We start from the raw sequence: 144,179 nt of genomic DNA on the forward strand, positions 1-144,179 counted from the left end.
TCTAGAAATGCTTTAGTTATGTAAGGGAATTGATTGTGGGATGGAATGTAAGGCTCTTTTTACTCCTTATACCTCATGGCCTTCTGATCTGAGTCAACCTCTTCTCTTCTACGGGGATTAAGAACTAGGCTTCTCATCTATCTATCAGGATCACGTGTTACTAATCCGTAGACTTACAAGATTGTTGGATTTAAGCTTGAGTTCAGTTTCTACTACTTCCGTATGTTAATTGTTGATCTCGAAACCTTGATATTGTGCTTCTGAGTGGTTATGCCACCATTTTTGTGAATGTCTCAAATCTTTTCTGAGCATTTACAGCCGTTATGCTGTCCGAGTCATCCCAGGTTTCCAAAGAGTCTGATGCATTTGCAAAATCCTTTTCCTCTGGTTTCAATGTCTTTTAGGCCAGGTTAATCACACAAATTGTTGAGTTGAGGTACTCTACTGCCTCGACCTTTATGTTGGAGTTATTATTATGACCCTAGGTGTCTCAGGGGATCATCTAGTAGTCTAGCCATGTTTGTGTCCCAGTGTGATGATTCTGGCCATCATTCTTGTGAGCATCCCGTGATGCCACTTAGTTAGTAGGCATTTCACTTCTGGGTTTTGAACCCGAGATTCACCCTACTTACTTCATGTTGATAGTAATTGCTAGCTTCCTTAGGTTATCAGTAACCTTTGCGATAGTCCTTGAAGTCCGTGGTATCTTCTTCTTCCAAATACCATGAACTACTTATGGCAGAAGTTCCTCGTTGAACTGAACAATCACAACCAGAGTGCTCTTGATGAGTTCTCCATTATATATTGTGGCTCTGCCAGTTCTACCTTTCTGCATGGGTTATCCGGAAGAAATACGTCGAGCTTCGTTCGACATACTAGTCCATGCATCCACAACTCAGAAAATCGTATGTTCCTTTGAGTTGTCCCTCTTTAGTTGTCTTCTGACCCTCGTCTATCAATTGATAGTCAAGAGTATGCGTGCATTCGTTCATCGATGCCTATTACTCTTGTGGTCCGTCCAGCCATTTTGTCCTGAATAACTTGGAGAAACAAACTCCAGTACCTCATCCATATCTAGGATTGGGTCAAAGCAGTTGTATTCCGCAGATCAAATGCCAATCCAGCTTTTGGTTCTGTTCTACCTTGGAGTATTACCATCTTTTATATCGGGATTGTTATAGGAATTGCACACCATCCTATGAACTCTTGGTACAGTGATACTTCTCGCCATCATTACTCATTCCTCGGTTCCGTGTGGTTATAACCGGAATGCCAACAAATGAATTGTGATGTGTGAAATCAATACTCCGAGCAACTCGTTGCTTGGTAGCTAATGGACAACATCCTCATTCTTAACATGTTGGTTATTAAATCATCATCCTAAGACTGATTGTGCTACCTAGTCCTTATTTCCTGGTGCACTCCTCGATTGATGAGATAGGATTTTGTTAAGTCCTCGCTCATTTGATCATATCGTCTTGCCCTGAAAAGCAAGATTGTTCTCGAGCTTAGTAACATATCGGTGGTTCGTGATTTTTCGAAGATCTTCTCGGAAGTATTACCAGGTTGTCACCTGACCGCTATGTTGAGCTCGTGATCAAGTTGGTTTCTTGTAAACCACCCTTTCTCCAAGAATCCATGTTGGATACCCCTCATGCTAGTTGGTTAAGCCAAACAACAACTTGGAGAGTTGGAAGATAAAAGCTTGTCCGACTTAGTTCATGTTAAGGGATATCTTTTTGTGTGTATGTGTGTGTTGAAGAAAGATGGTATCTTCATCAATTGGTCCTTGTGAACAATTTTTGGATCTATTATCTTACCCAAACCTTTGCTTTGAGTATGGTCTATCATCAAATCAAATCAGAACCAACGATATTTGTAATGTTGTCTTACTCGTGGTTGTTCCTCGAGCATACACCATTATATCTTTCGGGTCTGACCAATGCTATCACCTTGTTCACATAATTGTGGAATTCCACTAATATGGAAACCTGGATGAGTTGTTGTTGAGCCCATTGACAACATCCTTATCTCCTCCATGATTTTGTTGAACGTTAAGCTAGTGTTGGAAACTTGTGTAAGCATTATCTTCATGACTCGTTCGTGAAGCATATGTTTGGACAAAAGAAGTGAGTCCCTCTAAATTCATGTGCACTTGATGCAAGTTGCTGCCATGAATTTGAGAAGGCTTGTTTTACCTCCTTTGGAATCATCCCAAGTCAGTCATGCACGTGCGAAGAGTTCTGTGGTCTGTTAGACTGATCATCTTCATTCCATATGTATATCCTAGCACACCAAGCCACTGATTAAGTTGTTCAAAGATAAAGGAGTCTGTCCAAGGTGAACTCTTTGGACTTCCACGCGTGGATACTTCGATGTCATTAATAATGGTTCCCCACCTGAACTCAGTAGTGTTTTATTGTAAGACTACCATGTGATAATGTTTGTCTGGGACAACGTGTTCACATGTGTGTAGCAGAACCAGCTCATGTTTTGGAGCTTGCTATCATAGTTCATTTCCTAAGAATCTCGCACCGTCATCTCGTCGATTTGTGTTGCAAACTTTCATTTTTCTTCCTAGACTCGATGAGTCTGGAATATCCTGACACCAACCAGATCTGAATCTCAGGCAGATATGATGGTTGGAACATTTACCAAGAACTATAATATTGGTCCCTCGATAACCGGTAAAGTGGATGTCGTGGCCAACACACCCAGCCGGAAGACCTATTATTGTAGTATCTTGTTTGAGGAAGTTGGCCACCTCCCCATAAGGATTTCGTAGGATTTACCTCCGTAACTGTTCCTTATGGATTCTATTGCTCCCGAAGTCCGACCTTTACCTGATGTTCTAGTTATCAAACCATATCTATGAATGGGATACACTAGCACGTCAAGGAGAACATTAGAAGCGGAGTGCTAAATGTCTCTCGGTCGATCATCCAGATTTTGTTTCCTTGGCCTCGCTAAGGTGAAATCTGAGAAAGTGTTATCTTCCTTTGCATCTGCATCCTCCATCACCATTCATCATAGTAGTAAGCTGTGTTACCGGACCCTTGACACGGATGTTGGTAAAACCTTAATGAATATGGAAATGCTCAAGTTCTTGAGAGCACGCACAAGCGCTACGTGTTATCATCGGCACTAACTGGGATTCCTCTTAGTTTCCTCGGCAATGCTACGACCTTTCAAACAGTGAATTCACTCTCTATTGTTGGGTTCTTCCCCAGTTGCCAGAATCATTCCCAGCATTTGCATTCTGTTCCCAGCTTGCACCACCAATGTGCCATTCTACCATGGGTCTCTTCCATTTCCGGTGATAAGCAAATTCATCCATTACGTTGTCTTCAACAAGGTAATCCACATCATCCAAGTTCGAGTATGCCATTCTACCGACCCCCGCCAATCGACTGCTGTGATTTGCCTTAGGCTGGTATAAAGAGTTTCAATGATCCTTGAATCAAAGGTAATTCTTTTTGCCACTTAAGGGGATATTTCTACGAGTCACCTTCCCTAAGGTGCATCGTTATGGTATCATGGCAATTCAACTCCTCGCTACGTTGACAACCGATCACCACATTCTTAAGTCTGGAATTGTTGTCTACCTAGCGAGCCCTCGTCATCTGTCTCACTCCATTTCCTCAGATGTGTGCTTCGTCTCTCAGCTCGAGAGATGTTGCTATGTCTCATTCCGAGAGTTAATCCTGAGTTGTTCGACCTTCGAGAAGATTGATCCTTCTAGAGTTCCCTTCTCCTCTCGTTGTCATGTTGGTTGGAGTTCTCGGAGCAAGACATCAAGATAATGATGGTGATCAAATCAACACCCTTATGGAATGCACCCTGGATCGTGAAGATTATACTAGGTTGCGTTTCCCCTTCGTCTTACCCTACACTTGAATCTCGGGTCGAGATTCTTATTTAGTGGGGGTGAGTTGTCACATCCCTAGCTTCTGGTGCTGCCTGGTGTTTGCATCATGTTTAAATTCTGAAACTTGAACTGTGGGAAATTGGAAGCCTCAAAACCCTAAATAGAAGAAGGGCAAAAACCCTAAAAATCTCATTCATTGTTCCAAAATGCTCTTCTTAAATGTTTGATAATTTTTGGCAAGGGTTCTGGTCCCAACCAAAATATTGAACATTTTTAAGGATTTATTTTTGGGACTTTGAATTTAAATCATTAGCTATTTGAATTTGAATTATATTCATATAATTAGAATATAATTTCAAATACCCCTGAAATATTTTTTGAGCTTTTGGAAAAGTCCATCTAGCCAAATAAAAATATTCAGAGGAGTTTTTGGCATTGTTTGAATTATTTTAAATTCAAAACTGTGGCAAAAGATTAAATAAAAATAAAACAGAACAGAAAATTTAAAAAAGAGCAGAAGGACTTACCTGGCGCCCACTTACCTGGCCCAGCTCCTCGATTGGCCCAGCCCGCCACCGCTAACCCCCTGTCGCCTTCCTCCTTTGCCAGGAGGACGGGCACGCGCCCGGCGCGCGCGGCCACGCGCCCCGACCACCTCCTGCTTCTCCGGCCACCTCCTGCTTCCCCGGCCCCTCCTAGACGACGCCACGGAGCGCCACGCAGCTCCTGGCTCTCTCTCACTCTCTCCCTCGCCTCATTCTCTCCTCTGCTCTCTCTCCCTCTCTGCCCGAGCGGAGCTCGTCGCCACCGACGCCGTTCGCCGCGGCCACAGCCACCTCCTCGCTCCCTCTCCACACCCCTAAGCTCCGTCCCGACCCCATGGAGCTGCACACCGACGCACGCGACCAGAGGAGGCCCCAGTCGACCGGAGCGTCGTCGTCTTCATCTCCGGTGCCCGGAGATCGCCGCCGTAAATTCGCGTCGTCCAGAGCTTCCCCGACCTCGTCGTCGACTCTGCTAGTCCCTACGTGAGCCACTCTTCTTTTCCCCCTGGAATCCCCGTCGTTCCCCTCCCCTAGCTAGCTTCCCCACCTCCGCCGAGGCTCGCCGCCGCCATGGTCAACGAGCTCCGAGCTCGTGAGCTCGGCCGCTCGCCCGAGCATCACCAGCATGCTCACCGCGCTCCTGCGAACCCGAAACACCCACGGGTGCTCCCTGCCATGCCCTATAGCGCCATCTCCGCTGTTGCCCGAGCTCCGGCCGCCGCTTTGGAGCTCGCCGTCGTCAGCTCTGGCCTCCCCACGACCCAGCAACCGCACCGTTCGACGCGCGGCAGCAATGGCTCTCCAACGAGCCCAAGCACGGCCTCGCTCGTGCCCTGTAGCGTGTTTCCGACGGCCGCCACCGTCCCGGGCCTCGCCGGCGTCGAGACGCCGGCGGGATTGACTCGTTTGACCAGGGGTTTGACCTCCCCTGGGTCCATGATAGGTGGACCCCGCCATCAGGTGATTAGCTTACGCTAATCACCACCTAATCTAACCCCCTGACACTGACATGTGGGCCCTAGTGCCCCTAATCTTTAATTAAACTAAACTAAACCCCCCTGTTTAACCCGTGTCACTGACGTGTGGACCCCACACGTCAGGTTTGACCTGGACCCGCCTAGTTGACCTGCTGACATCAGCATGACCTAGTGCTGACGCAATAAATCATTTTCTGGATTTATTTTAATTCAGGAAATTCCAGAAAATGATTTAAACTTCAAAAATTCATAGAAATTCAACCGTAACCCCAAATTAAATAAATTATATATGAAAAATTATCAGAAAAATTCAAGGAATCCATCTGTACCATTTTCATGCATGTTAGAACAACTTATAGCTGCTGTTTAGCACAAATCAATTAAATGGCATTTGAATAATCACATATGGAGTTTGAATTTGAATCTTGTATTCAAACCAACTTCATTTAATCTGTTTCTAGTTGCATTAGCTCAAAACACATTCATATTGCCATGTCATGAGCATGCATCATATTGTGCATTGCATTGATTGTATTTCTTCTTTGTTGCCGGTATCTGTTCCCTCCCGGTAGACGATGTTTCGACATTGTGATCGCTGACACTAATGAAGACTCAATGCTATCTTCAGAAGTGCCAGGCAAGCAAACCCCCTTGTTCATTCCGATACAATCCTACTCTCTCGCCCTGCTCTCTTTTACTGCATTAGGACAACAACGATTCAACTGTTACTTGCTGCGGTAGCTGAACCCCTTTATCCTTTGCATGACCTGTCATTCCACAGTAAATAGATGAAACCCACTAGCATGAGTAGGAGTTGTTTGAGCCCTGTTGTGCCTACTCATTCATGTTTGTTTGTCATGCCTGCTCTTGCTTAGAGTTGTGTCAGGTCTGATTCATCCGGGATGAATCAGAGGTGTGTGAACATATCCTATTGTGTGTGAGCTAAGTGTGTGAATACGATTTGGTAAAGGTAGCGGTGAGAGGCCATGTAGGAGTACATGGTGGGTTGTCTCATTGCAGCCGTCCTCAGGAACTGAGTTCTGTGTTTGTGATCCATGATTCAGCTACTACCACGCATTGGGCCCGAAACCAATGGACCCTCTCGGCTTCTTAATCACCCTTGTCCTCTGTCCAGGAGTTGCAAGTAGTTTCTGGTGTTTGTAGTATGCTGGAGGCCGTGCGCAGCGCTGACCGTAGGGGTGGGTTGTGATGCGGTAGGCACGTGGCACGGTGTACCGGGCGCCCGTTTGGTGTCTCGGGAACCCTGTTCACATCGTTTGGGGCTGTGAGCGAAACTCCGGCCGGATCTCCTCATGGATGGAACCCGAATAGGCGATAAACCTGGACTAGAGACTTGAGTGTTTAGGCAGGCCGTGGCCGACACCCACGTTGGGCTTCCGCTTGAAGGTTGCCGAGTACATGTCGTGTAAACGGCGGTAAGTGGTGAGAGCGTGTGTGAAGAAGTACACCCCTGCAGGGTTAACATCATCTATTCGAATAGCCGTGTCCGCGGAAAAGGACTTCTGGCTTGCTTATATCAGTTCTTAGACAAGTGAAAGTGGATACTCTAAAATACGCAAGATAAGCGTGAGTGCTATGGATGGCGTTCTCGTAGGGAGACGGGAGCGGATCCATAGTGGTGTATTGATATGGTGAATATGTGGACTCGTGTGCGCCACCTCAAAGAGTTACAGTGCAGTCGTAGTTCAGGATAGCCACCGAGTCAAAGCTGGCTTGCTGCAGTTAAACCCCACCATCCCTTTGTTGATAATGATGCATATGTAGTTAGTTCTGATGTAAGTCTTGCTGGGTACATTTGTACTCACGTTTGCCTATTTTATGGTTTTGCAGAGAGACTTCGGTCTCGCTAGTAGTACCGCGTGGACTTCGACGTTTAGCTTGTTACCTCAGCTACGATCTTGTGCCCTCGGCAGGATCTGGTAGATAGTCAGGCTTCTCAGCCTTTTTTTCATTTATAGTTGTCTATACTCAGACATGTTAAGCTTCCGCTTGTGCTCTGACTTGTATGCTCTGAGTGTTGGGTCATGAGACCCATGTTTGTAATATCTCGCTCCTCGGAGCCTAATAAATAATTGAGTCGTAGAGTCATGTTGTGATGCCATGTTGTATTTGCACATATCGAGCATATTGTGTGTATGTTATTGAAATGCTTGGTATGTGTGGGATCTGGCTATCTAGTTGTTTATCCTTAGTAGCCTCTCTTACCGGGAAATGTCTCCTAGTGCTTCCACTAAGCCATGGTAGCTTGCTACTGCTCCGGAACACTTAGGCTGGCCGGCATGTGTCCTTCTTCGTTCCTGTGTCTGTCCCTTCGGGGAAATGTCACGCGATGAATACCGGAGTGCTGTTAGCCCGCTACAGCCCGGTTCACCGGAGTCGTGCTAGCCCGGTGCTACAGCCTGGATTCACTCGCTGATGACCGACACGTTCGATGCTGGGTCATGGATGCCTGTCCCTGTAAGTTTGTGCCACTTTGGGTTTACGACTAGCCATGTCAGCCCGGGCTCCTTATCATATGGATGCTAGTGACACTATCATATACGTGTGCCAAAAGACGCAAACGGTCCCGGGATAAGGTAAGGCGACACCCGTGGGAATACCGTGCGTGAGGCCGCAAAGTGATATAAGGTGTTACATGATAGATCGATGTGTCATTGAGTCGGGGTCCTGACACCTGGCGCGCTCGCCTCGACCCCACCGCGCCTGACCCCGGCGCGCTCGCCCCCGACCCCGCCGCCCCCAACCCAGGCGCGCTCTCCCCCGGCGCTAGCACTCGCCCCCGACCCATCGGCCCTCGCCTCCCTCCTCTGCTTCCTCCCCTCCCAACCTCGGCCGTCATCGGGCCTGCCTCCTCGCCCTGCACCCTCTGTAAACCACCCCCCTCTCTCTTTGCTAGCTAGGGTTAATTTACTTAGGTTTTAGTTATGTTAATTAGGTTATCTATTTAGTTATGAATTTAGATAGGTTTCAAAATTTGCTGAATTTATATGCAAATTTGAACTGGACATGTGATATGTGGATATGTCATGTTTTGGACATGTCATGTTTTGGTAAATGATCCGAGTTGCCTATGTTACGCCGGAATGTTGATTCATTTCCATTCCGGTGACTTTCAGGCGCTCGATATGTCCATTTTTTAGCAAAGGTCATGCCGAAATTGTCCTCGTGCCTTATCATCCAAAGTAAGTCAGTTTCGAACAACCCTTTCATACATTTCAATCATTCCTTCTCTCTCTATGGGGAATAATTTGAGGTGTCTTTTTCCTGCAGCAACGGGCACGCCGTCCTTATCGTTCTTTATCCGCAAGTCTCCCACGCCGTGTATTTTGACCCTTCCAGAGACTATGAGAAAAAAGACTACACCCACATAATGAATATTCTAGATGATGCTCTCCAAGGCTTCAGCTTTAGAGGTGGCCACATGCAGATCAGGAAACAAAGGAACAAGAAGATGGGTTTCGCGCATAAAACTAACTTCTCCTGCATCCAAGTCCCAAAACCAAGCAAGAAGGATGGATTCTACATCCTCCATCTCATGATTCAGTTCAACACGGATCACCAAAAGCTTCGCATGAGAAGCAGAAATGATGATCATATCCACAAGTGGCTAGAATCTCATGGAGAAGTGGATTATAAACTTAGAGATGACTTCTTTCGCATCCAAAGCGACATTGCGACCATCATCATGAAATAAGTCATCGATGAGAAGGGGATGTTCCACCATGGCCCTATATCGCGAGCTGACGTCCGAACTCGCATAGGCATGCAACGTCTAGACCTCATGCCGTTCAAGAAGCTAGGGTCCATCCTCGATGATATGGAAGGATGGAACTTCTAGTGATTTATGATGCCGATGATGATGATATGTGTCGGTTGAACTTGTATACTATTTGTAGCGATGCAACTTTGTGATGTCCACGATCCCTGCCGAACTTGCGTAACGCTACTTTGTTAGTTTGTGTACGATGACCTGCGTACCTCTAGTTAATTAATTTGCATACTATATGTTGCATCTAGTTGCTAACCCTTTCTTTTTCGGTGTTCTCTAGTATATTCTGTTGCATATATATGATTGTACATCCTCTTCATGAACATGCATCTCTAACAGGTACCTAGTTTCTTGATGGCGAGATGGAACTGCTATGTCGTGTACAAAGGGAAGGTTCTGGGGGTGTACAATGAGTGGCATGAGTGTCAGGCGCAAGTGAATGGGTTCTCAGACGCCAGCCATAAAGGCTTCAAAAGCAGACAAGAAGGAGAAGCTAGTTACTAGAGGTTCACGCTAGCGCGAGAGAGGACTCGTAACCGCCATCTCATGTATTGCATAGTTCCGCTCTCACTCATAGTGAAAGCTCTTCTCGTGTTTACCTTTGTTTAGATGGATGACGTTGTAGTTGCAAGTATTCGAGACTTGCATGTATCGCTATTTTCGAGATGATGACAAGATACCACTTTGTGTTGGATGATGATTATGATGAGACTATTTGTATGTATATGCTATGATTACATTTGTGGTCTCGCATGCATTTGTATGTGTATCATGATGACATTTGTATGTGCTAAAGATTCTATAAAGCCTGTTCAAATACAAAACAAATATGCCAAAAAAAAACAAAAAACTACTAAAATTAGCAGTAGCTAGTGGAGAAAAGTTAGCAGTAGCGCGGTTGTAGCAGTAGCACGCACAGGGGAAGCGTGCTATAGCTATTAGCAGCAGCGAGGTTCCTTTAAGAGCGCTGCTGCAACACTTGTGTAGCAGTAGCGCGGGTTGACCAGCGCTACTGCTATACGTTAGCTGTAGCGCCTTATTAGTAGTGCCGGCCCCCGCGCTACTAAAAGGCCGAAAACCCGCGCTGCTGCTAGGCTTTTCCCTAGTAGTGCATGAGGGTGCGCCACTATGCGAGACGATAATCGTCACGCCGGATACAGTAAAAGTAAGTCCGGCCGGGCCGAACATAGCGGGCAAGACTCATTTGAGCTGTGTCGCGATATAGCCTAGTACAGAGGCGCTGCACACCCCTTATGCTTCACGGACGAAGTAATGGATCATCAAATCCAAGAGGGTTTCAAACCCGTAAATATACAATCATACGACGACACAACAGATCATGCGGTATGGATCGAGGATTTCCTCCTACACATCCACATGGCCCGCGGTGATGACCTACACACCATCAAATACCTCCCACTCAAACTCAAAGGACCAGCTCAGCATTGGCTCAATAGCTTGCCAGTAGAGTCCATTGGCTGTTGGGAAGATCTGGAGGCCGCATTCCTCGACAACTTTCAGGGCACTTATGTGCGACCACCAGATGCCGATGACTTGAGCCACATAATTCAGCAGCCAAAGGAACCGGCCAGCAAATTCTGGACACGATTCCTAACAAAGAAAAATTGAATCGTCGACTGTCCGGATGCAGAGGCTCTAGGAGCTTTCAAGCAAAACATCCGCGACGAGTGGCTAGCCCGGCACCTTGGGCAGGAAAAGCCGAAATATATGGCAGCCCTCACGACACTCATCACCCGCTTTTGTGCGGGAGAAGACAGCTGGCTGGCTCGCAGTAACAACATATCAAAGAACCATGGTACTTCGGATACCAAGGACGGCAGTAGCAGGTCACGTCGCAACAAACATAAGCGCCGCATTAACAGCGACAAATATCGAGGATACGGCAGTCAATGCCGGATTCAAAGGCTCTAAACCCGGTCAGCGGAAAAAGCAATTTAAAAGAAGCACTTCGGGCCCATCCAGTTTGGGCCGCATACTCGATCGTTCGTGTCAAATACACGGCACCCCCAACAAGCCAGCCAACCACACCAATAGGGATTGTTGGGTGTTCAAGCAAGCTAGCAAGTTAATTGCCGAAAACAAAGATAAGGGGCCACATAGTGATGACAAGGAGGAGCACCAGCAGCCGAACACCGGAGGACAGAAGATGTTCCACCACAAGTGCGGACGGTGAACATGATATACGCAACACACATCCCCAAGAGGGAGCAGAAGCGTGCGCTCAGGGACGTATATGCGTTGGAGCCAGTCGCCCCAAAGTTCAACCCATGGTCCTCCTGTCTGATCACCTTTGATCGCAGGGACCACCCCACTAGTATCCGTCATGGCAGATTCGCCGCACTGGTCTTAGACCCAATTATTGATGGATTTCACCTCACTCGAGTCCTTATGGATGGCGGCAGCAGCCTGAACCTGCTTTACCAGGACATAGTGCGCAAAATGGGTATAGACCCCTCAAGGATCAAACCCACAAAAACGACCTTTAAAGGCGTCATACCAGGTGTAGAGTCCCACTGCACAGGCTCAGTCACACTAGAAGTGGTCTTCGGATCCCCAGATAACTTCCGAAGCGAAGAGTTAATCTTCGATATAGTCTCGTTCCGCAGTGGTTATCATGCACTGCTTGGGCGAACCGCATTTGCGAGATTCAATGCGGTACTGCATTATGCATACCTCAAGCTCAAGTTGCCCAGACCTCAGGGGGTCATTACAATTAATGGAAACACAGAGCGCTCTCTCCAAACGGAGGAGCACACTGCGGCCCTCGCAGCGGAAGCGCAAAGCAGCATCTTAAGGCAATCCACTAGTTCGGTGTTTAAGGACCCGAACACCTTCAAGCGCGCCCGGAGTAATTGGCAACAGGACCGCCTGGCACGTTCCGAGCTCACATAGCAATGCGGCCCCTACCCCGGCCCAAGCCAAACAGCGAAACTCGTGCCACGCGTACATAATTACGCATTAAAAATACCATGGGCACAGGTAGGGAGGGGGCACGACTACGGCACGCCCCAAGACACGGCTTAAACTGCACTAGGGGCTTCCCACTTTGTTATTTTTTTCTCTTTCAGGACATTAATCTCTGGAAACCCCGTCTGCCAGCATGATTGCCGAACACATGATGCAGCAACCAAGGAGGCAGAAAGCTACATCACACCACAGACCTCCCAGGTGGATTATGATAACGAGTGAAATACTTGCTTTAATATTATTCCTCAGCTTGCCCTTGGAGGGGACATAGTCCTACTTTTTGCTTGTCTACTACCTGTATCATTCTGCTCTAACACACGTTTTTTAATAAACAATGCATAGCATTAAGACCATTATTGCATTCTTCCTTTATATATATATATATATATATATATGTGTTCATTAATGACACCTTGCAACCGTACACTTTGGTACGACCAATACACCAGGGGCTTAAGTGCCCCACAATATGGTGTGAGAAGTCCGAACACTTTCACAAGTGCGGCACCCCAAACTTATAGCATTATATGCATCAGGTCCGAATCATGTATTGGGTCAATAGTTGGGTTTTCCCGGCTCCCATGTTTTGGTACCTTACGTTCCCTATATCGGCTAAGGTAGCACTGGGAGAACTACTGTGATTGTGCCCCGGTTCTGCTGGGCTAAGCACCTCAGTAGAGAAAGGTAAAACTGACTGTCATGATAAGGCGAGAGATGGGTCGCTGTTCGAGAGGTTTTCGAGTCCTTAAAGACTTATGCCGCTTAGAGCGAGGAGCCAGCCCTGTCCGTCTTAAGGCGTGTATCGCGCCCCAGATTCGGCCTTCCAGATACCAGGGGCTTCGCCGAAATTTAAAATTGTAGAATTCTATGGCTAAGTGAGAGTGATAAAGCATTATTAGTCCGATTGCCTTGTTCGGCGTGCTGAGCGCCTCCCTCGAAGGACCCAAAAATGGGAACAAGAGTGCTCAGGTTTATCCCGAACACCCCAGCACTCGTGGCAAGGGGGCACAAGCCGACGACTAGCCATCTCTCAGATTTGATAAACAGCCGAACAAAAGGTAATATTTTAAATTCAAACAAGCGTTGCATAGCGCATCAGAACAAGTTTTCATAACTATAGGATTACACGAGCGAACTCACTTGAATATTATATCTTTCGTACACTCGTCCGCTACGAGACGAGCACCTTTCAGGACACCCTCATAGTACATCTCGGGGTGGCGATGCTCCTTGCCCTCCGGCGGCCCTTCCTTGATCAGCTTCACGGCGTCTAGCTTGGCCCATTGCACCTTCACACGGGCGAAAGCACGGCGTGCACCTTCGATGCAGACGGACCGCTTGACGACTTCTAGCCGTGCGCAGGCATCCACAAGCCGCCTCACCAGGCCGAAGTAGCTGTTCGGAAGGGCGTCGCCAAGCCACAGTCGGACTATAAAGCCCTTCATGGCCTGTTCGGCCGCCTTGTGCAGCTCGACCAGTTGCTTCAGCTGGTCGCTCAGAGGCATCGGGTGTTCGGTCCCAGTATACTGAGACCAGAACAGCTTCTCCGTTGAGCTTCCCTCCTTGGCCTGGTAAAACTATGTGGCATCCGACACACTGCGGGGCAAATCTGCGAATGCTCCTGGAGAGCTCCGGATTCGGGTAAGTAACAGGTAATTTACTTTCACATGCTTGCTTTGCATATAGAATGCCTTACCCGCTGCTATCTTCTTCATCGCATCAATCACCTCGAGGACCTTTTGGGCTTTGGCCTTGGCACTCTTTGCGCTTTCCGGGGCCGCAGCAAGCTCAGACTCTCGCGTCTTCGAATCACGCTCCAACGCCTCATGCTTCGACACGAGAGCTTGGAGCTCTTGCTGCACCTCGCCCACCCGTGCCTCCTGCCTTTCCTGCTCGGTGCGCTCCTTGGCTGCTCTGTCTTCGGCCTCGGATAGCGCTTGCTTCAGGGTCGCCACCTCGGTCGTGGCCCCTGGAAAATTTACGATGATCCTGTCATTTTGCAATCGCGTCTTCTTTTATATATACATATCTATAGACAGGGTATTACTTACCCTTGTTCTCCTCGAGCTGCCTCTTGCCAAGGCCGAGCTCTTTCTTGGACCCCTCGAGGTCCTGCTTCAATGCGGCAACCTCCGCAGTCTGTGTGGCAGAGGCCAGCAGCGAAGCCTGCATACGCATATAGACATACTTATGTTAGACTCCTGCGATATTGTTTGATCCTCTATTCGGCTTTTCTTTTTGAACACCAAGCAGAGCATCAGGGGCTACTGTCTATGCGGTAATATTTTTTCCTATATTTCAAAAACTTACCTCAAAGCCTGTTAGAAGGCTGGCACAGGCTTTAGTCAATCCGCTCTTGGCGGACTGAACCTTCTGGACCACCGCACTCATAATAGTGCAGTGCTCCTCGTCGATGGAAGCGTTGCAAAGCGCTCCCAGCAGATTGTCCGGTGCCTCTGGATGGACAGAGGTCACTGGCACAGGCGTCTTGTCCCTCTTGGAAGGAGGCCACCTGCCCGAGTCCGGAACCACTGGAGGTTCCAGCGTGGTGTTCGACTGAGGACTGAACTCGGAGCCCTCGGGGGCCTTGTTCCCTTTGCTCCCGGAGTCCGGAAGGTCGCCTTGAGGCGCCTCCAGGACTGTCTCCCCTCGACCCGGCGCCTCTTGAGACAACACCTCGGTGTTGTCTATAGGGCAAGGGGAGGTGGCGGTCGGAAGTGGATCTCTATCCATATCCGACGAGTCCAGGGAGCCGTCCGACGAGGATACGTCGATACGGGCTCAGGACGGTCTGCATAATGACGATTCGGCGTTAGGAGAAGCAGTGCGACAAAGGAATGCTATGAGTTACTCTGGTATCCGAATACTTACGACTTCGCCAGGGGCTTGGCCCTGGGAAGCCACTCGTCTTCGCCTTCGGCGGCGGTGGTGGAACTGTCCGGAAGGAGAGTCCTTCCCTTCTTGGACCCTTCGCCCCCCAGTTGGGGCGGCCTTCTTTTTCTTGTCTCTCCCGACTGGAGGGGGAGCGTCTTCATCTTCCTCCTCGTCTTCGTGGGAGGAGTGCACCGAGGAGTCCTTGGACGATGAGTCCGATATCACCTGGCGCCGGGAACTCTTTCGGGTTCCCTTGGCCTTCTTGGTCTTCTTCGACACCTTGTAAGGAGCCGGAGTAAGCATCTTCGTCAGGAGAGCGTCTGTTGGGCCTTCGGGCAAAGGAGCCGGCCAGTCGATCTGTCCGGCCATCTCCTGCCAGTCCTGTCAAAGGTATGGGAGCTTAGATCCCGCATAGAGTCAAACTATGAAAAACAAGTATCCTATAAGAGGTAAAACAACTTACCGCGCTGGCTTGGCGCTTCGCGCAGAATCCGCGATCTTCGGTAGTGGGAGGGGGAACCTCAGCGCCCTTGAATAGCACCTTCCAGGCATCCTCGTGTGTTCTGTCGAAGAGCCTGTTCAGAGTTTGGTGCTGGGCCGGGTTGAACTCCCACAAGTTGAAAGTCTGTTGTTGACACGGGAGGATCCGGCGGATGAGCATGACCTGGACTACGTTCACGAGTTTGAGCTTCTTGCTCACCATGTTTTGGATACATGTTTGGAGTCCGGTCAGCTCTCCTGGACTACCCCAGGACAGGACCTTCTCTTGCCAGGAGGTGAGCCGCGTGGGGATGCCAGGTCGGAACTCAGGGGCCACTGCCCATGCAGGGTCACGTGGCTTCGTGATGTAGAACCACCCCGATTACCACCCCTTTATGGTCTCCACAAAGGAGCCCTCGAGCCATGTGACGTTGGGTATCTTGCCCACCATGGCGCCTCCGCACTCTACCTGGCGGCCGCTCACTACCTTCGGCTTGACATTGAAGGTCTTCAGCCATAAGCTGAAGTGGGGCTTGATGCCGAGGAAGGCCTCGCACACGACGATAAACGTCAAGATGTTGAGGATGAAGTTCGGGGCCAGATCATGGAAATCCAGGCTGTAGTAGAACATGAGCCCCCGGACGAATGGGTCGAGAGGGCATCCCAGTCCACGGAGGAAATGCGTAAGGAACACTACCCTCTCGTGGGGCCTGGGGTTGGGGATGAGCTGCCCTTCATCTGGGAGCCGGCTCTCCTCAGCTTCTTGATGTGTCCCTCCGTGATGGAGGAGACCATCCACCTGCCTCTTGCTCCGGACATGGTTGGAGAAGGTTGAGGTGGGAAATGCGGACTTGGGCACTGGAGCTCGAGTGTGCAAGAGTGGATGACCAAGGAGGAAGAAGGCGTGGGTAGAAAAAGGTTAAACCTTGTCCCTTTATAAGGGCAGCCGAAACTATGTGCCCCCACTAGCCTGGTAAAACTCACTTATCCCCCAAGCACCATAATCGATGGCGCGGTTGGGTTACCCACGCCCGTATTGATGAGAATCCCGTAATAAGGGGGACAAAGATCTCTGCTTTGACAAGACGTGTCAAAAAACGGCCTCACGTTATGTGCGGGGCTAGTTAAAGGAAATGGTTCGAATAATCATCGGGCCATGGCATAATGTCGTATTGCCAAAACAAGTCAGCAAATTAGATTTGTGAAAATATTATTCTCTCTACGGTGGTATGTGGAACTTATTTTGCAGGGTCGGACACTATCCTTGTATTCAAATTCTTCCGTGATGTATTCGGAGGAGGAACCCGCCTTGCAATGCCGAAGACAACACTGCGCGCCGGACTCATCATCATTGAAGCCTGGTTCAGAGGCTACTAAGGGAGTCCTGGATTAGGGGGTCTCCGGACAGCCGGACTATATCCTTTGGCCGGACTGTTGGACTATGAAGATACAAGATTGAAGACTTCCTCCCGTGTCCGGATGGGACTCTACTTGGCGTGGAAGGCAAGCTAGGCAGTACGGATATGGATATCTCCTCCTTTGTAACTGACCTTGTGTAACCCTAACCCTCTCCGTTGTCTATATAAACCGGATGGTTTTAGTCCGTAGGACAACATACAATCATACCATAGGCTAGCTTCTAGGGTTTAGCCTCTCCGATCTCGTGGTAGATCTACTCTTGTACTACCCAAATCATCAATGTTAATCTAGCAGGATGTAGGGTTTTACCTCCATCAAGAGGGCCCGAACCTGGGTAAAACATCGTGTCCCCTGCCTCCTGTTACCATCCACCTTAGACGCATAGTTTGGGACCCCCTACCCGAGATCCGCCGGTTTTGACACCGACACTTATCTTAATTAAAATGCATCAACCGCGTGTGTAGCCGTGATGGTCTGTTCTCGACGGGGTCCAGGAAGTGAACATGGTGTTGGAGTTATGCTTGACGTAGGTTGTTCTAGGATCACTTCTTGATCATAGTTTCTCGAACGTTATTTTCCTTCTCTTCTCGCTCTCATTTGCGTATGTTAGGCACCATATATGCTAGTGCATGCTGCAGCTCCACCTCACATACCTTTTTCCCTACCTATAAGCTTAAATAGTCTTGATCGCGAGGGTGTGAGATTGCTGAGTCCCCGTTAACTCACAGATACTTCCAAACCCAGTTTGCAGGTGCCGATGATACCGTGTAGGTGACGCAACCGAGCTCAAGGAGGAGCTAGTTGAAGATCGTGTTTGTTATGTTGTTCCGTTTCCAGTTGATCAGTAGTGGAGCCCAGTCGGGACGATCGGGGATCTGTGTAGCATTTGGGGTAGTCTTCTTTTATTTTGGTTCCGTAGTCGGACCATGAGTGTATTTGGATGAATGTAATGCTTTATTCATGTATTGTGTGAAGTGGCGATTGTAAGCCAACTATGTATCTCTTTCCCTTATTTATTACATGGGTTGTGTGAAGATTACCTCACTTGTGACATTGCTTTCAATGCGGTTATGCCTCTAAGTCGTGCTTCGACACGTGGGAGATATAGCCGCATCGAGGGCGTTGCAGAACACTTCTACGACAACACATGTATGACTGTCTTGATTTTGTCATAAAATTGTCATGGATGTACATGCATGACAGAAAACGTGACCTACTATAACAAACACGTATCATCACGGAAGTGTATTTTTTTGTAGTGTTTCTATACCCGCGCTACTGCTATATCTTTCACAATTTTCCCTGTTTCTTGCCCTGTTTCATGTTTCAGTTTATAGTTTATAAATTGCAGCTTCACATGTACTAGATAACAATCTCATTAATCATAATACCATATCGTTATACAGTAGTCAAACAATAGCATAAAGCATTATAGGTACTCATACATAGTCAACATGCATCCTCACATGAATATAGCATATATGATAAGCAGTACTAGCTAGGTAGTCTAACAGCCACACATATATAGCAGTTCTACTAGGTATATAAAGTCTATGTAGTTCTAGATGATATCGATGACGATCATCATCCTCAAGCCTGGGCGGTGGGTGTTCCTGATAGTAATTAGGATGGCCTGTCCAACACGAAGATTCTTGCCAACGAGGAATCTCTTCCACCCAACCAGGTTTAAGTGTGTGTGACCGTCCGTTTCCATGCGGTAAGTACAGGTGGTGACGGAGCCCCTTGCGGTAAGGCGTAGTCCAACTGAGCCTTCTTCATCAGGCTCGATACCACAACTCACAGATAGGCTCTTTGGCAATTTTTGAATAAGAAAACTTATGAATTAATAAATAGCCTCGCACATACTCTTGCAAATATATTTCTATTAAGTATAGATTTCTACACTATCAAAATACACAGTACTACACATTTCTACTAAACATGAATTCTACTAATAAGTATATATGGATTATATAAGCTATTAATAGTTCCTTGGATTCTACACTAATAAGCATGTGATTGGACTCTACACTAAACCACATCATCGACTAGATTCCACACAGCATATCACTGGACTCTACACTAAACATGTCATCGGATAATTTGCATTTGTAACTATAACATACCATATCATGCCGGCAACCATGGTACTTGTCAGGCGGGTCATGAATGGCACCCCGATAAAGTCATCACATGGCGGAATTATGTCCCATAGGTTGCACACCGCCTCCTCGCCCAACCTCATTCTTTGAGCTACGATGGCTTCATGAAGTGGGTCCTCATCATCTTTGTCATCTTCCACCAGGTTGATATAAATGACAGCCATCTTGGGTCTTTCTGCTCTGAAGGAGAAGCTGATCAACTCACCACCAGTAAGACGCATGCGGGTGAGGAAATGGGCCCATCCATCTCCTCCAATCTGTAACATATTGCATCCTTTCTCGACCTCCATAGTGTATGGCCCCCCAGGAGCTTCAAATGTCATAGTGTCTCCGGTCAGCTTGTTGAATTTCAACCTCACATTGCATGGGACGATCTGTGTTCAAAAAGCAAAATGACAAAATACATTAATGCCAACACTAAAAACAAAATAGTTGTTACATTTCATATAATTTTTTACCACCGCATGATGAAAACTCGGCTGGAAGTAGATGCCGACCAGCTTGCCAGTTGCAAGGCTTCTAGCGCACCTTGACTTGCATAGTCGACATGGTGGTGGAGGTGGTCGCGCCATTTTCCTAAAGCAATATGAGCAAAGAAAACAATAACTTAGCATGGGATGATCATCAAGCTCAACATGCAAACCAAGATAGAAAACTAGCATCGACTATTCTAAACCCTAGATACTATCCTATATCAAAGTGTTATATATGACCAGAGGCTTATATCAACTAAAAACTATCAACTATGTCTAAATTTTTACTAATTAGTTAATCATGTTAACTAAAAACTATCAACTATCATATATATATATATGAATGTTGCATATCAACTATCCTACTAAATCAACTAAATCAAAAATTTCTAAATCAACTAAATCAACTAGCCTACTAAATCAAATAAATCAAAATGTTCTAAATCAACTAATCAACTAGCCTACTAAATTAACTATCCTACTAAATCAACTAAATCAAAATTTTCTAAATCAACTAAATCAACTAGCCTACTAAATGAAAATGTTCTAAATCAACTAGCCTACTAAATCAACTAAATCAAAATGTTCTAAATCAACTAAATCATCTAGCCTACTAAATCAACTAGCCTACTAAATCAACTAAATCAAAATGTTCTCAATCAACTAAATAAACTAGCCTACTAAATCAAGTAAATCATATCAACTAAATCAAAATGTTGCATATGAACTAGCCTACTAAATCTAGCTAGGGCAGCCCTCGGGGGGTGCTGACGAGGATGGGGGATGGCATGGTGACCTTGGTCGGGGGTGCTTACTAGAGGAAGGCCGGTGACTTTCCTATGAGAGGAGGCGACGATAGCGGCCGGCGAGGGGATGGAGGGCGGTCGGCCAAAGGCGCCCGACCAGAGCTCGCGGGCGGTGACAGAGTGAGCGGCAAGAGGGTGGAGGAGTAGCGGAGGGGGGCGAGAGGGCGGAGGAGCATTACCTGCGGAGGCGGTGGCGGGGGCGTGTGGTGGCGGAGGAGAAACTCTAACTGCAGCTGCCGGCGTAGGGCGGAGGGGGCGATTGAGAGATGAGCGCGTGCAGGGGGCCGGCCCGCCTGTTTTCTTTTGTTGTAGAAGTAGCACAGGAACAGGGAGCACGCTAATGCAAAGCCAAATATCTGTAGTGATTTGTCCTGAAAAACACTACGGATAAGGCTACTCATGTAAAAACATCAAAAATATACATTTGTCATCATTGATCTTTTTGTGTAGAATCTAAATAGTCAACATGAATCCTCATTGTACCTGTATAGGCACATGTGAAGATTCATATTACAGCCACAAATCCTACACATACAATTCAATGAAGACCAAGTGCTCGTGATAGTTTGAGAAGTAACATATTTAAGGTGGTAAACACCATGTCCGCTTAGTAGTGTGGGACTAAACTTAATTAGTTACAAGAGGGGACGATACTGAGCAGCGGCGAGTGTTGGAGAAATGCGTTGCTACTAAGTACTTTAGCAGTAGCGTGGCCCTAAGAAGGGTGCTACTACTATACCGAGCCTGGAGGCAACACCCTTGCAATTATAGTAGTAGTGCTCTTTTTGACTAGCGCGATACTGCGGGCTATTAGTAGCACGGTCGACTGAAGTGCGCTACTGCTAATTAGCAGTAGCGTTTGTTTTTAAACAATGTTGCTGGTAAGATTCTGTGTATAAGGTTTTCCCAAGTAGTGACCACTTTTCCACCATCAATCCACCAAAGCAGGAGTAGGGTTTTATGCCTCACGGCGGCCCGAACATGGGTAAAATTGCCTACATGATCTATGAAGTGCTGCCCCACGCTCGTCTGCTCTTTGTGCAACGCGGCGTCCCCCTGCTGAACCATCAAGGGGCCCTCTGGTCCCATAGGTGGTCGTGGTTTCCCGCGACATCTTTGGCGCGCTAGGTAGGGGGATCACTTACGCGAACCTAAAGGTGTGTGCAGCGCGTCATCTTTATCACCATCTTCACCTTCGATGACGCCATCGACCATGGCGCCCAAGAAGAAATCCGGTGCTTTGGCTCATCCATCCACCTCGAAGGCTCCACCGCTCGCGACCTCTGATGCTGCGAGGGACGCGGAGGCATGCAAGGACGTGAACGCTGCTAGGGATGTGGTCGGAGCAGGCGGCACCGTCACCACTTCCCCCGTGGCCAACACAGGAGTAGGAAGCATCGGAGGAGAACAGCATCGGTAGCACCTTGATGGCCACGCTCCACAAGGTACAGGTGAGGGGGTTACTCCGTCCGCGCCCCCTCCTTTCGCCGACTGGCACAACCATAGCAATGGCGCTCGTTACGGGGAAAATTGCCGCCCTTCGACCGCCCCCACCACGGGAGCGACCGCAGCGCGTGTGCCTCCCCCGGGATGGGTCGACCAAGTCACTTTGCCCGACGGAGCCGCTGGCCCTCGAGAGCCCTCGTGGCACCACCCTGCCATCGAGGTGGCCACTCCGCAATAGCGGGGGCGGGGTGCCACCGCCGCTGGCACTGTCAGGAGCCGAGTGACGGTGCGATCTACTTCATCATCACTCATGCCAAGCACAGCCACGGAAGCCATGGTGCGGGCCCAGCTGCTACTGAAGGTTCCGCCAGTGGTCGAGCGGATGGACGAATGGTGTGCCACCATCCAAAGTCTGCTTGGTTTCGCCAAGGCTAGGGGCTCGCATCGAGCTGGCCCGCCACGGCCTCCCCAAGTGACAACAACGGCTCGTGCTATTGGCTGTATGGAAGGGGCCACCCCCACGGTGCAGTCAGCCAGCGCGAGCATAGTAGAATCAAGAACTTGATGACGTCTCGATGGCCTCTTCTAATCCTCGAGCCCATCCAGGCCGATTGTGAACCCCGGAGGATAGGCAAAGGGGAGACGCACGCGTCGCCATCGAGCGACACTACGACGACCACTACGGGACCGATGGGCGCGATGGCCTGATGTCGATGAGCCGGTGCTCGGTATTGGCGAGTGCCTACCTTTCGAGGTTGGGGTCCCTGCCTTTACTCATGAGTTGCAGTGAGTCCATTGGCCGTCCATTCGCACGTTCAAGCCAGAGATACCCGAGAAGTACGATGGGAGGCTGAACCCAGCTGAGTTTCTGAGCATCTACACAATCATTGTTCAGGCTGCCGGGGAAGAGATGAGAAGGTGTTTGCCAACTACTTCCCTTTGGCCCTCAAGTACAATGTGAGGTCTTGGTTAATGCACCTACCGGAGAATGCCATTTCATCATGGGCCGACCTATGCCATGAGTTCATTGGCGCTTTCACCGGCGGCCATCAAGAGCCAGGCGGACCCAGCGACTTGCAGCTTCTCCAACAGAAGGAAGGAGAGACCCTCCGTAAGTATTTACAAAGATTCAACAAGGTCCATAGGAACATCCCAAATATCCATCCGGTAGTTGTGATAGCTGCCTTCCAGTCCAATGTGCGCAACCGCCGGATCTGTTCCAAGATGAACGTGCGGTTTCCCAAGACTGTGAAGAAGCTTTATGCCTTGGTGGATAAGTGTGCTCAAATGGAGGAGGGGGGAAGCTGACCAGTGAAGAAAAGTGCACGAACATCGATTCAGAGGACGATGATGAATCTACCAGTCAGAAGAAGAGCAAGAAGCGCAATAAGAAGCAGAAGGATAAGGCAGTGATGGCTGTTGAAGGATCGGGTGCACTTAGTACCGGCAAGAAGGCTAAGGCTGAGGTCCCCGGCAAGGAAGCTACCGTGAGCACTAACTACTAGGAGGCCACAACTGCCAAGAAGGCTGGGAAAGGTGATGGGTCGTATTGCAAGATTCATCGGACCAAATGCCACGACCTTCAAGAGTGCTATCAGGTTGAGCAGCTCGTCAAGAGACAAAGACCAGCGTGTGAGAAAAGTGACAAGGAAAAGGGTTAGAATGTTGCTGGCGGTAAGGGCCGAGGCGGTGAAGTAAATCGCCTTGGCAAACCCCTCAGGAGCAAAGGAAAGCCCGCCAGAGGTCGAGAGAAGGAAGCCTGTGATAATGAGAGTGATGGAGGGGATGAAGAGGAAATAAGTGAGCACGAGTTTCAGAAGGCCACTAACGCCCTATGCATTGACTAGGGGCCCGAAAACCACTCAAATATATGGTCACGCACGCCCATCATATTTGACAAAGAGGATCATCCTGATTGTACCACTGCGGTAGGATGTTTGTCATTGTTGGTCTCCCCAACAATGCGCAACCTCAAGGTCACAAAAATGTTGGTGTACGGTGGGGCCGGGTTGAATCTAATCTCCCCGGCAGTTATCAGTAAACTTCAGATAGTGGAGGAAGAGTTAAAGGTTACCGGCATGTTTCAAGGAGTTAATCCTGGCAGGATCCATCCTAAGGGAAAGAACATGCTGCCAGTAATGTTTGGGGGAGAGCTGAACTACCAGACCGAGAGGATTGTGTTTGATGTAGTCGACCTCCCCCTGTCGTACAATGGGATCCTTGGATGCCCAGCCCTAGCTAAATTCATAGCGACATCCCACTATGCCTACAACACCTTGAAGATGCTCGGGCATGTGGGATTCATTACCATCCCATCAGATGAGAAGGATGTTATCATTTGCATGGACAAGGTGTACCGGGACGCAGTCGCGACAGAGGCAGCGGCAACAGCAGTTCTCGCCAAGGAGGACAGAGGAAAGAAGAAGGGTAGCAGGGACACTAGCAAGTAGTCCGAGAAGCATGCCTCTTCGAGGTGCGCTGCGCCTGTTGATGACTTGCCAGAGAGTTCCAAAAGCAAGAAATCCAAGGTCGCTTCGCCTCAAGTGAAGAAGGTCCCGGCAGGGCTGGCTTCCGTTGATGGTACTTTCACTATCAGCGCCACCCTCGATGACAAATAGGAAAGCATGCTCATTGCCTTCCTGCGGGGCGAATATCGATGTGTTTGCTTGGCAACCATCTGATATCCCCGGTGTTCCCAGGGAGGTAATCGAACACCACCTTGATGTCTGCCCACACGCCCCACCCGTCAAGCAAAAAGTGCAGAAGCAGGCCTTACAGAGGCAGCAGTTTATTGCGGAAGAGATCAAGAAACTTGAAGCAGTTGGTTTGGTCAGAGGAGTGCTACACCCCACGTGGTTGGCAAATCTAGTGGTAGTCCGGAAGGCTAACAGGAAGCGAAGGCTTCGCATAGATTTCACATATCTGAACAAAGCTTGCTTGAAGGACCCGTTCCCCTTGCCGCGTATCGATGAGATTGTGGACTCCACTTGAGGCTGTGATTTTCTCTCCTTTCTGGACGCATATACTGGGTACCACAAAATCTTCATGTCCAAGGAAGATGAAGAGAAGACATCGTTCATCACTCGACGTGGTACATACTATTTTGTCTGCATGCCGTTCGGATTAAAGAGTGTCGGGTCCACTTTTGCAAGGGCAGTCCAGATTGGTTTCGAGCCACGGCTGCACAGAAACATCGAAGCTTATATGGATGATATTGTGGTCAAGACCAAGGATAGAGCCACCCTTACTCAGGATTTGGAGGAGACATTTGCTAATCTGTGCAAGATCAACTTGAAGCTCAACCCGGAGAAGTGTGTGTTTGGCATTCCCTCTGACAAGCTGCTTGGGTTCTTTGTGTCCCATCGGGGGATCAAAGCCAACTCCGACAAGATTGAAGCTATCGCGTAGATCCAAGCACCAAGCACGAAGGATAGTCAAGGATGTAAGGTGTCTGACAGGGTGCGTTGCTGCGCTAAGCAGATTCATTTCCATGTCTGCCAAGCGCGCCCTACCATTCTTCAAAACTTTGAAGAAGGCAGGGCCCATGAAGTGGGCCCCAGAGGCAGATGTGGCTTTGCAAGAGTAAGGCCTACTTGTCCTCTGTGCACACCTTGGTTGCTCCCAAGCCACAAGAGTCGTTGCTGCTATACATAGCGGCAACCAACCAAGTGGTTAGTGCGGCCTTGGTAGCGTAGCGGGAAGTGGATGAAGCAAAAAGTGAGCAAGTACCGACAGAGTCAGATAAGAATCATGGTAGAAGTGAACACAACAGCGAGAGCAACCCCAAGGACACGACAAGGAAGAAAGTGGTGCAGCGCCTAGTGTACTTCGTTAGCTCCTTATTACAGGGGCTAGATCGAGGTATTCTGGCATGCAAAAGATGATCTTTGGTCTCGTCATGGCCTCAAGGAAAGTGCGCCACTAATTCCAAGCCCATGAGATCACAGTTGTCACTCATTTCCCATTGCAAAGGATACTCTGAAACCCTGAGGATACCGGTAGAATAGTGGAGTGGGCTTTGGAGTTATCCAGTTTTGGTTCGAAATTTGAGAGCACATCAACAATCCAAAGCAAGGCATTGGCGGAGTTTATTGCAGAATGGACGCCAACCCCTGATGAGGAAGTTCCAGGACGGTTATCCCCGGCAAGGAACCACCCCAAGAATGGATTATGTATTTTGATTGTGCCATTTCCTTGCAAGGTGCAGGAGCTGGCGTGCTTCTTATCGCCCTCACTGGGGAGCACTTGAAGTATGTCGTCCGGACGCATTTTGCCCGGGAAGAGGCAACCAACAATACAGCAGAGTAAGAAGGGCTCCTTGCCGGGCTCAGGATTGACGCAGAATTGGGAATTAAGAAGCTGGTCATTCGAGGAGATTCACAGCTTGTGGTGAGACAAGTCAACAAGGATTAATAAAGCCCATTGATGGAGGCATACACCGAGGAAGTGAGGAGATTGGAGGAACGCTTTGACGAATTGCAAATAGAGCACGTACCCCGTGCAGAAAACAACATAGCCGATCATCTGTCAAAGTGTGTTGCGCAGAAGCTTCCTGTGGAACCAGGGACTTTCATTCTCCATATTATTCAGCCCTCCGTATCCCCAACAAAAATGGTCCGGAAAAGGAGAAAGTTGGACTCCGGTAAGCCTCTCCCGGTAGAGTCGTTCGCTCCTGGAAGAGACCCTGCCGGCAACAACTCCTCGCCACATGTCAGACCGCACCCTCTGAAGGAAATATGCCCTAGAGGCAATAATAAAGATGTTATTTATATTTCCTTATATAATGATAAATGTTTATTATTCATGCTAGAATTGTATTAACCGGAAACTTAGGACATGTATGAATACATAGAAAAAACAGAGTGTCCCTAGGATGCCTCTACTTGACTAGCTCATTAATCAAAGATGGTTAAGTTTCCTAACCATAGACATGTGTTGTCATTTGAGGAACGGGATCATATCATTAGAGAATGATGTGATGGAAAAGACCCATCCGTTAGCTTAGCATAATGATCATTTAGTTTTATTGTTATTGCTTTCTGCATGACTTATATATATATTCCTCTGACTATGAGATTATGCAACTCCCGAATACCGGAGGAACACCTTGTTTGCTATCAAACATCAGAACGTAAATGGGTGATTATAAAGATGCTCTACAGGTATCTCCGAAGGTGTTTGTTGAGTTGGCATAGATCGAGATTAGGATTTGTCACTCCGAGCATCGGAGAGGTATCTCTGGGCCCTCTCGGTAGTGCACATCACTATAAGCCTAGCAAGCAATGTGACTAATGAGTTAGTTATGGGATGATGCACTACAGAATGAGTAAAGAGACTTGTCGGTAACGAGATTGAACTAGGTATGATGATACCGACGATCAAATCTCGGGCAAGTAACATACAGATGACAAAGGGAATGACATATGTTGTTATGTGGTTTGACCAATAAAGATCTTCGTAGAATATGTAGGAGCCAATATGAGCATCTAGGTTCCGCTATTTGTTATTGACCGGAGATGTGTCTCAGTCATGTCTACATAGTTCTCGAACCCGTAGGGTCCGCACGCTTAATGTTCGATGACGATTTGTATTATGAGTTATGTGTTTTGGTGAGTGAAGTTTGTTCAGAGTCCCGGTTGAGATCACGACCATGATGAGGAGTCTCGAAATGGTCGAGAGGTAAAGATTCATATATTGGAAAGTCATATTTGTACATCGGAATGGTTCTGAGTGATTCGGGTATTTTTCCGGAGTACCGAGGGGTTACCGAAACCCCCTGGGGAAGTGTTGGGCCAACATGGTCCTAAGGGAGAGAGAGGGAAGCCTGTAGGGGGTGGTTGCGCACCCCCCTCCTAGGGAGTCCGAATAGGACAAGGAGGAGGGGGCAGCTCCCCCCTTCCCTTTCCCTCTCCCTCTCCTTCCTATACCCTCCGGTGGAGAAACAAAAAGGGTGGGCAAATCCTACTTGGACTAGGAGTCCAAGTAGGACTCCCCCCTTGGCGCGCCCCTCCTGGTCGCCGGCCTCCTCCTTCCCCCCTTTTATATACGGGGGCGGGGGGCACCCCAAAGGCACATCAAAAATTCTCTTAGCCGTGTGCGGTGCCCCCTCCATAGTTTACTCCTCCGGTCATAGCGTCGTAGTGCTTAGACGAAGCCCTGCGCGGATCACATCACCATCACCGTCACCATGCCGTCGTGCAGTCGGAACTCTCCCTTGACCCTTGCTACCTCTTGAGCATGTGTTGGTTTTCCCTTGAAGATCAAAGGGTGATGCAGCAAAGTAGCGTAAGTATTTCCCTATGTTTTTTAGAACCAAGGTATCAATCTAGTAGGAGACTACACGCAAATCGCCTAGTACCTGCACAAACAAATAAGAACAGCGCAACCAACACGATAAAGTGGTTGTCAATCCCTTCATGACCACTTGCAAAAGTGAGATCTGATAAAGATAATAAGATAAATATTTTTCGTATTTTTCTGGTATAGATTGGAAAATAAAGATTGCAAAATAAATAGTAAACTATAATTGTAGATTGGAAACTTATATGATGCAAAGTAGACCCGGGGGCCATAGGTTTCACTAGTGGCTTCTCTCAAGATAGCATATATTACGGTGGGTGAACAAATTACTACCGAGCAATTGATAGAAAAGCGCATAGTTATGATGATATCTAAGGCAATGATCATGAATATAGGCATCACGTCCGTGACAAGTAGACCAAAATGATTCTGCATCTACTACTATTACTCCACACATCGCCCGCTATCCACCATGCATCTATAGTATTAAGTTCATAAAAACGGAGTAATGCATTAGGCAAGATGACATGATGTAGAGGGATAAACTCAAGCAATATGATATAAACCCCATCTTTTTATCCTCGATGGAAACAATTCAATACATGTCGTTTCCCTTTCTATCACTGGGATCGAGCACCGCAAGATTGAACCCAAAGCTAAGCACTTCTCCCATTGAAAGAAAGATCAATCTAGTAGGCTAAACTAAACCGATAACTCGAAGAGACATGCAAAGATATCAAATCATGCATATAAGAATTTAGAGAAGAATAAAATAATATTCATAGATAATCAAGTTCATAAACCCACAATTCATCGGATCTCGGCAAACACACTGCAAAAAGAGTTACATTGAATAGATCTCAAAGAAGATCGAGGAGAACTTTGTATTGAGATCCAAAGAGAGAGAAGAAGCCATCTAGCTAATAACTATGGACCCGAAGGTTTGTGGTAAACTACTCACACATCATCGGATAGGCTATGGTGTTGATGTAGATGTCCTCCGTGATCGAATCCACCACCGGCATATCCCCGAAAAAGGCCCCAAGATGGGATCTCACGGGTATAGAAGGTTGCGGCGGTGGAAAGGGTGTTTCGTGGCTCTCCCCGAAGGTTTCAGGGTATAAGAGTATATGTAGGCAAAAGAAGTAGGTCGGTGGAGCTGCGAGGGGCCCACAAGGGTGGGGGCATGCCCACCCCCCTAGGGCGTGCCCTCCTGCCTCGTGGCTTCCTCGCTGTTTCCTTGACATCCACTCCAAGTCTCCTGGATTGCGTTTGTTCCAAAAACGATCCTCACGAAGGTTTCATTCCATTTGGATTCCGTTTGATATTCCTTTTCTATGAAACACTGAAATAGGCAAAAAACAAGAATTTGCAGTGGACTTTCGGTTAATAGGTTAGTCCCAAAAATAATATAAAAAGGTATAATAAAGCCTATTAAACATCCAAAACGGATAATATAATAGCATGGAACAATAAAAAATTATAGATATGTTGGAGACGTATCAAGCATCCCCAAGCTTAATTCTTGCTCGTCCTCAAGTAGGTAAATGATAAAAACAGAATTTTTGATGTCGAATGTTCCCTAACATAATTTTCAATGTAATTCTCTTTATTGTGGCATGAATGTTTAGGTCCAAAATATTCAAGATAAAAGTTTAATATTGACATAAAAATATTAATACTTCAAGCATGCTAACCAAGCAATTATGTCTTATCAAAATAACATAGCCAAAGAATGTTTATCCCAACAAAATCATATAGTTTGGCCATGCTTCATTTTCGTCACACAAAATGCTCCCCTCATGCATAACCTAGATGACAAGCCGAGCAATTGGTTCATACTTTTTAACGCGCTTCAGCCTTTTCAACCCTTACGCAATACATGAGGGCAAGCCATGGATATAGCACTATAGGTGAAATAGCATATGATGATGGGGGTTATGTGAGAACACAAAAAAGGCGAAAGTCTCACATTGACGCAGCTAATCAACGGGCTATGGAGATGCCCATCAATTGATGTCAATGCGAGGAGTAGGGATTTCCATGCAACGGATGCACTAGAGCTATAAGTGTATGAAAGCTCATCAAAAGAAACTAAGTGGGTGTGCATCCAACTTGCTTGCTCACGAAGACCTAGGGCATTTTGAAGAAGCCCATCATTGGAATATACAAGCCAAGTTCTATAATGAAAAATTCCCACTAGTATATGAAAGTGACAAAATAAGAAACTCTCTATCATGAAGACCATGGTGCTATTTTGAAGCACAAGTGTGGAAAAAAGGATAGTAACATTGTCCCTTCTCTCTTTTTCTCTCATTTTTTTGTTTTGGCTTCTTTGGCCTCTTTTTTCACCTCACATGGGACAATGCTCTAATAATGATGATCATCACACTTTTATTTACTCAAAACTCAATGTTACAACTCGATACTAGAACAAAAATATGACTCTATGTGAATGCCTCCGGCGGTGTACCAGGATATGCGATGAATCAAGAGCGACATGTATGAAAGAATTATGAATGTGGCTTTGCCACAAATACGATGTCAACTACATGATCATGCAAAGCAATATGACAATGATGGAGCGTGTCATAATAAACGGAACGGTGGAAAGTTGCATGGCAATATATCTCGGAATGGCTACGGAAATGCCATAATAGGTAGGTATGGTGGCTGTTTTGAGGACGATATAAGGAGGCTTATGTGTGATAGAGTGTATCTATCATGGGGTTTGGATGCACCGGCGAAGTTTGCACCAACTCTCGAGGTGAGAAAGGGCAATGGACGGTACCGTAGAGGCTAGCAAATTGCGGAAAGGTAAGAGTGCGTATGATCCATGAACTCACATTAGTCATAAAGAACTCATATACTTATTGCAAAATTTTATTATCCCTTGAAGCAAAGTACTACTACGCATGCCCCTAGAGGGATAGGTTAGTAGGAAAAGACCATCGCTCGTCCCCGACCGCCACTCATAAGGAAAGCACTCAAAGAACACCCCATGCTTCAAATTTGTGACACAACGTTTACCATACGTGCATGCTACGGGACTTGCCAAGTTTAACACAAGTATTTCTCAATTTCACAATTTCCCAACTAGCACGACTCTAACAATACCACCTTTATATCTCAAAACATCTATCAAGAATCATAGTATTCAATGCACTCTATATTAAAGTTTTTATCATACACATCTTGAATGCCTATCATATTAGGACTAGTTTTATAACCAAAGAAAATTACCATGCTATTCCAAAAGACTCTCAAAATAATATAAGTTAAGCATGAGAGATCAATTGTTTCTACAAAATAAAACCACCACAGTGCTCTAAAAAATATATAAGTGAATCACTAGAGCAAAATTATCTAGCTCAAAAGATATAAGTGAAGCACATAGAGTATTCTAATAAATTCCGATTCATGTGTGTCTATCCCAAAAGGTGTGTACAGAAAGGATGATTGTGGTAAAATAAAAAGCAAAGACTCAAAACATACAAGACACTCCAAGCAAAACACATATCATGTGGTGAATAAAAATATAGCCTCAAGTAAAGTTACCGATAGACGAAGATGAAAGAGGGGATGCCTTCCGGGGCATCCCCAAGCTTAGGCTTTTGGTTGTCCTTGAATTTTACCTTGGGGTGCCTTGGGCATCCCCAATCTTAGGCTCTTGTCACTCCTTATTCCATAATCCATCAAATCTTTACCCAAAAACCTTGAAAACTTCACAACACAAAACTCAACAGAAAATCTCATGAGCTCCGTTAGTATAAGAAAACAAACTACCACCTTAAGGTACTATAATGAACTCATTATTTATTTATATTGGTGTTAAACCTACTATATTACAACTTCTCTATGGTTCATACCCCCCGATACTAGCCATAGATTCATCAAAAGAAGCAAACAACACACGAAAAACAGAATATGTCAAAAACTAAACAATCTGTAGCAATCTGTAGGTTTTGAATACTTCTGTAACTCCAAAAATTCTACCAAATTAGGAAGACCAGGGTAATTTTTATATTAATCTACTTCAGTTGGAATTGTATTTTATCGCTCTCTGGTAAAAATGAAAATTATTCTCGTGAGCGCATACTTTCTGTTTTTTCAGCAAGATCAAACAGCAATCATCCAAGAAGATCCTAAAGGCTTTACTTGGCACAAACACTAATAAAAAACACAATCATAATAGAGGATAGATGATTTATTTATTACTAAATAGGAACAAAAAGCAAGGAACAAAAAAAATTGGGTTGCCTCCCAACAAGCGCTATCGTTTAACGCCCCTAGCTAGGCATAAAAACAAGAATAGATCTAGGTATCGCCACGATAATGATAAGGCAAATCGCGAAAACTCATCTCATACTCCCTATGTTCAGCAAAAAGTTTTCTTTGCGGCAAGCAAAAGTAATCAAAAGGGCTAAATTTAATAGGAAAAAAGTCCCCAAGATCAAGCTCGGGAGGTATTGGTTCCACCTTTGGTCCCTCATATTGCACAACCAATTCATCATTATAAGCATTCTTTTGGCAAAAAGTCATGAGCCTTCATTCAAGGGAAAAAGCTAACCCATTGTTCTGGATAGAAAAATTATCATTAAGTTCAGAAATCCTGTCAACTAGAACATCGGTAGGAACCTTTTTTCTTAGGTTTTCATTAAAAGGAACATGATATAAAGATCGCTAACACATTATGTCTTCTTGATAGAAAAGGATTGCTTCTATGGGAGGACGGCTGGCATCCACCCTATAATGCGCAAAATTTTCATTGGCCTCTTTTATTATAAATTTGAACTCATGAGCTAAAAAGATGGTAGTTGCTCGCTTAACGGAAGAATGCTCAATATTAGAAAATTCTAGAAAAATTCTCTGTATGCAAGGATGCATGTGGATAAATTGTCTTTCAAGTTCAACCACGAGCAAAGATATAGCATCCGCAAGGCTACTAGTTTTATGAAGAATAGACCCACTCAGGGTGGGCAAAGCACGGGTGCAAGTAAAGAAATCTTGAATAACTCCTGTTCCAATAATATTGCCACTACCGATCCGAAAAAATTTAGTGTGTAAAATAGTAGGTTCTCCATGAGGATAATCAAAAGCATCAACGTTTCTCCCATCGTTACTACTACCCTTTTCAATGATAACTCCCCAATTTCAGACATGATAGCAACAAACCTTACTAAGAACGAACACACAATAGGCAAGCGAAAAGAGATAAATGAAAAATAGAGAATGGAAAAGAGGCGAATAAAATGGCAAGGGTGAAGTGGGGGAGAGGAAAACGAGAGGCAAATGGCAAATAATGTAATGCTAGGGATAAGAGTTTGTGATGGGTACTTGGTCTGCCTTGACGTGAGCGTAGATCTCCCCGACAACGGCGCCAGAAATCCTTCTTGCTACCTCTTGACCATGCGTTGGTTTTCCCTTGAATAGGAAAGGGTGATGCAGCAAAGTAGCATAAGTATTTCCCTTAGTTTTTGAGAACCAAGGTATCAATCCAGTAGGAGACTACACACAAATTGCCTAGTACCTGCACAAACAAATAAGAACCTTGCAACAAACGCTATAAAGGGGTTGTCAATCTCTTCAGGCTACTTGCAAAAGGGAGATCTGATAAAGATAATAAGATAATTTTTTTGGTATTTTTGTGGTATAGATTGGAAAATAAAGATTGCAAAATAAATAGTAAACTAGAATTGTAGATTGGAAACTTATATGAGGTCCATAGGTTTCACTAGTGGCTTCTCTCAAGCTAGCATGTATTACGGTGGGTGAACAAATTACTGCCGAGCAATTGATAGAAAAGCGCATAGTTATGGTGATATCTAAGGCAATGAGCATGAATATAGGCATCACGTCCGTGACAAGTAGACCAAAACGATTCTGCATATACTACTATTACTCCACACATCGACCGCTATCCAGCATGCATCTAGAGTATTAAGTTCATAAGAATGGAGTAACGCATTAGGCGAGATGACATGATGTAGAGGGATAAACTCAAGAAATATGTTATAAACTCCATCTTTTATCCTCGATGGCAACAATACAATACGTGTCATTTCCCTTTCTGTCACGGGGATCGAGCACCGCAAGATTGAACCCAAAGCTAAGCACTTCTCCCATTGCAAGAAAGATCAATCTAGTAGGCCAAACTAAACTGATAATTCGAAGAGACTTGCAAAGATATCAAATCATGAATATAAGAATTCAGAGAATAATCAAATAATATTCAAAGATAATCAAGTTCATAAACCCACAATTCATCGGATCTCAGCAAACACGCCACAAAAAGAGTTACATCAAATAGATATCCAAGAAGATCAAGGAGAACTTTGTATTGAGATCCAAAGAGAGAGGAGAAGCCATCTAGCTAATAACTATGGACCCGAAGGTCTGTGGTAAACTACTCACACATCATCGGAGAGGCTATGGTGTTGATGTAGAAGCCCTTCGTGATCGAATCCCCCTCCGGTAGATCGCCGGAAAAGGCCCCAAGATGGGATCTCACGGGTATAGAAGGTTGCGGCGGTGGAAAAGGTGTTTCTTGGCTCTCCCTGAAGGTTTCAGGGTATAAGAGTATATATATAGGTGAAAGAAGTAGGTCGGTGGAGCTGCAAGGGGCCCACGAGGGTGGGGGGCACGCCCACCCCCCTGGGGCGCACCCACCTGCCTCGTGGCTTCCTCGCTACTTCCTTTACGTCCACTCCAAGTCTCTGGATTGCGTTTGTTCCAAAAATGATCCTTGCGGAGGTTTCATTCCGTTTGGATTCCGTTTGATATTCCTTTTCTGGGAAACACTAAAATAGGTTAAAAAAACAACAATTTGCACTGGGCTTTCGGTTCATAGGTTAGTCCCAAAAAGAATATAAAAAGGTATAATAAATCCCATTAAACATCCAAAACAGATAATATAATAACATGGACCAATCAAAAATTATAGATACGTTGGAGACGTATCAACCCTCTACTAGATTAAGAGCTCGAGGCATGTCATCGAGCTGAACGTGTGTTGAACTCGGAGGTGCTGTACATTTGTTACTTGGATCGGTTGGATCGTGAAGATGTTCGACTACATCAACCGCGTTAACATAACTCTTCCGCTTTCGGTCTACGAGGGTACGTGGACACACTCTCCCTGTCTCGTTACTATGCATCTCCTAGATAGATCTTGCGTGATTGTAGGAATTTTTTGAAATTGCATGCTATGTTCCCCAACACCCTCCAGCCGGGCCCATGGACCCCGCGAACAAGGAACGTGCACCCACGGTTGAGGAGGTGCCGCTAGTCCTCGTTGTCGATACCCAGGCTCCAACTTGGCCAAGGCTCATAGTCCCCTTCCTCCAAACCGGAGAGCTTCCCGGCGACCAAGATGAAGCTGAAAGAGTAGCCCGGCGGGCCAGTATGTACCAGTTTGTCGATGACACTCTATACAGAAGGAGGCCCAACAGTGTGAAATTGAAGTGCGTCTGCAGGGAAGAAGGAAAGGAACTACTGGCTGAGATACACAAAGGCATGTGGGGCTCCCACATTGGATCAAGGGCACTGGTTAGGAAAGCATTCTAGCAAGGATTCTACTGGCCCACAACCTTCCAAGATGCGGTCGAGCTAGTCACCAAGTGTGAAGCCTGCCAGTTCCATTCCAAGAAAATCCACCTGCCTGCTCAAGCTCTTCAGACAATCCCTTTATCATGACCTTTTTAGGTCTGGGGGCTCGATATCCTCAGCCCTTTCCCCCGAGCAATTGGGGCGTTGAATTCTTGTTCGTTGCCATTGACAAGTTTACAAAGTGGCCAGAAGTGACTGTCGTGAGAAAGGTGACTGCTCAATCAGCTATCAAGTTCTTCAAAGAATTGGTGAGCCGTTTTGGAGTTCCAGCAAGGATTATTACCGACAACGGCACCTAGTTCACGAGTCGCGCCTTCATGCAATATTTTCATGCCCTCGGATGCAAGATCTCATTTGCCTCTATTGCACATCCCAGGAGCAATGGGAAAACTGAGAGGGCGAACGCTGAAGTGTTGCAGGGACTCAAAACAAGAACCTTTGATACGCTGCGGAAGCACGGCAGGTGATGGATCGATGAGCTGCCGGTAGTTCTCTGGTCCCTTAGAACGACACAAAATCGAGCTACCGGGCAGACTCCCTTCTCCCTGGTCTACGGGGCATAAGAAGTTATACCCACGGAACTCATTTACGGTGACTGTGGGAGTCCTGGATTAGGGGGTCTCCGGACAGCCGGACTATTAGACTATGAAGATACAAGATTGAAGACTTTGTCTCGTGTCCGGATGGGACTCTACTTGCCGTGGAAGGCAAGCTAGGCAATACGTATATGGATATCTCCTCCTTTGTAACTGACCTTTTGTAACCCTAACCCTCTCCGGTGTCTATATAAACCGGAGGGTTTTAGTCCGTAGGACAACAATCACAACATTCAATCATACCGTAGGCTAGCTTCTAGGGTTTAGCCTCTCTGATCTCGTGGTACATCTACTCTTGTAACACCCATATCTTCAATATTAATCAAGCAGGATGTTGGGTTTAACCTCCATCAAGAGGGCCCGAACCTGGGTAAACTTCGTGTCCCTTGCCTCCTGTTACCATCCGGCCTAGACGCACAGTTCGGGGCCCCCTACCCAAGATCCGCCGGTTTTGACACCGACATTGGTTCTTTCATTGAGAGTTCCTCTGTGTCGTCGCCATTAGGCTTGATGGTTCCTACTATCATCGGTAGTGATGCGGTCCAGGGTGAGACTTTTCTCCCCGGACAGATCTTCGTATTTGGCAGCTTTGCACTGCGGGCTAAATCGCTTGGCCATCTGGAGCAGATTGAAAGCTACGCCACTGGCCATCAGGTCAGATTTGGAAGTTTGAATTACACGGCCAACATCCGTGGGGACTTGATCTTCGACGGATTCGAGCCATAGCCGGGCGCGCCGCACTATCGCGATGGGTATGACCTAGCTCTGCCATCGGACGGTACCCCAGAGGCCGCGCCCGCATCAGCTCCGACCCTTAGCTCGGAGCCAGCTGCGCTGATCAAGGACGGGTGGCTAGACACCACCTCAGGGGCTGCAGTCTCCACGGCGATCGAGCCGAACACCAACATCATCCTCTGCGCAGCCCATGACTCCAAGGTGCCGGACTCTCCTCCGGACCCCGAACCATCCGCGCCCCGGCCAATCGAATCCGAGTGGGCGCCGATCATGGAATTCACCGCCACGGATATCTTTCAGCACTCGCCCTTCGGCGACATTTTGAATTAACTAAGGTCTCTCTCCTTGTTAGGAGAGCCCTGGCCGGATTATGGCCAACAGGAATGGGATGCGGACAACGAAGAAATTCGACGCCCACCCACCACCCACTTTGTAGCCACCGTCGAGGATTTAACCGACATGCTCGACTTTGACTCCACAGACATCGACGGTATGGACAACGATGCGGGAGGCGAAGACGAACCACCGCCCACAGGGCGCCGGACGTCCACTTCATCATATGACGTATACCAAAAGAAAACGATGACGAGGAATGGAAGGACGCACTGAAGGCTTGTTCCCTCGAGAAGCAGTCAAAGCGGCGGCGCAAGCACCGCCCCAAATCCCGCCTTGCCAGAAATAACGACCACACAGACCCAACATTGGAGTGGGGCAAATCACTGCCGGACCATGGCAATACGGAAAATCAAACGGAACAAACCAATTCTGTCAAAGATAATAGTCCGGACGACACAACGCCGGACAGGCACCCGGAGCAGAAGAATGCCCATCAAAGGCTTGTTGCCACCGCGAGGAGCCTAAAAAAGCAGAAGCAAAGGCTCAAGGTTGCGCAGGACACACTCCAAATCAGATGGAGTAAAATACTCAAAACAGCAGCGAAGTACGGCGACAATCGCCCCACCAAGAGCTACCCGAAGCGGAAGTTGCTACCTGAATTCGATGAGGAGGCCTCAGACCCCTCACAACCAAAAATCAAAACAGCCACCCGGCCGGATAGACAACCTCACGGCCAACATAGAGCGGCAAATAATGCCACTCACAAGACAAAACGTGATTCATGCGGGGGCTTGCACCAAAAGGACAGCGCAACCAGATCCATCTGTGGACCATGCACGCACGCCCAAGCATACGATATAACATCCGAACAACGTGGTACACCTAGATACAGGGGTGCCGCACACCCCCTATGTTTCACCGATGAGGTGCTGGATCATGGATTTCTAGAGGGATTCAAACCTGTAAACATAGAGGCATACGACGGAACAACAGACCCTGGGGTCTGGATCGAGGACTATATCCTCCACATCCATATGGCTCGAGGAGATGATCTCCACGCCATCAAGTACTTACCCCTCAAGCTCAAAGGGCCAGCCCGCCACTGGCTTAAAGGCCTCCCCGAAAACTCCATTGGAAGTTGGGAAGAGCTTGAAGACGCTTTTCGGGCAAATTTCCAAGAAACTTATGTCCGGCCTCCGGACGCGGATGATTTGAGCCATATAACTCAACAGCCCGGAGAGTCAGCCCAAAAACTTTGGAACAGGTTTCTTACTAAAAAGAACCAACTTGTTGACTGTCCAGACGCTGAAGCATTGGCAGCTTTTACACATAGCGTCCGTGACGAATGGCTCGCCAGACACCTCGGCCAAGAAAAGCCGAGAACAATGGCAGCATTAACAAGCCTCATGACCCGCTTTTGCACGGGTGAGGACAGCTGGCTAGCCAGATGCAGCACCAGCGACCCCAGTACATCCGAAGTTAGAGATGGAAACGGGAAATCACAGTGCGACAGCAATAACAAATGCCGGAACAAAGGAGACAACACGAAGAGCATGACAGTAAACGCCGGATTCAAAAGCTCCCGGCCAGGTCAGAAGCCGCCCTCTAAAGGTGCCAGAGATGAACTGTCCAGCCTGAATAAAATTCTGGACCAAATATGTCAGGTCCATAGCACCCCAGGCAAACCAGCCAATCATACCCACAGAGAATGTTGGGTCTTCAAGCAATCTGGCAAGCTCAACGCCATACACAAGGGGGAGGATACACCAAGCGAAGATGAGGATGAGCCTCTCAAGGGAGACGCTGGGGAACAAAAGAAATTTCCACCAAAGGTCAAAACAGTAAATGTGTTGCACGTGATCAACGGAAGATACAAAACGGCACTCCCAGGAAAATACGCCCGAAGGCCTATCACCGCGGAGTCCTGCCACTGGTCATCTCAACCGATCACTTTCGACCATCATGATTACTCAGCAAGTATCCGGCGTGGAGGATGGGCTGCCCTGGTATTAGACCCAATAATTGACGGATACTGCCTTGCACGAGTCCTGATGGACGGTGGGAGTAGTCTAAACCTGATATACCAGGATACAATCCACGAAATGGGGATAGACCCAACAAAAATTCGCCATAGCAATATTACCTTTAAAGGAGTAACGCAAGGCCCAGGGGCTCGTTGCACGGGCTCCCTACTACTAAACGTTATATTCGGCTCCCCCGGTAACTTCTGTAGCGAACATCTAACCTTCCACATCGCTCCGTTCCAAAGTGGCTATCAAGCACTACTCGGACGCAAAGCTTTCGCTTGCTTTAATGCAATACACACTACGCTTCCCTCACACTCAAGATGCCCGGTCCACGTGGCATCATTACAGCAAACAGAAATATTAAGCGATTTTTGCGTGCCGAAGAGCGTGCGGCTGCCTTAACAGCCGCACACTAAAAACGGCCTCACCAACTAATTAGCAGGTCCCCTATTACAATACAAGGGGCTCAACGGGCGCTGACAAGTGGCAATTCTTACTCACCTTGACTTATACATGGTTTATTTAAAAAACTATCTTTTTGCACGACAGCTTTTTTACCTAAGCTCCTCTCTTTTACAGATAATCATCATACTACACCCGTCCAGGATATGGCACAACGGAGACACAGACGCAGACGTGCAACAGGGACCCGCTCCAAGGATTCTTTTTAGATTAAGACCCTGCGTAAACCTTTTTTACTGTCTCTTGTTCATACATATCCACCGAATTCTCAGCACAATTGAGAAGGATGCTGACGTCTTGGCATGTGGCCACGTCAGAATAACGCACGTACCTGGACACAAGGGGCTTCTTACAAGCGGCAATATTTTGGCCCGGTTTATACCATAAAGACCGAATACCTTAGGGAGTGTTCGGCATCGCGAGTTCGGCCTTATATGCATCAGCTCCGAATCATTGTCTTTGGTCAAATGTTGGGTTTGCCCGGCTCCTGTGTTTTGGTGCCTTACGTTCCGCTTTTCCGGCTAAGGTAGCACCAGGAGAACTACTGCGATTGTGCCCTGGTTCATCCGGACGAGCGCCTCAGTAGAGAAAGCCGAAAACTGACTGTCATGATATAGCATGAGGCTGGTCAACCACTCGATGACCTATCGGAATGTTAGAATTCCTCCGCCTTAACGAAAGGCCATTTTCCGTCTAGGCATATGCGCACCCCGGGATCGGGAGAGTGAAGAGCCACTAGGGGCTATCTAGTAGCCCCACTGTCAAACTCCTATGGCTAAGTGAAAGTGTTCAAGCATTATAGTCCGGTTGCCTCACTCGCTGCGCTATCACCTCCTTATCAGGACCAAGACGTTGGGTTAAGTGTGAACACGCGTTTTTTTGCGAGCACCTCCGCATTACATGCGTGGGGGTTGAAGCCGACGGCTGCAATCTTTCAGTTTATACACATGTATACATAAACGGCCGCACATGAGGCATCATACTACTTTCAGGCAAAAGTATAAACACAGTCTTATAAAAACTTCATAAAAGCATTATGTTTACAATGAGAATACATATCACTCAAACATAATATTTTTCGAGAACTGGGCCTCTATCAAACGAGCACCCTCGAGAACTTCCTCGAAATAGTGTTCGGCAGCCACACGATCTATGGCCGAACCCTGCGCCGCAACAGTGGTAGCGTCCATCTCCGTCAGTATGCTTTAACACGGACAAGGGCCATCCGCGAGCCTTCTATGCACGTCGACCTCTTCATCGCATTAATGCGCGGCACTGCATCAAGGAGCTGCTGCACTAAGCTGAAATAGCTGTTCAGCTTAGGCCCTTCCAGCCATAATTGATCCACAACAGACCTCATGGCGAGTCCGGACAACCTATTTAGTTCGGCCCATTCGGCTAGCTGGTCAGTCAATGCAAGCGGACGCTCTGGAACGTGGAATTGCGTCCAAAACAGCTTGTCCACTTCACGATCTATCTGACCTTGGAAGTACTTGGCCGCATCAGCAGCGCTCGCCGCCAAATCCATAGACGCATTTGCCAAGCTCCACAGCCGATCCAGCGGGGCATACCGTGGATCTCTGAACTTCCTCCGTAACATGAAGGGTTTTCCAGCCGCAATATCCCCGGCTACCCGCAGCTCCACCTTCTTCGCTCTCATAGCAGTACGGGTGTCTTTGTCTGCCGCCGTGGCCTTCCCAAGGTCCGTTGCCTTCGCTTGGTTCTCTTTCTCAAGGACCCGACAATGGTCGGAAGTGTCTTTCAATTCTACAGCCATCTTGGCCATCTTCTCTTGGCTCTCGCAATGTGCGGCCTTCTCGGCTTTCAACTCTTCGGCCGCCTTCAAAGCAGCCGCATTACTACTCCTCGCTTGATCCTTGGCTCGGGCAACATCCGCCCGCAAGGCTTCGACGGTGGCAGCCCCATCTGCAGTCTCAGCATATTAAAGATACTGGCATTATGCTGCTCTTACTATGTGGCATTCACTGGAAAATAACACTTACCATGTGCCTCGTCAAGCCTCTTGTTAACAAGCTCGATGTCGGCGTCTGCCGCATCAAGTTGTCGTTTTAATTGGGCAAACTCCCTAGTCCGGCTAGCCACCAGAGCTCCCACCACCTGCACATAAAAGAAGACGGGTTATTGCCTGGGAATTTGATCCTCTGTTCACCGCCGTTCTCGACGACAACCAAAGTCTCAGGGGCTACTATAACATGTGCACTACTATCACATATTATCTCACATACCTCAAAGCCTGTCAATAGACTCATAAAGGCTTCATGTAATCCGCTTTCAGCGGACGAGATTCTCTCCATCACCGTACCCATCAGCGTACGGTGCTCTTCTGAGATGGCCGCTCGCTGCACCAACTCCCTCAGAACGTCTGACCGCACACTAGACGGTGTCGGACTCTTTCGTATGCTCTCTTCAGGATCCGGACACTGGGGACTTCTGGGGTCTACGGGACTATCTTCTGGCCTCACCGGATCCGGAGAGGCCCTCCGCGACGACACTTCGGGGTTGCCCGCTTCTGGAGCGGAGGAGTCCAGGGGAGGCGTTTTTCTCTCCATCATCTCCGGAAGAAGATCCCCTGAAGACGAACTCATTTGAGAGGGGCTGAGCCCCGAACTGCAAGATATATGCGGTGGTTGTTTTCTCAGAGGAAAAAGATAGCATACTCTTACTATTAAAATATTTTGGATCACTTACGACTCATTGGAGGGCAGATCCCCTCGCGGACTTTGTGCGGCAAAAGCACCCCCCAAGGCAGGATCCTCTATGGGAGACTTCTTCTCCCGTTTGGAGGCTTTGGCTTACGGATCCTCGGAAGCAGTCCTTTTCCTCGCCCGGTCGTCCTCCCTCGTGGGAACGCTCGTTCCCTCGGTCGGAGCGGGTAGCAATGGGGGCCCACGTTCACCCGTATTATCCCCCTCGGTATCTTCCTTCAAGGGTTTCGGGCAAGGTGCGACCTCGAGCATCTTCTCCAATACCGGATTTTCCAAACCCTCAGGCAGGGGGGCTGTCGGTGTCAAAACCGGCGGATCTCAGGTAGGGGGGTCCTGAACTGTGCGTCAAGGCCGGATGGTAACAGGAGACAAGGGACACGATGTTTTTTACCCAGGTTCGGGCCCTCTCGATGGAGGTAATACCCTACTCCTGCTTGATTAATATTGATGATATGGGTAGTACAAGAGTAGATCTACCACGAGATCAAGGAGGCTAAACCCTAGAAGCTAGCCTATGGTATGATTGTTGTATATGGAGTTGATTGCCTACGGACTACAACCCTCCGGTTTATATAGACACCGGATAGGGTTAGGGTTACATAGAGTCGGTTACAATGGTAGGAGATCTTGAATATCCGCATCGCCAAGCTTGCCTTCCACGCCAAGGAAAGTCCCATCCGGACACGGGACGAAGTCTTCAATCTTGTATCTTCATAGTCCAGGAGTCCGGCTGAAGGTATAGTCCGGCTACCCGAACACCCCCTAATCCAGGACTCCCTCAGTAGCCCCTGAACCAGGCTTCAATGACGACGAGTCCGGCGCGCAAATTGTCTTCGGCATTGCAAGGCGGGTTCCTCCTCCAAGTCCTTCATAGAAGATTGTAAACACCAAGAGTAGTGTCCGGCTCTGCAAAATAAGCTTCCACATATTGCCATAGAGAGAATAATATTAACACAAATCAAATCTGCTGACGTATTCCGCAGTGCGTCATCACACTACAGCCAAGTCCTTTACTCGAATCGTTTTCACTTTTCCACCTCAGCATGTTTTGCGAGGCGGTTTCCTTGGCACGTCTTGTCAAAGCAGAGATCGTGTGCCCCCTTTTACGGGATTCTCATCAATACGGACGTGGGTAACCCAATCGTGCCCGTTAGCATGTTTTCTCGATTAAAGGCGAGTCCCAAACGGTTACGGGGAGGGCTCCTGGTATTCAACCTCTTATAAAGAGACCAAGGCCTTACTCCTTTTTCCAATCTCAAACGAGTTCGCCCGTCGCCTCGAGTTCCAACACCCTAGGCTCCAGATTCCAGGCGCTTCGGACCTTCGACAATGTCCGGTTCCGACCTTCAAGGCCGATGGATGCCCTCCTCCGTCACGGAGGAGGACGTGCTAAAGTTGAGAGAGGCTAAGTTCTTGACCGCCGAAATTTCGCATAGGTTGCCTGCTCAAAGGCAGGCTATTCCCAGTCCCCAGCCCGGTGAGAGCGTAGTGTTCATGTCTCACTTCCTTCGGGGGTTAGGCTTCCCGATGGATCCCTTCGTGAGGGGGCTGCTGTTTTATTACGGGCTGGAATTTCATGACTTAGCTCCGGAGTCCATCCTCCACATTTCCTCATTCATCATTGTGTGCGAAGCGTTCCTCCGTGTTACTCCTCACTTCGGATTATGGCTCAAGACTTTTGGAGTGGAGCCGAAGATGATCGAGGGACGGCACGCAGAGTGCGGAGGCGCTGTCATAAGTAAGAATGCTGATGCTCCATGGCCCGAGGGCTCCTTTCAAGAGGAGCTCGGCTTGTGGCAACGAGAATGGTTCTATATCACCGCTCCCAGGAGCGCCAAGTGGGCGGCGCCTCCTGCCTTTCGCTCGGGTCCCCCATCACGGCTAGCGTCATGGGTCAACAAAGGATTAGATTGGGGTTTGCCAAAGACGTGCCCCTGTTACAGGGCCGAATTAAGGATCTCTTGGAAGGAGACCTCAGTTTGGTCAAGGTGATGCAGGTCATGCTGATTCGCCGAATATTGCCCGGCAAACGTCGCCCCCTTCGCCTGTGGGAGTTTAATCCAGAGGGACCGCGAGCTCTCCAGAATTTTATGGGCGCAACGCCCGTGGAGATGTATAGAATGTTCTTCGGATCACAAGAGATGTGTCCGGATTTAACCGAGGACGCATGCCTAAGCTGCAATCGCCCGGATACTCAAGTAAGCAACCCTGTGCCCGGACCTTCTATCCGTATAATTGTCATAAACTTGCCCCTAAAAGAGCCGTCCTTTTAAATAGGAGTGGATAGCGAAGGCAAAGCTGATCAGGTGTCCGGCTCCCCTTCCTGAAACCAGGCCGGATCCCGTGCTTGTCAGGATGCTGGAGATAATGCCTTTGGAGGGGGAGGACAAGGAAGCTATGGCCTCCTCGAAGGAGGCTGCTCCGAAGGGAGGAACCGACAATTCCTCTCCTAAGGGGAAGAAGAGAGCCGCCTCTGACGACCCGGAAACCATGGCCTCGAAACGGGGGAGAAAATCCTCGTCAGAGGGTCCGACGCCGGGGAGTTCCTCGGCCGGACTACGCCCTCAAGGGATCAGCCCTCCAGCGAGCCGTAAGTAGAGAGAGGTTTTCCTTTTGAGGGATGAGAGAAATCCTTGATTTATATCTGAGAAGATTAACCGAAATTTTACCTTGTAGCTCGGACCTCAGCCCTTCTCAGCAGAGCTCGTCTTCGGGGGATCTTCTTCCGGAGATGATGGAGAGCGGGACGCCTCCCCCTGCCGTACCGCCTAGCGAGGCGGGCGACCCTGAGGTGTCGTCGCGGAGGGTTTCTCTGAATCCGGCAGGGGCGGAAGATAGCTATGTGGCCCCCCAAGGCTCTCCGCGTCCGGCCTTCGAAAGAGGCCATAGGACAAGTCCGGCACCGTCTGGTGCTCGGCCGGAGGAGCTAAAGATTCTGCTGGGGCGAGCTTCTATCTCAGAGGAGCACCGTGCATTGATGGGCACGGTGATTGAAAGGATTTCATCCGCAGAAAGCGGATTGCATGAGGCCGTCAAAAGTTTACTGACGGGTTTTGAGGTACGTTAGATAATGTACACTTTTGTCAGTTGCGCATAAGTAAGATGCGCCCTGTGTAGATAGTAGCCCCTGAGACTCTGCGCGTTGTCAAGAAATGACGGCACGCAGAGGATCATAATCCCAGGTCTAAGATGTCGCCTTTGAATGTAGGTGGCGAGGTGTCCGGAATCAAGCCGAACTGATGATGTGGCCGAACTAAAGCGGCAACTGGACGTGGCAGATGCCGACATCGCGCTTGTCAACAAGCGGCTTGATGAGGCTCAAGGTATGTAATTCTTCGGGCGGCATCAGGTAAGAGGAGCTTCATGCCAGTGTCTTACAATGTGTGTGCTTGACGTAGATGGTACGGCCGCCATGGAGAATCTTAGGGCAGAACTTGCCCGAGCTAAGGAGCAAGCCAGAAAAAGCGATGTGGCTGCGAGAAGGCCCTTGAAGAGCTGAGAGCCGAACAGGCTGCTCACTGCCGAAGCAAAGAAGAGATGGCCGAGATGGCCGAGAAGTTAAAGAGTGTTGTAGACCGTTGCAAACTTCTTGAGAAAGAAGACCGGGCGAGACAGACGGACTTAGAGAAGGCCGTTGCCGATGCCAAGGACGCTCGCTCTGCGATGAGAGCTGCGAAGGAGGAGCTGCGTCAGGCCGAACAGATTGCGGCTGGAAAGCCCTTTATGCTGCGGAGGAAGTTTTGTGATTCGAAGTTTGCTCTGTTGGACCGGATGTGGAGTGTGGAGGATACCTATCTGGACTTGGCAGCAAGTGCTGCTGATGCGACCGAACACTTTCGAGATCAGAAAGATCGCGAAGTGGAAAAGCTTTTCTGGTCGCAGTTTCACAATCCAGAGCGTCCACTGGCAGTGGATGATCGTTTGGCTCAATGGGCCGAACTGAATAGGTTGTCTGGACTCGCCATGAAGTACGTCATGGGTCACCTGTGGCCGGGGAGATCGGAGCCGAAGAGTTATTTCAGCTTGGTGCAGCAATTCCTTGACGCGGTGCCGCGTATAAATGCAATGAAGAGGTCAGCATGCATAGAGGGCGCTAGGATGGCTCTTGCCCGTGTTAAGACATACTGGGCAGAGATGGAGACCACCGTTGTTGCGTCCCGAGATTCGGACAAAAGCCGAGTACCCTCCGAGCACTATTTTCAGGAAGTTCTTGAAGGCGCTCGTGTAATAGAGACGCAGTGCCCGAAAGATGCTATGTTATGATAGCATATGTAATTATAAAGTAATATTTTGATAAACTGTAGTGGCCTTTTTTATACTTGTGCCTCCAAGTATTGGGAACACCTCCTGTGCGGCCGTTTTAAGATATATATATATATATATATATATATATATATATATATATATAGAATCTGAAAGATGGCAGTCGTTGGCTTCAGCCCCCACGCACATAGTGCGGGGGTGCTCGCAGAAGACGCATTTTCACACTTAACCCAATGTCTTGGTCCTACAAAGGAGGTGATAGCGCAGCGGGCCAGGCAACCGGACTATAATGCTTTAACACTTTCACTTAGCCATAGGAGTTTGACAATGAGACTCTTTAGGTAGCTCCTTGGTGGCAACTGCGCTCGTCCGAATTCGGGGCGCGTATGTGCCTGACCGGGAAGCGGCCCTTCGTTAAAGCGGAGGAATCCGATAGATTCCGATAGGTCATCGAGTGGCTGACCAGTCTCACGCTACATCATGACAGTCAGTTTTCGGCTTTCTCTACTGAGGTGCTCGCCCGGCCGAACCGGGGGCACAATCGCAGTAGTTCTCCTGGTGCTACCTTAGCCGATAGAGCGGAACGTAAGGTAGCCGAACTCAGGAGCCGGGCAACCCAACATTTGACCAAAGACATGATTCGGAGCTGATGCATATAATGCCAAAACTCGCGACGCCGAACACTCCCTAAGGTGTTCGGTCTTTATGAGTGCGGGCGAAACAACACTCTTTATTAAAAAAGCCCCTAGTGTCCAGGTACGTGCAAAAATTCTGACGTGGCCACATGCCAAGACGCCAGCCTCCTCCTTGGTTATATCAGAAAGAAAAAACCAGGGGATGTGTAGCAACAAGAGACAGTAAAAAAGGTTTACGCAGGGTCTTAATCTAAAAAGAATCCTTTAGGACGGGTCCCTACTGCACGTCTGCGCCTGTGTCTCCGTTGTGCCGTATCCTGGACGGGCGCCGCACGACGTTCATCTGTAAAAGAGAGGAACTGAGTTGAAAACGGGTCGTGCCGAAAAAGTTTAAAATAAGCAAAGTATAAAGTAAGATATATAGATTGAGCTTTATTGTCTCTTATTGTATATGCGTGGAGCCCCTAGTGCGGGGGTATATGGCTTCTAGGCCTGCATCAATGATGATTTTGCACCGAACTCGTCTATCCGCGTTCGTGGTCTTGAATGACCTATTTCGAAGTTTATTGGCCGGTGAGGCCATTTTGCTGTGGGGCTGTCAAAGCGGCCGCACAGTCCTCCGCTTGGGGAGGCGCACTTTAGTGCTTCCCCTTCAAAGAGATGATGCCTCGTGGACCGGGCATCTTAAGCGTAAGAGATGCATAATGCGGTATTGCGTTAAAGCGAGCGAAAGCTTCGCGTCCCAGTAGTGCTTGATAGCGACTTGAGAACGGGACGATATGGAAGGTCAGCTTTTCACGGCGGAGGTTATCGGCAGAGCCGAATATGACTTCGAGCCGGAGAAAACCCGTACAATGGGTGTCCGGACCAGGTATTACCCCTTGAAAGGAGGTTTTGCTGCGGCGGATTCTTGCTGGGTTTATCCCCATGTGCTGGATTGTATCCTGATATATCAGGTTTAGTCCACTGCCGCCGTCCATAAGGACATTTGAAAACTGGAGTCCGCCAATTATTGGATCGAGTATCAAGGCAGTCCAGCCTACATTCTTGATATTCCTAGAATAATCTAGCTGATCGAAGATGATCGGTTTTGACAACCAGTGGCAGGACCCTTTGGGGCCGTGTGGTGCGTACCTTTACGGGCGCCGCACGTTTTGTTATGTGAAGTGAGTTCACTGTTTTTACTTCTTGTGGGAAGTTCTTTTGTTTCCTGGTGCTCTGCTTTTGGGGTTCGTCCTCGTCTTCGCTTGGTGTGTTGAGCCCCTTGTGTTCGGCATTGAGTCTGCCGGATTGTTTGAAAACCCAACAGTCTCTGTGGGTATGGTTAGCAGGCTTCCCGGGAGTACTGTGTATCTGACATATCCTGTCCAGGATTTTATTTAGGTTGGATGGATCGTCCCTGTTATCCTGGGGGGGGCGATTTTTCCTGATTTTGTCGTGAGCCTTTGAATCCGGCATTGACTGCCGTGCTCTTCGGACTTTTGTCCTTAGTCCAGCGACGGTCCTTGTTGCGTCGCGGTTTTCCGTTTCCATCCCTAGTTTCGGATGTACTTGGGTCGCTGGGGCTGCACCTTGCCAACCAGCTGTCCTCCCCTGCACAAAAGCGGGTCATGAGGCTTGTTAGTGCGGCCATTGTTCTTGGCTTTTCTTGGCCGAGGTGTCTGGCGAGCCATTCGTCTCGGACGTTATGCCTGAAAGCTGCTAAGGCTTCGGCGTCCGGACAGTCGACTATCTGATTCTTTTTAGTGAGGAATCTATTCCAGAACTGCCGAGCTGATTCTCCGGGTTGTTGAGTTATGTGACTAAGATCGTCTGCATCCGGAGGGCGGACATAGGTCCCTTGAAAGTTTGCTCGGAAAGCATCCTCGAGCTCTTCCCAGCTTCCAATTGTGTTTTCGGGAAGGCTTTTAAGCCAATGCCGGGCTGGCCCTTTAAGCTTAAGGGGTAGATATTTTATGGCGTGGAGATCATCTCCTCTAGCCATGTGTATGTGGAGGATATAATCCTCGATCCAGACTCCAGGGTCTGTTGTTCCATCATATGCCTCTATGTTTACGGGTTTGAATTCCTTTGGGAATTCATAGTCCAGGACCTCATCGGTGAAACATAGGGGGTGTGCGGCGCCCCTGTATTTGGGTGTGCCGGATTCTGATGATGGCTTCATAGCGTTGCTTACAAGAGCTTGCTTTCTTGGCCCATAAATGGACCTGACTGGGCCATGATGCGAATCCTTAAGTGGGTCGCATGCCGATTTAGGTGCAGCGTCGCTTGCCGCTTTATGGGGTCGTCTATCCGACCGTGTGGCTTTTTCATTTTTTGAATGCGAGGGCTTTAGGGCCTCTTCATCGAATTCAGGCAGTATCTTTCTTTTCGGATAGCTTTTAGTGCAGCGACTGTCGCCATACTTATCTGTGGTATTGATTATTTTGCTCCATCTAATCCGGAGTGCGTGTTCCGTTGTTTTTAGCTTCCGCTTCTGCTTCTTTAGGCTGCGTGCAGTTGCAACGAGCCTCTCGTGGAGGTTCTTCTGCTCCATAGGTTTATTCGGCGTGAGGTCGTCCGGAATGCCATTTTCGCCGGAGGAGGGATGTTCGGTTTCTCTATCCGTGTTGCCCTGTTCAGACGGTTGCTCTAGGGCCTGCTCGTCGTCTACTGGCTCGTCCTGCTCTATGGCTGGGTTTTTGTTGAGGCGGGGCTTGGGTCGGCGTTTACGCCGACGGTTTGATTGCTTTTCGGGGGGTCGATCTCCCGTCCCATCCCCTTTTTCCTCACTGTCACTTCCTTTAGGGGTATCCACCATGTACACGTCATGAGATGAGTTAGCTGTCCAATGCCCTATGGGCGTTGGTTCGTCGGTATCTCCTGCATCGTCATCCATGCTGTCGATGTCTCCGGAGTCGAAGTTGAGCATGTCGTTTAAATTGTCGACAGTGGGTACCAAGTGGGTGCTGGGTGGGCTTTGAATTTCTTCATCGTTCGTATCCCATCCTTGCTGACCGTAGTTCGGCCAGGGCTCTCCTGATAAGGAGAGAGTCTTGAGAGAGTTCAGGATATCGCCACAAGGCGAGTGCTGAAAGATGTCTGCGGCGGTGAACTCCATTATCGGCGCCCAATCGGATTCAATCGGCAGGGGTGCGGGGGGTTCAGAGTCCGGGGAGGAGTCCGGATCCTCAGAGTCACGGGTCCTGCAGAGTGCGGGACTAGCGTTCGGCTCGATCGCTTTCAGGATCGCAGCCCCCGAGGTGACGTCCAACCGTTCATCCTCAATTGGTGCAATAGGCTCCGAGTTAGGGGTCGGAGCCGATGCGTGTGCATCCTCCAGGACACTGTCCGGGTGCAGAGCTAGATCATGCCCCTCGAGACAGTGCGGCGCGCTTGGCCGTGGCTCGAGCCCGTCGAAGATCAAGTCTCCGCAGATGTCAGCCATGTAGTTTAAGGCTTCCAAACCTGACCTGATGGCCAGGGGCGTAGCTTTCGATCTGCTCCAAGGTGGCCAAGCGAATTGGCCCGCAGAGCGAAGCCGCCGAAGACGAAGATCTGTCCGGGGAGAAAAGTCTCACCCTGGACCGCATCGTTGTTGATGATCAAAGGAGCCATCGGGCCTAAAGGCGACGACACAGAGGAACTCTCAATGAAAGCACCAATGTCGGTGTCAAAACCGGCGGATCTCGGGTAGGGGGTCCCGAACTGTGCGTCTAGGCCGGATGGTAACAGGAGACAAGGGACACATGTTTTTTACCCAGGTTCGGGCCCTCTCGATGGAGGTAATACCCTACTCCTGCTTGATTAATATTGATGATATGGGTAGTACAAGAGTAGATCTACCATGAGATCAAGGAGGCTAAACCCTAGAAGCTAGCCTATGGTATGATTGTTGTGTATGGAGTTGATTCCCTACGGACTACAACCCTCCGGTTTATATAGACACCGGATAGGGTTAGGGTTACACAGAGTCGGTTACAATGGTAGGAGATCTTGAATATCCGCATCGCCAAGCTTGCCTTCCACGCCAAGGAAAGTCCCATCCGGACACGGGACGAAGTCTTCAATCTTGTATCTTCATAGTCCAGGAGTCCGGCTGAAGGTATAGTCCGGCTACCCGAACACCCCCTAATCCAGGACTCCCTCAGTAGCCCCTGAACCAGGCTTCAATGACGACGAGTCCGGCGCGCAAATTGTCTTCGGCATTGCAAGGCGGGTTCCTCCTCCAAGTCCTTCATAGAAGATTGTAAACACCAAGAGTAGTGTCCGGCTCTGCAAAATAAGTTTCCACATATTGCCATAGAGAGAATAATATTGACACAAATCAAATCTGCTGACGTATTCCGCAGTGCGTCATCACACTACGGCCAAGTCCTTTACTCGAATCGTTTTTACTTTTCCACCTCAGCATGTTTTGCGAGGCGGTTTCCTTGGCACGTCTTGTCAAAGCAGAGATTGTGTGCCCCCCTTTTACGGGATTCTCATCAATACGGACGTGGGTAACCCAATCGTGCCCGTTAGCATGTTTTCTCGATTAAAGGCGAGTCCCAAACGGTTACGGGGAGGGCTCCTGGTATTCAACCTCTTATAAAGGGACCAAGGCCTTACTCCTTTTTTCCAATCTCAAAACGAGTTCGCCCGTCGCCTCGAGTTCCAACACCCTAGGCTTCAGATTCCAGGCGCTTCGGACCTTCGACAATGTTCGGTTCCGACCTTCAAGGCCGATGGATGCCCTCCTCCGTCACGGAGGAGGACGTGCTAAAGTTGAGAGAGGCTAAGTTCTTGACCGCCGAAATTTCGCATAGGTTGCCTGCTCAAAGGCAGGCTATTCCCAGTCCCCAGCCCGGTGAGAGCGTAGTGTTCATGTCTCACTTCCTTCAGGGGTTAGGCTTCCCGATGGATCCCTTCCTGAGGGGGCTGCTGTTTTATTACGGGCTGGAATTTCATGACTTAGATCCGGAGTCCATCCTCCAAATTTCCTCATTCACCGTTGTGTGCGAAGCGTTCCTCCGTGTTACTCCTCACTTCAGATTATGGCTCAAGACTTTTGGAGTGGAGCCGAAGATGATCGAGGGACGGCACGAAGAGTGCGGAGGCGCTGTCATAAGTAAGAATGCTGATGCTCCATGGCCCGAGGGCTCCTTTCAAGAGGAGCTCGGCTTGTGGCAACGAGAATGGTTCTATATCACCGCTCCCAGGAGCGCCAAGTGGGCGGTGCCTCCTGCCTTTCGCTCGGGTCCCCCGTCACGGCTAGCATCATGGGTCAACAAAGGATTAGATTGGGGGTTATCCAAAGACGTGCCCTTGTTGCAGGGCCGCATCAGGGATCTCTTAGAAAGAGACCTCAACCTGGTCAAGGTGACGCAGGTCATGCTGATTCGCCGAACACTGCCCGGCAAACGTCGCTCCCTTCGTCTGTGGGAGTTTAATCCGGAGGGACCACGAGCTCTCCATCATTTTATGGGCGCAACGCCCGTGGAGATGTATAAATTGTTCTTCGGATCACAAATGATGTGTCCAGATTTGACCGAGGACGTAGGCCTAAGCTGCAATCGCCCAGATACCGAAGTAAGTAACCTTGTGCCCGGACCTACTATCCATATAATCATCATAAACTTGCCCCTAAAGGAGCTGTCCTTTTAAACAGGAGTGGATAGCGAAGGCAAAGCTGATCAGGTGTCTGGCTCCCCTTCCCGAAACCAGGCCGGATCCCGTGCTTGTCAGGATGTTGAAGATAATGCCTTTGGAGGGAAGTAAGGGGAAGGACAATGGAACTATGGCCTCCTCGAAGGAGGCTGCTCCGAAGGGAGGAACCGACAATTCCTCTCCCAAGGGGAAGAAGAGGGCAGCCTCTGACAACCTGGAGACCATGGCCCCGAAGCGGGGGAGAAAATCCTCGTCAGAGGGTCCGACGCCGGGGAGTTCCTCGGCCGAACTACGCCTTCAAAGGGATCAGCCCTCCAGCGAGCCGTAAGTAGAGAGAGGTTTTCCTTTTGAGGGATGAGAGAAATCCTTGATTAATATCTGAGAAGATTAACCGAAATTTTACCTTGTAGCTCGGACCTCAGCCCTTCTCAGCAGAGCTCGTCTTCGGGGGATCTTCTTCCAGAGATGATGGAGAGCGGGACGCCTCCCCCTGTCGTACCGCCTAGTGAGGCGGGCGACCCTGAGGTGTCGTCACGGAGGGTTTCTCCGAATCCGGCAGGGGCGGAAGATAGCTATGTGGCCCCCCAAGGCTCTCCGCGTGCGGCCTTCGAAAGAGGCCATAGGACAAGTCCGGCACCGTCTGGTGCTTGGCCGGAGGAGCTAAAGATTTTGCTGGGGCGAGCTTCTATCTCAGAGGAGCACCGCGCATTGATGGGCACGGTGATTGAAAGGATTTCATCCGCAGAAAGCGGATTGCATGAGGCCATCAAAAGTTTACTGACGGGTCTTGAGGTACGTTAGATAGTGTACACTTTTGTCAGTTGCGCATAAGTAAGATGCGCCCTGTGTAGATAGTAGCCCCTGAGACTCTGCGCGTTGTCAAGAAATGACGGAGCGTAGAGGATCATCATCCCAGGTCTAAGATGTCGCCTTTGAATGTAGGTGGCGAGGTGTCCGGAATCCAGCCGAACTGATGATGTGGCCGAACTAAAGCGGCAACTGGACATGGCAGATGCTGACATCGCGCTTGTCAACAAGCGGCTTGATGAGGCTCAAGGTATGTAATTCTTCGGGCGGCATCAGGTAAGAGGAGCTTCATGCCAGTGTCTTACAATGTGTGTGCTTGACGCAGATGGTACGGCCGCCGTGGAGAATCTTAGAGCAGAACTTGTCCAAGCTAAGGAGCAAGCCAGAAAAAGCGATGCGGCTGCCGAGAAGGCCCTTGAAGAGCTGAGAGCCGAACAGGCTGCTCACTGCCGAAGCAAAGAAGAGATGGCCGAGATGGCCGACAAGTTAAAGAGCGCTGTAGACCGTTGCAAACTTCTTGAGAAAGAAGACCGGGAGAGACAAACGGACTTACAGAAGGCCGTTGCCGATGCCAAGGACGCTCGCTCTGCGATGAGAGCTGCGAAGGAGGAGCTGCGTCAGGTCGAACAGATTGCGGCTGGAAAGCCCTTTATGCTGCGAAGGAAATTTTGTGATCCGAAGTTTGCTCCGTTGGACCGGATGTGGAGTGTGGAGGATACCTATCTGGACTTGGCAGCGACTGTTGCTGATGCGACCGAACACTTTCGAGATCAGAAAGATCGTGAAGTGGCAAAGCTTTTCTGGTCGTAGTTTCACAATCCAGAGCGTCCACTAGCAGTGGATGATCGTTTGGCTCAATGGGCCGAACTGAATAGGTTGTCTGGACTTGCCATGAAGTACGTCATGGGTCACCTGTGGCCGGGGAGATCGGAGCCGAAGAGTTACTTCAGCTTGGTGCAACAATTCCTTGACGCGGTGCCGCGTATAAATGCAATGAAGTGGTCAGGATGCATAGAGGGCGCTAGGATGGCTCTTGCCCGTGTTAAGACATACTGGGCAGAGATGCAGACCACCGTTGTTGTGTCCCGAGATTCGGACAAAAGCCGAGTACCCTCCGAGCACTATTTTCAGGAAGTTCTTGAAGGCGCTCGTGTAATAGAGACGCAGTGCCCGAAAGATGCTATGTTATGATAGCATATGTAATTATAAAGTAATATTTTGATAAACTGTAGTGGCCTTTTTTATACTTTTGCCTCCAAGTATTGGGAACACCTCCTGTGCGGACGTTTTAAGATATATATATATACATATATATATATATATAAATATATATATAGATATATAAATATATATATATATATATATATATATATATATAGAATCTGAAAGATGGCAGTCGTTGGCTTCAGCCCCCACGCACATAGTGCGGGGGTGCTCGCAGAAGACGCATTTTCACACTTAACCCAACGTCTTGGTCCTACAAAGGAGGTGATAGCGCAGCGGGCCAGGCAACCGGACTATAATGCTTTAACACTTCCACTTAGCCATAGGAGTTTGACAATGAGACTCTTTAGGTAGCTCCTTGGTGGCCAACTGCGCTCGTCCGAATTCGGGGCGCGTATGTGCCTGACCGGGAAGCGGTCCTTCGTTAAAGCGGAGGAATCCGATAGATTCCGATAGGTCATCGAGTGGCTGACCAGTCTCACGCTACATCATGGCAGTCAGTTTTCGGCTTTCTCTACTGAGGTGCTCGCCCTGGCTGAACCGGGGGCACAATCGCAGTAGTTCTCCTGGTGCTACCTTAGCCGATAGAGCGGAACGTAAGGTAGCCGAACTCAGGAGCCGGGCAACCCAACATTTGACCAAAGACATGATTCGGAGCTGATGCATATAATGCCAAAACTCGCGACGCCGAACACTCCCTAAGGTGTTCGGTCTTTATGAGTGCGGGCAAAACAACACTCTTTATTAAAAAAGCCCCTAGTGTCCAGGTACGTGCAAAAATTCTGACGTGGCCACATGCCAAGACGCCAGCCTCCTCCTTGGTTATATCAGAAAGAAAAAACCAGGGGATGTGTAGCAACAAGAGACAGTAAAAACGTTTTACGTAGGGTCTTAATCTAAAAAGAATCCTTTAGGACGGGTCCCTACTGCACGCCTGCGCCTGTGTCTCCGTTGTGCCGTATCCTGGACGGGCGCCGCACGACGTTCATCTGTAAAAGAGAGGAACTGAGTTGAAAACGGGTCATGCCGAAAAAGTTTAAAATAAGCAAAGTATAAAGTAAGATATATAAGATTGAGCTTTATTGTCTCTTATTGTATATGCGTGGAGGCCCTAGTGCGGGGGTATATGGCTTCTAGGCCTGCACCAGTGATGATTTTGCACCGAATTCGTCTATCCGTGTTCGTGGTCTTGAATGACCTATTTCGAAGTTTCTTTTAGCCGGTGAGGCCATTTTGCTGTGGGGCTGTCAAAGCGGCCGCACAGTCCTCCGCTTGGGGAGGCGCACTTTAGTGCTTCCCCTTCAAAGAGATGATGCCTCATGGACACGGCATCTTAAGCGTAAGAGATGCATAATGCGGTATTGCGTTAAAGCGAGCGAAAGCTTCGCGTCCCAGTAGTGCTTGAAAGCGACTTGAGAATGGGACGATATGGAAGGTCAGCTTTTCGCGGCGGAGGTTATCGGCAGAGCCGAATATGACTTCGAGCCGGAGAAAACCCATACAATGGGTGTCCAGACCAGGTATTTGTCAGGACCCCGACTCAATGCCACATCGATCTAGCATGTAACACCTCATATCACTTTGCGGCCTCACGCACGGTATTCCCACGGGTGTCGCCTTACCTTAGCCCGGGACCGTTTGCGCCTTTTGGCACACGTATATGACAGTGTCGCTAGCATCCATATGATAAGGAGCCCGGGCTGACATGGCTAGTCGTAAACCCAAAGTGGCACAGACTTACAGGGACATGCATCCATGACCCAGCATCGAATGTGTCGGTCATCATCGAGTGAATCCAGGCTGTAGCACTGGGCTAGCAGGACTCCGGTGAACCGGGCTGTAGCGGGCTAACAGGACTCCGGTATTCATCGCGTGACATTTCCCCGAAGGGACAGACACAGGAACGAAGAAGGACACATGCCGGCCAGCCTAAGTGTTCCGGAGCAGTAGCAAGCTACCATGGCTCAGTGGAAACACTAGGAGACATTTCCCGGTAAGAGAGGCTACTAAGGATAAACAACTAGATAGTCAGATCCCACACATACCAAGCATTACAATAACATACACACAATATGCTCGATATGTGCAAATACAACATGGCATCACAAAATGACTCTACGACTCAAGTAGTTTATTCAATAGGCTCCGAGGAGCGAGATATTACAAACATGGGTCTCATAACCCAACACTCAGAGCATACAAATCAAAGCACAAGCGGAAGCTATCATGTCTGAGTACAGACGTCTATAAATGAAAAAGGCTGAAAAGCCTGACTATCTATCAGATCCTGCCGAGGGCACAAGATCGTAGCTGAGGTATCAAGCTAAACATCGAAGTCCAAGCGGAACTACTAGTGAGACTGAAGTCTCTCTGCAAAAACATAAAATAGGCAAACATGAGTACAAATGTACCCAGCAAGACTTACATCAGATCTATCTACACATGCATCATTATCAACAAAGGGGATGGTGGAGTTTGACTGCAGCAAGCCAGCTTTGACTCGGTGGCTATCCTGAACTACGACTGCAAGTAACTCTTTTGAGGTGGCGCACACGAGTCCACATATTCACCATATCAATACACCACTATGGATCCGCTCCCGTCTCCCTACGAGAATGCCATCCATAGCACTCACGCTTATCTTGCGTATTTTAGGGTATCCACTTTCACTTGTCTATGAACTATGCAATGGGGTCCAAGTTTCCATATCCGAGGAATCCGGCTATTCGAATAGATGATGTTAACCCTGCAGGGGTGTACTTCTTCACACACGCTCCCGCCACTTACCGCCCTGTACACGTCATGTACCTCGGCAACCTTCAAGCGGAAGCCGGGCGAGGGAGTCGGCCACGACCTGACTAACCGAACAAGTCTCTAGTCCAGGTTTATCGCCTATTCGGGTTCCATCCGCAAGGAGATCCGGCCGGGGTGTCGCTTACGGCCCCAAACGATGTGTGCAGGGTTCCCAAGCCCACCAACCGGGTGCCACTTGGTACACCGGGCCACTGTGCCTAGTCTGTCCCAAGCCCACCTGTACCGGGTGCCACTTGGTAGACTACTAACACTACCTACAAACACCAGAAACTAGTTGCAACTCCTGGACAGAGATCATGTTGATTAATAAGTCGAGAGGGGTCGAGTTACCGGAACCCAATGTGTGGTAGTAACTGGTCATGGATCACAAACACAGAACTCAGTTCCTGAGGACGGCTGCAATGAGACAACCCACCATGTACTCCTACATGGCCTCTCACCGCTACCTTTACCAAATCGTGTTCACACACTTAGCTCACACACAGTAGGACATGTTCACACGCCTCTGATTCATCCCCGATGAATCAGACCTGACTCAACTCTAAGCAGTAGCAGGCATAACAAACAAGCATGAATGAGTAGGCACATCAGGGCTCAAACAACTCCTACTCATGCTAGTGGGTTTCATCTATTTACTGTGGCAATGACAGGTCATGCAAAGGATAAAGGGTTCAGCTACCGCAGCAAGTATCAAATATGTCGTTGTTGTCCTAATGCAGTAAAAGAGAGCAGGAGCGAGAGAGTGGGATTTTATCGGAATGAACAAGGGGGGTTTTGCTTGCCTGGCACTTCTGAAGATAACATTGAGTCTTCATCAGTGTCAACGATCACATCATCGGTATCACGTCTATCGAGAGGGGACAAATACCGGCAATACAGAAGGGAACACAATCAATGCAATGCACAATATGATGCATGATCATGACATGGCAAAATGAATGTGTTTTGAGCTAATGCAACTAGCAACAGATTAAATGAAGTTGGTTTGAATACAAGATTCAAATTTAAACTCCATATGTGATTATTCAAATGCCATTTAATTGATTTGTGCTAAACAGCAGCTATAAGTTGTTCTAACATGCATGAAAATGGTACAGATGGATTCCTTGAATTTTTCTGATAATTTTTCATATATAAATTATCTAATTTGGAGTTACGGTTGAATTTCTATGATTTTTAGAAGTTTTAGCTATTTTCTGGAATTTCCTGAATTATAATAAATCCAGAAAATGATTTATTGCGTCAGCACTAGGTCATGCTGATGTCAGCAGGTCAACTAGGCGGGTCCAGGTCAAACCTGACCAGTGGGGTCCACTGGTCAGTGACTGGGGCTGGATAGTGCCAATGACAGGTGGGGCCGGGTCAACAGACACGTCAGCACGGTCAAAGCTGACGTGTGGGCCCATGGTGGTTAGGTTAACACTTAACAGAAAATAATAAAAATTAACTAAGGGCGTGGGGCCCATACGTCAGTGGCTCTGGGGAGGGTTAGTTGGGTCATTAGTGGTTAACTAGACCGGGGTTAGGCCGACGGCTCGTCGCCGGTGAGGTCAGTGGCGGCGGAGCGCGTCGGGTTTCGCCCACAGGCGACCATTTGGACGGCGGATTGGTCCTACGCGTAGCTGGGGGTCGCGCGCGTCTGGTAGTGCAAGTGGGAGGAGCTGGGGTGGAGCGGGCTCGCCGGAGTCGAGCTCGTGGCGGCGGCCGGAGTTCGGGCAACGGCGGGTTCGGCGCTATGGTGCATGGGAGGAGGGGTTGGTGGGCGCTACGGGCTCGTGGAGACGTTCTGAGCACGATGGTGCACTCAGGTGGGAGCTCCAGTGGCTCTGGCCACGACGGCGACGAGGCACGGCGGCGGCGAGCTTCGGCCGTGGTGGAAGAAGGAGCTAGGGAACGAAATCAGGTGCGGGGAGTGAGGGGAAGAGAAGAGGAGCTCACGGGGAGTTCGTCGGCGGTCTCGGGGAGCTCGGGGAGGCGTCGGAGGCGGCGAATCGACAGCGGCGGTCCTCGGTGGCCGAGGAGGGGAAAAGCGTCGGGACGGCGCTTCGGGGCTTCTCCGGTCGCGTGAGCCGACGGGGAGGTCGAGGGAGGCACTGCGGAGCTCAGGAGCACGTCGGGGAGGAGAAGGGGTGGTGGTGGCCATGGGTACGGCGACGATGACGGCGAGCTCCGCTCGGTGGTGTGCGCGAGAGGGAAGCAGAGGAGGGAATGGGGTCCAGGGGGAGAGAGGAGAGGTGCAGGGGGCGAGGGGGAGTGCGTGGCGTCTCCGGGCGTCGAGGAGGGAGGCAACCAGGCAGGAGGTGGCCAGGGGGGGAAGCAGGAGGTGGCCGAGGCCTCTCGGGCGCGCGCCACGCCTCGCCTCTGTTCGTCCTCCTGGCAGAGGAGGAAGAGGACAAGGGGGAGGAGGTGGGCTGGGCCGGCTGGGCCGGCCAGATGGAGCTGGGCCAGGCTCTGGTGGGCTGCACGGTAAGGCCAGGTAACTTCCTTCTCTCTCTCTCTTTTTCTAATTATCTCAGTTTTCTATTATTCTGTAAATTTAGGGCTTTATTAAAAATACTCAGACACTTTCAAAAATCATGAAACTAATCATGGCTACTGTTTAGAATATATCCAACAGTAAACATTTTAGTTTATGATTATTTGAGCATTTGAAATATTTAATAGCATTTAAATGCCCAAATGAAAATACTATATGATTTGATTCAGTGACCAAATATGTCCTGCAAAAATATAAACCATTTTTGGTAGATGCTTCCACCTCAAACCAGAAATGTTGAACATTTTTAGAGGACATTTTGAGTTCAATGAAAAAGGTTTTATTTTGACCCTAGTTGAATTCATTTGGTGCTAGGGCTTAGTCAATCCCCATCTCAGGTTTAAATGAAATTTAAACATGATGTAACACTCTAATACATGCACTAGGCATTGTCAGAACTAGGGATGTGACAACTCACCCCCACTAAACAAGAATCTCGTCTCGAGATTCAAGCGTAGGGTAAGATGAAGGGGAAACGCAAACTAGTATAATCTTCACGATCCAGGTGGCACTTCAAATGAACGTTGATTCAATCACCATCATTGTCTTGATGTCTTGCTCTGAGAAATCCTGTCAACATGACATGGAGGGAAGAAGACTCTAGAAGGGTCGATCTCCTCGAAGATCGAACAACTCACGGAATGAGACATAGGACCAACTCTCGGGTTGAGACACGAGATACACATCAAGAGGGGTGGAAAGAAACGGATGACGAAGGTTCACTAGGTAGACAATAATTTCACGCTTAAGAAGGTGGTAATCGATTGTTAACGTAGCGAGGAGTTGAATTGCCATGATACCACGACGAAACATCCTGGAGGAGGGTGATTCGTAGAGTATTATCTTAAGTGGCAAAAAGAATTACCTTTGATATAGAGATCGTTGAGACTCTCTATATCAGCCGAAGGCAAATCACAGCAATCGATTGGCGGGGGTCGGTAGAATGGCATACTCGGACTTGGATGATGTGGATTACCTTGTTGAAGACAACGTAATGGATGATTTTGCTTATCACCTGAAATGGAAGAGATCCATGGTAGAATGGCACATTGGCGGTGCAAGCTGGGAACAAAATGCAAATGCTGGGAATGATTCTGGTAACTGGGGAAGAACCCAACAAAAGAGAGTGAATTCACTGTTTGAAAAGGTCATAGCATTTCCGAGGAAACCGGGAGGAATCCTAGTTAGAGCCGATGATAACACGTAGCGCTTGTGCGTGCTCTCAAGAACTTGAGCATTTCCATATTCATCAGGGTTTTACCAACATCCGTGTCAAGGGTCCTGGCAACACAACTTGCTACCATGATGAATGATGATGGATGATGCAGATGCAAAGGAAGATAACACCTTCTCAGATTTCATCTTAGCGAGGCCAAGGAAACAAAATCTGGATGATCGACCGAGAGACATTTAGCACTCCGCTTCTAATGTTCTCCTTGATGTGCTAGTGTAACCCATTCATAGAAATGGTCTGGTATCTAGGACATCAAGTAAAAGGTCGGACTTCGGGATCTCAAAATCCATAGGGGCAACTAGGGAGTAAATCCTACGAAATCCCTATGGGGAGGTGGCCAACTTCCTCAATCAAGATATTATAATAACAGGTCTTCCGGCTGGGTGTGTTGGCCACGACATCCATTTTATCGGTTATCGAGGGACCAATATTATAGTTCTTGGAGAATGTTCCAACCATCATATCTGCCTGAGATTCAGATCTGGTTGGTGTCAGGATATTCCAGACTCATCGAGTCTAGGAAGAAAAACGAAAGTTTGCAACACAAATCGACGAGATGACGTTGCGAGATTCTCGGGAGATGATCTACGATAGTAAGCTCCAAAACATGAGCTGGTTCTGCTACAAACATGTGAACACGTTGTCCCAGACAAGCATGACCACGTGGTAGTCTTACAATAAACGCTACCGAGTTCTGGTTGGGAACCATCACCGTGGATAACGAAGTCCTTGCATAAGTCATATGATTAGCTCTTATGAAGGAACTTATTCTCCTTGAACAAATCAATCAGTGGCTTGGTGTGCTCGGGACACATATGGGATGAAGGTTGCAAGTCTCCAGACCACAGAATACTTCGCACGTGTGCATGATTGATTTGGGATGATTCCAAGGAAACAAAACATTCTTCCTCGAATTCATGGCGGCAACTTGCATCATATGCACATGAATTAGGGGAAGTCACTACTTTCATCCAAACATCTGCTTCATGAACGAAACACGAAGAAATGCTTACACAAGTTTCCAACACTAGGTTGATGTTCAACATGATTCATGGGGGAGACAAAATGCTACTGATGGGCTCAACAGCAACTCATCGGAATTTCCATATCACTGGACTTCCACCATCATGTGAACACGGTGATAGCATTGGTCAGACCAAAGATGTAATGGTGTATGCTCGAGGGATCAACCACGAGTAGGACGACATTACGAGCATCGTTGGTACTGATTTGATTTGACGATAGCCCACACTCAAATCAAAGGATTGATAAGACAATAGGTCCAGCAACTGATCACAGGGACCAATCGATGAAGATATCATCTTTCTTCAACACACACTACACAAGATTATCCCTTTGGAACGAACTAAGTCAGGCAAGCTTTTATCCTCCAACTCTCCAAGTTGTCGTTTAGCTTAACCAACTAGCTCAGGGGTATCCAACACGGATTCTTGGAGAAAGGGTGGTTTACAATAAACCAACTTGATCACGAGCTCAACATAGCGGTCAGGTGACAACCTGGTAGTACTTCCGAGAAGATCTTCGGAAAATCACGAACCACCGATATGTTACTAAGCTCGAGAACAATCTTGCTTTTTGGGGCAAGACGATATGATCAAATGAGTGAGGACTTGACAAGATCCTAACTCATCAATCGAAGGGTGCACCGAAATAAGGACTAGGTAGCACGATTAGTCTTAGAAGGATGATTCCAATAACCAACACACTAAGAATGAAATTATTGTCCTTTAACTACCAAGCAACGAGGTTGCTGGGAGTATTGATTTCACACATCACAATTCATTTGTCGGTATTCCGGTTGCATCAACACGAGGGCCGAGGAATGACTAATGATGGTGAGAAGTATCACTACGTCAAAATTCATGAGAGTTGGTGCAGTTCTCATGACAATTCTGACATAAAGGGGGTAATACTCCAAGGTAGAACAGAACCAAAGGCTGGATTGGCATTTGATCTGCGGAATACAACTGCTTTGACCCAATCCTAGATATGGATGAGGTACTGGAGTTTGTTTCTCCTATCATTCTACGATAGAATGGCTTGACGGACCACAAGAGTAATAGGCATCGATAAACGAACGCACGCATACTCTTGACTATCAATTGATAGGCGAGGGTCAGAGGACAACTAAAGAGGGACAACTCAAAGGAACATACGATTTTCTGAGTTGTGGATGCATGGTTTAGCATGTCGAACGAAGTTCAACATAATTCTTCCGGATAACCCATGCAGAAAGGTAGAACTGGCAGAGCCACAATATAACATGGAGAACTCATAGAGGGCCTGTTGTGATCTTTTGATCCAACAAACTTCTGCCAAAATGGTTCGTGGTATTTGGAAGAACGATATACCATGGACCTCGAGGACTATCGCAAAGATTACTAATATCCTAAAGGCACTAGCAATTACTATCAACATGAAGTAGGTAGAGTGAATCTCGGGTTCAGAACCCAGGAGTAGAATACCTACTACTAAGTAGCATCACGGGATGCTTTCGAGAATAAAGGCCAGAATCTCACACTGGGAACACAGATCATGGCTAGACCACTAGATGATCCCCTAAGCACTTAGGGTCATAATAATAATTCCAACATATATGTCGAGGCAATAATTATCTCAACACACCGATTAGTGTGGTTAATCTGGCCCAAAGGAACATCGAGGCGGGAGGAAGGAATTTGCAAATTGCTTCAAACTATTTAGAAACCTGGGATGACTCGGACAGCATAACGGCTGTAAATGCTCAGAAAAGATTTGAGACATTCACAAAAATGGTGGCATAACCACTCAGAAGCACAATATCAAGGTTCCGAGATCAACAATTAACATACGGAAGTAGTAGGAACTGAACTGAGACTTAAATCCAACAATCTTATAAGTCTACGGATTAGTAACACGTGATCCTGATGGGAAGAAGAGATAGCCTAGTTCTTAATCCCCGTAGAAGAGAAGATGATGTCTCAGATCAGAAGGCCATGAGGTATAAGGAGTAAAAAGAGCCTTACGTTCCATCCCACAATCAATTCCCTTATATAGCTAAAGAATTTCTAGACTCAACTTCGACCAGTTTGGCTTGGTAATCCTACAGGCAGTCAAGCTCTGATACCAACGCTGTCAGGACCCCGACTCAATGCCACATCGATCTAGCATGTAACACCTCATATCACTTTGCGGCCTCACGCACGGTATTCCCACGGGTGTCGCCTTACCTTAGCCCGGGACCGTTTGCGCCTTTTGGCACACGTATATGACAGTGTCGCTAGCATCCATATGATAAGGAGCCCGGGCTGACATGGCTAGTCGTAAACCCAAAGTGGCACAGACTTACAGGGACAGGCATCCATGACCCAGCATCGAACGTGTCGGTCATCAGCGAGTGAATCCAGGCTGTAGCACTGGGCTAGCAGGACTCCGGTGAACCGGGCTGTAGCGGGCTAACAGGACTCCGGTATTCATCGCGTGACATTTCCCCGAAGGGACAGACACAGGAACGAAGAAGGACACATGCCGGCCAGCCTAAGTGTTCCGGAGCAGTAGCAAGCTACCATGGCTCAGTGGAAACACTAGGAGACATTTCCCGGTAAGAGAGGCTACTAAGGATAAACAACTAGATAGTCAGATCCCACACATACCAAGCATTACAATAACATACACACAATATGCTCGATATGTGCAAATACAACATGGCATCACAAAATGACTCTACGACTCAAGTAGTTTATTCAATAGGCTCCGAGGAGCGAGATATTACAAACATGGGTCTCATAACCCAACACTCAGAGCATACAAATCAAAGCACAAGCGGAAGCTATCATGTCTGAGTACAGACGTCTATAAATGAAAAAGGCTGAAAAGCCTGACTATCTATCAGATCCTGCCGAGGGCACAAGATCGTAGCTGAGGTATCAAGCTAAACGTCGAAGTCCAAGCGGAACTACTAGTGAGACTGAAGTCTCTCTGCAAAAACATAAAATAGGCAAACGTGAGTACAAATGTACCCAGCAAGACTTACATCAGATCTATCTACACATGCATCATTATCAACAAAGGGGATGGTGGAGTTTGACTGCAGCAAGCCAGCTTTGACTCGGTGGCTATCCTGAACTACGACTGCAAGTAACTCTTTTGAGGTGGCGCACACGAGTCCACATATTCACCATATCAATACACCACTATGGATCCGCTCCCGTCTCCCTACGAGAACGCCATCCATAGCACTCACGCTTATCTTGCGTATTTTAGGGTATCCACTTTCACTTGTCTATGAACTATGCAATGGGGTCCAAGTTTCCATATCCGAGGAATCCGGCTATTCGAATAGATGATGTTAACCCTGCAGGGGTGTACTTCTTCACACACGCTCCCGCCACTTACCGCCCTGTACACGTCATGTACCTCGGCAACCTTCAAGCGGAAGCCGGGCGAGGGAGTCGGCCACGACCTGACTAACCGAACAAGTCTCTAGTCCAGGTTTATCGCCTATTCGGGTTCCATCCGCAAGGAGATCCGGCCGGGGTGTCGCTTACGGCCCCAAACGATGTGTGCAGGGTTCCCAAGCCCACCAACCGGGTGCCACTTGGTACACCGGGCCACTGTGCCTAGTCTGTCCCAAGCCCACCTGTACCGGGTGCCACTTGGTAGACTACTAACACTACCTACAAACACCAGAAACTAGTTGCAACTCCTGGACAGAGATCATGTTGATTAATAAGTCGAGAGGGGTCGAGTTACCGGAACCCAATGTGTGGTAGTAACTGGTCATGGATCACAAACACAGAACTCAGTTCCTGAGGACGGCTGCAATGAGACAACCCACCATGTACTCCTACATGGCCTCTCACCGCTACCTTTACCAAATCGTGTTCACACACTTAGCTCACACACAGTAGGACATGTTCACACGCCTCTGATTCATCCCCGATGAATCAGACCTGACTCAACTCTAAGCAGTAGCAGGCATGAACAAACAAGCATGAATGAGTAGGCACATCAGGGCTCAAACAACTCCTACTCATGCTAGTGGGTTTCATCTATTTACTGTGGCAATGACAGGTCATGCAAAGGATAAAGGGTTCAGCTACCGCAGCAAGTATCAAATATGTCGTTGTTGTCCTAATGCAGTAAAAGAGAGCAGGAGCGAGAGAGTGGGATTTTATCGGAATGAACAAGGGGGGTTTTGCTTGCCTGGCACTTCTGAAGATAACATTGAGTCTTCATCAGTGTCAACGATCACATCATCGGTATCACGTCTATCGAGAGGGGACAAATACCGGCAATACAGAAGGGAACACAATCAATGCAATGCACAATATGATGCATGATCATGACATGGCAAAATGAATGTGTTTTGAGCTAATGCAACTAGCAACAGATTAAATGAAGTTGGTTTGAATACAAGATTCAAATTTAAACTCCATATGTGATTATTCAAATGCCATTTAATTGATTTGTGCTAAACAGCAGCTATAAGTTGTTCTAACATGCATGAAAATGGTACAGATGGATTCCTTGAATTTTTCTGATAATTTTTCATATATAAATTATCTAATTTGGAGTTACGGTTGAATTTCTATGATTTTTAGAAGTTTTAGCTATTTTCTGGAATTTCCTGAATTATAATAAATCCAGAAAATGATTTATTGCGTCAGCACTAGGTCATGCTGATGTCAGCAGGTCAACTAGGCGGGTCCAGGTCAAACCTGACCAGTGGGGTCCACTGGTCAGTGACTGGGGCTGGATAGTGCCAATGACAGGTGGGGCCGGGTCAACAGACACGTCAGCACGGTCAAAGCTGACGTGTGGGCCCATGGTGGTTAGGTTAACACTTAACAGAAAATAATAAAAATTAACTAAGGGCGTGGGGCCCATACGTCAGTGGCTCTGGGGAGGGTTAGTTGGGTCATTAGTGGTTAACTAGACCGGGGTTAGGCCGACGGCTCGTCGCCGGTGAGGTCAGTGGCGGCGGAGCGCGTCGGGTTTCGCCCACAGGCGACCATTTGGACGGCGGATTGGTCCTACGCGTAGCTGGGGGTCGCGCGCGTCTGGTAGTGCAAGTGGGAGGAGCTGGGGTGGAGCGGGCTCGCCGGAGTCGAGCTCGTGGCGGCGGCCGGAGTTCGGGCAACGGCGGGTTCGGCGCTATGGTGCATGGGAGGAGGGGTTGGTGGGCGCTACGGGCTCGTGGAGACGTTCTGAGCACGATGGTGCACTCAGGTGGGAGCTCCAGTGGCTCTGGCCACGACGGCGACGAGGCACGGCGGCGGCGAGCTTCGGCCGTGGTGGAAGAAGGAGCTAGGGAACGAAATCAGGTGCGGGGAGTGAGGGGAAGAGAAGAGGAGCTCACGGGGAGTTCGTCGGCGGTCTCGGGGAGCTCGGGGAGGCGTCGGAGGCGGCGAATCGACAGCGGCGGTCCTCGGTGGCCGAGGAGGGGAAAAGCGTCGGGACGGCGCTTCGGGGCTTCTCCGGTCGCGTGAGCCGACGGGGAGGTCGAGGGAGGCACTGCGGAGCTCAGGAGCACGTCGGGGAGGAGAAGGGGTGGTGGTGGCCATGGGTACGGCGACGATGACGGCGAGCTCCGCTCGGTGGTGTGCGCGAGAGGGAAGCAGAGGAGGGAATGGGGTCCAGGGGGAGAGAGGAGAGGTGCAGGGGGCGAGGGGGAGTGCGTGGCGTCTCCGGGCGTCGAGGAGGGAGGCAACCAGGCAGGAGGTGGCCAGGGGGGGAAGCAGGAGGTGGCCGAGGCCTCTCGGGCGCGCGCCACGCCTCGCCTCTGTTCGTCCTCCTGGCAGAGGAGGAAGAGGACAAGGGGGAGGAGGTGGGCTGGGCCGGCTGGGCCGGCCAGATGGAGCTGGGCCAGGCTCTGGTGGGCTGCACGGTAAGGCCAGGTAACTTCCTTCTCTCTCTCTCTTTTTCTAATTATCTCAGTTTTCTATTATTCTGTAAATTTAGGGCTTTATTAAAAATACTCAGACACTTTCAAAAATCATGAAACTAATCATGGCTACTGTTTAGAATATATCCAACAGTAAACATTTTAGTTTATGATTATTTGAGCATTTGAAATATTTAATAGCATTTAAATGCCCAAATGAAAATACTATATGATTTGATTCAGTGACCAAATATGTCCTGCAAAAATATAAACCATTTTTGGTAGATGCTTCCACCTCAAACCAGAAATGTTGAACATTTTTAGAGGACATTTTGAGTTCAATGAAAAAGGTTTTATTTTGACCCTAGTTGAATTCATTTGGTGCTAGGGCTTAGTCAATCCCCATCTCAGGTTTGAATGAAATTTAAACATGATGTAACACTCTAATACATGCACTAGGCATTGTCAGAACTAGGGATGTGACAGTATTACCCCTTGAAAGGAGGTTTTGCTGCGGCGGATTCTTGCTGGGTTTATCCCCATGTGCTGGATTGTATCATGATATATCAGGTTTAGTTCACTGCCGCCGTCCATAAGGACATTTGAAAACTGGAGTCCGCCAATTATTGGATCGAGTATCAAGGCAGTCCAGCCTACATTCTTGATATTCCTAGAATAATCTAGCTTATCGAAGATGATCGGTTTTGACAACCAGTGGCAGGACCCTTTGGGTCGTGTGGTGCGTACCTTTACGGGCGCCGCATGTTTTGTTATGTGAAGTGAGTTCACTGTTTTTACTTCTTGTGGGAAGTTCTTTTGTTTCCTGGTGCTCTGCTTTTGGGTTTCGTCCTCGTCTTCACTTGGTCTGTCGAGCCCCTTGTGTTCGGCATTGAGTCTGCCGGATTGTTTGAAAACCCAACAGTCTCTGTGGGTATGGTTAGCAGGCTTCCCGGGAGTACTGTGTATCTGACATATCCTATCCAGGATTTTACTTAGGTTGGATGGATCATCCATGTTATCCTGGGGGGGGGGCGATTTTTCCTGATTTTGGCGTGAGCCTTTGAATCCGGCATTGACTGCCATGCTCTTCAGACTTTTGTCCTTAGTCCAGCGATGGTCCTTGTTGCCTCGCGGTTTTTCGTTTCCATCCCTAGTTTCGGATGTACTTGGGTCGCAGGGGCTGCACCTTGCCAACCAGCTGTCCTCCCCTGCACGAAAGCGGGTCATGAGGCTTGTTAGTGCGGCCATTGTTCTTGGCTTTTCTTGGCCGAGGTGTCTGGCGAGCCATTCGTCTCGGACGTTATGCCTGAAAGCTGCTAAGGCTTCGGCGTCCGGACAGTCGACTATCTGATTCTTTTTAGTGAGGAATCTATTCGAGAACTGCCGATCTGATTCTCCGGTTTGTTGAGTTATGTGACTAAGATCGTCTGCATCCGGAGGGCGGACATAGGTCCCTTGAAAGTTTGCTCGAAAAGCATCCTCGAGCTCTTCCCAGCTTCCAATTATGTTTTCGGGAAGGCTTTTAAGCCAATGCCGGGCTGGCCTTTTAAGCTTAAGGGGTAGATATTTTATGGCGTGGAGATCATCTCCTCTAGCCATGTGTATGTGGAGGATATAATCCTTGATCCAGACTCCAGGGCCTGTTGTTCCATCATATGCCTCTATGTTTACGGGTTTGAATCCCTCTAGGAATTCATAGTCCAGGACCTCATCGGTGAAACATAGGGGGTGTGCGGCGCCCCTGTATTTGGGTGTGCCGGATTCTGATGATAGCTTCATAGCGTTGCTTACGAGAGCTTGCTTTCTTGGCCCATAAATGGACCTGACTGGGCCATGATGCGAATCCTTAAGTGGGTCGCCTGCCGATTTAGGTGCGGCGCCGCTTGCCGCTTTATGGGGTCGTCTATCCGACCGTGTGGCTTTTTCATTTTTTGAATGCGAGGGCTTTAGGGCCTCTTCGTCGAATTCAGGCAGTATCTTTCTTTTCGGATAGCTTTTAGTGCAGCGACTGTCGCCATACTTATCTGTGGTATTGATTATTTTGCTCCATCTAATCCGGAGTGCGTGTTCTGCTGTTTTTAGCTTCTGCTTCTGCTTCTTTAGGCTGCGTGCAGTTGCAACGAGCCTCTCGTGGAGGTTCTTCTGCTCCATAGGTTTATTCGGCGTGAGGTCGTCCGGAATGCCGTTTTCGCCGGAGGAGGGATGTTCGGTTTCTCTATCCGTGTTGCCCTGTTCGGACGGTTGCTCTAGGGCCTACTCGTCGTCTACCGGCTCGTCCTGCTCTATGGCTGGGTTTTTGTTGAGGCGGGGCTTGGGTCGGCGTTTACGCCGACGCTTTGATTGCTTTTCGGGGCGTCGATCTCCCGTCCCATCCCCTTTTTCCTCACTGTCGCTTCCTTTAGGGGTATCCACCATGTACACATCATGAGATGAGGTGGTTGTCCAATGCCCTATGGGCGTTGGTTCATCGGTATCTCCTGCATCGTCATCCATGCTGTCGATGTCTCCGTAGTCGAAGTTGAGCACGTCGTTTAAATTGTCGATAGTGGCTACCAAGTGGGTGGTGGGTGGGCTTTGAATTTCTTCATCGTCCGTATCCCATCCTCGCTGACCGTAGTTCGGCCAGGGCTCTCCTGATAAGGAGAGAGTCTCGAGAGAGTTCAAGATATCGCCACAAGGCGAGTGTTGAAAGATGTCTGCGGCGGTGAAGTCCATTATCGGCGCCCAATCGGATTCGATCGGCAGGGGCGTGGGGGGTTCGGAGTCCGGGGAGGAGTCCGGATCCTCAGAGTCACGGGTCATGCAGAGTGCGGGGCTAGCGTTCGGCTCGATCGCTTTCGGGATCGCAGCCCCCGAGGTGACGTCCAACCGTTCATCCTCAATTGGTGCAATAGGCTCCGAGTTAGGGGTCGGAGCCGATGCGTGTGCGGCCTCCAGGACACTGTACGGGGGCAGAGCTAGATCATGCCCCTCGAGATAGTGCGGCGCGCTTGGCCGTGGCTCGAGCCCGTCGAAGATCAAGTCTCCGCGGATGTCAGCCATGTAGTTTAAGCTTCCAAACCTGACTTGATGGCCAGGGGCGTTGCTTTCGATCTGCTCCAAGTGGCCGAGCGAATTGGCCCGCAGAGTGAAGCCGTCGAAGACGAAGATCTGTCGGGGAGAAAAGTCTCACCCTGGACCGTATCGTTGTTGATGATCAAAGGACCATCGGGCCTAAAGGCGACGACACAGAGGAACCCTCAATGAAAGCACCAATGTCGGTGTCAAAACCGGCAGATCTCGGGTAGGGGGTCCCCAACTGTGCGTCAAGGCCGGATGGTAACAGGAGACAAGGGACACGATGTTTTTACCCAGGTTCGGGCCCTCTCGATGGAGGTAATACCCTACTCCTACTTGATTAATATTGATGATATGGGTATTACAAGAGTAGAACTACCACGAGATCAAGGAGGCTAAACCCTAGAAGCTAGCCTACAGTATGATTGTTGTATATGGAGTTGATTGCCTACGGACTACAACCCTCCGGTTTATATAGACACCGGACAGGGTTAGGGTTACATAGAGTCGGTTACAATGGTAGGAGATCTTGAATATCCGCTTCGCCAAGCTTGCCTTCCACGCCAAGGAAAGTCCCATCCGGACACGGGACGAAGTCTTCAATCTTGTATCTTCATAGTCCAGGAGTCCGGCTGAAGGTATAGTCCGGCTACCCGAACACCCCCTAATCCAGGACTCCCTCAGGGGCCAAACAGTGAATCATCTTCGCTTTCGTTAGCCAGTCCTGGTCAAAAGGCAAACTCTCAAAAATAACCTCGAATAAAAGACAGTGTGTTCGGCTAGAGGATTTCTTACTTGTTCGGTGGCGCGATTACTGCTCAGGCCCACGTCCTCGGTGATATCCGGACACTCCACTTGAGGTCCGAAGAATGACTTGTACATCTCCTCGTGCCTCAGGCCGAGGAAACTTTGAATGGCACGTGGTCCCTCTGGGTTGAACTCCCATAAGCGCAGGGGCCGGCGTTTGCAAGGCTGGACTTAACGAACCAGCATAACTTGTATTACCGCAACCAAATTAAAATCTCCTTCGAAGAGATCTCTGATGCGGCTTTGCAGGATAGGCACGTCCTTGGCTTGACCCCAGCTCAGGCCCCTGCTAATCCATGACACCAGTTGTGGTGGTGGGGGGGGGGGGGGTCGGGCGGAAAGCGGGGGCAGCCGCCCACTTGGCACTTCTGGGAGCCGTGACGTAGAACCACTCCCGTTGCCATAATTCGGATACCACTGGAAAGGAACCTTTCGGCCATGGAGCTCCTGCCATCTTGCATATTGATGCACCTCCGCACGCTGCGTGCTGCCGCTCGATCACCTTCGGTCGTACTTCAAAGGTCTTGAGCCATAGGCCGAAGTGAGGGGTCACACGGAGGAAGGCCTCACACACAACAATAAATGTCGTGATGTGGAGAAAGGAGTCCGGAGCTAGGTCGCGGAAATCTAGCCCGTAATAGAACATCAAGCCCCTGACAAAGGGATCCAGAGTGAGGCCTAGACCTCGGAGGAAGTGTGAGACGAACACAACATTCTCGTTGGGTTTGGGAGTAGGGACACCTGCCCTCGGGCAGGCAGCCGATGCGAAACCTTGGCGGTCAGGTATCTGGCCTCCCTCAACTTCTTAATGTCCTCTTCCGTCACGGAGGAGGGCATCCATCGGCCTTGAAGGCTGGATCCGGACATGATTGAAGATCCGGAGCACCTAACCTGGGCTTTGTGTGTTAGAACTCGAGGCGGGGGAGGGGTTTGGTTGAGCACGAGAGGGAAAAAGCGGAAACCTTGTCCCCTTATAAAGAAGGTGAATATCAAGCGTCCTCTCCATAGCCGTTTTGGACTTAGCTATAATCTAGGAGTCCTAGACACGGTTGGGGTTACCCACGAACCGCATTAATGAGAATCCCGTAATCAGGGGAACATGATCTCCGCTTTGGCAAGACGTGTCAAGAAACTGCCTCGCGTTATGTGTGGAGCTGGTTCGAATAATCACTGGGCCATGACGTAACGTCATATTGCCAAAACAAGCTAGCGGATTAGATCTGCGAAGGCGTTATTCTCTCCACAGAAGAATGTGGAACTTATTTTGCAGGGTCGGACACTATCCTCGTATTCAACTTCTTTTGTAATGTATTTTTGCAGAACCGGACACTACTCTTGGTGTTTACAATCTTCTATGAAGGACTTGGAGGAGGAACCCGCCTTGCAATGCTGAAGACAACTGCGCGCCGGACTCATCGTCATTGAAGCCTGGTTCAGGGGTTACTATGGGAGTCCTGGATTGGGGGGTCTCCGGACAGCCGGACTATCTCCATTGGCCGGACTATTAGACTATGAAGATACAAGATTGAAGACTTCGTCTCGTGTCCGGATGGGACTCTACTTGGCGTGGAAGGCAAGCTAGGAAATACGTATATGGATATCTCCTCCTTTGTAACCGACCTTGTGTAACCCTAACCCTCTCCGGTGTCTATATAAACAGGAGGGTTTTAGTCTGTAGGACAACAATCACAACATTCAATCATACCGTAGGCTAGCTTCTAGGGTTTAGCCTCTCTGATCTCATGGTAGATCTACTCTTGTAACACCCATATCTTCAATATTAATCAAGCAGGACGTAGGGTTTTACCTCCATCAAGAGGGCCCGAACCTGGGTAAAACTTCGTGTCCCTTGCTTCCTGTTACCATCCGGCCTAGACGCACAGTTCGGTACCCCCTACCCGAGATCCACCGGTTTTGACACCGACAGTGACCTCGAGTGCTTGCCTATGACGAAGTAGCACAAGATCAGCACCAGCGTGACAACATTGTGCTACTCGAGGAGAACTGTCTTCGGGCTGCTACGTGTGCTGCACGCTATCAGCAGGCCCTGGGTCGCAATCATAGCCGCAGGGTTCATGCCCGGTGTTTTGAGGAAGGCGACCTTGTCCTTAGGCGCGTTCAGTCCACCAAGGGTACAAACAAGTTGACGCCAAAGTGGGAAGGCCCTTACCGGGAAGTACGAGTCACCAGACTTGCCACACTCCGTCTGGAGACCGGAGATGGCATTCAAATCTCATGGAATATTGAGCATCTCCGCAAGTTCTACCCATAAGGCGTGGCTATCGGGCCCTGCGAGGCAGCCACCCTTTTGTACAGGCCTTGCCTCAGTTCCATGTAACCCCTTGTACAAAGCCAGGCGATGACCCTGAGCAGCAGAGAAATAAATGAAGCGCTGGGGGAGGCATAAAGCATTTGCATATGCACATATATAGGATCACACCCCGCACCACTCACATCTGCATGAAGCTGCAGGTTCCTGCCATTAACTTGGCCTCTACAAGGAGTTGGGAAGATGGACCAACATTGTGATCTCCGGCAAGCCAGACAAATAAGTTCTTCCTCTTGTCCATTAGTGTTCTGTAAGCTATAACTTGTGCATGAGAAAACCAAGACACTCTTTTGAGACTTAGGTGCTCCCATCCTTGACTCGAACGTTGCTTCGGTCAGCATGCTCGCAGTGGACATTGGTAAAAGGAAGTTGGCGGGGGGGCTGGTCCCTTTATTTTTTGCCCGGTAGACACAGTTCTCCGACAAACAAAAGGGGGCCGGCAGGGTATCCTGCCGGGGAAAACTCGTTTATTTACACTAAGGAGGCATCCCACCTCAGCATGGACATATACATGCATGGGTTCCCGGCAAGGTTCATCTTTTTCATTAATATGCTGATAATGCAAGTACAAGCATTATAGAACACAAACATGGACTTGAGAGATTACATTATTCGAATTAAAATATGGAAAGTGCCTACAGATTTAAGATTGAAAAAAAAAGATAAGTGCCCGATAATGCCCTTTCTTGTCCTCTCCTCCTAGGCACGGCAGTCGAAGGCAAGGAGGGCAAAAGGAGCGCCTAGGCAGAAGCCCAGCCCACCCCTCTCAGGCTCCAGGAGAGGTAGCCTAGTGGGGGCGAACCAGCAAGGGGCCCTCTGGTCCCATAGGTGGTCGTGGTTTCCCGCAACAAGTTAGTCCATTATAGAAGATATCAATTATTTCATTTTTCTTAAGAGGATGATCAGGCAAAGCATTAAGCAATTGGAGAAGCCTCCCCTAACCTTGTGGGAGACTCTCTTCTTCGATTTGCACAAAGTTAAATATTTCCTATAAGGCAGCTTGTTTCTTATGAGTAGGAAAATATTTTTCGGTAAATCATATACTAGGGACTACGCACACAACCAGGAGCAAGAGTATTGTACCAAGCTTTAGCATCACTCTTCAATGAGAGCGGAAATAATTTGAGGATATAGTAATAGCGAGTTTTCTCATCGTGAGCAAAAAGGGTGGCAATGCCATTCAACTTAGTAAGATGTGCCACAACATTTTCAGTTCCATAACCATGGAAAGGATCAGATTCAACCAAAGTAATTAACTCTAGGTCGATAGAGAATTCATAATCCTTATCATCAATAAAGATAGGTGAAGTAGCAAACTTAGGATCACATTTCATTTTAGCATTCAAATATTTCTGTTTATACATTCATAATAATTTCTCTAGATCATCTCTATCCTTAGAAGCAAGAATCTCTAGTTACCTCTTCACCCATAACATAACCTTCTGGTACCTTTGGCAATTCATATCTAGGAGAGCTAGTTCTAGTAGGTGTTTCTAGATTTTCAGTTTCAAGCTCATCACCAGTTTCAACAATATCATGATGTCTTACTCTAGCAATTTATTTATCAAGAAATTCACCTAGTGGCAGATCATCATCAAGCAAGGTACTAGCATCATCATAAGTATCATTCATAGCAGAAGTAGAATCATCAATAACTTGCGACATATCAAGACTGATATCATGTGGTGGTGTTGCAAGTTTAGTTAACAGAAGGTGAATCTAAATCAGAGCTAGATGGCGGTTCCTTACCTCCCCTCGTCTTAGAGGGAAAAATCTTGGTCTTAGCATCCTTTAGATTCTTCATAGTGATAAATTGATAATAATCCCAAGTGACTCAACAAATATAGCTATGCTCCTCGGCAACAGCGCCATAAAAAGATCTTGATAACCCACAAGTATAGGGGATGGCAATAGTTTTTGAGGGTAGAGTATTCAACCCAAATTTATAGACTCGATACAAGGGGAGTCAAAGTATATTTGTAAGTATTAGCAGCTGAGTTGTCAATTCAACCACGCCTAGAGATTAATTATCTACAACAACGTGATCAGTAGCAGAGTAGTATGATAGTTTTGATAATAGTAGCAGCAGCAATAGTAATCGTAATAGTGATAGCAGTAATTTTGCAGCAAGTGCAACAATAATGATAGCAGTAGTAACTTAGCAAGAACAATATAAGAGAAATTCGTAGGCATTGGATCAATGATTTGTTGGATGATATTTATCATGTGACAGTCATAACCTCGGGTGATACGACACTAGCTCCAGTTCATAAATATAGTGTAGGCGTGTATTCTGTAAATAGTCATACATGCTTATGGAAAGAACTTGTATGACATCTTTTTTCCTACCCTCAAGTGGCAGCGGGGTTCAATTGGAAACTAAGGGATATTAAGGCCTCCTTTTAATAGAGAACCGGAACAAAGCATTAACACACGGTGAATACATTAACTCCTCAAACTACGGTCATCACCGGGAGTGGTCCTGACTATTTTCACTCCAGGGTGCGGGATCATAACACGTAGTAGGTGACTATAACTTGCAAGATCAGATCTATAACATAGATATAATGGGGATAACATAAACGGTTCGGATCTAAAATCATGGCACATGGGCCCAAAGTGACAAGCATTAAGCATGGCGAAGTCATAGCAACATCAATCTCAGAACATAGTGGATACTAGGGATCAAGCCCTAACAAAACTAACTAGATTACATGATGAATCTCATCCAACTCCTCACCGACCAACGAGCCTACGGAGGAATTACTCACTCCCAGTGGGGAGCATCATGGAATTGGCGATGGAGAAGGATTGGTGATGACAAAGATCAAAGATCCCCCTCTCCGGAGCCCCAAACGGACTCCAGATCTGGCCTCCCAATGAAGAACAGGAGGTGATGGCGGCTCCGTCTCATGGAACATGATAATTCTTTCTCCCTGATTTTTTCTGAAAAATAGGATTTTATAGCGTAGGTTTCAGGGTCTGCGGGGCCACCAGGTGGGGTCAACCCACCAAGGCACGTCTGGAGGGGGGCTCGCCCTAGTGGGTTGTGCCCACCCAGGTGCCCCCCTCAGGTGGTTCTTGGCTCCAGAAATTCTTTTTTATTGTATAAAAAATCCTCATAAAGTTTCGTTCCATGCCGAGAACTTTTATTTCTGCACAAAAACAACACCATGGTAGTTCTGTTGAAAATAGTGCCAGTCCGGGGTTAATTTCATTCGAATCATGCAAATTAGAGTCCAAAACAAGAGGAAAAGCGTTATGAAAAGTAGATACGACGGAGATATATCAATGATGCCCCTTAGGATGTGATAACCCACAAGTATAGGGGATTGCAACAGTTTTCGAGGGTAGAGTATTCAACCCAAATTTATAGATTCGACAAAAGGGGAGCCAAAGAATATTTGAAGGTATTAACAGCTGAGTTGTCAATTCAACCACACCTGGAGATTAATTATCTGTGGCAAGTAATCAGTATGACAGTAGTTTGATAGTTTTGATAGTAGCGACAGCAGCAATAGTAATGGTAATAGTGATAGCAGTAATTTTGTAGCAGCGTAGCAGTGATAATAGCAGTAGTAACTTAGCAGAAACAATATAAGATAAATTCGTAGGCAATGGATCGGTGACTTGTTGGATGATATTCATCATGTGACAGTTATAACCTAGGGCTATTAGGTACTAGCTCCAGTTCATCGATATAACGCAGGCATGTATTCCGTAAATAGTCATATGTGCTTTATTAAAAGAACTTGCATGACATCTTTTGTCCTACCCTCCCATGGCAGCGGGGTCCATATTCCAAACTAAGGGATATTAAGGCCTCCTTTTAATAGAGAACCGGAACAAAGCATTAACGCATAGTGAATACATGAACTCCTCAAAGTACGGTAATCACCGGAAGAAGTCTCGGTTATTGTCACTCCGGGGTTACCAGATCATAACACGTAGTAGGTGACTACAACTTGCAAGATCGGATCTAGAACATGGATATAATGATGATAACATAAATGGTTCAGATCTGAAATCATGGCAGCCGATCCCAAACTATCAAGCATTAAGCATGGCAAAGTCATAGCAACATCAATCTAAGAACATAGTGGATACTAGGGATCAAGCCCTAACAAAACTAACTCGATTACATGATGAATCTCATCCAACTCCTCACCGACCAATGAGCCTACGAAGGAATTACTCACTCCCGGTGGGGAGCATCATGGAATTGACAATGGAGAAGGGTTGGTGATGACGAACAATGAAGATCCCCCTCTCTGGAACCCCAAACGGACTCCAGATCTGCCCCCCCCCCCCCCCCCCGTGAGGAAGAACAGGGCTTAGCAGTGGCTCCATATCATGGATTGCGATAATTCTTTCTCCCTGATTTTTCTCTGAAAATAGGAATTTATAGCATTGGTTTCAAGGTCAGCGGGGCCACTAGGTGGGGACAACCCACCTGGGCGCTAGGAGAGGGGGCACGCCCTAGTGGGTTGTGCCCACCTAGGGGGGCCTCTCTGGTAGGTCTTGGCTCTAGAAATTCTTATATATTATATAAAAGTTCCTCACAAAGTTCCTTCCATTCCGAGAACTTTTATTTCTGCACAAAAACAACACCATGGTAGTTCTGCTGAAAACAGCGTCAGTCTGGGGTTAGTTTCATTCAAATCATGCAAATTAGAGTCCAAAACAAGAGGAAAGGCGTTAGGAAAAGTAGATACGTTGGAGATGTAGTAGGATGCGATTCTCCTCCTCGAGCTTATTATTTTGTTGCTTAAGATCCATTATTTCCTTGCAAAGTTTACCCATGATGGTTAGACCTCCAATCACCCATGGATGTTTCATAGCTGCGGGTGAAAAGGTGACACTCTTTTTCATATTTTCGTTAGAAAGAAATCTAGCATTAGGGGGATGACTGAGTTTGGTATTGCTGAGCTCTGAAGTTCCTCCAACATGAATCCAGCTAGAAGACAAGAGGTAACTTCCTAATCCTCCTCCATGGCATCCACTCTTTTCAAGTTGGCCTCCATCTCTTCCTCCGTTGCTTGCCTAAAGCGGCCAGCTTCATTGTTTGCTCTTGGTCCCAGTGTTGGATGAGAGACACGACTCTCTCCGACCGACTCTTGCGAAGGCATCTTCCTCTAAATCTACTGCAGAAGCAACTCAAGATGAAAACAGAGGATTTTTTCATTGTACGGTGGTCAAAACCTTCGGGAGATTACATAATGAATTTTTAACGACCAAAAGAAGTATTGTGCAAGAAAATGGAGTCCGAAGGGCACACGAGGTGGCCACAAGGCAGGGGCTCGCCCTCCACCCTTGTGGTCTCCTCGTGTCCACTACTGCAGGATGGTCCAAACACGATAGTTGAATCAGAGACCCTTCGATGAAACTATGTGCGATGCCATAATCGCAGACAGTGGTGTAAAAAACCGTCAAAAAGGTGCAAAACGTTTGCAATGACAGATGCATCAAACACGGTTCAGAATTTAGTTGTGTGTGCGATGCAGGGCATACAGTTCAGCTCAATGAACTATTTGTGATGAGGAGGCACAAAAGAAACGAGCAGCCAGATGAAGGCGTGTGCGATATACAGCATACGTTTCACTGGGATGAACTGTGTGTGATTAGGCAACACAATGGAAATGGTTCAACTGAACAAGATGTGTGTGATACGTGGCAAACTGGTCCGTAATCTAAAATGTGTGCGAAGACCAATAATAACACAGATGGTTGCTGCTAATAAGCCATGTGAATTGCTCTCCCTACAGTAGAATAACATGTATATATACATATATAACTGAAATAAACATCCAATTACATAAGTGACTATACAGATCTTTCGCACACACCTCAATAAACAATTGCATGCATTCTAAAGTAGGAGAAACGATCGTCTAGTCATCTACTTCTTGTGATGCTCCCGCCACTTCTATGTGGCTCGATCCCTCGTTTGGGTCAGGAAGAAGACAGTTCCTCATGTCAATGATCCGCCTATACATCGCGTAGCTTGTGTACGCATCCATGGCCACGTACTTGACATGTTGTTCATCCAGTCTCTTCTGCCACACACTGTGCCAGGCGTTCTTGTCCTTATTGCTCTCTTGCTTCATATTCTCATAGTAGGGGTCGATGATGGCCAAGGCGAGGTCAACCAGGGAGTTCAGTTTGCTTTTGTCGATGCCCCAGACCTTGTAATGGTGCTGGATGTTGACAACATTCGGGCATTTCAAGTCTGAAACCTTGAGAGCTTTTAGATCGTTGCTGGTGTCCACCGTAGCGAAACTGTAGTCGGAGCTCTTGATAAACCTGGAGAAACGCTCGCAAGGCCTTGTGTCAAGGTGGAAGTGGTAGACTAGGATGTCATGTCGCACGCACAACTGTGCGACGGCAACCTTCTAATCGTGCCTGGCATGACCGATGGTGTACTCGAGGTAGAAGCCGACCACTCGGTACTTGTCCTCGGCAAGGAACTGCTCCATAGTTTGGAAGGATCTCTCCACCGAGACCAGATCATTCGTGTACACCACCGAGAGGGCCTTTCCCCTCACATGGGTGTCCACTACGTGATGCGTGGTGAACTGCCCACCGTTGTCGTCGTCGGCCGCTGGGAGCGCCATTGGAGCCACGAGGAGTGCCATTGGAACCGCTGGATGTCCTCTCTGTATGTGTCCTCATCGGTTTCTTATTGTGACGTGTGAGACGAGAGATGAAGGTAAATGGCCACAAGAATAAAAGGGGGCTGGGCGGCGTGGATTCTCGGCGCGTTCGCATGGCAGTTTTTGCAGCGGGTAACTGTATCATCATGCCGCACCCGGCGCAACCGCTTGCACACGAACGTGTGTGATCATGCGCCGGCCCAAAACACTCACAACGCGCTTGGAGGGACAAGGGCAGAGCACCGGGAGGGACGCGACAGCAGAGCGCGCGCGGTGGGACGCGAGCAGAGCGCGCGCGGCGGGACGTGAGCAGAGAGCGTGCGGCGGGACGAGAGCAGAGCGCGCCGCGGGACGCGAGCAGAGCGCACCGCGGGACGCGAGTAGAGCGCGCCGTGGTAGCCTGAATCGCAAGCAACCACACGCATGGAGCAGTTGAACACGCAGAAAATGGTCACCTACAAACTGGCCGACAGTTGCATCGCTGCGTAGAGAGCGGCCGTGTGGTACCACCTCCGTCTAGTCTATAGTCTCCTTTATATTCTGTGCCATACATTGCCCTCAAATTTAACCAACAAAATGTTAATGCATGTTTTAAAAATTATATAATTGGAAACTATGTTCAAATACAAATCCAACTATATAATCTTTGGCGACATGCATTCGTATTTTATTAGTTAAATCATCCTTATAAACCAGGATGGTGGTATAGTAGGTAATTAAAATCGCAAACTTTTTTTATTAACCGTATGTGTACGGGGTCTTTCGTCCTCCTCTCGCACGTCTTTTCACTCCGCTGCCACAGACGGCTTACAACGCAAGCTTGCGCAGCGCGTGGGGGCATTCTTTTTGCCAAACGGTGGCACCAATTAATCGTCGATGAGCGTGTTCCCGCGCAACCTTGCAGTTTCCCGTGCAAGCTTCCCGCCCGACTCGGTGAAATCCCCCAAAATCCCAATTCTTACCGGCTAGCTATAAAAACCCTCACGGTCGGCGAGTCCTGCAAAGAATTTTCCCCTCCATCCCTGTAGCTTATCTCGTCTGCTTCTCCCACATTCGCCAATGGCACCGGTCCGTCATCGTCGCTCATCCACTCAGCCGTCATCAGAGGACAGCTCCATTTCGGAGGCTACACCAAAGCGGTGGCGCAGTCCCCGGTGTAGTGTAGTGCGCGTGGCGTCCCTGTTGGGTGTGCACAGAACACCCACCACACGCTCCGCTGTCGGTGCCCGTCGGCAGCTGTTGCCGGTCGTCGTTGCCGCCACACCACCGTCGAAATCCAGGGCCATCGCCCGCTCCGCTGCTGCGGCCCGAAGGAAGGAGATGGTCGTCATGGCCGTCACCCCACCGCCGGCCACTATGGGCATCACCCGCTCCGCCAACGCTGCCCGAAGGCCGGAGGTGGTGGTCATGGCTGCCACCCCGTCGTCGGCCGCCGTGGCCGCCAGCCCACCGTTGACCGCCGGGGTCATCACCAGCTCGGCCACCGCCGCCTGAAGGCAGGAGGCGGACGTGGATGCCCGCACATGCGACAGCGACCTTGCGTGCTACAGCGAGTTCCTGTGGGAGGAGGAGGAGCGCCTCGTTGAGCATGCAAAGAGCCTTACCGCCGCACTGGCAGCGGCATAGGCCGCCTCAGAGGTGAGGAATCAGGAGATCTACAAGGAGAACCACCGCTTCGAGAGGGGTCATCTGGAGCGGCAGAGGGCTTTCGAGGTGAGCATCATTGAAGCTGCATTAGCGGCAGGCACCGCATTGCGGTTGCCAGCTCATCGGTAGGCTCCTCCTCCTCCGCCTCTTACTGAACACGCTGACAGAGGAGAGGCAGTCGGAAGTAGTACAAATCCCCTCCGCATTTGTAGTAGTAGTATTTAGGGGCTATTTTGTTCAGTTCATCTGACTATAGATGTGGTGGAACTGTACAACGTACTTAAAATTAACTAGTATATATAGTTGAACTAGCTATTTCAATGCGTGGTTGGCAACAATTGGGGAAAAGTTTGGTCGGTTTAGCTGTCGAGTTGAACTGTTTGTATAAATTAAGAATGACTGCTTAATCCATGAACGAAATATGTGCTTGATTACTGAATTTTAGTTGCAAAAATTAGATACTGCTAGTGATTTTTAGCTTCATATTTTGACATATCGTAGTGTTACAAGGATTGACAAATCTTACCAAATTGTTTGTACGTGGTTCCACACGGGTCATCCAAAACAATCGTTTGCATTGAAGGGGTGCACAAATCATGCGCTGCTCTCACTTTGCATACAGGTGTTCTATCTAAAACGTTTGCGATCAAGAGCTGCAGAAATCCTGCTCGGCACATTTTCCCTTGGCTTCCTGGGGAAGCTGTCGGTTTGCATACGGGTGTTCTAACTAAAACGTTTGTGATGAGTGTTTTATATTTAAAAAGCGAATTAAACTGTGTCTTGGGCGCCATTAATGGAGAGGATGCAAGCAAGGTGGGCGTCCATGGAAGTCAAAAGGGCTCGCTTCAAAGTGAGCCTGCGCAGCGTACAGCTCGCACGCTTCCCGGTGAGCCTGCGCACTCAAGGACAGCTTGCACGCCTCTCGGTTAGCCTACGCACCGGACGGCGCTCGCACGCCTCCCGCTCAGTCAAGGTCAAGCAGCTGTCTGCATAGCACCTCCTACAGCCATTAAAACCAAGACACATGGCGTCACGTGAATGGTTAACAGAATTTTGGATTTACTAGAATTTAAAAATTAGACATCTCAATGTTTTGCCAGCAATCAATGGTGCCCTGGTGTTTGAAATTCATTCACATTTCTTGCATGGGACCTAAGCATGCACCCAAGGACACATATTTGATTTTTCAACAAATTTATATGCATTGGAGCATGTGCATGTAGTTCAAATTTGAATTACGCACATAAATGCATTGAAAACTCAGTTAATGCATAAAAATGTCCAAACGAACCCCGAAAAATCACAAAAAATCACACAATACTCCTGTTGTTCTATGTTGACACGAGAAAAAAAATTGACAGAAATAAGAGGCAATGGATATCGTTTCGTCCACAAAGGTGGGACGTTCCCTACCGAAAACCATCATGCTTGTTGCGAGAAGCTCCGGTTTGTGAGAAGCATATACCCAAACCTGCCCCAAATGGGACAAAATTTGTACCACGGCATGTTGATGCCGCTCCATGGTAGCATGCCAAGTTTCATGAATTTCAGACGAGTTTTGGATTTACTAGAATTTAAAAACCATGCATCTCAATGTTTTGTCAGCAATCAATGGTGCCCCGGTGTTTGAAATTCATTCCCATTTCTTGCATGGGACCTAAGCATGCACCCAAGGACACAGATTTGATTTTTCAACCAATTTATATGCACTGGAGCATGTGCATGTAGTTCAAATTTGAATTATGCACATAAAATGCATTGAAAACTCAGTTAATGCATAAAAATGTCCAAACGAACCCCAAAAAATCACAAAAAATCACACAACACTCCTGTTGTTCTATGTTGCAATAAGAGGCAATGGATATTGTCATGGAATTGTCACGGCAGATGTCCTAGTGTGAGGACTTAGTCGTGAGGCCAACGCATCTATGTGGTAGCTTGAGAGGGGTTGAGAGGAATCGAGAGACGCAACACGAGACAAGGATTTAGACAGCTTCCGGCCCCGGGAAACATCATCCGGTAACAACCCTACATGTTTTTGTAGCTAGGTCTCATTATCATCACGAGGGAGTCGCCGTAAACCGGCCCTCCCAGTTATGCCTAACCCTTAAGATCTTTTTCTCTCCCCTCTTGGGGTGCCCTGCCCCTCCTTATATATGTTGAAGGGGTGGGTTACATGTAGAGTACAAACTCGGATTAAGACTTAAACTATTCTGACTTCTCATCATGCGCTTCTTAACGTCTTGGGCTTCATAACCCCAGGCGACTCTATCTGTGGGGTTATGACTGTCAACTAGTTATCACTGTCTGTCGGGTTATGACTGTCAACCAGTTATCACTGTCTGCCGGGTTATGACTGTCAACCAGTTATCATTGTCTGCCGGGTAATGACTGTCAACCAGTTATCACTGTCTGCCGGGTTATGACTGTCTGCCGGTTTATGATGGTCTGACGGTTTATGATGGTTTGCCGGTTTATGATCTGACTTAACATCTGCCGGGTTATCATTAGACTTAACACCTGTCGGGTTATCATCTGACTTAACACCTGTTGGGTTATCATCTGACTTAACACCTGCCGATTTATCATCTGACTTAACACCTGCCGGTTTATCATCTGACTTAACACCTGCCGGTTTACCAAGTCTCGGCCGGGTTATAACTCCGGTGGGTTATACCGTGGGGTATATCCCGGACATTAGCCCCAAGTTTAATTTGGATTTATCCATGTTACACTGATCCTGAGCATCCTTAAATCTTTATCATCTCCTTCTAGAAAATTCGGGTCAATAGACCAACTTCATAGTCAATTTGCTTGTAGAAGAAATATTGTAAACAAAGAATCCATTTGAATCGTCCTTCAATGCTCTAACTTGACAATAATACTGGCCTTTGAAATATTCAACTGATCTTCAGCCGGTTTAAGGATGTAGAACTTGCCGGTTTATAAATATTGATGGCACTGGCTCATAATTTTAGTTAACATCAAGCTTGAAAATATACCTCTTATGTGCCTATCACTTGTAGCCCCCAAGTTTCAAGAAGGTAGCGTAGCAATAGCTTAAGACTTGCTTCAATATAAATGTCACAACCTTGAAGAAATCTGATTTGTTCATCTCCGTCATTAGTCATAAACTGAGTATTCCACATATGCAGCTCCCAAGTGCCGGATTGTCATGCTTGCAACAACCTGGGACTTGAAATTGCCTTATGCTCATAAAAATTTCAACCGGTGTAGCCCCCAAGGGCCGGGTCATTATGCAATAATGAGCAGGGACTTTGTAAATATAATCATGTAGATTTGAGCAGTGATATGTAGCCCCCATCGTAGGGATTGAACCCACGTCCACAAGGTTAAGAGCTTTGTGCTTTATCAACTAAGCAATGGGCCCTTCAATATAATGGATTTAACTTGTGTACCTTGAATTGTTGACAGGAGCAATTGGTAGCCCCCAAGGGCCAGCTCATTACGATGTGATGAGTCGGGTCTTCAATAAGGTGAGCAAACAATGACTTTGCATTAGCCCCCAAGTGTCATGGTGCATGCTTGCAGCTACATGAGACTTGTGCATTTGATGTAATCTCAACTTGAATAATGTAGCCCCCAAGTGTCGGGTCGTAAGCCTGCAGCGACTCAGGACTATTCCTTCCATTGTAGAATAACTTATATCCATTGCGTTGAAGCGACTTTGAAAACCACAATCATAATATTGGTTATTGATAACCATAATAAAAATCCAGCCATGTTGGCTATTAAATATTTGAATAATATAACTTGGTTTCAAAACTGATTCCTGCCAAATAAACCGGTATATCCGTGGACATATGATACATGCTATGATGATGTAATGATGATGCAATATATAATGCAATATATGATGATGTATATGTATGATCAAGAGGGTTTAAGTTATGGTTCGGATACGACCAGAGCCCCCAAGTAGTCATAATTGTGGCATTGCACCGATCAAGAGGTGTAGCTATGGTTCATATACGACCAAGCCCCCAAGTGATTTCCCTGGTGCCCTTATGCCTATTAAGAGGTGTAGCTATGGTTCGAACCCATAGCCCCCAAGTGATTTCCCTGGTGGCCTTACGCCAATCAAGAGGGTATAAGCTATGGTTCGGATATGACCAGAGCCCCCAAGTGATTATCCTAGGGGCCTTACACCGATCAAGAGGGTATAAGCTATGGTTCAGATATGACCAGAGCCCCCAAGTGATTTCCTTGGTGGCCTTAAGCCTATCAAGAGGTGTGACTATGGTTCGAACATAGCCCCAAATGATATTGTGAGCTGTGCTTAAGGGATACCCATGTTTGAGCTATGATGTGCGGCAGACTCTCTTTGGCCCCTTATGATAATATTGGCTTGATAGCCGGATTACCAAAGTAACCAGAGTTGTGCTCTTATGGTAATATTGGCTTGATAGCCGGATCAAGAGGGTAGTAATGCTATGTTCTCTTTGGTGAGTACACCTATGTTTGAACATGAAGCCCCCAAATGATATTGTGAGTTATGCTCAATGGGCACCTATGTTTGAGTTGAGCTCTTGCAACAGACTCTCTTTGCTCCCTTTAATTTTTCCTGAGAACTCGAACTTGCGAGATATTATTCTTTTTTAACCAGAAATTCTTAAACCGGATACTGAGAGCTTCAAAGCTTTGTGGGAGACAGCTTTCCCTTGAGCCGGATTTTAAACCGGAATCCTTTTTAAGCCGAAAGTTGACGGCCTTTAAATGTTCACCAATATGGCAATTTAGGGTCCTGCATTAGATAACTTTGCAAGCCGGAGTAATTGCTCTTTTAAAGAAAGCAACATATAAAAATATACTGGATGGATTTCACCTGATATGTTAGGCCAGAAATTATACACCGCGTAGTTCATCATGATGGTGCAGCTGAAATTAATCACGGGCGGGTCGACCATGGGAGCAGACAGATGAATTGGCCGCGACATTATAAGCCGGTGCGAACGGGCAAGTTGTCCTCCACGTTGTAAACCGGTGCGGACGCGCGAATCGGCCATCCGTTCATCACGTCTATGTGACACGAAGGAAAACGCCGTTGTAGAATGTTGCCAGTGCCTGCTCTATACCCGCAGTATAACAATAATTTTACCTGTATATAAAAACACTAATAGGGCAGTGTAATGGTGCTCAGAGGAATTAAAATGTACTGATAAAATATATAGGGGGATAACACCTGATTTGTTCGTACAACAGATGATCCGTATGTGGCATCCATAGATAACCTTTCAGTACTGTTGCTGAATTCGGTTTGATCCTTATATGCATCCGAAGGAATTTGTGTTGATCACCTCGAGGACCTTGCCAAATACTGCCACATCTCTTATCCATGATATCTTGCTAAGCTTTGATAAATAGTGTTGATGTGCTTGATTGATCAACAATAACCAAAGTCGACAGCCGTGCATGCAACTCGCCAGTAGTAATCATATTTTTTTCAACCTTGACTTTTCTTCCATCTATATCTTGTAAGCGGATCACACGTGACTCTCGCCATTGAGAAATAATAGATCAGCATAGTCTTTTTACTTGATATGTGCTTTTGCTCGTACGTCCAGACATACTTGCCGATTGATTTGTAGTCTTCAATCGTCATGCCAGGGAATAGCAGTGAATCAGCATCCCAGCATCTAACCCGGTTACTGTCGCACATGTGCCGCAGTAGAAAAAATCCAGCCGCGCTCGGCAACGACGGCGAATCAAAAGTAGCAGGCAGCTCAAGAGGTGTGGCCTGGTGACTTGGCCGCGGGGATCGAGATGGCAGAATCACTCGCGGCAATAGTGGCTCAGCGCGTGTCGGTGGTGCCGGCTTACAGCGACGGATTAGAGGGCCATGGTGAAACGGGGCGAGCCGGACGGCTGTACGTACATGTGCGCATAGATCAAAGCAGAGGGGAGCTCTCTTCATATGTTGAACGGGCCGTAGCGATGGGTTGAAGCGAAGCAACTGCCACTTGGCGGTGGCCTGCGGGTGTTTTAAGCGGAGCAGTTGAGGTGGCCGGCGGGTTGAATCGAAAGAAGGCCGGAGACATGTAGCTAGTACCCTGTATCTGCTTCCGGGTCGTAGTTGACTTTGGTGAAAAATTTGAACTGTCGTCATGGTATTCCCTCTTTTTGGTGGTTCACTGGAGGCCGGCGGCTTAGAGTAGCGCGGTAAGGCGGCGATTTGCTCACAGAAGAAACTGCTTAGAAACTCCTCGGCGGCGGGTGGCTTGCAGCGTAATGGTGGCAAGTTTTGCAATGGCAGAGGCAACCATGCCCGAGGGACGTCGGAACCTTGGAGGCAAAGTTGAACCCATCAGATGTGGAAACGACGGTGGCTCAGAAGGCGGCAAGACGCGGACGGCGGGTCAGCGCTATGGTAGATCGAGGTTGGCTCAGCTGCAGCTCAGCCTTGAAATCAGCAGCTTGAGGTAAAGCGGTGACTCGTGGGCACGGCGGTAGGGCCGCGAGCCTCAAAGCATAGGGTGATTTGGCTTGACAGGAGCAGCAACTTAAGGTAAATCGGCGACTCAGGGCGCGATTCAGACAAGAGGCGCAGATGTAGACGCGCGTGGCGGTGGGGCCAACTTGAAGCCTCGACGAAGACGGCCATGAAGCCGGGCGGCTTGAGGTGCTGCAGTGCGGGTCAGGAGTAGAGGTCCGGAAGATTGAGTCCGCGTCGGTGGTTTATAGCCGGCAGGTGTCGCAGTTAACTCTCTCGGTGACTTTGATGACGAGCGGGGAGGCTTGACGGGTCAGGAGTGTGCCAGTCTAGGAAGGCCCTAGCAGAGGCAGAAACCGTAGCAGAGGAGAACAAGGCGAGGTCGGACCAACCCTGTTGACTCCTCCTCCATGTCGTAGTGTCTTTGATAACCCACGCCTGGGCCGTGGTGATTGGATAACCTACGCCCGGGTCCTTGGTTTGTCTTGATTCGTACTCATAATTCCTAAAGCGCATGTATGCACAATCTTAAGTAGTTGCTTTATGGATCCACCTCGGGACAACCCTTGTACCAATCAATCTTGGATATAGCATCAACTGACCACTGTATCGCCCGATGGACTCTGTTTGAACTTGGCGACTTGTGTTGGCTCCGCTGATCTCGGCGATTTGTTGTGACCCACAAACGCCGCTCAAACTTTTTGCTAAACTTAAATTTCGAATAAACACAAAGCTGACGCGGATCCTTCTGAACCAGTATTTTTTTCAACCAAAAATTTACGAACTTTCTCAATCCCTGGAAAAGATCCCTCCAAGAACTCATCACCATCGTGTGATAGCCCCACGGTGGGCGCCAACTATCGTGGAATTGTCACGGCAGATGTCCTAGTGTGAGGACTTAGTCGTGAGGCCAACGCATCTATGTGGTAGCTTGAGAGGGGTTGAGCGCAATCGATAGACGCAACACAAGACAAGGATTTAGACAGCTTCGGGCCCCGAGAAACATCATCCGGTAACAACCCTACATGCTATTTGTATATAGGTCTCATTATCATCACGAGGGAATCGTCGTAAACCGGCCCTCCCAGTTATGCCTAACCCTTAAGATCTTTTTCTCTCCCCTCTTGGGGTGCCCTGCCCCTCCTTATATATGTTGAAGGGGCGGGTTGCATGTAGAGTCCAACTCGGATTATGACTTGAACTATTCTGACTTCTCTTCACGGGCTTCTTAACCTCTTGGGCTTCATAACTCCAGGCGACTCTATCTGCCGGGTTATGACTGTCAACCAGTTATTACTGCCTGCCGGTTTATGACTGTCAACTAGTTATCACTGTCTGTCGGGTTATGACGGTCAACCAGTTATCACTGTCTGCCAGGTTATGACTGTCGACCAGTTATCACTGTCTGCCGGGTTATGACTGTCTGCCGGTTTATGATGGTCTGCCGGTTTATGATTTGAATTAACATCTGCCGGGTTATCATCAGACTTAACACCTGCCGGGTTATCATTTAACTTAACACCTGCCGGTTTATCATCTGACTTAACACCTGCCGGTTTACCATCTGACTTAACACCTGCCAGTATACCAGGTCCCAGCCGGGTTATAACTCCACCGGGTTATACCGTGGGGTATATCCCCGACAGATATCGTTTCATCCCCAAAGGTGGGACGTTCCCTACCAAAAACAATCAAGCTTATTGTGAGAAGCTCCAGTTTGTGAGAAGCATATACCCAAACTAGCCCCAAAAGGGACAAAATTTGTACCACTGCATGTTGATGCGGCTCCATGATAGCATGCCAAGTTTCATGAATTTTAGACGAGTTTTGGATTTACTAGAATTTAAAAACCAGACATCTCAATGTTTTGCCGGCAATCAACGGTGCCTTGGTGTTTCAAATTCATTCCTATTTCTTGCATGAGACCAAAGAATGCACCCAAGGACACAGATTTGATTTTTCAACCAATTTATGTGCACTGGGCATGTGCATGTAGTTCAAATTTGAATTATGCACATAAAATGCACTGAAAACTCAATTAATGCATAAAAATGTTCAAACGAACCCCAAAATATCTCAAAAAATCACACAACACTCTTGTTGTTCTATGTTGACATGAGAAAAAAAAATTGAAAGCAATAAGAGGCAATGGATATCATTTCGTCCACAAAGGTAGGACGTTCCCTACCGAAAACCATCATGCTTGTTGTGAGAAGCTTTGGTTTGTGAGAAGCATATACCCAAACCTGCCCCAAATGGGACAAAATTTGTACCACGGCATGTTGATGCCACTCCATGATAGCATGCCAAGTTTCATGAATTTCAGACGAGTTTTAGATTTACTAGAATTTAAAAACCATGCATCTCAATGCTTTACCGGCAATCAATGGTGCCCCGGTGTTTGAAATTCATTCCCATTTCTTGCAAGGGACCTAAGCATGCACCCAAGGACACATATTTGATTTTTCAACCAATTTATATGCACTGGAGCATGTGCATGTAGTTCAAATTTGAATTATGCACATAAAATGCATTGAAAACTCAGTTAATGCATAAAATGTTCAAACGAACCCCGTAAAATCACAAAAAATCACACAACACTCCTATTGTTCTATGTTGACACGAGAAAAAAAATTGTAATCAATAAGAGGCAATGGATATCGTTTTGTCCACAAAGGTGGGACGTTCCCTACCAAAAACCATCATGCTTGTTGTGAGAAGCTCCCATTTGTGAGAAGCATTGTGGGGATCCCGACTCATATGTCGTGATCACCAAATGCACCTGTACAGTGATCCGAGAGATCAATGCTCACTGAACACACAGAAGCTGAATAACAAGAATCTTACATCCATACATACCGTCTTACATAAATTATGACCATTATGGTCATGTCTTGAGAATAACATCGCAGCGGAAATCTTCGTCGATAACATGGACCCATGCCATCTGCCTTAACCCTACAGGCATTCTGACTGGGAAGCGTCCTTGCTCGCATGTTCATCGCCGAAGTATTCTTCATCATAACATGTTCTTTCAAGCCTGGCCAATAAAATAACCAGTGGTAAGCCAATGAGTACTTTGAATGTACTCGCAAGCAACCCGTGTTTTGAAAACAAGGTACAACAATGCATGATATAGAACTAAGTAAGTCATTTTACAGAAAGCTAGTTTTGAGTGCAATGACATGTTCAACAACTTGTAAGACATGCATCAGGAGAATTCAAGTAACCATGAGAACAGGTTACATATATCAACATAAATAGAGTTGGAAACAATCCAACTCAATCATCATGTCAAGTCCTTTGACGGGATCCAGGTAGTTCTTGCCACTTATCCAAACACCAGGTTTCACAAACATTTGGACGTAGCTCAAGAGCGGTTACCCAACTGTCCTTGACCGTGGACACGGCTATTAGAATAGTTTTACACTCTGTAGAGGTTGCACACTTTACCCACAAGATCCAGGGAACTTCCATGTCATCCACGACCCGCGGTACCTCAAGTACCTGGGGTAAGCACCCGATCACTATCTTTCCCTAGACGACACTAACATAGAGTCCACTCTATTGGTAGTAACCCCCGTGCCCATCATTTCACATCTTAAAATTGTTGAGCCTCGCTCCCATATTCAACACATACCACAAGCACGGGGTAACAATGGTGTGTCCGGTGCCCTGTGAAAATAGTCATGGCCGCCCTACATGGCATGACCCCGTCCTGAGAGAGTGCAACAATGACTCTTCCTTCACTAGTAATGCGGCTCCAAGCTAGTATCGGCCTACGTAATCAATAATGCCCTTTCCTACATAAGGGTAGAGTTGTTGCACATGTAAAGTTGGAATAACGGTTGCAACTTAAACCAATCCATTTTGAAAACAACACACACACACACACACACACTTGCCTCGGTACACCACTTCATCATCAAGTGGTTACCCAATTCATTATCTCCTTCGGGCATAAGTGGCACCCGACAGGGTTTTGAAAAGTCTTTTGAAAACAATCTTGCTTCCGTCACCATGCATATGCCCAACCCATTTGCGTAGCAGTTACTTAGCATCCTAACTACTCCCACTCGCATAACGCTCATAGAAAGGTAGGGTCATGCATCATGCAAGTGTCAACGAGAAAAGCAACGGAGGAAAACCACCTCAAGTGGTCACCATTTTATCATGACTTCAATGCAAGAAATGAAAGTGCCAAATGACATGCATAAAAAGGGTTTCTTAGACATGGCCAAAGGGCTACTTGCCTGGTTCATCAGATTCTTCAAATCTTCTGGTTCATCTCCGAGTATTTCATCTACTTCGTCAACTAACGTCGAAAACAATCATAGTAAGCAACACAACAAGGAAGAAAATAAAAGTGCTCTAAAAATATGAAGTTGACTTTTATAGGACTTCTCTGGTTATATGAAAAATAACCAGAGTGGTTTCATTGGGATTGGATCAGTGAATACTTCTTAACATTTCAATATGATGGATTCAATGGATTTAATGGATCTGCAAGTTATCCACAGAATTCCTTTTTATGAAAATGAGTAAAAGTACCCATTAAATCAGGCATGATTTAGAAACATTTAGAAATTGGTTTCACTGGATTTGGAGTTCAAATGAATATTCTATGGATTTTTGAAGCTGGCTTAGGAGTATAGATGACCTATTTGTTAGATACAGGTGAAACTAGGCAGTGTAAAAATGTTTACTATGGCTCATTAAATAGACAATGATTTATGGAGTCACTGAAAATTTGAATCATCGGATTTGGACTTTAAATGAGGTCTCTGGAAAAGTTTGAATCTTGCTGAAAAAGAAAAGGTAAATGGAAATACCTAATGAGCCAAATTCCAGCGGCGGCAGCGCGCACTGGGCGGGATTTAATAGCGAGGCGCAACTGCGCCGGCCCAGCGGCTCGGCCATGCATCGACAGGGCGACATCGAAGGCGCCCGCCCAGAATACGCCTTGGCCTCAGGGAGACGGCTCCCAAAGAAGCCGTGTCCACTTAACCTGCAGGCCTGGCCCTCAGGGTCACCAACACGCAGGGCCCATCTGTCGGGTTCATCCCCAACCTCCTGCTCGAACAGAGCAGGGGCAGGGGCGGTGTCGACGGTGGATTGCTGGTGCCATAGGCCACCGTTTCCGGTGAGCTGACCACCCGCATGCTCAGGGGGGCCCGGCCGTCTCCAACCGTGGGTGGCACGGTCGCCCAGGGGAACCAGGTTGAGCAGGGCATCGGCCGCGGTGGACGAGGCTGACGGTGACGGTGGAACTCAATGGCACGACCATGGGGAGGAGAGGGAGAAGCACGGGAGCGGCCTGCAGTGATGCTGGAGATGCTCTGGTGCAGCCCAGAGGGGAGGAGGAGGGGTGGTGGATGCAAATTTTGGCAGAGGCCGATGGCATGGCTTCGGCCATGGAGGTGGTTCGAGGGCACGAGGAGGGGAGTGGGTTGGTCTAGGCGGTGCACGGGTGGAAGAGAGAGCCAAAGGAGTGGAGAGGGGGCTCGGGGTGGCCTTAAGTAGCCGACCCATGGCTCACCATGGACGCGGCGCACGGGTGGTTGTGGCAACGGCTCTGGCGGCAAGGGAAGAGGGCGAGGGGTTGTCTTTGGTGCTCGTGGGGGTGGAGTAGGGTGCTAGGAAGAGAGAGGGAGCGGGGCGAGCTCCGGGTGGAGCCACAAGCTCGCACCTGCATTGGCGGGCTCGGGCGGCTCTGGGCACGCGCAGCACGGGCGGGACAGAGAGGGAAAGGAGGGGGCCAGCGCGGTGGCGTGTTGCGTACGTCGAGGCACCTCGACTGGCGCAAGGGGGAGGCTCGAGGTGATCGAGGGACGCGGCGTCAACGGACAAACGCCATGCCAGGTGCTCCAGAGCGTGTTTCTGGCCGGCATCTGCGCCTTGTCCGCGCGCACCCGCGCGTCCACTTGTGTCTAGGGACTGCAGGGGGAGTATACAATGTGGAAATGGCATCAGATGCCCTGGGGATCCACTAGAGGACAGAGGAGGTTGAGAGAGAGTGTGAATGATTATGTCCAGAGAGGGAAAATGGGGTTCTCACCCCCATATAATTCAGTTGAGGCCATGAAACTCTTTCCAGTGGTAGAGGGGTTCTAGGACATGCTGTGGTAAAGATTGTGGCTCAAGGAGATTAGTGTAAGGGGCTGAAACTTGGAATTTTAAATTCTGTCAGAAGGTGTTTGATGGTGTTTTGAGCTAGAAAATTAATTACACTTGACATGATACTTAACAGGATGGAATGGTATATAGAAATAGGGTGTTCCACCAAATTTGAGCTCATTTGGGCAAAGTTGCCAATGCAACTTTTGTAAACCCTAGAAATCAACAGAAATGGGTTTTCAAGATCTAGTCATGAAAAACGATTCCCCGTGATGCACCACTTGGCTTAGTGTCATCATTTGGGGTTGTGAGCATGACCACAAGGTTTGGGGCCAATTGGAAAAGGTTGGCAATGTAAAGTTGTTCAAACTTGAATGTGGATAGAGAGGGTTTTGTGCCACCTTTGTGGTCCAAAACAATTTGGATTGAGCTGAAACTCTGCAAGGTCATCCTATTATGCATCTGTGACTTGCTAGAATTTTCCTGGATTTATTCAAAAATATTTCTTGTAGAAATATTTCAAATGCTTGAAATGGACAGAAATGGTTTTAGAGGGGTTTTCCCAATATTTTGAACATGACCATGTGTTGAAACTCTTATATATGGAAAATATATGTCCACTGAGTTTCCCTGATTTTTCTCAAATATTTTTGAAGCTTAAAAATAATTTTAACCTATTAAAGACCATTTTTGGACTTAAGAAAAAGCTTTTAAATATAATAGGAAAATAACTTTTCAAATTATAATTCTATGGTTTCTGGGTGTCCTATATCTAATAGGAGTCAAATGTAATTTTTGAAAGATTTTTCACACCCTTAATTAAGTACTTGTAGTTCAAGTCTCAATTCAGGGGGTTTTGGAAAACCTAATTTGCAAAAATACTTTTTGGCCAAAATATTTTTGCAAGAAATTATTTTTATGTCCTGCACACATCACATGATCATTGGGCAAGGTTTTGGATCAAGGATAAGGAATATAAGAGTTAGAGGATTTATTTGATTTTTAGAGCACTTACAACCAACACACAAAAATCAAATCAAGCAAAGACCTAAACACTCAAAAGTGTTTGTCAAACCCCATTTTATCATGAATTTACTAGAATTTAAAAACCATGCATCTCAAAGTTTTGTCGGCAATCAACGGTGCCCGATGTTTGAAATTCATTCCCATTTCTTCCATGGGACCTAAGCATGCACACAAGGCCACAGATTTGATTTTTCAACCAATTTATATGCACTGGAGCATGTGCATGTAGTTCAAATTTGAATTATGCACATAAAATGCATTGAAAATCAGTTAATGCATAAAAATGTCCAAACAAACCCCGAAAAATCACAAAAAATCACACAACACTCCTGTTGTTCTATGTTGACATGAGAAAAAAAAATGAAAGCAATAAGAGGCAATGGATATTGTTTCATCCCCAAAGGTGGGACGTTCCCTACCAAAAACCATCAAACTTGCGTGAGAAGCTCTGGTTTGTGGGAAGCATATACCCAAACCTGCCCCAAATGGGACAAAATTCGTACCACGGCATGTTGATGCCGCTCCATGATAGCATGCCAAGTTTCATGAATTTTAGACCTGTTTTGGATTTACTAGAATTTAAAAACTAGGGATCTCAATGTTTTGTCGGCAATCAACGGTGCCCCGGTGTTTCAAATTCATTCCCATTTCTTGCATGGGATCTAAGCATGCACCCAAGGACACAGATTTGATTTTTCAACCAATTTATATGCACTGGAGCATGTGCATGTAATTCAAATTTGAATTATGCTCATAAAATGCATTGAAATCTCAGTTAATGCATAAAAATGTCCAAACGAACCCCGAAAAATCACAAAAAATCACACAACACTCCTGTTGTTCTATGTTGACACGAGAAAAAAATTGAAAGCAATAAGAGGCAATGGATATTGTTTCGTCCACAAAGGTGGGACGTTCCCTACCAAAAACCATCATGCTTGTTGTGAGAAGCTTTGGTTTGTGAGAAGCATATAGCCAAACCTGCCCCCAAATGGGACAAAATTTGTACCACCGCATGTTGATACCGCTCCATGATAGCATGCCAAGTTTCATGAATTTCAGACGAGTTTCGGATTTACTAGAATTTATAAACCATGCATCTCAATGTTTTACCAGCAATCAACGGTGCCCGATGTTTGAAATTCATTCCCATTTCTTGCATGGGACCTAGGCATGCACCCAAGGACACATATTTGATTTTTCAACCAATTTATATGCACTGGAGCATGTGCATGTAGTTCAAATTTGAATTATGTACATAAATGCGTTGAAAACTCAGTTAATGCATATAAATGTCCAAACAAACCCCGAAAATTCACACAACACTCCTGTTGTTCTATGTTGACACGAGAAAAAAATTCAAAGCAATAAGAGGCAATGGATATCGTTTCGTCCACAAAGGTGGGACGTTCCCTACAAAAAACCATCATACTTGTTGTGAGAAGCTCTGGTTTGTGAGAAGCATATACCCAAACCTGCCCCAAATGGGACAAAGTTTGTACCACGGCATGTTGATGTCGCTCCATGATAGCATGCCAAGTTTCCTGAATTTCAGGCGAGTTTTGGATTTACTAGAATTTAAGAAGCAGACATCTCTATGTTTTGTCGGCAATCAACAATGCCCAGTGCTTGAAATTCATTCCCATTTCTTGCATGGGACCTAAGCATGCACCCAAGGACACATATTTGATTTTTCAACCAATTTATATGCACTGGAGCATGTGCATGTAGTTCAAATTTGAATTATTCACATAAAATGCATTGAAAACTCAGTTAATGCATAAAAATGTCCAAACGAACCCTGAAAAATCACAAAAAATCACACAACACTCCTATTGTTCTATGTTGACACGAGAAAGAAATTTGAAAGCAATAAGAGGCAATGGATATCATTTCATCCCCAAAGGTGGGACGTTCCCTACCGAAAACCATCATGCTTATTCTAGGAAGCTCCGATTTGTGAGAAGCATATACCCAAACCTGCCCCAAATGGGACAAAATTTGTACCACGGCATGTTGATGCCGCTCCATGATAGCATGCCAATTTTCATGAATATCAGACGAGTTTTGGATTTACTAGAATTTAAAAACCAGGCATCTCAATGTTTTACCGGCAATCAACTGTGCCCTGGTGTTTGAAATTCATTCCCATTTCTTGCATGGGACCTAAGCATGCACCCAAGGACATAGATTTGATTTTTCAACCAATTATATGCACTGGAGCATGTGCATGTAGTTCAAATTTGAATTGTTCACCTGAAATGGCTAGAAAACCAATTTAATGTATAAAATTTTCAAACAAACCCTGAATAATTCCAATTCTTTTACGACACACATATAGTTGCATGTTCACTCTAGATAAATGGTCTAGCAATTCAAACACCGTCCATTGCCGCTGTGACCCCATTATGTAATTCAAATCAAGATGAAAAATCAAGTAGATCGCACACAGTTTATTATCAGCAACCGTGTGAGATGTAGTACAAAATATCTTGGAGCACCGTCAGTGTATAGTACGCTTATGGCTTACGAGAGAAGGTGCGTCGGCTACAGTCCACAACCAGTGTCTCAAGCACACTAGCTCGCTCCCCAAATATCATTTCACTGTTCAATCATCGCCGGTGAAAGATGGTCACGTGGACCCACGTCGTGAGGGCAACTTCGATGGCCCACTCCGGCAAGAGCGCGGCCGTAGCCGCCATGCGCGTGATAACAAGGTGCATGAGCGCGGCCAAATTTGCGACCGGGCGGCAAAGGCAGCCCAAACGGTCATTGTTGCTTCTTCGGTGGCGGCAGCAACATCTGCCTCGGGTATAGCAACTGGCGAGAGCGGCACAGCAGATGTTCGTTCCGCAGCGGCGGCCTTAGCCCTGATGGAGGCCGCCCACGACCATGTCGAGGCCGCCCATGCCCAGCTCCTGGCGGTCACCACACAAATTGAATGAAGCTTCTCCGACAACGGTCGTCAACCCACGGCCGAAGAGCTGGCAATCTCCGAGAGCGTTCGAGCAGCCGTCCATTCCTCTGCCGCATACCTTGAGACAACGGAGCCCCGTCCAAGCCCAGATCGTGTCCGCCCACGCCTAGCTCATGGCGGACTTTTCCAAAGAGATGGCGGACGCGGATGGCGAGACGCTTGCCGAGTATGGTCCGATGGATGCCATGGAGCCCCTTCCCCAGGAGTCCGTCGGGCGTGAGCTGGACATGGAGGCGGCAGCGGAGATCGACGAGCACCAGCCGTAGTAGTACTCTATGTTTTGTTTAACTAAAAGCATCGGTCTTTAATTTGTTAGAGTAATGTTTAGGTCAGCTAGATCTGTTTAATTGTTGAACTTTCTCGATTAAGAAGTGTGGGTGTGCTATAATCTCCTTTGTGTACCCAAATTGTGCAATGACGTGGATGACCACTGTAACCATGGAAATTTGAACCAAAACTTTTGACGTTCAAACTCATCACACACGGGTTAAGCTATCTGAATCGTTTGTGATGTCCACATATCGTACATAGTTTTGAATAAGGGACCGTGTCTGATGACACTTTGCGTGCCAGTTTTTTGGCTGAAGCGATTCCAAATTTTCAGCTTCCGCGGAAATATCTACCTCCCCGCCCCTCCCCCTTACCAAAAGCCACATTTCCCCTCTTTCTGCCTACCTTTCCAAGTTGAAACCTTCACTCCGTGCTTGCAGTGCCGCCGCCTCCTCGCCGGCGACCCTCCTTCACGCTGCTCGGCCTCCTCTATCCAGGCACGTAATCCACACCCGACCCCATCCTCCTCCTCCTTCCACATCCCACATGCCCCAACCGCTGGCGCGAGCAGGACACCTTCCACCCAAATCACCGACCCCTCCACCAAATAAGCGCCGGCCTAAGCCATGGTGCATGCAGTATAGCCAGGACATCAAGGAGCATTTGGCAGCGGAGAAGCAAATCGCGGCAGCACACGCGGATGAAGTCGCGATGGTTGCCATTCGTGCTGACCCCTAGATCTTGGAGGAGCACCTTGCTGATTGCTAGCTACGCCGGTTAAGCATGCTCGGTTTACCCGTTGCGTGTGCTGCTCCTGCCTTTCCTTCACAAAATCTAGTGAATTGTGCTATCTAATTTCACCATGCAATCTGTTGTTCTAGTGTATATGTTCTATATGTCGTGCAGTGTGGTGCTCACTTATTAACTATTTTGTTAATTAGTTGTCGTCTTCAGTTAACTATTTGGTTCAATTCTGCAAATGTGATGTTCAATTCTTTAGGCTGCAATTTTGTATTGTCTTCCATGTGACAAATAAATCGAATTTATCTTTACAAAATTGTGGGTGCATTCTATTATTGTATACCATGTGAGGAATAAATTGAATTTGGCTGTAGTAAATACATGAGAAACAAATACAATTGCTACAATTGGTTGTAGTTAACTATTTGGTAACTCTCTGGTCTTCTATTAGGAGTATGTTATATTGTGCAATGTGGTGCTCAGTTAATGTTTGGTTCATTTGTTGTGGTGTTTAGTTAACTGCTTGGTTCAATGTTATATTGTGCAATGTGGTGCCTAGTTAATGTTTGGTTCATTTGTTGTGGTATTTAGTTAACTTCTTGGTTCAATTCTGCAATGCGATGTCCAATTTTCATGGGTAGAATTTGGTATTGTTGTGCATGTGAGGAATAAATCGAATTTGGCTGCACTTAATACATGAGAAACATATACAAGTGCTATATTTCCTAGTTCTTAATCATGCTTGGTTTGGGTAAATGGGTTTTCCGTGTGGCTTCAATTAATCTGATGAATCTACAATGTGCTTATTTTTCATCAACATATTTTACTGATAGCATGTGAACCCTTAGTTAACCTGATGACTAACTACCTTATATGTGTTGGAGGGAAACAATGGGAAGCACTGAGGTTTACAATCGAAGTTAGCACATGCATGGCCCATTGTCTAATAGCACATTATTGTGCAATTGCAGGAACCATTCTAATATTTTGGTTTTTAACAATTTGGTATTGCACATGTAGGTCCTGCTGTCGGAGGTTTTGACCCACTGTTCGACCATTTTTGCATATGGGGAAATGAGTTGTCCATGAATATCAATCAAATCAAGAAACTCAGAAAGATTGTTAGGATAAAGAAATTAGCGACAAAAAATAACAAGATCTTTATCTACACAATGAAGAAGACATCAGTTCACTACAAGATGGTACTAACTATTATACTTGCCTTTTTTTATTCCTTTGCCCCATTTCCAATATACAGAAGATATTTATGCACATCCTTGTTTTCAGGCCTTTCCAAAGCAGTTCACCGATGATTACCTCTCAAACCACCTCTACAGTCAGGAGGCGAGGAAGGTTTTCATACAACACCCATGGTTCAATATTGAAGTGTTCCTGAAGAGGTCGAAGGACGGATGGCCAATCATCCACAGGCATTGGCCAAAAGTTGCAAAGACCTTCAACATGAATGAAGGCTCAATATTCGCCTTCCGCTTCAGCAGTTTTCCAGATGAGATGCATCTGTCTATATATCATCTATGATGCTAATTTCGAAAGGTTCTACATGTTGCATGTGGAACTTGCTGCTAGTGAAGTTGTGTAATGGGGTAGCTGAGTGGTGAAGCTATATCATGTTGTACTCTGATGTATTTCAATTATGAAATTCTGCTTCCTTAATATGGAAATGAAATATATTGTGTGCTTAATATGAATGTGGGTCATGTGGGAAGGACCCCCCTATCGCCCACACTCACTTGGCGACGGTTCCAAATGCCATCGCGGAAAGGGGTAAAAACATCGTTTGTTTAGGACCGACGCCCATGAGTGGTCTCTTTCGGACTACTTTTAATTTTTCTAATTTTTTAAATATTCCAAAACGGAGAAAAATTTCTATTGGAAACGTTTTACAGTCGGTTTACTTACCGTACCACATACCTATTCCTTTTTGGAGTCTGAAACGTTCTGGAAAGTATCCCTTATGTACTCCTCCGGTGTTATGGTATTAATTATATTAGTCTCAACATTTATCGGTGTACCTGAGATATAATGTTTGATTCTTTGACCGTTTACCACCTTCGGATTTGTGCCTTCGGCGTTGTTGATTTTGATGGCACCGGAACAATAGACCTCCCCGATAATGTAAGGACCTTCCCATTTAGAGAGAAGCTTTCCTGCAAAAAATCTTAAACGAGAGTTGTATAGCAAAACATGATCACCTACATTAAACTCATGCTTTTGTATCCTTTTGTCATGCCATCTTTTAACATTCTCTTTAAACAACTTGGCATTCTCATAGGCTTGGGTTCTCCATTCATCAAGCGGGCTAATGTCAAATAACCTCTTCTCAACGGCAAGTTTGAAATCATAGATGAGCTCTTTAATAGCCCAATAAACTTTATGTTCTAGTTCGAGAGGTAAGTTACATGCTTTTCCATAAACCATTTTATACGGAGACATACCCATAGGGTTCTTATAAGCAGTTCTATAAGCCCATAATGCATCATCAAGTTTATTAGACCAATTCTTTCTAGATCTATTAACAGTCTTTTGCAAAATCAATTTAATCTATCTATTTCTCAATTCTACTTGGCCACTAGACTGAGGATGATATGGAAATGCGATTCTATGGTTAACATCATACTTAGCAATCATTTTACGAAAAGCACCATGAATAAAATGTGAACCACCATCAGTAATCAAATATCTTGGGACTCCAAACCTCGGAAAAATAACTTCTTTAAGCATCTTAATAGAAGTGTTATGATCAGCACTACTAGTTGGAATAGCTTCTACCCACTTAGTAACGTAATCAACAACAACTAAAATATGTGTATACCCATTAGAGGAAGGAAAAGGTCCCATATAATCAAAGCCCCAAACATCAAATGGTTCAATAACAAGTGAATAATTCATAGGCATTTCCTGACGTCTACTAATATTACCAATTCTTTGACATTCATCACAAGACAAGACAAACTTACGAGAATCCTTGAAGAGAGTAGGCCAATAAAAACCAGATTGCAATACCTTATGTGCAGTTCTATGTCGGTGTACTAGAATAGGGGTACCCTAGTACCCCGAACTTGTGCACGGGAAGTTGCAGCACCCCGCGGCAAGGCTTGCCGGGCGAACGCCAAGATCCTCCGTGGTTCCCTTGGAGCCATTCAAGAACAAAGTATTTAAGCTCAGGAGACAAGGCCCCGGCAAGAGGAGCTTGCCGGGAAGGCCAACCATGGCACTCCAAGGAACTTGCCGCGATGCGCCACGCGCTCCGGCAAGGCAACAAGGCCCCGGCAAGAGGAGCTTGCCGGGAATACCAACCAAGGTACCTCGAGGCCCGGTGAGCGACAAGCTTCCGGACCCGACAGGATAACAGCGGCGGCAAGGCGCTTGCCGCGGCAGGCGGCCACTCTGTGCCCTCGCTCCAGCGCATCCACCAACGTGTCGCTCTGGGGGCCTCTCCAAGCGCGCGTGGCAGGAGGCTATGCAGCCAGCGGTGCGCAGTGGCATGCGAAGCTGACAAGATCGCCATCGTGGCGAACGGTGGCGCCCCTAACGGTCCTTTTCTGCACTGTTTGGGCGACTCAGACAGGCATTTAATGCCCTTGTCCCCTGCTGTCAGGGTTAGGTAGGGTGCACTGTACAAGTAACTGTACCAACCACCTCACTTTTTACATTTATACCCTTCTCTGCGTTGCCACCTGTCGGTGACCCCTTTAGCGTATAAAAGGAGGCCCATGCGCAACGTAGAAAGGGTTCGAGGGTTCGGGAGGTTTGACTCATTCGTAACCCAGAAAAACACTACGCTCTCTCTCTGGAGCAAGAACATAATACAACCAGACAAGCAGCAGTAGGAGTGTTATCTCTCCGGAGAGCTCCGAAGCTGGGTAAAACTGCTCGTGTGCTTCGCCTCGATCTGCTCTTCGTGCGATCTTCGCCCCCCGCCGAACCGAAAGGGGCCCGGTCCGCCGGCCCCATAGGTGTTCGTGGATCAGCCTCCCCGACATCTTTGGCGCGCCAGGTAGGGGGCGTCGAGATTGTGTGAACCTGATCCGGCATTCACACGAGCTAGATCTTCATTCCCTTCATCAACATGCCACCAAAGAAGAAGACTTCGGTGGCAGCCGCTCCGTCCACGTCACTTCCGCCACCGTTGGAGCAAACGGGTGGTGGAATGGACGCTGGCGGAAGAATGGACGTCGACGAGGAAGCTTATGATGCTGCCAGGTCCAAGGACAAGGACGCACAAACCTCGGTGACTGTACATGTTCCACACCACTCCCAGGAGGCGCAAGACCAACAGCGTCATGACACTCGCAGTGCCATACGCATGGTAGGCCAAGACCAAGCTGGTGGATCTCAGGGCGCTCAAGACCAGCATGCACGCCAGCGTGCTGGCGCGAGCGGGGCACGGTCGCCTGGACGGGATACTGCTCCTTCTAACATAGTTAGAAGTCCGAGCACGTCCCGTTCCTCGCGCCGTCCGCCACTGCCACCCACCACTCCAGCAGAAGCTTTGGCGCGAGCTCAACTGCTCCTAGATTACCCTCCAACGACGGACAAGATCGACGAATGGAGGGCCACCATTCAGAGTCTCATCGGCTACGCCAACAGCGACACTCCACGGCAGCCGAGCGCGTCGCCGCCACGGCAGGGTTGCCGAGCGCGAGCCGGTGGCAACGAAATGGGTGGAGGTGCAACTACTATGCAATCACCTCCCCGAAGGCCAAGATCGCCGACTCGCCGGATCCACCTCGACAGCGACTCCACCGCATCGTCGGATCCACGAGCTCGTCGCGATCAGCGCCAAGTTCTTCATGATCGACAACAAGAAGACGCTCGAACTCGCATCGAGCGCCGAAGAGAAGCGCAACGTCAGTCCGACAAGCGCGCTGGGCCCTCTGTTGACATGCATGCGCCAGGGGAACCAGGCGATCTACCGTACGCGGTAGGTTGCCCTGCGTTCACTCGTGAGCTGCGGCAAGTCCAGTGGCCCAGCACGAAGAACTTCAAGCCAGACGTACCAGAGAAGTACGACGGCAAGATGCATCCGTCGGAGTTCCTCGGCATCTACACCATTGCGGTGCAGGCTGCCGGGGGACGGGATGACAAGATCCTTGCCAACTACTTCCCGCTGGTGCTCAAGCCCAACGTTAGATCCTGGCTCATGCACTTGCCGGACAACTCCATATCCTCTTGGGCTGATCTGTGCCATCAGTTTGTTGGCACCTTCACAGGGGGACACAAGCCTCATGGCCAGGAAAGTGATCTTCATCTGCTCGCCCAGAAGGAAGGAGAGCCCCTGCGCAAGTACATTCAGAGATTCAGCAGTGTGCAGCACAACATCCCAGACGTCCACCCTGCCGCGGTGATTAGCGCGTTCCATCAAAACGTTCGAAACCGCAGGATGCGGGAGGAAATGGCGATGTGCAAGATCAGGGACGTCAGTGAGTTATATGCACTGGCCGACAAGTGTGCACGTGCTGAGGAAGGGAGGAGACTCCCCGGAGAGAATGTAGGAGCGGGAGGATCTGACAGTGAAGATGCTGCCCCGGCAAGGAAAAACCGGCGGCGGAACAACAGGAAGAGGAAAGGCAAAGAGGTGCTAGTTGTTGAGCAGTCCAGCAACGATGGTGGCGCCAAGAAAGCCAAAGCTGGTGACTCCGGCAAGGAGGTTGCCGCAGAGATGGCGGTTGCCGACAAGCAGTATGGCACCAACAAGCAGTATTGCAAGATCCATCGCACCAAGGGCCATGATCTCCAGAGCTGCAAGAAAGTGGAGCAGCTTGTTGAGCAACAGAAAGCTGAATACGAGCGGCGCGACAAGGAGAAGGCCCAGGAAGGTGCTGAGGGATCCGGCAAGAAACGTCCTGGCCGAGGAGGACGCCGCGGCAAGGCCAAGCAGCGGCAAGGAGACAGACCTCCTCGCGGCCGCGACAAGGATGAAGATGACGACGACGATGAAGACATGGATGATGAGGAGACTGATGAGCAGGAGTTCCAGAAAGCCACAGAGGTCCTGTGCGTCGAAGGTGGTGCTTCTCTGCATACCTCGCACCGTCAGCTCAAGCAGTGGGTGCGGGAAGTTAATGCAGCAGAACCACCCGTCGAGTCACGCAAGCCTCTGAAATGGTCCAGCACGCCTATCATTTTTGATATTGAGGACCACCCTGATCGCATAACTGCGGTCGGGTGCTTGCCGATGTTGGTTTCACCAACAATCCGCAACCTCAAGGTCACTAAGATGCTAGTTGACAACGGGGCCGGCTTGAACCTGATCTCCTCCGCGGTGCTCCAGAAACTCCAGATCCCTGACAGCGAGCTCTAAGAGACCGGTACATTTCAAGGAATCAACCCAGGAAGGAGCAAGCCGAAGGGAAAGATCATGTTGCCGGTAACATTTGGCAGCGAGCTGAACTTCAGGACTGAGAGGGTCACGTTTGATGTTGCTGACTTTCCATTACCTTACAATGGAATCCTTGGCCATCCGGCACTCGCCAAGTTCATGGCAGCCTCTCACTATGCGTACAACGTACTGAAAATGCCAGGCCCGATAAGTGTCATCTTTGTCCCTGGCGACAAGAAGGATGCTCTTATCTGTGCCGACAAGATCTACTGGGAAGCAGCAGCCGCAACAGAACACAAGACACTTTCTGCTGAAGCTCCCGCGGGGAAGAAGAAGACCAAGTCCGGCAAGAGCTCTGATGCCCACTCCGGCAAGCGCACCTCTTCGGAGTGCTGCGCTACCGTCGAGGACGCACCATCGAGCTCCACCGGCAAGTGTAAGAAGGCAATGGCAGCTCCACCTGAGACCAAGAAGGTGTCCGCGAAGGAGGACGGCACTGGTGGTACCTTCACCATCAGCGCCACTCTTGACCCCAAATAGGAAAGCGCGCTCATTGCTTTCCTGCGGGCGAATGTCGACGTGTTTGCGTGGCAACCGTCTGATATCCCCGGTGTTCCCAGGAAAGTAATTGAGCACCACCTTGCCGTCTGTCCTCATGCACGGCCCGTCAAGCAGAAAGTCAGGAAACAGGCAGTGGAGCGCCAAGAATTCATCGCAGAAGAAATCAAGAAGTTGGAAGCAGCAGGCCTTGTCAGAGAAGTGCTCCACCCCACGTGGTTGGCCAATCCTGTTGTCGTGCGCAAGGCTAACGGGAAATGGAGGCTTTGTATTGACTTCACTGATGTTAATAAAGCTTGTCCCAAAGACCCATTTCCCTTGCCGCGCATTGACCAGATTGTTGACTCCACAGCCGAATGTGATTTGCTTTCATTTCTTGATGCATACTCAGGATACCATCAACTGGACAAAGCAAGAAGAGGAAGTTGGTTTCTGGTGACTACTTTCCGGCAGAGCTCCCCGAAGCCGCCGCCAAGAAAGTCCCCAAGATCAACACCAAGGATGCTGAGGGGCAGTCTGCTCCGGCAAGCCTTATGGTTTGTTCCGTTGAAGCAGACGCTCCCGACAAGTTATGCTCCGGCAAGCTTGCCGGGGAACATCAAGCTCTGACAGGGCCGCAAGTCCTTGCCATAGAAGCGGATGTTCCCGCAGCAGCAGATGTGCCTTTAGTCCTAGTTGTCGAGCCACAAGCTCCAGCATGGGCACAGCAGATTGTCCATTTCCTTCAGACAAGAGAACTTCCCGAAGAGCAAGAAGAAGCGGAAAAAGTAGCCCGGCAGTCAAGTATGACCAGTTTGTTGATAGCATACTGTACAGAAGAAGACTCAACGGTGTGAAATTGAAGTGTATTTGCCGGGAAGATGGACAAAAGATGTTGGCAGAGATACATGGAGGCATATGTGGCCACCACATTGGCGCAAGAGCACTTGCCGGCAAAGCTTTCCGGCAAGGTTTCTTTTGGCCGACAGCCCTCCAGGATGCAACTACACAAGTAACCAAGTGTGAAGCGTGCCAGTTCCACTCCAAACAGATACACCAGCCAGCTCAAGCTCTCCAGACGATCCCTTTATCCTGGCCATTTTCGGTCTGGGGGCTCGATATCCTCGGTCCTTTCCCCCGAGCTGTCGGGGGCTTTGAGTACTTGTACGTTGCAATCGACAAGTTCACAAAGTGGCCGGAAGTGCAGCCAGTGAGGAAGGTGACAGCACAGTCAGTAGTCAAGTTCTTCAGGTCAATTGTTTGCCGTTTCGGGATCCCTAACAGGATCATCACCGACAATGGCACGCAATTCACGAGCCGCACCTTCATGCAGTACGTCCAAGACCTTGGCGCCAAGGTCTGCTTTGCTTCTGTTGCTCATCTGAGAAGCAACAGTCAAGCAGAGAGGGCGAATGCTGAAGTGCTGCGCGGGCTCAAGACCAGAACTTTCGACAGGCTGCACAAGTGCGGAAGAAACTGGATCGATGAGCTGCCGGTGGTTCTTTGGTCGATCAGAACGACGCCAAATCGAGCCACTGGCCAGACGCCTTTCGCTCTAGTCTATGGAGCAGAGGCAGTTCTCCCCATGGAACTCGTATACGGATCGCCTCGAGTGCTCGCTTATGATGAGCTTGAGCAAGAAAAGCTGCGATAAGAAGACGCGCTGCTCCTTGAGGAAGATCGTCTTCAGGCTGCTGTACGAGCTGCTCGATACCAGCAAGCTTTGCGCCTCTACCATAGCCGCAAAGTTAAGGCCAGAAGCTTCGAGGAAGGCGACCTTGTTCTTCGGCGCGTTCAGTCCGCCAAGAATTCCAACAAGTTGACGCCAAAGTGGGAAGGCCCTTATCGGGTGAAACGAGTCACAAGGCCCGGCGCTGTCCGCCTTGAGACCGAAGATGGCATTCCGGTGAGCAACTCCTGGAACATAGAACATCTTCATAAGTTTTTCCCATAGGGTGCGGTTGCCGGAACCCGTTCCGGCAACCACCTTTTGTACAAGTCTTGCCGCTGTTGCATGTAATCCTTTGTACAAAGCCGGGCGCAGATCCCGTGCATAAATAGAACCCCATGTGCTCCGCACAACTTGTCCATTTCATGCATTAGTTTCTTTCTTGCATGCGTTATCTGACACTTTGTGCAGCACCTACATCCGGTAAGCAATAACGAGCCGAAGGGCTCCATATCTTTATTTTCTCTTCTTTCTTCTTTTCAACAAAGGAAAAGAAGGTTCCCACGCACACAAGTTTGCTGGGGGGGAGGAGAAGATTGTGGTATGGACCAGGCGTCGTTCAAGCAAAGTTTTGCCTTGCCGGGAAGCAAACGACAGAAAAGCTAAGTTGCCAAAGTTTGAGCAATCAGTTTTTAAATTTTTGAGTTATCTTCCTCGAACGACCCTGCTTTGTATGGAAAATCTGTGCGCGGAGGAACCAACTCGTGGCTAGTTGCGCCCTTACTTTGTTTCAAGTCTGCTCAACAACTTAAGTGTGCTTCATCTAGTCGCGACAAGGTTTCTTGTCGGAAGCAGCGCCGCTAGCAGGCTGCTGAAGTTCCGCACTCAGCGCTCGCGGCTCGGGTGCCTGCGCTGACAAGTTCCCTAGAAGCGTAGGGTAAAAACATACAAAGGAAGGAATCTAGTAGAGGAGATAACATAGCAACTAATAACAGAAATAAAGTTATATTACAAGATAACTTGTCGCAGCTCTAACAGACTGTTTTCGTAACATGATTAGCAGCGACAAGGGAAAAGAAGAAATGGGCGGCCTAGTCTACGCGGTCGCCCTCAACCCTCTTGATCTCGCTCACCTTGTCCACAATGGGTGCGACAAGGGCCTTGAGTGCGTCCCGATCGGTGTCTGGCGGCAAGGACTTGAGGACGTTGGTGAAGCTGAGGCCTGGATTGCGGAAGGCCACCTTCATCAGCACCTTCTGTAGAACCCCGGCGCAGATTTTGCGCGACTCATCGGCCAGCTGCTTTGGGATCCTCTCCCGGAGCCGCTGGAGTGCTGTCGCCACGCCCTTGAAGAACAGGCTGAGCTTGCCGCTGGGTTGGAGATTCTCGTCGGAGGGATACCCAAAGTCCTCCATCCCCAGCTGCGCCAGCTCCTCGTTGATGACTGCGGCAATATTCACCAGACCCTCGGTCCAATGCTCCACAGTATCTCTGAACGAGTTCTGGGTAACTGCGATGCTCTCTAGCAGCGCCGTGTCAGCCTTGACCTTCTCCAACAAGGTCTTCTCCCGCTCCTTGGCGGCCTCCAGCGTCTGCGTCAGCGTGGCCAGCTTCAACTCCAGGTCTGCATTGGAATCCTTGGCCGCGCTGAGCTCCTTGCCCCTCTCAGCGAGAAGACCCTGCAGCTCACCGTGGGCGGCAGCATCCTTCTCACGCTCACGCTTGAGCGCGGCAAGCTCCTCGCCGCTCTTCTCGATATTGGCCTCCAGCTGCGCCACCTTCTCCTCCAGCTCTTTCTTGGCGGCCTCTGCGGTTGCGGCAGCGTCCTTTGCTTCCTTGAGCGCCCCGCCAAGTGCTTGCTCGCGCTCGGCGAGCTCCTCCTCGTAGCTGTCGAGCTTGGCCTTCCGCTGCACCAATTCGCCTTCTCGCTCGGACTGCTTCTCAGCGGCCAACCTTTGTTCCTCCTCAGCTTCGGCCTTCTCGAGAAGGAAGGCCGTGCGCTCCTCGTCGAGTCGCTCCCGCTCCTGTGCCAGGGACCGGAGAGCTTCTTGATTGTGGCCCCGGAGCTCCTCCGTGCACTTCTCCATGTCAACTCCCACCTTCGCGACAAGCGCTTCCCGGGAAGCCAGCTTGGCTTGCCGTGCGCGGTAGAGTGACAGCAGCTTCCGCAGCAGCTGCTCCTCCTCAGGCTCGCCACTACTGCTGCTGGGCACGTCGACCAACGACAGTCCAGCGGAGGCGAGCACCTCCTCATCGAAAGTTTCCCCCTCGACCAGCGCCCTGGAGCTCGACGCCCAGGGTAGCTTGATGAAGATACGGTCGCCGGCCTTCAAGTAGGCGCCGGGCTGGGGCTCCTCGGAGCCCGGCTCCGCAGCAGCGGCAGAGGGATCGGCGGTCGGCGCAGCGCCTGGCGCTCCTGCGGCCTCAGGGTCGTCAGTGCGATCGCCCGACCCCTCGCCGGCTTCTGCGGCGGCAGCCTTGGCGCCGGCGGTCTCATCAGCACCGGCCCCTTCCTCGCCGGCGCCCTCTGTCTCCATTGGCTCAGCAGCAGATGGGTCTGAAGAACGAAGAAGGGAGAAAAATCAATCAAAAATCCAAGTGAAGAAAATCAGAAGAAGAAGAACCCAAGGGAATGTTTTTGGACAAGTGAGTTACCTGTGCCAAGATCTGTAGTTGCGGTCTCGGCCGCCGCAGGATCGACGGTGCTGCCCCTTGCCGGAGAGTTCTCCCTTGCCGGAGAGCGCTCCCTTGCCGGGGACTCCTCCCTTGGCGGCGTAGTCGAAGTAGATGGCACTTCGGGACCAGCTTCCGGGTGCTCCTGATATGGCTGCTCTGCTCCTACACAAATCAACAAGCAAGATATCAACAAATGAAAAAGCACTCATGCGCGCCCGATAGCAGAAAGCTAACTATGAACTTACGCTGGGGGTTGCGCTGGGGGCTGCTTTGAGGAGTGGTTGCCGGGTCCGTCAAGGTGGTCTCGGACCCACCCCCTGCTGACACGGTGGGGTCATCTTCGATGACAATCACCGCGGCCTTGGCCCTCTTCGCCGCTCTCTGGGCCAGCGTCCTGAAAAGAACGGAGTTCAGGTTGAAGCAAGTCAGATACAAGATAAAAACAGCAAAATTGAAGAACTACAAGAGCACCGAAGATACTTACTCTTCTTCCTCCTCGTCGGAGCTGAGCGCGGAAAGATTGAAGTCCGGCTCCCCTCCGGTGCGGCGAGGCGGAGGAGTAGGATCCCTTGCCCGCTTGGCGAGGGCAGTGGCGGTGGCCAGGGAAGATCCCGCTCCAGTTGCCGCTGCTGCGTGAGGCGCTCCTGCGGCAACATTGCTTGCCGCGGTAGAGCGTGTCGCACGGCTCGGCGGCTGTTGACCCGGCTGCCGCCCCGCTACGTCCGCGGCCCTGCGAAGACGCCTTCTTGGCGGGGCCGGGGGATCCGCCTGCGGCAAGCTTTCTGAAGGCTCGGGCTCTTCCTCGCCAGCCTCGCTCGGCTCAGCTTCAGAGCCGGCAGGCTCTTCCTCGCCAATGAACTCCGCGCGCTCGGCGAGGTTTGCCGCCTCTGCCGCCTCCGCCTCCTCCATAGTGAACCCGAACGCGCCCGCGGCAGCTGCGGCCGCAACCTCTTCCGCCCTAGTGGCGATGCGCTGCAGCTCCTCGTCGGTGGTGTCACGGGTGAGGCTCTTCTACTCGTCAGCGCGGACCGGCACTTCTTCCAAGTTGTCGAAGAATGCTTGCACGACGTCATCCCTGGGCTCTTGCCAAGTTGGAACGATTCCGTGTGAATCGCACAACGGCATCATGGCGCGGATCCGGTCAAGCGAAGCATTATTGCACAATGGAACAACGCCCCTCGCCAGCGTGAATGGGTGCTGGGGATCGCGTTTGAACAACTCCAGGAGCATTGCATCCAGCTCCATGACAGTGAAGTTGTAGTTGAGGCCCATCCGCAGCCTCATGATGTCCGCCGAGTTCTTGAATTCCCAGGCGGGCCTTCCCCTCTCCTGCAGGGGGCGATGCGGCGGCGGAGGAAATCTGCGCCTACAGCGCCTACAGTGAGCCCGGCAAGCCTGAGGCAAAGGATCCTAGTGATGGCGATCTTCAGCCTCTCGTCTTCCGGGGCCACGTTGCTCCAGTCATTGCCGCGCACTATTGGAGCTTGGCGCACGGCGGTGAAGGGCTGCGGATTCTCCTCGACGATCCAGCACCACTCCGCTCTCCACTCCTCCCACTTGCTGCGGAGCTCACCCTCCAAGTACGCCTCCTTCTTGCCGACTCTCGAGATCCAGGCGATCCCTCCGGCAAGCGGCTCTCCTCTCTCTACCCGAGGCATGAAGAAGTGGCGGAAAAGGGCAACATTGGTGTGGACTCCAACAAAGTTTTCGAACAAATGTGCGAAAACTGCCATGGTCAGAACGGCATTGGGGGTGAAATCAAGGAGGCGGAGGCCGTAGGTGTTCATGATATCGCAGAAGAACTCCGAGAAGGGCGGGCAGAGCCCACAATAGAAGAACAGCGCGAAGAATGGGTACCTGTTTGGAGCCAGTTTCGAAGCAGCGGCCGGGAGTACCCTCCTGCGCGGATGCGCACGCGTCCCCGTCGCCCAAAAGAGGTAGAAGTACTCCCCCAGCTCCTTCGCGTCGAGCTGGGGGAGAAGATCGCCCGCTCCTTCCGCAGCGCCGCGAGCCGCTGCGCCTCGGCCGACTTCACGCCCTTTCCCTTGTCGGCTTTCGGAGCCATGGCGGAGGTGGTGGGGGAGGTCGATGGCGTTGGTGATGCTGGTGGCAATGGGGGGCGGAGCGCTGCTCTCTCGGCTTTGAGAAGAAGGGGCAGCAACGGAGATTCGTGAAGATGGAGTAGTAGCAACCAGCAAGGGGGAACGAACTGCCCCTGTTTCCTCTGCTTATAAAGAGGGGCGGGCCGGACGTTTCGCCCTTCCGAATAAAGAACCACCCACGATCTCTCCCACGACGCCGCATTCGACGCGTGCCATTAGGGGAGAGCGCGGAGGATACGGAGCGAGATTCGGCGTGGCCCAGTCCGCGTGTGCCCGTGCCCTGTCTTGGGCCTGGCCCAACAGCGCTCGGCACCGTGTCTGGCCCAGGCCCGGGGGCTCCTGTCGGTGTACTAGAATAGGGGTACCCTAGTACCCCGAACTTGTGCACGGGCAGTTGCAGCACCCCGTGGCAAGGCTTGCCGGGCGAACGCCAAGATCCTTTGTGGTTCCCTTGGAGCCATTCAAGAACAAAGTATTTAAGCTCAGGAGACAAGGCCCCGGCAAGAGGAGCTTGCCGGGAAGGCCAACCATGGCACTCCAAGGAACTTGCCGCGACGCGCCACGCGCTCCGGCAAGGCAACAAGGCCCCGGCAAGAGGAGCTTGCCGGGAAGACCAACCAAGGTACCTCGAGGCCCGGTGAGCGACAAGCTTCCGGACCCGACAAGATAACAGCAGCGGCAAGGCGCTTGCCGCGGCAGGCGGCCACTCTGTGCCCACGCTCCAGCGCATCCACCAACGTGTCGCTCTGGGGGCCTCTCCAGGCGCGCATGGCAGGAGGCTGTGCAGCCAGCGGTGCGCAGTGGCATGCGAAGCTGACAAGATCGCCATCGTGGCGAACGGTGGCGCCCCTAACGGTCCTTTTCTGCACTGTTTGGGCGACTCAGACGGGCATTTAATGCCCTTGTCCACTTCCGTCAGGGTTAGGTAGGGTGCACTGTACAAGTAACTGTACCAACCACCTCACTTTTTACATTTGTACCCTTCTCTGCGTTGCCACCCTGTCGGTGGCCCCTTTAGCATATAAAAGGAGACCCATGCGCAACGTAGAAAGGGTTCGAGGGTTCGGGAGGTTCGACTCATTCGTAACCCAGAAAAACACTACGCTCTCTCTCTCTGGAGCAAGAATATAATACAACCAGACAAGCAGCAGTAGGAGTGTTATCTCTCCGGAGAGCTCCGAAGCTGGGTAAAACTGCTCGTGTGCTTCGCCTCGATCTACTCTTCATGCGATCTCCGCCCCCCGCCGAACCGAAAGGGGCCCGGTCCGCCGGCCCCATAGGTGTTCGTGGATCAGCCTCCCCGACATTCTATCTCAAGTGTGGTGTCCTCCGTAAGACTCGGAGTGGCACTTGCGTAGGATCTGTTCCTCTTCATGCTCAGGTACACAACATCTAATAACACCATTTATGTAACGCCCTCGATGCGGCTATATCTCCCACGTGTCGAAGCACGACTTAGAGGCATAACCGCATTGAAAGATATGTCGCTAGTGAGGTAATCTTCACAACAACCCATGTAAATGAATAAAGGGGAAAGGTACATAGTTGGCTTACACTCGCCACGTCACACAAATACATAAATAAGTCATTACATTCATCCAATACACTCAAGGTCCGACTGTGGAACCAAAATAAAGATCAACCCCCAAATGCGACAAAGTCGCCGATCGCCCCAACTGGGCACCACTACTGATCATCTAGGAAAGACACATAGTAACGGCGAGAGTCTTCATCGAACTCCCACTTGAGCTCGGTCATATCATCTGGAGCGGTATCATCGGTCCCTGCATCTGGTTTTGGAAGTAAACTGTGAGTCACGGGGACTCAGCAATCTCACACCCTCGCGATCAAGACTATTTTAAGCTTATAGGAAGGGTAAGGTATGATGTGGAGCTGCAGCAAGCGACCAGCATATATGGTGGCTAACATATTCGCAAAAGAGAGCAAGAAGAGGAGGCAAAAGCACGGTTGAACAACTATGATCAAGAAGTGATCCTAGAACAACCTACGCCAAGCATTACTCCAACACCGTGTTCACTTCTCGGACTCCGCCGAGAAGAGACTATCACCGTAACACACGCGGTTGGTGCATTTCAATTAAGTTAAGTTTCATGTTATCTACAACCGGAAATTAACAAATTCCCATCTGCCCTTAACCGCGGGCACGGCTTTCGAAAGTTCAAATCCCTGCAAGGGAGTCCCAACTTAGCCCATCACAAGCTCTCATGGCCAATGAAGGATATTCCTTCTCCCAAGACATTCCGGTCAGACTCGGCATCCTGGTTACAAGACATCCTCGACAATGGTAAAACAAGTCCAGCAACACCGCCCGAATGTGCCGACAAATCCCGATAGGAGCTGCACATATCTCGTTCTCAGGGAACACTCAGATAGGTCAAGCTATGAGTAAAACCAACCCTTGAGTTTCCCCAAGGTGGCCCCGCAGGCTGCCCAGTTCGGACCAACACTTAGAGGAGCACTGGCCCAGGGGGGGTTTAATAAAGATGACCCTTGGGCTCTGGAAACCCAAGGGAAAAAGAGGCTAGGTGACGAATGGTAAAACCAAGGTTGGGCATTGCTGGAGGAGTTTTATTCAAGGCGAACTGTCAAGGTGTTCCCATTATAACCCAACCGTGTAAGGAACGCAAAATCCGGGAAAATAACACCGATATGATGGAAACTAGGGCGGCAAGAGTGGAACAAAACACCAGGCATAAGGCCGAGCCTTCCACCCTTTACCAAGTATATAGGTGCATTAAGATAAATAAGATAATATGGTGATATCCCAACAATAAACAATGTTCCAACAAGGAACGATCTCCAATCTTCACCTGCAACTAGCAACGCTATAAGAGGGGCTGAGCAAAGCGGTAACATAGCCAAACAACGGTTCACTAGGACATGGTGGGTTAGAGGTTTGACATGGCAATATGGGAGGCATGATAAGCAAGTTGTAGGTATCATAGCATAGGCATAGCAAAAGAGCGAGCAACTAGCAAGCAAAGATAGAAGTGATTTCGAGGGTATGGTCATCTTGCCTACAAAGTTCTTAGAGTTGCCTTGATCCTCGTAGGGGAACTCAACGGGCTCCTCATTCAAGAACTCGTCTCCCGGCTCTACCCAAACAAGAACAACAAGCAAAGGGAGAACAATCAACCACGTGCAATGCACAAACAACATGATGCAAACATGGTATGATATGCGAGATACGATATGTGATGCATATGCATGATTTGCAAAGGAATGATTGAACCTGGCCTCAACTCGGAAATCGAAGAGTGCAACTGGAAAGGTGAGGTGATTTAGGTTGAAATCGATATAAAGATCAGCGGAATCGGATGCATGGTTTGGAAATGGCAAGCAAAACAAATATGGCATCGGTCTGCGATAATCAGCAAGTAGCCTTACAAATGCATCAAGAACAACATGCTACCGCACTCCATCATGACAACAACATACATTCCAGGGATCCACTCATGAAGCTTGACAAAAGATGAACAATGAGCTACGGCTAAATCACTCATTAACAGGTTCAAACAAGCATGGCAAAAGTGCAAAAGATAACAGGTTTCAGATTTAGTGAAATTAACAGCATGTCAGGAATTTATCATCAGGAAGCAATCTTTAGAGAATGAAAACTACATGCTACAGGAACATATCATCGCCAAGCAAGGCATGGCATGAAGCTACTCTAAGGATATAACAAAAGTCCCTTAGTGACCATGAGCCAAAAGGGATCAAAAAATACAATTGCAAGCATGTGAACATAGCAAAACATCAACAGATTCAGACTTAGTGAAAAACTGGAGCATGGCAAAACAGTTAACAAGTAGGCATGTTTACGAGCTCGATGCACTCACTACGAGGCATTGCATGACAAACGAAGCATACACCCATCAAGAAGACATGGAATAGAAGCTAGACATGGAAGGAACAACAACATAGCATGCACGGATCAATAGCAACAACCTCGGCAAAATCGCTAAACAAGTTAACAATCTGCCAGGAACATATTATAGCAAAAGTAGAGCTCGATTGACTCAAGCTAGGGTGCTCCATAAATGCAAATAAAGACATGGATGGATAGAGCACCACAATATTAACAAAATATCCTTAATAATCATCATCAAAAGAGGCAGGGATCACTAGGAAACAACATGAACATATGGCATAACAACAAAATCAGGACAAGGACTTAGTGAAAAACTAAGTCCCTGAAATCAGCATCATTGAGTAAGCTACTTTCCATGCTTGTGCTAGTCACCATGAAGATCACAAAAATACATGGCATACACCCCTGTAAAGATGGCATGGCATTTAAAAAACACATTAAGAGCTCAGGATCATAGCATGCACACATTAATCATGGCAAAAATGACAAAAGGCCATTTGCTAAAACAGATCTGAAATATTCCTCACATAGCCCTATTCCAACAGCATTTCGGGCATCAAGATGAGCTCAAATGAAAATGATGCAATGAGATGAAATGATTTACTCGTCGAGGCGAACATTTTGATATGCTACACGCACGAATCGGAGCTACGGATGCAGAGTTATGGCATGATGAAGATTGCAAAAATATTAGGGCTTCGGGGATAAAAGTCAACCGGGAGATTTCAGATCTGAGATCCGGCCGGGCGGTTACTGTAGCAAGTACATGACTCCCGAGGTTCGCCGGAGACGGGGATGACGCCGGAGCTGTAGGAGGTAGCGGGAGTAGGAGGGACCTCGCCGGAGGGGCTCGGTCGTCAAGGAGGACGGCGAACGGCGTCGGGTGGCGCCTGCGGGGCGCGTGCGGTGAGCCAGGGCGACGGCTGCGGTCGCCGGCGTCGTGGGGTCGCGGCGGACGGCAAAGGTGTGGTGCGGCGGTGATGAACGCCGGCAGGTGGTGCGGGTGGCTCGCCTGGTAGGTGCGGGCGGCGGGAGGAGCCGGGCCGGGAGGGCACCGCACGGGCTCGCGGGCCCGCGTGGTCGGTGGCGATGTGGGCGCCCGGGCAGGCGAATCAGGCGGTGCCACGTGGCGGCGTCGGGAAGAAAACGGACATGTCCGTCGGTGGTTCTTGTGTCCGGCGCGCGAGGAGAGGGAGAGACTAGGGTTTGCCCGAAAATTTCGGGGAGTGACCTTATATAGAGGTAGAGGGAGCTAGGAAGCTCCAAATGAGGTGCGGTTTGCGGCCACGCGATCATGATCGAACAATCTAGACGATGGAGGAGGTTTAGGTGGGTTTTGGGCCACTTTGGAAGGGTGTTGGGCTACAACACACATGAGGCCTTTTCGGTCCCTCGGTTAACCGTTGGAGTATCAAACGAAGTCCAAATGGCACGAAACTTGACAGGCAGTCTACCAGTAGTAAACCAAGGCGCATGACAAGTCTCGGTCCAATCCGAAAACGTTTAACCCCCACACACGAAAAGAGGAAGAAAGGACCACCGGGTGACATAGGAGCGCCGGAATGCAAAACGGACAATGGGGAAATGCTCAGATGCATGAGACGAACACATATGCAAATGCAATGCACACGATGACATGATATGAGATGCATGACAAAGACAAAGCACACGGAGACAAAAATCTGACAACGAAGGACGGCAAGAGTTGGAATATAAATAAGGTAGGTTACATCTGGGGTGTTACAACACTCCACCACTATGAAAGGATCTCGTCCCGAGATCTAGGACTGGAACGGAGATGATCCTCATGTTCCCAGGTGGCTTCATGGTCAGAATGATGTGACCACTTGACTTTGAGGAATTTGATTGACTTGTTGCGAGTCTTGCGCTCAGTTTCTTCAAGGATAGCAACGGGGTGCTCACGATAAGACAGGTCTTCTTGGAGATCAATGTCTTCGAAGTTGACGGTGCGGTCAGGAGTCTTGAAGCACTTGCGGAGCTGAGAGACATGAAACACGTCGTGCACGCTTGCAAAATTGGAGGGAAGCTCAAGTTGATAGTCGAGATCGCCTCTCTTGATGACGATCTTGAAAGGACCCACGTATCTAGGGGAAAGCTTCCCTTTGATACCGAAGCGACGAGTACCTTTTATTGGAGAGACACAGAGGTAAACATGGTCTCCGATCTCGAAAGCCAAGTTACGATGCTTACTATCATAGTAGCTCTTCTGGCATGATTGCGCGGCTTTGAGATTATCACGAATGACTTTGCACATCTCTTCTGCCTCTGTTACCAAGTCATTGCCAAGAAGTTTACGTTCACCAGTCTCTGGCCAGTTAAGAGGAGTACGACACTTCCTGCCATAGAGAACTTCAAAGGGGGCCTTGCCCGAACTCCCTTGGAAGCTGTTGTTGTAGGAGAACTCGGCATATGGAATACAATCTTCCCACTTCATGCCGAAAGAGATGACGCAAGCCCTGAGCATATCTTCAAGAATCTGATTGACACGCTCGACTTGGCCACTAGTTTGAGGATGAAAAGTTGTGCTGAAACGGATGTTGGTGCGCATGGCCTTCTGAAAAGAATCCCAAAACATCAAGGTGAAGATGCTGCCACGGTCTGAAGATATCAACTACAGAATGCCGTGCAGAGAGACAATCCGGGAGGTATATACCTCTGCCAATTGAGCTGCTGTGATGGATTCTTTGATGGGCAGAAAGTGAGCCACATTAGTGAGTTTGTCGATGACAACGAAGATAGCATCATTGCCATGCTTGGACTTTGGAAATCCAGTCACGAAGTCCATCTCAATGTGGTCAAACTTCCATTCTGGAATGGCAAGAGGTTGGAGGAGACCAGCTGGTCGTTGGTGTTCTGCCTTCACTCTTCTGCAGACATCACATTCATTCACGAACTGATCAATCTCGCGCTTCATTCGAGTCCACCAATACGATTGCTTGAGGTCATGGTACATCTTTGTACTTCCATGGTGGATGGAGAGGAGTGAATTGTGAGCCTCATTCATAATGACTTTACGAAGGTCACCTTTAGGCACAACAATGCGATCCTCGAAGAAAAGAGTATCCTTGTCATCAAGGCGATAGCACTTGTACTTGGGTTGACTCTTGGCAATCCCAATCTTCACCTTCTTCACCATAGCATCAAGAAGTTGAGCCTCACGAATCTGATCTTCCAAAGTAGGAGAGACTTGGAGGTTGGCCAGAAATCCTTGAGGAACAACTTGCAGATTGAGTTTGCGGAAAGCTTCACAAAGCTCGGGTTGGTAAGGCTTGAGAATCAAACTATTGCAGTAAGCCTTCCTGCTCAATGCGTCAGCAATTACATTGGCCTTGCTTGGAGTATATTCGATACTCGGATTATACTCTTGAATCATTTTGACCCAACGAGTCTGCCTGAGGTTGAGATTAGGCTGAGTGAAGATGTACTTGAGACTCTTATGATCAGTGAAGATGTCCACTTTTCTTCCCAATAAGAGATGTCTCCAAGTTAAAAGAGCATGGACAACTGCCGCCAACTCGAGGTCATGAGTGGGGTAGTTCTTTTCATTGGGCTTCAACTGGCGAGAGGTATAAGCCACAACTTTCTTCTCTTGCATCAACACTGCACCAAGACCTTGAAGGGAAGCATCACAGAAGACCTCGAACGGTTTGGATTCATCAGGAGGAGTCAGAACTGGAGCAGTGACTAACTTCTCTTTCAGGGTGTTGAAAGCGATGTCACATTCAGGAGACCAAACGTACTTCACGTGCTTCTGGAGAAGGTTGGAAAGAGGCTTCGCGATCTTTGAGAAGTTCTCAACGAACCTTCGACAATAGCTTGCGAGCCCAAGGAAGCTGCGGAGTTGCTTCACATTCTGAGGTGGTTCCCAATTCACAATTGCAGACACCTTCTCAGGATTCACCGCTATGCCCTTGGCAGAGATGATATGCCCAAGGTAGAGAACCTCATCGAGCCAAAACTCGCACTTTGAAAACTTGGCATAGAACTGATGTTCTCTGAGCTTATCCAGCACCAAACGCAAGTGCTTGGCATGATCTTCCTTGTTCTTGGAAAAGACCAAAATGTCATCGAGGTAGACCAAGACGAAGTCATTTGTGTAGGGGTTGAAGATGAAGTTCATCATGCGAGAGAATGTTGGCGGAGCGTTGACGAGGCCGAAAGACATGACAGTGTATTCATATGAACCATAGCTTGTTCTGAAAGCTGTCTTGGGGATATCTTCTTCACGAATGCGAATCTGATGATAGCCCATACGGAGATCAAGCTTGGAGAATACTTGAGCACCTTTGAGTTGTTCAAACAGCTCGTTGATGTTGGGAAGTGGGTACTTGTTCTTTATAGTCTTCTTGTTCAATGGACAGTAGTCGACACAAAGTCGGTCCGTTCCATCCTTCTTCTTCACAAAAAGAACTCCACAACCCCACGGAGAAGAACTAGGACGAATGAGACCCATTCGCTCTTGAATATCGAGTTCCTTCTTCAGCTCCTTCAACTCTTCAGGTCCAAGCTTGTAAGGACGTTTGCAAATAGGTTCCGTGCCAAGCTCAAGATCGATGATGAATTCAACTGGCCGGTGCGGAGGCATTCCTAGAAGCTCTTCTGGAAATACGTCTTGATATTCGCAGACGACTAGAATTTGAGAGACGGCATCCAGCTCGCCCTTCTCATTGAGAGAAAACAGACGAATGGTATCATCCCTTGCGGCAAAGACAATTACATCCTCAGGCGAATGAGTCAGTTGAATCTGTCTGGAAGCACAATCAAGCTGAGCCTTGTGCTTAGAAAGCCATTCCATTCCAAGAATAAGATCAATATCCGAGTTACCAAGGACCATTGGAGAAGAAAGAAACTTATAGTCGCCCAACGTGATAGTAACATCTGGAACCTCCAAACTGGCACTCAAACATTTGCCAGGAGAAACGATATCCATTGATTTGCCCAAATGAGAAGAAACGAATTCATTCTGGGCAAAAAATGGCTTTGCCATGAAACAATGCGATGCACCAGTATCAAAAAGTACTTTTGCAGGAACATCGTTAACAGGAAGGTTACCCATGATGACATCTGACGAGTCCTCTGCCTGAGCTGCGTTCAACAAGTTGACCGTGGCGTGCTTGAGGTTATGCTTGACCACTGCATTGCTAGCAGATCTCACAGGAGGAGGGGGAGGGAGACGCCTCTGATTGAAGCATTTGTTGGCATAGTGACCCTTCTGCTGACACTTGTTGCACGTGACCTCTGAAAGCGTACGGTGATATGGAGCACTTGATCTTGGAGCTTGAGACGAAGTCTTGTTCTGAAAGCCAGGGTTGGGTGGGTGGGAAGATCCATTGCCACCTTTGCTCTTCTACTGATAAGACTGACGGAACGGAGGAGGAGGAAGCCAATACTTTTGCTGCTTAGCCACTTGAGTTGAGGAAGGAGTCGCATCTCTGACTCGCTTCTTGGAAGCATCGCACTTCAGTTGGGCAGCCTCTTGCTTCATTGCCATGTTGTAAAACTCATCATACTTCTTGGGCTCAAACAGGACGAGAGCTAGTTGGAGTTCTTCTCTGAGACCACCCCTGAACTGGTATATCATGCTCTTCTCGTCAGGGACGTCTTACTTAGCGAAACGGGCGAGATTCTGAAACATGATGTTGTACTGGTAAACAGACAAAGAGCCTTGCTTCAGGTTGCGGAATTCCTCACGCTTGCTTTCAACCACACTCTGAGGAATATGATGAGCTTTGAAGTCTTGACGGAATTCATCCCAAGTAATCACACAGCCTCCTCTGGAATCTTTGTATTGCTGAAACCATTCTGCAGCTTGGTCTTTGAGTTGGAAGGAGGCAAACTTGACAAAGTCCTCAGGCATGACGTTACTGCACTCGAAATGCTTGCATATATCCACGAGCCAATCATCAGCGTCTGAGGCCTCGACACAGTTGTTGAAGGTCTTTGGCTGGTTAGCAAGGAACTGGTTGAGTGTAGCAAACTGATTCTGATTGTTGCCATGGCCATGATTCCCTTGGTTGCGCTCTTGAAGAATTTGCATGATCAGCTGCGTGTTTGCATTGGTAGCGGCCATCACAGCTTGCCATGCCTCTGGATGTGGAGGTGGTGGTGGCGGATCCTGATTCTGATTCTGACCCTTAGCAGGAGCCATCCTGAAGAGGGTGACATCCGTTAGCATATTGACAGACAAATATTCAAGCTGAATCAAACGGATAGAAATTGCAACATAAAGTCTTCACATCCGAACAAAATGAACGAATGCATTCCAATTGAAATGGTCACATTTCCATAAATTGAGAAGCCACTTAGATAGAGGTAGAAGAATAAAATAACAAGGTACGGACAAGAACAAATACTTGGTGAGGATTACCCAATCCCAAACCAAATATCCGCGGAAGAAGAACTAGAGCTACAAGAATTCCCACCTATGAAACTCCCGAACCTTTCCGGTTATGCAATCAGGTGTTGGGGATACAGGGGAAGCATAATATCTCACCCAAAGCTAGCAAATCCTACATCCAGCTGTATCCATCCTTCAACACATAACCAAGAAAACTTCGGAAATCATTTACCTCAACCTTCGAAAAGCATCCGTTATACGAGTTATGGCAATACTCCCGAACTCCCGCCCCAGTACTGGGTGGCGTCGAGGTTATCTCACCAACAACTACATAAAAGAGATTTTCGATGTCGGCGAAACTCAGGTATTCCAGAATCTCAATGATAAAATTGTGACGACAACACCTCGGAGCTCAACTCCCCGGGACACTGCCACAACCCCTAAATGTCAGGAGGCACCAAGAACAATGTTCTCGTCACAAAACCATCGGAACGATTCCAAGATACCCGCGTGATCCTAAAAAATTTAGTGAAATTTGAGAAGAGAAGAGTCAAAACTCTACGTCAGGATGCCTCACCAGAGCGACGAAGGGACTGAGGAGTAAAAAGAATTCCTAACTCTCCGATATATATAATCCTAAATGACTCAAAACATTTTTCTAGACTCAACAACGCCAGCGATTCGATCAAGCAGGGGGCTCCTAAGGTCGGGGAAGGCTCTGATTACCAACTTGTAACGCCCTCGATGCGGCTATATCTCCCACGTGTCGAAGCACGACTTAGAGGCATAACCGCATTGAAAGCAATTTCGCAAGTGAGGTAATCTTCACAACAACCCATGTAAATAAATAAAGGGGAAAGGTACATAGTTGGCTTACACTCGCCACGTCACACAAATACATAAATAAGTCATTACATTCATCCAATACACTCAAGGTCCGACTACGGAACCAAAATAAAGATCGACCCCCAAATGCGACAAAGTCCCCGATCATCCCAACTGGGCACCACTACTGATCATCTGGGAAAGACACATAGTAACAACGAGAGTCTTCATCAAACTCCCACTTGAGCTCGGTCATATCATCTGGAGCGGTAGCATCGATCCCTGCATCTGGTTTTGGAAGTAAACTGTGAGTCACGGGGACTCAGCAATCTCACACCCTCGCGATCAAGACTATTTAAGCTTATAGGAAGGGTAAGGTATGATGTGGAGCTGCAGCAAGCGACTAGCATATATGGTGGCTAACATATTCGCAAAAGAGAGCAAGAAGAGGAGGCAAAAGCACGATCGAACAACTATGATCAAGAAGTGATCCTAGAACAACCTACGTCAAGCATTACTCCAACACCGTGTTCACTTCCCGGACTCCGCGGAGAAGAGACCATCACGGTAACACACGCGGTTGGTGCATTTTAATTAAGTTAAGTGTCATGTTATCCACAACCGAACATTAACAAATTCCCATCTGCCCATAACCGCGGGCACGACTTTCGAAATTTCAAATCCCTACAGGGGAGTCCCAACTTAGCCTATCACAAGCTCTCACGGTTAACGAAGGATATTCCTTCTCCCAAGACATTCCGATCAGACTCGGCATCCCGGTTACAAGACATCCTCGACAATGGTAAAACAAGTCCAGCAACACCGCCTGAATGTGCCGACAAATCTCGATAGGAGCTTCACATATCTCGTTCTCAGGGCACACTCAGATAGGTCAAGCTACGAGTAAAACCAACCCTCGAGTTTCCCCGAGGTGGCCCCGCAGGCTGCCCAGTTCGGACCAACACTCAGAGGAGTACTGACCCAGGGGGGTTTAATAAAGATGACCCTTGGGCTCCGGAAACCCAAGGGAAAAAGAGGCTAGGTGACAAATGGTAAAACCAAGGTTGGGCATTGCTGGAGGAGTTTTATTCAGGGCGAACTATCAAGGGGTTCCCATTATAACCCAACTGTGTAAGGAACGCAAAATCCGGGAACATAACACCGAGATGACGGAAACTAGGGCAGCAAGAGTGGAACAAAACACCAGGCAGAAGGCCGAGTCTTCCACCCTTTACCAAGTATATAGGTGCATTAAGATAAACAAGATAATATGGTGATATCCCAACAATAAACAATGTTCCAACAAGGAACGATCTCCATTCTTCACCTGTAACTAGCAACACTATAAGAGGGGCTGAGCAAAGCGGTAACATAGCCAAACAACGGTTCACTAGGACATGGTGGGTTAGAGGTTTGACATGGCAATATGGAAGGCATGATAAGCAAGTTGTAGGTATCGTAGCATAGGCATAGCAAAAGAGAGAGCGTATAGCAAGCAAAGATAGAAGTGATTTCGAGGGTATGATCATCTTGCCTGCAAAGTTCTCAGAGTTGCCTTGATCCTCATAGGTGAACTCAACGGGCTCCTCGTTCACGAACTCGTCTCCCGGCTCTACCCAAACAAGAACAACAAGCAAAGGGAGAACAATCAACCACGTGCAATGCACAAACAACATGATGCAAACATGGTATGATATGCGGGATGCGATATGTGATGCATATGCATGACTTGCAAAGGAATGATTGAACCTGGCCTCAACATGGAAATCGAAGAGTGCAACTGGAAAGGTGAGGTGATTTCGGTTGAAATCGATATAAAGATCAGCGGAATCGGATGCATGGTTTGGAAATGGCAAGCAAAACAAATATGGCATCGGTCTGCGATAATCAGCAAGTAGCCTTACAAATGCATCAAGAACAACATGCTACAGCACTCCATCATGACAACAACATACATTCCAGGGATCCACTCATGAAGCTTGACAAAAGATGAACAATGAGCTACGGCTAAATCACTCATTAACAGGTTCAAACAAGCATGGCAAAAGTGCAAAAGATAACAGGTTTCAGATTTAGTGAAATTAACAGCATGTCAGGAATTTATCATCAGGAAGCAATCTTTAGAGCATGAAAACTACATGCTACAGGAACATATCATCGCCAATCAAGGCATGTCATGAAGCTACTCTAAGGATATAACAAAAGTCCCTTAGTGACCATGAGCCAAAAGCGATCAAAAAATACAATTGCAAGCATGTGAACATAGCAAAACATCAACAGATTCAGACTTAGTGAAAAACTGGAGCATGGCAAAACAGTTAACAAGTAGGCATGTTTACGAGCTCGATGCACTCACTACGAGGCATTGCATGACAAACGAAGCATACACCCATCAAGAAGACATGGAATAGAAGCTAGACATGGAAGGAACAACAACATAGCATGCACGGATCAATAGCAACAACCTCGGCAAAATCGCTAAACAAGTTAACAATCTGCCAGGAACATATTCTAGCAAAAGTAGAGCTCGATTGACTCAAGCTAGGGTGATCCATAAATGCAAACAAAGAGATGAATGGATAAAGCACCACAATATTAACAAAACATCCTTACTGATCATCCTCAAAAGAGGCACGGATCACTAGGAAACAACATGAACATAGGGCATAACAACAAAATCAGGACAAGGACTTAGTGAAAAACTAAGTCCCTGAAATCAGCATCATTGAGTAAGCTACTTTGCATGCTTGTGCTAGTCACCATGAAGATCACAAAAATACATGGCATACACCCCTGTAAAGATGGCATGGCATTTTACAAAACACATGAAGAGCTCAGGATCATAGCATGCACACATTAATCATGGCAAAAATGACAAAAGGCCATTTGCTGAAACAGATCTAAAATATTCCTCACATAGCCCTCTTCCAACAGCATTTCGGGCATCAAGATGAGCTCAAATAAAAATGATGCAGTGAGATGAAATGATGTACTCATGGAGACGAACATTTTGATATGCTACACGCACGAATCGGAGCTACAGATGCAGAGCTATGGCATGATGAAGTTTGCAAAAATATTAGGGTTTCGGGGATAAAAGTCAACCAGGAGATTTCAGATCTGAGATCCGGCCGGGCGGTTACTGTAGCACGTACATGACTCCTGAGGTTCGCCGGAGACAGGGATGACGCTGGAGCTGTAGGAGGTGGCCAGAGTAGGAGGGACCTCGCCGGAGGGGCTCGGTCATCGAGGAGGACGGCGAACGGCGTCGGGTGGCGCCCGTGGGGCGCCTGCGGTGAGCCGGGGCGACGGCGGCGGTCGCCGGCATCGTGGGGTCGCGGCGGCCAGCGAAGATCTGGCACGGCGGCGATGAATGCCGGTGGGCGGCGCGGGCGGCTCGCCTGGTCGGTGCGGGCGGCGGGAGGAGCCTGGCCGGGAGGGCCCCGCATGGGCTCGCGGGCCCGCGGGGTCAGCGGCGATCTGGGCGCCCGGGTGGGCGAATTAGGCGGTGCCACATGGCGGCGGCGGGAGGAAAACGGACATGTCCGTCGGCGGTTCTTGTGTCCGGCGCGCGAGGAGAGGGAGAGACTAGGATTTGCCCGAAAATTTCGGGCAGTGACCTTATATAGAGGTAGAGGGAGCTAGGAAGCTCCAAATTAGGTGCGGTTTGCGGCCACACGATCATGATCGAACGCTCTAGATGATGGAGGAGGTTTAGGTGGGTTTTGGGCCACTTTGGAAGGGTGTTGGGCTGCAACACACACGAGGCCTTTTCGGTCCCTCGGTTAACCGTTGGAGTATCAAACGAAGTCCAAATGGCACGAAACTTGACAGGCGGTCTACCGGTAGTAAACCAAGGCCGCATGACAAGTCTCGGTCCAGTCCGAAAATGTTTAACCCCCACACACGAAAAGAGGAAGAAAGGACCACCGGGTGACATAGGAGCGCCGGAATGCAAAATGGACAACGGGGAAAATGCTCGGATGCATGAGACGAACACGTATGCAAATGCAATGCACATGATGACATGATATGAGATGCATGACAAAGACAAAACACACGGAGACAAAAATCCGACAACGAAGGAAATAGAAAAAACTTAGTGCCGGAATCGGCAAGAGTTGGAATATAAATAAGGTAGGTTACATCCGGGGTGTTACAATCTACTCCTTCTTTATAAAGGTGTGGGTTATCCCAAAAGTAATGTCTTAAATCATAGAAAACTTTTTCTTTTGCTAGTATGTGAAACTAGGAGGTATAAATTTAGCAACAATGTAATTAGCATAATCAGCATACCATGGAGTATTACGAGAAGCATTTATGACAGCTAATTTCTCACCAAGAAAGTTATCATCAATAGGTAGTGGGTCATCAAGAACATTTTCTAACCTAGACAAGTTGTCCGCAATGGGGTTCTCAGCTCCTTTTCTATCAATAATATGCAAATCAAATTCTTGTCGCAAGAGAACCCATCTAATAAGTCCAGGTTTAGCATCTTTTTTTCATAAGATATTTAATAGCACCATGAACAGTTACTTTGGAATCAACAATATAAGATCTGAACTTATCACAAGCGAAAACAACTGCTAAAAATTCTTTTTCAGTAGTAGCATAATTTCTCTGGGCGTTGTCTAGAGTTTTACTAGCATAATGAATAACATTCAATTTCTTATCAACTATTTGTCCTAGAACAGCACCAATAGGATAATCACTAGCATCACACATAATTTCAAAGGGTAACTTCCAATCAGGTGGTTGAACAATAGGTGCAGAAATCAAGGCTTTCTTAAGTATTTTAAATGCTTCTACACAATCATCATAAAAAACAAAAGGAACATCTTTTTGCAAGAGATTAGTGAGAGGCCTAGAAATTTTAGAGAAGTCTTTAAAAAATCTCCTATAGAAACCAGCATGACCAAGGAAACTTCTTATACCTTTGATATCTTTAGGACAAGGCATCTTTTCAATAGCATCTACTTTAGCTTTATCAACTTCAATACCTCTTTCAGAAATTGTATGCCCCAAGACAATACCTTCATTAACCATAAAGTGGCACTTCTCCCAATTCAAGACAAGATTAGTTTCTTCACATCTCTACAAAACTCGATCAAGGTTGCCTAAGCAATCATCAAAAGAAGTACCGTAAATGGAGAAATCATCCATGAAAACCTCAACAATCTTTTCACAAAAGTCAGAGAATATAGAAGCCTTACATCTTTGAAAGGTAGCAGGTGCATTGCATAAACCAAAAGTCATACGTCTATAAGCAAAAGTACCGAAAGGGCAAGTAAAAGTGGTCTTTTCCTTATCATCTTTTGACACCAGTATTTGAGAAAAACTAGAATAACCATCTAGAAAGGAAAAATGCGTATGTTTGGGTAGTCTTTTTAGCATTTGATCAATAAAAGGTAGAGGGTAATGATCTTTTCTAGTAGCTTTGTTTAATTTGCGGAAATCAATTACCATTCTATAGCCTGTAATAATTCTTTGTGGAATCAATTCATTCTTATCATCAGGAACAACAGTAATACCTCCCTCCTTAGGGACACAATTAACCGGACTCACCCATCTAGTATCAGCAATAGGATAGATTATACCTGCCTCCAGAAGCTTTAATATTTCACTTCTTACCACTTCTTTCATCTTAGGATTTAACCTTCGCTGATGATCAACAACTGGTTTAGCATCAAGCTCCAATTTAATTTGGGAAAACTTTGTTTTTGCCACTCTAGTTTTTGCCCACTTTGCTTATGCCACTCTAGAATTTGACATCTCACTTTTACCACTTCTAAATTTTGACAATATGTCCCAAATGCCATTGCATGGCAAAAGCGATAATTTTTCATTTCACTTTTGCCACTCTTACATTTTGACAATATATCACAATTGCCACTCTGAAATTTTTTGTTTTGCCATGTAATGGCAACTATGATATTTTTCAAAAACTAAGAGTGGCAAAAGTGATATGTCAAATTCTAAAATGGCATAAGCAAATTGGGCAAAAATTAGAGTGGCAAAAACAAAGTCTTCCCATTTAATTTTGTGCTGACATAAAGTGGGACTAATGCCCTTAAGATCATCAAGAGTATATCCAATAGCGGCACAGTGCTTCTTCAGAGTTTTAACTAATTTCTTTTCTTCATGCACTGAAAGGTTAGCACTAATAATAACATGATATATCTTCTTTTCGTCAAGATAAGCATATTTCAAAGTATCAGGTAATTGTTTAAGCTCAAACACGGGATCACCCTTGGGTGGAGGAGGATCCCCAAGGATTTCAACAGGCAAGTTGTGTTTCAAAACAGGTCCTTGATTAAATAATATTTCATCTATTTCCCTTCTATCATTCATAAACATATCATTTTCATGGTCTAGCAAATATTGTTCTAAAGGATCAGTAGGAGGTACGTCAATAGAAGCAAGACCAATAATTTCATCCTTACTAGGCAATTCTTTATCATGGGGTTACGAAACTTAGAGAAATTAAAATCATGATACATATTCCCTAGACCAACAGTAACAATATCTTTCTTGCAATCTATCTTAGCATTAACAGTGTTCAAGAAAGGTCTACCAAATATAATGGACAAAAATTATCTTATGGGGAAGCAAGAACAAGAAAATCAGTAGGGTATTTTATTTTCCCACACAAGACTTCAACATCTCTAACAATCCCAATTGGTGATATAGTATCTCTATTGGCAAGCTTAATAGTAACATCAATATCTTCTATCTCAGCAGGTCCAATATCATTCATAATTTCTTTATATAAGAAAAAGGAATTGCACTCACACTAGCACCCACATCACATAAGCCATGATAACAATGATCCCCTATTTTAACGGAAACAATAGGCATGCCAACAACAGGTCTATGTTTATCTTTAATATCGGGTTTTAGCAATCCTAGCATCTTCATCACAAAAATAAATAACATGCCCATCAATATTATCGACCAAGAGATCTTTAACCATAGCAATACTAGGTTCAACTTTAATTCTCTCAGAGGGTGTAGGTATTCTAGTATAACTCTTACGAACCATGGTTGAAGCTTTAGCATGATCCTTTATTCTAACAAGAAAAGGTGGTTTCTCAATATAAGCAGTAGGAACAATAGGATCAACATTATAAGTAAAGTTTATTCTTCAACTTTAATAGATTCTACTACTTTAACTTCAATGGGAGGATGATATTTAAACCACTTCTCCTTAGGGAGATCAACATCAGTAGAAAATGATTCACAGAAAGAAGCTACTATCTCAGAGTCAAGTCCATATTTAGTGCTAAAATCATGAGAAGCATCAGTATCCATAAAAGATTTAACACAATCAAGCTTAAGGTTTATACCTGACTCCTTACCTTCATTGAGTTCCCAATCTTCAGAGTTGCGTTTAATTATTTCCAATAAATCCCATTTGAATTCAATAGTCTTCTTCGTGAAAGAACCAGTACAAGAAGTATCGAGCATGGATCGATCATTATGAGAAAGCCGAGCATAAAAGTTTTCAATAATAATTTCTCTTGAGAGATCATGATTGGGGCATGAATATAACATTGACTTAAGCCTCCCCCAAGCATGAGAGATACTTTATCCTTCATGAGGCCAAAATTTATATATATATATATATATATATTGATATATATATATATAATTCTGATCACGATGAACCAGATGCATAGGATAAAACTTATAATGAAATTCCAATTTCAATCGGTTGTAGTTCCATGATCCAATATCATCACATAGCCTATGCCATGTCAATGTCTTTCCCTTCAAAGATAAAGGGAATACCTTCCTCTTGACAACATCCTCGGGCATACCTGCAAGCTTAAATAATCCAAAAACTTCATCCACATAGATTAGGTGCATATCGGGATGTAATTGTCCATCTCCTGCATAAGGATTAGCTAGCAATTTCTCTATCATACCTGGTGGAATTTCATAATAAATATTTTCAGTAGGTGTAGTAGGTTGACGAGCAGCTTCTTGCTCTACCGGTCGAGGTGAAGATACCCCGAACAAGCCCCTCAAAGGATTATTTTCCATAGTAACAAGTGACAGTAAATTTCAGCACACTGTATAAATGTTTCCTTACCAAATTCTACTTACCAAAGGCGCTTCACTCCCCGGCAACGACACCAGAAAAGAGTCTTGATGACCCACAAGTATAGGGGATCTATCATAGTCCTTTTGATAAGTAAGTGTGTTGAACCCAACAAGGAACAGAAGGAAATGACAAGCGGTTTTCAACAAGGTATTCTCTGCAAGCACTGAAATTATCGGTAACAGATAGTTGTGTGATAAGATAATTCATAACAGGTAACAAGTAACAAAAGTAACTAAGGTTCAGCAAGGTGGACCAACCTTTTTGTAGCAAAGTACAAGCCTGGACGAACTCTTACATAAAGCAAACTGCTCCTGAGGACACATGAGAATTACTGTCAAGCTAGTTTTCATCATGCTCTTAGATTCGCATTCGTTACTTTGATAATTTGATATGTGGGTGGACCAGTGCTTGGGTGCTGTCCTTCCTTGGACAAGCCTCCCACTTATGATTAACTCCTCTCGCAAGCATCTGCAACTACGAAAGAAGAATTAAGATAAATCTAACCATAGCATGAAACATATGGATCCAAATCAGCCCCTTACGAAGCAACGCATAAACTAGGGTTTAAGCTTCTGTCACTCTAGCAACCCATCATCTACTTATTACTTCCCAATGCCTTCCCCTAGGCCCAAATCATGGTGAAGTGTCATGCAGTCGACGTTCACATAACACCACTAGAGGAGAGACAACATACATCTCATCAAAATATCAAACAAACACCAAATTCACATGATTACTTATAGCAAGACTTCTCCCATGTCCTCGGGAACAAACGTAACTACTCACAAAGAATATTCATGTTCATAATTAGAGGAGTATTAATTATCATTAAGGATCTGAACATATGATCTTCCACCGAATAAATCAACTAGTGTCAACTACAAGGAGTTATCAACACTACTAGCAACCCACAGGTACCAATCTGAGGTTTTGAGACAAAGATCGGATACAAGTGATGAACTAAGGTTTGAGAACAGATAGTGTTGGTGAAGATGTTGATGGAGATTGAACCCTTCTTGATGACAGGATCGATGGTGATGACGATGGCTTGGATTTCCCCCTCCCGGAAGGAAGTTTCCCCGGCAGAATAGCTCCGCCGGAGCCCTAGATTGGTTCTACCCAAGTAATGCTCGAGATGGTGGTGCTTCGTACTGAAAGCTTCATTTTTTTTTCAGGTCAAAACACACCATACAGCAGAAGATGGGCGTCGGGGGCCTGCCAAGTGGCCCACAAGACAGGGGGCGCGCCCTCCACCCTTGTGGATGGTAGTTGGAAGTCCAAAAGTCCTGAAACTTCATGGAGAGTATTTTTGGAATATATAAAAATATTGGGTGAAGAAAGCACCAGAGGGTGGGCCACCTGCTGCCACCATTCACCATACATAGAATAGGTCTCTAATATTTGCTCCTATTCTAGTCCAGAATTCCAGCTGCCAGCATTCTCCCTCTTTCATGTAAACCTTATAAAATAGGACAGAAAAGGCATAAGTGTTGTGATATAATGTGTAATAACAACCCATAATGCCATAAATGTCAATATAAAAGCATAATGCAAAATGGACGTATCATCCTGTTCGCCCTATAAATTCCCAAATATTCCAAAAACCCTAGGGGGTCGAGAGATCAGAAGTTCCGCCGCCGCAAGCCTCTGTAGCCACGAAAAACCAATCTAGACCCCGTTTCGGCACCCTGTCGGAGGGGAAAATCATCACCGATGGCCATCTTCATCATCCCGGTGGCCCCCCTGATGAGGAGGGACTAGTCCACCCTCAGGGCTGAGGGTTTGTGCCAGTAGCTATTTGTTTAATCTCTCTCTCTCTCGTGTTCTTGAGATGTCATGATCTTGATGTATCGCGGGATTTGTTAATATAGTTGGATCATAAGGTGTTTTCCCCTCTCTATCTTGTTGTGAATTGTGTTTTCCCATTGAGATTTCATTTTATCGGATTGAATACTTTTATGGATTTAAGAACACTTGATGTATTTCTTGCTATGAACACCCGTGGTGACAATGGGGTATCATATTGATTCACTTGATATGTGTTTTGGCACTCAACTTGTGGATTCCCGAGGTGACATTGGGATAATCTATGCATAGGGGTTGATGCACGTTCTCGTCTTTGTTTCTCCGGTAGAAATTTTGGGGCACTCTTTGAGGTTTTTTGTGTTGGATTGAGTATTATGAATCTGAAATTGTTTGATGCATATCGTATAATCAAGGTGACATTAGAGTTGGTTGATGCGTATCATATGGTGTTATTTTAGTTCCAACTCTTGGTTAGATCGACCGGAAAGAATAGCTTGGTGTTATTTTAGTACGAACTCTAGGATATATTGATCGGAAAGAATATCTTTGAGGTGGTTTCGTACCCTATGAACAATTTCTTCTTACATCCTCCGCCAGATAAGAACTTTGGAGTGATTCTTCATCACACGTGAGGGATGGTTATATGATCCAATTATATTAGCATTGTTGAGAGATTGCACTAGCGAAAGTACAAACCCTAGGCCTCATTTTCAAGCATTGCAATACCGTTTGTGCTCCTTTTTATCGATTGCTACCTTGCTGTTTTTTATTGTTCCTATTACAAAAATCAATATCAACTATCATTACTACACATGTATCACAATCTCTTCATCGAACTAGTGCACCTATACAATTTACTATTGTATTTGGTGTGTTGGGGACACAAGAGACTTTTTATTATATGGTTGCGGGGTTGTTTGAGAGAGACCATCTTCATCCTACGCCTCCCACGGATTGATAAACCTTATGTCATCCACTTGATGGAAATTTGCTACTGTCCTACAAAACTCTGCGCTTGGAGGCCCAACACGAGTCTACAAGAACAAGTTGTGTAGTAGACATCAAGCTCTTTTCTAGCGTCTTTGCCGGGGAGGTGAGTGCTTCAAGGTATATCTTTAGATCTTGCAATTGAATCTTTTAGTTTCTTGTTTTATCACTAGTTTGGTTCATAAAAGAAAACTGCAAAAAATGGAATTCAGGTGGCCTCATATTATTCATCCTTATCATGTATTTCTTGAAAGTGATGGAAAGGAAAATTGTGCTCAATTGACAGAAGAAGAATTGAATAAAATGTTTGGCATAAATGATGAGCATGATTGCAATGTTACTAGTATGAATTCTTTGAATATCCATGATGTTAATGATATGTAAAGGCATAAGCTTTGGGATGCTATGTTTGATGAAGATGATATTTTTAGTATCCCAAGATTTGGTGTGCAAATTTGTTATAATAATCGCATGCCTCCTATTTATGATGATTATAATGATGAAAATGAGTTTGGAAGAGTGTCAACTCTAGGTAATGATGATCCCACTATTTTGGATGGTGTTGAATCTTATTGTAATAATTATGAAAGTGGATTTGGAGAGGTCATAACTTTATTTAATGATGAATCTACTATTTTGGAAGAGGTTTCAATTGATCATGACAACAAAGTTCCTATTTATGATGATTATGGTGATGACATGTATGCTATAAAAAGTAATGTTAACTATGAAACTTGTCATCATGATTTTAACTTTCAATTGGGTTATGTCTCACATGATGGTTATTTTGTTGAAGTTGCTCCCACTACTATTGATGAGAAGAAATTTGCTTATGTGGAGAGTAATAAAATTTCTATGCTTGTGGAACATGAAAAGAATGATTTATGTGATAGATATATTGTTGAATTCATTCATGATGCTAATGAAAATTATTATGGGAGAGGAATTTATGCTTCTACATATCTCAATAATATCAAGTTTCCTTTCTATGTGTCGAAAGTTTTGAAGTTATGCATGTTTTGCCTTCCTATGCTAGATGATTCTTGTTCCCAAAATTATTTGCTCACAAAATCCCTATGCATCATTGAAATGTGCTAGTCATATGCTTCATTATGCTCTCTTTGTGTTTCAATCTTTATCTTTTATGCGAGCATCATTGAAACCATCATGCCTAGCTAAAAGGCATAAAAGAAAAGTGTTTGTTGGGAGACAACCCAACATTTACCCCTACTGTTTTTGTGTGCTCACATGATTAAGCTACTGTAGTAATCATGTTTTATAGATTCTGTTTCAATAAAGTAGCACGTAAAGCCTTTGGGATAGTGTGGATGATAGTTGACTTGATTCTGTGTAAAAACAGAAACTTTTGCGCCCACAAACTGAATTAATCTGCTCTTCTGAAATGTGATAAATTCTTGAATTTTTTTACATATGATTGATATACAAATTTCCCACCCTGTCCAAATTTTTCAGAAATTTTGGAGTTGCAGAAGTATGGTAGTTGTCCAGATCATTATAGACTGTTCTGTTTTTGATAGATTGTGTTTTCAATGCATAGTTTGCTTGTTTTCTAGTTTCTATGTCTTATATTGCTCAATTTAAATTGTGGAAATGATAAGGTACAATAGTCATTGTGTGAGAACAATTATGAATCTTGTCGTTGATAGTACCAAAGTGAATGGTTTGCTCTTTATCATACTAACCTATCTCACGAAGTTTCGTTAAGTTCTGTGTGATTGAAGTTTTCAAGTTTTGGGTGAGATATAAATATGAGGAGAATAAGGACTGGCAAGACCTAAGCTTGGGGATTCCCAAGGCACCCACAAGGTAATATTCAAGGAAGACCCAAGCAAGTAATCTTGGGGATGCCCCGGAAGGCACCCCCTCTTTCGTCTTCAACAGTATCGGTAACTGTACTTGGAGCTATATTTTTATTCATCACATGATATGTGTTTTGCTTCGATCGTCATTTTCTTTTATTTGTATTTGCTTGCTGCTATTTAGAATAATGATTTGCATCTTTCATTTCGATAAAAATGTCAAGAATAGACTTTACCATGCTTATTTTGCAAGTCTACATGTTGTTGTTTGAAAACAGAAAGTTTTCTATCATTGTCTAAATTGTTTTGGAAATTCAGAACATGATAAAATCTTGAAATTTTTACACAATATTCTATGATACATTTTCAACAGTGTGGTAATTGTTGGGAATTTTTGCAGTTACGGAAGTATGAATCTTCTTGCATTATTTACAGACTGTACTATTTTGACAGATTGTTGTTATGTTTACATTGTTTACATATGTTTGCTTGTTTAATGATTCTATTTGAGGATAGGACTATTAAATATGCAGAGTCATTTAGTATTCAATGTTAAATAGTAATTTTAGTGATTTGCTACAGTGGAGAATGATAAGGTTATTGTATTGATTTATACTAACTTATCTCACGAGTTCTTGTTGAGTTTTGTGTGGATGAAGTTTTTTAAGATTTAGGGAAACCGTGTTATGAGAAAGAATTAAGGAGACACAAAATCTCAAGATTGGGGATGCCCAAGGCGTCCCAAGATAGTATTCCAAGAAGTATCAAGCATCTAAGCTTGGGGATGCCCCGATAGGCATCCCACCTTTATTCTTCAACAATTATCTGTTAGTATCTGTTGAGCCTAAGTTTTTGCTTCTTCACATGAGTTGTGCTATTCTTGGAATGTCATTTTATTTTGTTTTCCTTGTTGTTTTAATAAAATACTTATATCTGAAAGTTTTAAATAAGAGAGAGTCCTCAAATAGCTACCCATTTACTTAACTACTCGCTTGATCTTCACTTATATCTTTTTGAGCACGGTGTGCTTTAATATTTCTGAAGAAATTCTCTCATGCTTCACTTATATTATTTTGAGAGACGAAAAATTTTATGCACATGTTCTTCACTTAGATTTGTTTGAGCTTTCAAAAGCAACATATGAAATTAGTCCCAAAGTGATAGACATTCAAGAGGGATATAATAAAAACTTTCATGAAGATCATTGGACAACATAAACTTGATTCTTTGTAGTACTTTTGCGATATGATGACAATGATATGTGAGTCATGTTGGTGAGTAATTATTCGTTAGCAAGAATATCGAAAGTCAATAGTTATGCAATGAAATTACATCCTACTTGTGGAACATTATTCGGTGTTAGTTATGCTTAATGCTCGCTTACACGATTTTTCATTTCTTGGTTGGTTGCTTCTCAATCCTTTTGCTAGCCTCCACCTGTACTAAATAGAAATACTACTTGTGCATCCAAAATCCTTAAACTCAGTTTTGCCACATGAGTCCACCATACCTACCTATATGTGGTATTCACGTGCCATTCTAAGCAAATTTCTATGTGCCATCTCCAATTTTCAAAATAAATTTTCCTTTTTGTGTGCTCGTACCACTCATGAAGCGGCAGGGGGTGGCTAATATTTTCCATGCTAAATGTGTTATTCTCAGGATGAGTGTTTATTCACTTGTCATTGCACGAGAGTACGGCGGTAATAGGGATGCCTAGTCCCAAAATGAAAAAGAAATTTAATTTATGTTGTCAAATAATTAATTCCTTGTAAAGTGTTGATATGGATGGTATCCGTGGATACGGCTAGCCGTAGAATGTGAAAGAATGGTGGAAAAAGGACTAAACTGTATTTTCTATTTGGGGACCGCCTATGATATATCTAGCATGGAAAGTGTTGGGAATTACTCAGTAATTTTTTGTTGACGAGAAAAGTATGCCTCTCAAAAAATTATCTCTCAATTTAAGCTTTGAGCTCTGGCACCTCTACAAATCCCTACTTCCCTCTGCGAAGGTCCTTTCTATTTACTTTATGCAAAAAAAATTATTTGGGTCTCCATCTTTTCTTATAAAGCACCAACTAAGGGGCACTATGATCGTACTTGAGCATTGGGTGTAGCTAATATGCGAGTGTGTTTCATGAATGGATCAATGATTGAGCATGATGGGCTAGGGATAACATTCTTTAGTGTTGATATTTTGAAAGACATGGTTGCTTGTTGATATGCTTGAGTATTTAAATCTTCATGTCAAAACTAGACTATTGCTTTGAATCATATAAAAGTCCAAATGGCCATGCTACAAAAGAAAAGAATATGTGATGAACACGTTCGGCAGCATTCCTCATCAAAAAATCTGTTTTTATCATTTACCTACTCGAGGATGAGAAGGAATTAAGCTTGGGGATGCCGATACGTCTCCAATGTATCTATAATTTTTGCTTGTTCCATGTTGTTATATTATCATTCTTGGATGTTTTACAATCATTTTATAGCAATTTTATATCATTTTTTCACTAACCTATTGACATAGTGCCCAGTGCCAGTTGTTGTTTTTTGCTTGTTTTTTACTTCGCAGAAAATCAATACCAAACGGAGTCCAAACGCAGCAAAACTTTTTGGAGAATTTTTATGGACCAGAAGAAACAACATGGGCCAAAGAAGTACCAGGGGTGCCCCGATGGGGGCACAACCCGCCTGGGTGAGCCTGGCGGCCCAGGTGTGCCTTGGTGGGTTGTGCCCACCTCGTTGGCCTCCCGCACTCGCTCTTCGCCCTATAAATTCCCAAATATTCCAAAATAAACCTCAGGGAGTCGAGAGATCAGAAGTTCCGCCACTGCAAGCCTCTGTAGCCACAAAAAAACCAATCTAGACCCTATTCCAGCACCCTGCCGGAGGGGGAAATCATCACCGGTGGCTATCTTCATCATCCCGGCGGCCACCATGATGAGGAGGGAGTAGTCCACCCTCGGGGCTGAGGCTTTGTACCAGTAGTTATGTGTTTAATCTCTCTCTCTCTCTCTCTCTCGTGTTGTTGATATGCCACGATCTTGATGTATCGTGGGCTTTGTTAATATAGTTGGATCATATGGTGTTTTCCCCTCCCTATCTTGTTGTGAATTGAGTTTTCCCTTTGAGATTTCATTTTATCGGATTGAATACTTTTATGGATTTAAGAACACTCAATGTTTATCTTTCTATGAACACTCGTGGTGACAATGGGGTATCATATTGATTCACTTGATATGTGTTTTGGCACTCAACTCATGGATTCCCGAGGTGATATTTGGGTAATCTATGCATAGGGGTTGATGCATGTTCTCTTCTTTGTTTCTCTGGTAGAAATCTTGGGGCACTCATTAAGGTTTTTTTTGTTGGATTGAGTATTATGAATCTAAAATTGTTTGATGCATATCATATAATGAAATCACGGATACTCACAGTGACATTGGAGTATCTAGGTGACATTAGAGTTGGTTGTTGTGTATCATATGGTGTTATTTTAGTACAAACCACTACAAAAAAATACACTTCCGTGATGATACGTGTTTGTCATAGTAGGTCGCGTTTTCTGTCATGCATGTACATCCATGACATATTTATGACAGAATCAAGATAGTCATACATGTGCTGTTGTAGAAGTGTTCCATGACATTGCCAAAATGATCATCGCGGAAGTGTCCACTTCCATGACGATAAATTGTGCGTCACCGAAGTGCTTTCGTCAAGGGTGACCGACACGTGGCATCCACCGTAATGGAACGTCGTTAAGCTATCGGGTCCGATTTTGGATCCGATAGCCCGTTAACAGCCACGACCAATGCCGATTTTCCACGTGTAAAATTCTCATTGGCTGACGGATCCACGCGTCAGCTCCGCGTTGGCACAGGTGTCACTCATCCAACAGTCGAGATGGGCCTATGATATGTTGACACGTGGACCAGCCCAAAAGTGGCCCATAAACTTTAAATGGGCCAGCCCAACTGAAAGCCCATAAGATTTAGTGGACCATAATGGGCCAGCCCAGCTAAAGGCCCACAAAATTTAGCGGACCATAATGGGACGGCCCAGCTAAAGGCCCACACGATTTTGCAGACCATAATGGGTCGGCCCAGCTAAAGGCCCACAAGATTTTGCGGACCACAATGGGCCGGCCCAGCTAAAGGCCCACAAGATTCTGGAGACCATAATGGGCCGGCCCAGCTGAAGGCCCAACATTCTCTGTCAAATTGGCCCGACAACGGCCTGTCCTAAACTTGTCATCAATGCGGCCCGTGGTCACTTCTGGCCCGTTAATAGTCCGCTAAGTAATTGGGCCAAATTACGGCCCGGTGTATTTCCGGCCTGTTAAAGGTCCGGCTTCATTTGGGCCCATTTACAGGCCATCAAAACTTTTGGCCCATAAATGATCGTGAAGGATTTGGGTCATATTCGGCCATGTATGATATTAGGCCTGTTAGAGGCCCACTATAGCTTTGGGCCACTTTCCGCATGTTGTCATTTTTGGCCTATTAACGCCGGACGTAAACCATGGGCCATATGTGGCCCAACGTCATATCAGGCCAATTAACGGCCCATATAAAAATGACGATAATCTAGCCCGACCGAAGTTCCAGCCTGTTAAAGGCCCGTGTATTAGGTCGGCGCATTTATGGCCCGTCCGAATTTCGGCCTGTCAAAGATCTGCATCGTAAATGGGCCACCATTTCGGCCTGCTAAATCCAGTGGATTATTTGGCACAATCAGGGCCCAATCTCACTTTCGGTCTATTAAAGGCCCATGTTTTTTATGGGCTTGAGATATTTACACCTGTAAACGGCCTATTTTTACTGAGGGCCCAAATTATGTTTAGGCCTGTTAAAGGCCCACTATGGGCACAGGCCTACCAGAAAAATATGAAAGCTTATGCTGATTTAGTCCCAGATATTTTTAGTGGGCTACATGCCACTTTCGGCCCGTAATCGTTTTTAGCCCAATTGGAATGGGCCTGACGAATGTTGGCATGTTGGGCTCCTACAAAGCTTTCGGCCGAATACATTACTAAGATAAACCTACACTATACAAGAATAGCGTCGTAATTACTGCAGCCTGAGGCAGCATCATAAATGTTGTATCACAACAAAATAAATTCCAACCATACAACAAAAGGCATGTTGGCATAAAGTTTACAGTCCTTCCAGATAAAAGCACCATCAGATGTATAGAAGCACTAATCATTTGACCTGAGTGCTAATGTTTCAGGCTGTAGAATCTGATGGAGCTACACGATCTCCACCTTTTTCCGCCATTGCTCTTGAACAATGAAGCGAATGTCTGATAGTCTGGTTTCAAAACCATTCATATCTTGACGACATTTCTCAACCACTATTCTTGTTTCCGAAACAACTTCCATTAGGGATTGGACTTGTGTCTAGAGCACAGATATATCACTCTGTCTAGCAGGAAGATTTTGTTCAGTAGGCGATTTGGACGAGGTTACCTTGACAACCAACCCAGAATTATGCAGGAAGGTGCTTTTTGCACTGTTAGTGGAGAGATACTGACGCACTGCAGCAAGAGGTGACATTGTGCCTGTAGTAGCCTCGTCACCTTCAGGTGGTTGTGGCTGTTCAATCATTTGTTCCATAGCTTCCTGAAAGTTTGAACTTGTAGATTAGTGTACCAGATAAGTTACTAATGAGACAAAAACAAACAAAGTAGGTTAAATGTTTATACATAACTTATTTTGGTGAACTACTGTAATACATTAGCATGTATTGTAGTGCCAACTACATAATAAAATCAGTTTCGGAACATATGTCCATGTAGCATGCCTACTGTATTGTCTATTTCCTCACATCCGTTGACATCTAAGGATAAAGAGACATGGTTTAAAGTAGGATGAACATAGTATGACATCATTCATATCATGGGCAAACAGATATAAAACAAACATGCTATTTTATCATTGTGTGCGCACGTGAACATAACAACTAGATTACAGATCAAGACCAAAAGAATATCCTTCATCTCTTTTACACCATGTAAGGTGAAATGATACGTTAGGACAACTGTGAATAAAAGTAAACAGAGTAACTGACATTGGCTGCAAACCAAGTAGTTAAATGAACACATCACAGTACCAATCAGTTCAAGGCAGGAGGATTAAGGACTTACAACAACGGCTTGAACTGGTGTGCTCATGCCCTTCATCTTGCTGGTGTGGCAATCATTGAAGATTTGCACTGCATTCGGTCCAGGTTCTTTTTGGTCCGCACAGGCTTTCCTCTGTATTTGGAACAAGTCAATATAGATATGATAATATGGCACAAAAAAAGAAGGAAGTAGCAGCTATTTA

The sequence above is a fragment of the Triticum aestivum genome, chromosome 7A (assembly GCF_018294505.1).
Source record: "Triticum aestivum cultivar Chinese Spring chromosome 7A, IWGSC CS RefSeq v2.1, whole genome shotgun sequence".
NCBI lineage: Eukaryota > Viridiplantae > Streptophyta > Magnoliopsida > Poales > Poaceae > Triticum > Triticum aestivum.